This window comes from Brassica napus, chromosome C6 (assembly GCF_020379485.1).
Source record: "Brassica napus cultivar Da-Ae chromosome C6, Da-Ae, whole genome shotgun sequence".
Classification (NCBI taxonomy): Eukaryota; Viridiplantae; Streptophyta; class Magnoliopsida; order Brassicales; family Brassicaceae; genus Brassica; species Brassica napus.
In genome coordinates, this window is record NC_063449.1 from 9,676,926 (window position 1) to 9,819,728 (window position 142,803).

A 142,803-nucleotide genomic window follows, 5' to 3' on the forward strand; every position below is an offset into this window, starting at 1 on the left:
AGTGGAAGTCATACTCTCTCGCCCTTGCGACTCCTCTGATGACGACGTCCCGACAGTGCAACCAGATCTGCGCGATAAATTGGACAACAAGGATAAGCAGTCTCTCGTTCCCTCGAAAACAGATAAAGACCTGCGCATTCTATTGAAGCGAAAAAGCGCCACGAACGTAAACACAGGAACCGCCGACCTCCGTGCGACCATCTCAAAATGCAACGCTCGGAGAGTCGGTCAAACTGGCGACCTTCGCGACCAGCTCAATTCGAAGGCCGATGACCTGCGAATCCAACTCAATCGTTCGAAAGGGTCCGATCCTTAGTCAAGACGAACGCCTTACCGAGTAAATGCGCCACTAAGGCCACTTTTACTCGGTCTCTTTAAAAAAAAAAAAAAAAAACCCGAGTAAATGCGCCATTAAGGCCACTTTTACTCACAATCTATGAACTACGAATGGCTTGATTCCCGCAAAGGGATACGTAGGCAGCCCAAAAAAAAGGGGGTCCAGCCGAAAAAAAAAAAAAAAACAAACCTCCTTTCCGAGGAATCGATCTCCGAAGCAGACGATCACTTAAGCGATGCCGACACGAGCATGCCCCGGCTTCTCGAACAAGCGTATCGGTACTCGCATCCCACGTTGGATATGTCCTGATCAGACACGTATTCACGGGAGTCGACTGTGTTGCGATATAAACCAACACGGCCGAGACAATGACTCCAACTCACCCTGTAATTTACTAAGTAAGGTTTGACCTACCGGACGCTTGAAAATTACGTTAGGGTCGATTTGGAACCGTCAACGTCGAGAACTCATAATTAACAACGAAACTCAAATGACGAACGATCGCGAGTCAAAGAAATCGACCGAGACAAAGTCATGACGAGCTTAACACTACAACGATTCGATATCTCGAATAACGTTTATACTAAACAAACAGTCACTTCGAATCTTGAGAAATCATGCATTTGATAGACAAGTACGATAAAAGACAAACAGTTAATACGATTCGAAGAATTGGAAATAACAAAAGTGAAACAACAAAGTAGAAGTCTTCAAAGGCAAAAGTCTAAAAAGCAACAACACAAGTCCTCCGGGACTCAAAAGAAACAACAAACAAAAAAGACTAAGCTTCCCGATCACTCTCGCGATCGTTGAGGACGGAGAGCTCTGAAGCCCTGACGCTTGACTCACGAGCAGCCGGAGAAACATGCACTTCGTCTGATCTCGGGACGATCTCTGGATCAGCCAAAGGACCTTCAAGAAGAGGCGTCGGGTCTTCGCGCCGCTCTTCAGTCGGATGAGTAGGCGGAATGTGAAGACTCGCTGCAGTCTCCGGATCGATCAAGCCGGCGTTGGACCCATACGGATCGAGACTCGCCAAGATTCGAGCATCCACAAACTGAGAGTCCAATACGAGAGGAGAAAGTGTGAGATCTTCCCCGGGTATCTCGCCCACCCTAAGCTTCTCGGCTTCCTCCTCGTATTTCTTCTCTTGCTCGGCGAATATCTTGATAGTAGCTTGCGAGCTGTCGCTCCTAGCCCTCTTCAAAGCCTCAAGGCATTTCCTGGTTCCGAAGGCTTGGCTATGAAGCAACCGGGCCTCCTCATAGGGACCTCGTCGCTCTTCTCGGGAGCGAATCCTAGGGAAGCGACGATTAGCTTTCGCGGCCATCTCGGCCTCAACTCTTCCTCTTTCCCTCTTCACTTCCAGGATTCTGGAATCTCTAAGGTGCCTCATCTCTCTTTCATGAGACGCAGCAAGCGAAACCTTCTCGCTCTCGAGTTCGGCGTTCTTTCGCTCGAGCTCACGGACGACTCCTCGGGATACCTCCAACTCGGCTTTGAGCTCGTCTCTTCGAGCAATAATGCGAGCAACCATCCCGTTAAGCCTCTCGACGTCAGCCCTCGATGCATTCAGCTGGCGAGCAAAAGCTTCCTCTTTCTCCGCGTGCTCCTTCTTAGCCAGCTCGAGTTCGCCCAAAGCTCCCTTCAGGGCAGTGTCGTACTTATCGATCATGACGTTCGTCGCGCTATCCCCCTAAACAGACGAGGAGATGAAAATTGTAAGAAAAAGTTAAAGAACGAAACAAAAAAAAAGAGAAGAGACCGAGCCGTTTACCAGCAGCTTGGCCCTCGCAGCTTCCTCGTATTCACTCCCGAAGATGAGGTCCTTCACAGCGGGCAAAGGTTTCGCCCTCCCCCTTAGTTGGCGAAGGAACTCTCCGCACTCCCGAAGATGAGGTCCCTCGTAGTGAAACGAAACCTTGTCTGGAAAGTTGACTCCGGGCACCCTCCTCAAGATAGCGGAGCCGCGAGAAGAAGTGCCGATCTGAGCGACCCCTTCTCCAATGGGAACCGGAGTTCCCTCGCGAGAAGACGCCAGAACAGGAGATCGCGCCTCATCGCCAACCTCGTCATTATGCCTCCTGATCAAAAGCAGCGACTCTCCACTGTCTTCTTCAGAACCGTCCGGACGGGCGGCATTAAGAGGAGTTTCAGATTCCTCCCCTTCACCAACTTCCGCCGCATCGTCCCGTTCTCCCGAGATTTCAGCCTCAGAAGCCTCCTCTTCTGGTTGAAGTTCTTCTTCTTGAACATCACCCTCCTCAATCTCAGTCGGTTCTTCGGGATTCTCCGACTGCTCGTCAACGGGCTTCTTCGTCCTCTTCTTCTTCTTCTTCTTCTTCTTCTTCTGGGGTTTGCCAGAAGGAGGAACGTCGCTCGCCTCCTCGGCGCTCCCCTCGACTCCCGAGCCGCCCCTCTTCCTTTTTTTTACCCTTCCCCGCGTTTCTAGCACCAGAAGGGGGAATGTCACCAGCGCGAGGAACTGTCGTCGAGGGTCCCTCCTCGCTGGCCAGTCCCAGCTGGGCGGCTAATATCGCGCTCAAATCAGGAAGAGTTCCCATCCTCTTTGCTTTAGAAACTTGCTTCTGGATGTCCTTCGAGAAGATGTCTTGTCGCTTGGTGCGAATAGGAAGAACAGTCGGAAGATCAGATCTCCACTCTCCTGAAAACATAAGGCAGAAAGGTCAGGACGCGACAAATAAACATTACGATCGAAAGAATAACCAGAAACGGCGAGAGAACGCACTTCAGGCGATCCGGTCCTTAAGATCGCGAATCCTCTCGACGGTAATCTCGGACCAACGGTAGATTCGAAGCAAAGCGACGGCTCGAACGCTCTTCAGGAAATCCTCAGGATAGACTGGAGACGTGGGATGGCCAACTGCGAGTACAACAAAAAGAAAATTTTGTGAAGATCGACAAAATCAGACGTAGCTCGCGACAAGATATTCTACCACAAGAACGGTTCCATACGACCCGATAGTCCTCTCGAGGAGGCTCCTCGAAAGCCGAGTCGTCGGACTTGATGAAGAAATAGGAACGTTGCCAATTCTGCGTTTTGTTTGGATGACCGGCGCACACATTGCAGTTTGGTCGCATCTTCACCGAGTAGGTTCCGTCCTTCATGTCGGTTATCGAGGTCATCTCCTCGAATGACCTGACGCTCATTGGCACGTCAATCTGCTCCGCTAGAACTGATAGAGTGACGGCTAGTCGCAGCGAGCCGTTCAGTAACTGACTAATTGCGAGATCTCGCCGCCTAGCGTACGCGGTGATCAGTCGCGGGATGGGGAACCAACAGCGAGTGTCATCCTGGAAGTAGGACTCGTATACCGTTTTGTACCCGATCGGAGGAGACCAAGGCCTTTGCTCCTTCGTAGGAATGAGGAAGGTCACGCCTGTAGCGTTATTGGCCCGAAGAACCCTCTTCACGCTCCTCAGGGTCGACTTAGTCTCGTCCACACCGTCCCAATCTTGACCAGCCACGAAAGCAGGGCGCAATAAGTCAGGATGTAGTCGTGGAAGCTCCTCGAAAATCCCTTCGGGATAGAAGGTCGTCGGAAACAACTCGGCTTCAGAATCGTCGTCTTCCGAAGGATCGTCTTCCACTGCACGAGCTCTCAAGGTAATCGAGTCAACGGGCACCGCCCCGCTCTGTCCGTCTCTCGCACACTCCGTCGCATCCCTCACGGCGACGTTCTCGCTCCCTTCTCTCGCAAGCCGCATAGCATCTGCGACCAAAAGCCTCTGGGAGCGAGACAAATCAACTGTGTCCATCATCGCCTCGTGATGAGTCGATTCGAGATCCCCGATACAACCTCCGTCAGGACTCCTTGCCGGAGCTGATGCCGCCGCGACTGATTTCCCCTTTTGCTGCCTCGATAACCTCTGAGCTGACGACATGGTAGAAGAAGCGAAGAACGCGTTGAATGAAGGCTATAACACTTAGAGAGATAAAAGAAGGAGAGAGAGAAAGTACCTTTGATCGCGGAGGAAACTTGAAGAAATGAGAAGGGATCTGCGTATTTATAAGGAAAAGAGAGGGGGGGATTCGAGGCATCATCATTAGGTCTATTCCGGCCTAGATGGGCCTCGAAACTCTCCCTAAAAACCCAGCGAACCCTCGCGACGTTTCGACTTCTCGGTGCATTTAAAAGGAAAAAAGGGGGGGGGGAATTCGAGGCGTCGTCATTAAGCCTAAACGGGCCTAAATGGGCCTCGAAACTCTCCAAAATGTCCAGCGGACCCTCGCGACGGTTCAACTTCTCGTCTAAATCAGACGTTGGTCATCTTAAAATCAGAATAAACCAACGGCTAATCTAGACATGTCAGTCGGGATCTGAATATCCGCGACTAATCGGCCTTAAGAGGAAATATTTCAGAACCTTCCCTGCGACACAACGACCAAAAGGAGCGAGAAAGCCTCTACTGCTCGCTTCGGAAAGAACGACGCTGTGCGACTCGTCGACCAACCGCTCCAACCTTCCGACAGGCCTTCTATTCCCTCAAACCTTCAAACCTTAGAATCCATCACGAGCCAGAAAGCACTTCGCTCACTAATGGACTGGGGGGGACTTACTGTAGAGGATGGATTTGACCATCCCACAAGGCCCGAGGAATAGAAAGGCCTGGCCCGGATTAGGTAGAGCGACGGCTCGATCGGTCGGCTCAAGAGCCAGGTCTCTTGGCTTGACTCTTGAGTACTTTTAGTCGATCGTCATCGACTAAAGTATATTCGGCTCAGCGGCTGCTCGGACGCCTACGGGCTTCTTGGCCCAGCAGAGGAGGCCCACCAAGATGGCGTAAATTAGGTCAAAGACGAAGCATCAGAACGTCTATATAAGGGAAAGGGGAGACAACGAGAGAAGGATCCGAAATGACTGACTAACACTTGGCGGCTAGATTAGGGTTTTCACCTTTGTTTCATCTCGCCGTTAGTTGTACTTTTCCGGTAGCTCATCGAGCCACCGGCTTCCTTTCTGTCGCATTCTCTTTATTTCTCTTGTAACCGACTGAACGTTTTCTCCGACAATAAATAAGACGTCTTTGTTAAAACCCATATCTTCTTTATTACCGTTTTCCGATTAAACATATCTGAGAGTGAAAGAGATTCGTATGTTTATAAGCTGGAGAATGGAAATAGTGATCCCAGTGAGCACAAAGATTATGCTCTGCGGAAATTTGCACAATGAAAGGGTTCTGTGAGTCACATACGGCATGACCACCGATGAAAATAGGGAAGAGCTTGCACGGTAAAAAGTAAGAACAAACTATATTAAACACACAAAGCTCACCATTGTTACTACCAAATATGGTGCAAAACGCTAATTTGCTCCGTCGATAATTTCTCTCTCTATATATATCTCTTAACACTACTTTTCACTGGTTCACTACATGTGGAATAGGTTACAACGCCATGTCCTCTCTTTTAATATTATACTACGATAAGACCTGCGCGTTGGGTGGATTTATTTGTATATATTATCGATAATTTCTTTTATATATTTAATTATTTTATTTATACATATACAATATTTTTTGTTGTTATTATATAATTTATTTCTGATGGACGGACCTAGGGGTGTTCAATCCGGCAAAATTGAACCAATTAAAACCGAACCGAACCGAATTAGATTTTTACCGAACCAAATATACCGAATGGATGTCATTTTTGAATGCGGCGGTATATGAATATGGTTTGGTATATAAACCGATCAAACCGAATAAACCGATCATAGTAGTATAATTATTTGTAAATTTTATAATATAATTAAGAATATATACATAATTTATTTTATTAATTTTATTTTTATATTGAAACGTTTTTTTTAGTAACTCAATATTTTTTTTTAAGTTAAAAGTTATGTTTTATTTTTATAAAATTAAATAAAACATAACGTTTACCCTTTTGTTAACAAATATGAGTGTTTAGATTTAGTTATTTATAATATTATGGATTACTAATTTATATTATGTAAAAACTATTATAATTATTAACTTAATATGTTTGCTAAATATTTTAAATAGTAAAAACCGAAATATCTTCATGTTATATAAAAACTAATATCTAATAATATAAATAAAATCCATAAATACTTTTTTAAAAACAAATTTATGGTATTTTGGTATTTTGATATAAAACCGAATAAACCGAAAACCGACGGTATATAAACCAAAACAAACCAAAGTAAATATGGTTTTAATATGGTAGCTATTTTTCATAAACTAAAATATCGAAAAACCGAAAAAATCAAACCGAAACCGAACCGATATCCGGATTTAACACCCCTAGATGGACCGGATCATTTTTTATTAAAAATGGTGAAACTAAACTATGTGTAATATATTATGGGTTGATCAGATTGAACATTAAACAAATTATGACACAAAAACTTTATTATTTTCCACCGAACACATTTTTGAAAATTTTGAACAGTATTGTTTCCACAGTTGAATTATTTTGACATTTATCTTCCATATGGTTTTGAAAAGTTTCAGATCAACCATCGAATTGATACATGTTATTTTAATGTTTTTAGTTGTTTGGTTAAGAAAAACTTACATTTTTGTAATTTAAAGTCGGTTTAAAAAATTCAAAATATAACATATAAGAAAAAATCTAACATATAAGAAAAATAAAATATATAAGGTTTCCTTATTTTTGTAATTTAAAGTAGTTTTAAATTTTTTTAAATATAACATATAAAGTTTCCTCATTTATGTAATTTCAAAGTCATTTTGAAAAAAATCAAAATATAACATATAAGAAACAAAATCTCTTTTTTTATTATATGGTTAATGTGATTGTTTAATATTTTTATAAATATAAAATTAAACAAAAATGAAGAATGATGCAAAAATTGTTATCAAATATTTATAATTCATAGTCATTAATTGTCATATAAGTGTTAACCATATAAGGTAATTCTGTAGCTTTTATTTATGGAAAAAATACATATTTCTTATACTTTAGGTTATATAATGTTGTTAGAATATTTTAAACTATATTTTATATTAGATGCTCTAGAATTCTTTGAAATGAAATTTAGAACGCATTTAGAAGTGTCACCTAGGATTGGAGTTTTTTTTAATTAATACAAAATTAAGGTTCTAATTTTTTAAATGCTTCTCAATTAATATATAGGGGATATAACCCATTAAAATCTTTGGGTTTAATGTTCCTCTTTGCAAGCCATTATCCCCTATATATTAAAAAAGAAACATTACAATATTTTAGATAGCTATTATATATATGTGTTATCACCACAATGAGTCTCAGAATTCTTAGAGAATTAGGTTGTTCCATCTAAATATATAATAAGTTTTTTATTAAATTAAAAATAAATTCATTATTAATGTTTTTTATTATTTTCTTAAATAAAAATTACGGAATTGCCTTATGTAGCTAAAGTATATATGAAAATTAATGATTTTGATAAGAAAGATTTGATAAAATTAGTGCATTCTTTATCATATTTGTTTAATTTCAAATTAATAAAATAAATTAAACAATTACATTAACCATATAATAAAATTTTAGATTTTTCTGAATATGTTATAATTTGATTTTTTCTAAACGGCTATAAATTACTAAAACTATTAAAAATCTCACATTCAAATATTTGTGATCTACGATTTAAAATTTTTGTTATGATAAAATATAAATAATTACAATTTTTTTTGTTATCATAAGTGTAAAAGATATATATATATATATATATATATATTAAAATTAAACTATATACCATACAAAATATATAAATATTTTAATTTTAAAATTGACTTTGAAGAAATATTTTTGGTAAAAGCTATTGACAAATATTGACAAATATTGACAACTAAATATTTAAATTTTAAACTTAGCCTTGAATTTTTTAATAATTTATAAATTACTAAAATATTAATCATACAATAAAGATTTTGTTATCTGTGATTTAAAGTTTTTGTTAGAAAAATATACAAAAAATATATATGAGTAGAAAGCTTCATTTAATATATATATATATATATATATGTTAATTTCATTTAAATTTAATTATATACCATATAAAATAGAAAAAATGATTGTTTGGATTAATGAAATTTATTTATGTGGCCACATCAATCCCCTATACTATATTTGCGAAGTGATTTATACACATGTCGTCACTACAATCATTCTCGCTGAAAAAAAGATGACATGACACTTAAAATAGATGACATGGTTTTAGAAAATAGTGACATGGCATCATATTAATTTTGAGATGTAAAATTTCCTTATAAAAATTTAAATTTTTTTGCAGGGATTTTAAATCTGGTAATAAAAATAACTCATATATCATCATTAATGTCAATTTTCCATATAAATATTTATTTATGATAAACTATTAAATATATTAATAATTCATATATCACAATTAAAATAATAATATATATGTATATATGTATCTCACATTAATAAAAATAAACTAAATAAAGTAACACTAATTCAAAAAAAATTGATAGTTAAATATTTAAACATTATTTAAATTTATCTGTTCATCTTCATCTTTTAAATTAACAAAAAGATTTTTTAGTTTAAAATAAATAATCATTAAACACAATAATATAATTAAAACTATTTTTATAAAATCTAATTTTATCTTTATTAAAATTTAAATAAAATCAAATTTAAATAGTCATACCCAATCAAAAGAAATAAGATTACAAAAATACGTCTATGATTTTTTATAACAATTGAAGTTAAAATATAAATTAATAATGTTGAAATATAAATCAAAATTTTCTTTTGAAATAAAAATGTTATGTTAAAAATTACTATTTCTGCGCATGGCGCAGGAAAACTCCTAGTTAATTATATATGTAATAGTTAGACCATCAGCATTATTAGTGAACCCCATGGAAGGGGTTCACAAAGCATTTTTTATTATTATTTTTTTTCTGTTTGATTTTTGTTTTAAAAAAAAAATATATATTAATAGGACCAATCGCGGGCTGCCACGTGTCGTGGGGCCCGCGCTACAGTGATGATCCGGGTTCACTGGAGTGAATTCCCAAGAGACAGGTTCATAGCTTTTGTTTATTTTAATTTTTTTTTTTTTGAAAACTGTGTGAACTGCCATTGAAGTTCACTAATGCTGATGCCCTTACTGACTTTTTAATTATTTAATATATATTTATTATTTTATAAATATGTAAAAGAATATATAACATATAAAAATAGGATATATAATGTTTGTACCGCTCAAGCCGCGGATCTTAAACTAGTGTTTATTATGGTTAAAACCATAACGTTACATACAATAGCTCGAACGACGTCGGTTCAGTTAAAGTCGTAGACTATGGAGCTTTGGTCGTAGACTACGGCGCTGCTGTTGTTCTGCTTCTGTTCGCCATTGCTGTGTGTTCTGCTTTGGTCGTAGAAATAGGTGCTGCTATGTGTCTGTTCGCCATTCGACATTGATGTGTGTCTGTTCGCCATTCAGTTTAAGTCGTAGTCTATGGAGCTTATGGTTAAAATCTGTTCGCCAATGCTGTGTGTCTGTTTTTTCCGATGGAGCTTATGTAAAAATGATGTTTATGTCAAAATGGTAAATTTAAAGTATTGTCATAGTGCTGGCATGGTCGCCGGTTCAGTTCAAGTCGTATTCGATGGAATCTTTTTGAAGTAGAAATATGTGCTGCTGTTGTTCTGCTTCTCTACTAACTCAACATGTCTTTTCGTCATTGATGTGTTTATGTTTTTTCGAAGGAGCCTTTTTAAAAATAAAGTTTATCCCGCGCTAAGTGTGTTATAGTTATTAGTAGTCCTTCTTTTTAATTAGTTGAACACAGTTCATATTAGTCTATGTATCTATATACGGTATGTACGTGTTTGATAGAACTATGTTCATGTCAATATGGCAAATTTAAAGTATTCTTATTCATTTAATCAGGTCCAAATCTGATTGATAGCTATAATCAGACCGGATTATAATATTAAAGTTCGCAGCACCATTAATACACTTATACACAAACTAATACAGACGGTTTAAGCTATTTATAATTATGATTTATTATTTAAAGGTTGAAGCATTATTGGTCGTACTAGAGGCATAGCCTCCGCGCAAGCGCGTGGCCGAGTACGTTGTTGATGCGTTGCATGATTTTGTGTAAAAGATTTTATCTTTTTTTTTTTAACTTTTGTTTTTCTGTATTGTCTGTAATGGTGATGAATGGAACATTAGATATTTTCACACACCTTGATTAAGTTGACAAAAGAATGATCATCAATTTCATATGTGTAGATATTTTCATATCTTATCTTCGTAATGATTTTATCGACCATTAGCGTTATTAGCGCTTTCATGTTCAAAAGATGAGTTTTATGGGATAGGTTAGTGTTTATTTAGATAGTTGTTAGTATATAAATCAACCAGTGTAAGGAAAAAGATATAAAATTTGGATTTAAAAATTTCACAATTTATATGAACAGTAAATTAAATTATTTTTCTTATTTTACCCAAATTAATTTCAAAAATATAGAATTGTAATAAACTTTTTTTTTTAATTAATAACTCTAGAAATTTTTAAAATTATATATGTTTATAAAAACGTAAACATACTGGTTTTCATTGAAATAAAGTTAAAAAACAGTTTATTTAAATTCTATATTTTGAAATTAATAAACCAAACATTCTTTATGATGCTTTTACAAAATAAACCGAAGGGGCTAAACATCAAACCAATCCCTGAGAACCAAACCAAACGACATGTACGAATCCAATATATGTGGGGCCTACAAACTATCTATGTGGATATTGTCAATATGTATATATTGTATTATTATTTACACGAAAACTTTTGCTCCAAGGCTTCGATCAGAATTAATGTCAAGTTAGATAAGGAAGATTCATGAATGCTGTGATGTTAATATGAGAAATCAAAAGTACAACTTTCCGTATGAGAGGTAGAAAATATAAAGGGGATTTTTTTTTGCCTTCGTAAGCAAGCATGTATCTTAAAAATAAGTTAATTTTGTGTTTAAAACACGATAACTTTGGGAGCAAGTCTTACATAGAAATTAAGTTTGCGATACATATGGAAAATACAATATGTGGATTCCGTGTCAGTTAATGTAAATATTTTCGCCTATGTTAACCTAAAAATATTCCTATATAAACGATGTGTAGCACCAAACGAATCCTCATCCTCTTACAAACAATTAACGTAGCAAAAACAATTCGCTTGAGCAATAATGTCTATCAGTGCTGTTGTCGATGTGAAACCTTTCAAAACAATGTGGAAGATCAAGGTGAAAGTGATTCGGTTGTAGAAACAGTATTCAGCCGCTGGAGGTGAAACCATTGAAATGGTTCTCTTCGATCTTAAGGTATCGTGTTCTTCTATGTTTTTATTTCAAACCTTATGCTTAGTCGTGAAACTGTATTACTAACCACTTGATTAATAACTCCAGATTTACTAAGCTAAAAACAATTTTTGTTTGAGTTTTTAAAATAACCTTATGTTTAGTCTTGAAACCGTCTTACTAACCCCTGATTATTAACCCCGGATTTACTAAGCTAAAAACAATTCACTTGAGTTTTTTAATTTCAAACCTTATGTTTAGTCGTTTGTGAATACTGTTAATTCTTATACTCTTTTGTGTTTTTATATATTTACAGGGTGGTAAAATTCATGTCTTGGTGAAAAGAGAATTGGTTGCTCAATTCTCTTCTTTCTTAGGCCAAGGAGGATCGTTGATGCTTATTAATTTTTCAGTGACTCATTCATGTGGTACCTACAGAACTACAAACCATCCTTACCGGATTGGCTTCCTGTCCACAACCCGTGTTCGATCATGTGAGAAGTTTCCTGAGGACTTAGCAGGTTTCGAACCAGTGAAGTACACAGAACTGTTCGATGGAAGTCTAAACCCGGATTACTTGGTTGGTACGTATTGAGATCGTTTGAACTTATCCAACGTTTTCTATCAGTATCTGTGATTAATTTTTTAAAATGTGTATTCTCTGCAGATATTATCGGTGAGATTGTTTGAAATCAGTGATATTGAGCATGTTAATGTGAATGGGAAGGAGACAGAGAAGATCTCTTTAGAGTTGTGAAATACTGAGTAAGTTTTGGTTTTAATTTTACATTTAGCTTAATTAATTAATTACGCACAGCATATTTTCATCATTTGTAAATTAATAATCTATTTTTTTTGGTCTGTTAGTGATGACTGATGAGAGACTTCCTGTGGTGCTTTGGGGCAAATTTGCCTGTGATGTTAGTGAGGCTATGCAAGTTCGAGAGGGGCATTCAACTGTCTTAGTTCTACGTTTTGCGAAAATCAAAGTGTGGAAAGGTAAGATACATTGCTTCACAATTACGGAGTTTATTAACAATAAGAACCGATGAAATGTTTATAGATTACAAGAAAACATAACACATTTGTTTTAAAGATGACCCTTTTCATCTTAGATTTGGAGGAAATTAAATCCTACTCTTTCCATTTTGCTTTGGATTATATGTTTTATCTGATTCAAACCCGCATATTCTGTACAGAACATACCTTATCGACATCAAAGGAGTGAGGATTTGTACATGATCTGAAGGTGTTATATGGAGCTGATCCAGGGAAAAGACACATGTTCTGAGGTTGTTCTGATTTATTTGTACATTCCCAGGGATCTGATGCAAAAAAAAAATTCACATCACAATGAGACTAACCTTATAGCTTTTGATTGACGGAGCTAATACATAACTCGGTAGAGTACATACAACCTTCGATTCATTTCACTGAAGATCTGTGGAAGGTGAATTCATTTCGCATGCAGGTTCGAAGAATATTTGAGCGTCTTTTTGTTCCGAAGCGACGAAATGGAGACGAAGAATAGGGCATATTCCGAAGAAATTTTCTTTTTTGGTTAATTATGTATATGGAAAGTGTAAGTGGATTATAACATTGTGCCTCAAAGATATTATATTACAAAATTGGCCTGATGAAATATCTTGCCTTATGATTTGGCTCAGAATCAACAATTTATATTTTATTAAATTAACAATTTCCATTTAATGATGTAAAAACATTTTTTTTTAAATTCCAAATTCTGATAAGTTGTCTTTTAGTTTTTAAAAAAAATCATATATAAATCAGATTAGAAGATCATTTAGTAAAAAAATTGGAACAAAGTTTTATTTCTATGACTTCACATGTTCAACAAAATCTGCGAATGAATTTGGAATTTCAATGAAGTTCCACGAACCCAATTACAATTAATTTCCCCTCCCCCCAAATTTATAAAATATTATTTAAACAATATATTTTATATATTTAGATATACAACATACCGACCAACATATCATTTTTCTTTTTCTTATAACCGTATAACTTTTTTTTTAAACTCACCCCTCGCGCGGATCTTATCCTAGTATAATATTAATACCTGATTTGATTGCAGAAAGGCACTTGATTAAATGGTAATTTTTTTTTCTAAAGAGTGAAGGAGATCAATCACACATGATTGTACGTTTGGTGTCTTGGTGACCGCACTGAAAATCTTAAAAAGAAAAAATCTTCTACATAAGAGCATGATTAACCTTATAACCCCATTTGGGTTTCTTAATGATTATTTAAGTAATTAATTGTACTTAAGAACTCTAGTTAAGAAACTATAAGATTTTGTGCTCCAATGGGAGTTTCTTAATTAAGGGTTCTTTAAAAAAAAATTAATTTTTTAAAAAGATAAAATTTATTTATTCAATAAAACATATTAAAAGATAATATTTTAAACATAGATTTTAACATAAAAACAAGGATTAATAAAATAAACGAGGATAATTTGAAAGAAACATCTGAGCTCAGTTGTTGTCTCCATCACGTCCAAATTTACGCCATATATGTTAAACCAAATCAGTTTTCAGTTGTGATGAAGGAGACTGTTTGTCGATTACTTTGTAGAAAGTCTTCTTTGATGAGAAGAATGGAATGAGAGAATGGAATTTGTTTGGTGAGAAGGAGAGAAGAAGACTTTGTAAATAAAATGCTTTGTGAATAAAATCTTCATATATAGAGCAGGAGAAAAGAACCAAAACCATATGCTTGTGACTTGAATAAAAATCTTGTGACTTGCACACATACGGACATCACATACAAACAACAAACATAACACTCGTGACTTCTCTTGACTTGCACACATACGGACATCACATACAAAGTAACAAACATAACACTCGTGACAAACATAACAACTCATGCACACATACAGACAACACATACAAACAAACATAACTCTTATCCATTTTATCCAGAACAGAAAGAGATACAATAAGATGCTTATCTAGAACTACTAGGAACCGAAAGTAACAAATAAATTCTTGTCCCATTGGTAAAGCAAATAAAACAGAACATGCTATAGAAAAGGAAAACATGTTACAACTAAACTCTCGTAAAAAATCGCAAACTGTTTAAACTGAAAGTATATGATGATGTTAGAATTCACACTTCAGCACAGAACACATCCAAGGCAAACCCATTGAAACAACTGATCACCGCTTGCTGAACATCCAATCCAAGATTATCCAAGGCTTTCATTGTAGCGAGTAAAAGACCAGGTCTACGACCACAGAACATATGTATGTTTACTGCACTTCCTTCCCTTAATCTAACCTCAACCTGTGGATATAAACAAAAGGGTAAATGTCTCAACCATGAAAAAAGAAAAGAAAAAAAAAAGTCTAAGCCTTACTCTTGCTCGTTAGCCTTTGGGGCTTGGCAAAGATGAAGGACACAACTCTTCCTTGACAGGGAAAGAAAGAATCTGTGTTGTAGGTGTTAACAGATGGAAGCTTGATGGAGTTGGAGGAAAAGATCCAGGTGGAGTTGGAGTTGACTCAAGTTCGTTGTGAAGATCACTGATCCTTTGTAAAAGCTCCTTCAGATAATCAATTGCATCTCCAAGTATTGATGATCTATCCATCTGCAAATCCATCAAACCAAACCAAACCAAAGCTTATCAAAAACAACACAACAAAGAAAAAGAGTAAAGACCTTAAGGAGATAAAGAGAAACGTGATTGTTTACTTTGCTGATCTTGGGGACAATTGATCTAAGCATATAAAGCCTATCATTAAGCTTCTTCCTTCTTTGCAGGCATCTGGAACAGAGTAGGCTGTGCACCAGAGGATGCTAACACCTCTAAAGGCTTCAAAACTTTCGCAAGACTGGTGAAGCCTTGTGACTCCGAAGGAGTGAATCCACCCACTACAAGAAAACAGCTAGTTTCCTACGGACGATTTCGCCGGAAATCCGTCGGAATAAGCCATTTCCGACAAATTTCCGATGAAAACAGTCGTCGGTTATAACTCGTCGGTTATAACTCGTCGAAATTTCGTCGAAATTTCTGACGAATTTCCGACGAAATCCGACGGACATATTTCTGACAAAATTCCGACGTAACTCCGACGGACAGAATTCCAACGAAATTCCGACGAAATTACGACGAAATTCAGACGGACAGATTTTCGACGAAATTTCGACGGACTTTATAAATTATTTAAAAATAAAAAATAAAATAGATTTTATTTAAATATTTTTAATAAATATTTTTTAAAAAAATATTTTTAATTCATTAAATATATAAAATTTTAAAATTAGAAAAACGTTTTTTAAGATAATTATTTTTTTAAAATCATTTATAATAAATATTTTTAATTCCTTATATATATATAATTAAAATTAGAAAAACGTTTTTGTAGTATAATTGTTTTTAAAATCCTTTATAATAAATGTTTTTATAAATATTTAAAAATATAAAACGGTTTTTAAATTGAAAATATTTTAAAATAAAGAGAAAACGTTTTTAAAATTTTTTTAAAACTTTTTGTAATTGAAACCTTATTCTACTAACTGAAAAACGTTTTAATTAAATCTAATAAAAAACACAAAAACATTTATTGATTGAAAAGGTTTTTAAAAGGTGAAAAAGGTTTTGATAAATTTTAGAAACTAGAAAACGTTTTATAAATTATAACAAACTTAAAAAAAAATTTATAGAAACTTAAAATGTTTTATAAAAAGCTTAAAACGTTATATAAAATTATAAAAACGTTTTGAAACAATAAAAGATAATAAAAACTTGAAAGCATTATATATATATATTTTAAATAAAACTTTTCAATAATTATAAATACACAAAAAATGTTCTTATAAAAATATTTAACATATAATTTCTAAAATCTTAACATCTAAAAGTTTCAATCTACATACAGAACAACAACCTAAAACAAAATCTAACAACATATAACTCCTAAAACTATCAATTCTATCCTAAATCTTCAGATTCAAAACCTAAAATCCACAATTCTAACATTCCAACCTAAAAAAATGTAATCTAAAGAAGGGTTTAGATGACTTACATGATTGGGGAAGAGATTTGGAGGATTTGGGGTCGGAGTCACAGATTTGTGAGAGAGAGAGAGGAGTAAGACCGCAAAGATTGCAGAGGAGAAGAGAAAAAATGAGGAAGAAGAAGAAAGGTCGGCTTACGTATTAAAAATAAATCGACGGACAGTTTCCGTCGGAATTCGGTCGGTTCTATTTTAAGCGGTTAATCAAATAAATTTCGCAAATTTTCTTCCCGGGTAAAGTGAAAAAGTCCTACGAAATTCCGACGAAACCTGTTCGTCACATTTATTTTGTCGGAATTCCGTCGGAATGTTTCGAGAATATCGCCAAATGAAGCCTCGATAAACTATGAGTTTCTGCATGTCTTTTGATTGGTCGGGGTTAGAGTCCGTCGGAATTTCATCGGTATTTTCCGTCGGTATTTTCCGTCGGAATTTGGTCGGAATTTTCGACGGATTTCTGACGGAATTTAGAGAAATAAGATTTTGGGGTTTCAAAACAACAGTCTAATGATCACATAGAAATCTTTGATAGTATGTAAATGATTTATAAGAGGTTTAACTAAAATAATTACTTGTTTCACTCGATATTATACAAAATCAAAATCTACTCTTATATTACCGTAATATGTTTGTATAAGTATATAAGTGTCATTGGAGGATGTTACGAATACGTTGATATGTATACATAAATAATTTTTTTATATGAAAAACTTTAACGGTGTGAACTAATTTCATATTATAAATTTATATATGTGTTATTTGGATATTTTAAGTATCAAATTATACATTTAAAATAACTTTGCAAATCTAAAATCTGTTTCGTCGTGGAAAATTCCGACGACATTCCGACGAAAGTCAAAAAACCCGTCGGATATCCGTCAGAATATTTCGATGAAATTCCGACGAACTTCAAATCCCTATAGAAACCCCAAAATTATAATATTCTGTCGGAATTTTGTCGGATATTTCAGACGACCTGACTTTCGTCGGTATTTCGTCGGAATTTTCCGATGAAATACCGACGAACATGAAATTATATGTTTCGTCGGTATCTCGTCTGAATGTTGTCAAAGAAAACCGACGAAAATATTGTCCGTCGGAATGTCCGTCAGAATGTTGCGTGGTTTCTGGTAGTGACCTCCTCCTCCGTATAACGTCGTTTAGTTGTTGTTTACCGGAGAAGATAAGAAGTCAGGGACAGAGCTCAGATCCATGTTCCTCAACTGTGTCAACGAACCAAAACCTTGGCCGAGGAAACAAGAATCAGAACCGAAGTCAAAGGCATTGTCGAAAGGGTTTGTGTCGGAATTAGGAACGTTGAGGAGACAAGACTTGTTGTTCGCTGTCAAGAACGAAGGCTGAGATGTGTCGATGCTAAAAGACGAGACGGAGAAGACGAGACGGAGAAGACGAGAGAAAAGAAAAAAAAATAGAATCAATGGTTTGCTGACACGTGTTTCTAAAACCCACTAAAAAATCGGTCACCAAAATTCTAACCTAAGGATCGGTAATATGCATTATATTTAGTTTCCATTTAATTAAATGAGTTATCTCCTAGACTATATTTGCGAAGTGATTTTTCCACATGTTCTCTATACAATCAATTTCACAAAACAAATATAACATGACTACTGAAATTGATGACATGGCTTCAGGAAAATATGACATGGATAATCCCCTAGACTATATTTGCGAAGTGATTTTGCCACATGTTCTCTATACAATCAATTTCACAAAACAAATATGACATGACTACTGAAATTGATGACATGGCTTCCGGAAAAATATGACATGGATAATTTCATTTAATGTTGATTTATATTTTTTGCAAACTTATTAGAATATGATAATAATTCATATATTACATTTAATATTGATATTTCTTTTTGGTAAACTTTTTTTAAATATGGTAATAGCTCATACATCATCTATAAAATAAATATATTCATATATAACATTTCAAATTTTGAAATGTTATTATTTTTGTATAATTATACAATTTGTATTACTAAAACTTTCAAAAATTTCTACAATTTTTTAAAAAATTAAATATCTAACCGTAAAATCATTAGTTTCTTATATATCTGCAAATTTTATAAATATTGTTTAGGCTAAATTTTTGATAATTATACAATTTTTATTAGTTTTATGCAAATTGATTTAATATATATCAAATCTATATTAAATATTAGTAAGAAAATAGTAAAATATATATTTATTTTTAAATATACATTAGATTTAAAAAATTCCTTACAACACCTAATTTTCTTTAAAAACCCGGTTAAGAAACAGGGATAATCATGGTCTAAAAGTAGTCTCGGTGAGTCATGAGCATCGCATGACCATGACGATGATAGTAGGGACCTTACGAGTATAATATGATGGAACTTGGAAGCAGAAAGCAGAGCCGTGCGAGCATTTATGGTTACCCTAAACGAATCATAAAAATCTCAACAATAAAAAATAAAAATAAATATTTTAATAGAGAAGAACATATAAATAATTAAACTAATAAAAAATTGTAATTATACGACAAGATTTTTTGTATTTATTAAAAATATTAATCAAATATTCATCATTAAATATTCTAGTTAATTTTAAGATAAAATAATTAAATTACTCAATGTTTTATGCCATAATCAAACAAAGATAAAATTTGACTAACTTTAGCTTTAATATTTCAAAAATGCATTCAGACCTATAATCACTAATATCTAATTATTTTAGTTATTTAGCAGTTGTTTACATTGTTTCTTACTTAGGAAACTCATGTGTTCGTTAATTATAGGCTCATGTTTTTAATCAAAATTATTATCTTGCTTTTGTTGTATATACTCCAATTCTAGTGGTTATATTATGAATGGTAATAGTCAACAGATGATGCCCTTGGATCTTTATTTATTTTTTGCTGCCATAAGCGAAAGTTTCTTTTTTCAACGCTGTGGCACGGCACTGCTTGGAAGGAGAAACTGATTTCTCAAAAATGCTGTTATTCTCTATAATTTATGTTGTAATTATTTTATTTTTGAGTGATAACATAAAGATACACGCAACACTCAAACATATATGCCCTTTTTTCAAAAAAAAAAAAAAAAAAAAACACTCAAACATATAAAATATATAAACCATGCTTAAGACTCAATGCCCAGTCATCACATATATTTCTCGATGATCTCCCTCAGTGTCTCTACTTCAAGAGCTCCGGGGCGAGTAGCCACTAAGTATCCCCCTTTGAAAACAACGATGGTGGGGAGAGCTCATATGTCCCAACGTGGTGCGATCTCTCGCTCTAAATCAATATCTACTCTGTAAGATTTGAACCTCCCTGCGAATTCCGAGTTCAACTGGTCCAACATGGGACTCATGGCACGACATGGTCCGCACCACTCGGCTGTGAACATAACCATCACCGGGACTTTGGACTCCATAACCAATGAATCCCAGTCTGATTCAGAAACATAGGGGACTATATACAAACCACAATGGATCAAACATAAAGAACGCGATGATTTCATTTTTGTATAGAATATCCCGTTATGTAAGATACTTAATTTTTTTTTTTTTAAGTTGATGATACCTTGTAGCTTAGTGGAGCTGAGCAAATCATTGTTTGATCGAGAAACGGTACTAAACGAGGGAACGTTCAGTTTTAAACGTGGGTTAAGCAAAGACGTCTTATTGATGGTCGGAAAAGCGTTTCGTCGGTTACAAGGAAAGGAAATGCATAACAGAAAGGGTGCCGGAGCTCGAAGAGCTTTACCGGAAAGATACAACACGGCAAGATAATAAAGGTAAAACCCTAATCTAGCCGCCAAGTATGTGTGAATGATTTCGGATCCTCTTTACGTCGCACCCTCCTCTCCTTATATAGCTGACCTAATACTCTTCTGTGACCTAGCTCGCATCGTCTTTGTGGGCTTTTAGCTCGTTGGACCGAGAAGTCCATGTTGCTTCGAGGAGCCGGCGAACCGGGTGCGTTTAGTCGACGTGCGATCGACCAAAACACTCTCGCGTCGCGCCGAGGGATCGGCGCTTCGAGCTGTCAAGCCGAGCTGTTACTGTGCCTTATATGGACCGGGCCGTCTATTCCTCGGGCCTTTGACCTCGACCGCTGGTTCGATCTGGGTCGGACCGGATTAAAACGGGAAGTCGAAGCGACGCGTCGGTTTCGTAGGCAACTAAGTGTTCCTTCGAGGGCCAAATAGGCCCACGTAGGCCTAATGATGACGCCTCGGGGAATGCCCTGAACCTCTCCCTATAAATACCCGTTTACTTCTCGCTCCCTCTATTCTTCTTCGCGTTTTAAGGTACTTTCTCTCTCTTCCTCTCCACTTCTCTCTCTAGGTTGTTGTTGTACTATATATAGCGTTATGTCGTCTGGTGTGAGATTATCTCTTAAGCAGAAACGGAAGGCGGCCGTGACCTCTTCAAGTCCCGCGAGGGATACGAGCGGGGATCCGCTCGAGGAGTTTGAGTTTGTTCATCGCGAGGCGATAATGGATGCCAGAAGCTTGGACGTCCCTCAGAGACTATTGGTTTCCGAGTCGGTGTGCCTTCATGGAGAAGAAGTTAGAGGGGCTCTGACTGAAGCGCAAGTTTGCGCGAGAGATGGTTGGGGAGGCGCGGGAGAGGTGGTTCCTCCCGTTAACTACGTGCCGACGTGCCATTATCCCTAGGGAATCTTCGAGGAGCTTCCTGCTTTGGCACCCGAGCTTCTGCGCTCGCCGGAAGTAAGCGGTCAATCTTGGGAGAACGTTCTCAAGACGTGCTCGACTCCTAGCAGTGTAAAGAGGCTTCTGAGGGAGCGTCGAGGAGTCGGGGTGACTTTCCTAATTCCTTCGGAAAGTCAGAGACCTTGGTCGCCGCCTGTCGGGTTCCACTGCGTTTATGAGTCTTACTTTCAAGACGACACAAATCTCTGGTTTCCGATTCCTCGGTCAGTTATGTCGTATGTGAGGCGCCGAGGTGCGGCGATAAGTCAGTTTCTGAATGGCTTGTGGCGCATCGCGGTCGCCCTGATGGTCATGGCTGCTGAGATAGATGTCACTCTCAGTGTTCGGGCATTCGGGGAGCTGGCGTCTATCAACCCGTTAGATGAAGGTCTCCTGACGATTAAAATGCGGCCGGACTACAATGTGATCGGGGGACATCCTAGCAAGACGCTGGATTGGCAGAGGTCTTATTTTTACGTCAGGTCTGACGACTCTGCCTTCGAAGACCCTCCAGACGAAGATTATCGAATGTTATGGAACACTTTGCTTGGTAGAACACTTCTATTAACCCAAGTTGATGCCTCGGGTACTGATCACCTTTTTTTTTTGTGCAGCCGACCATCTGACTTCGCGTGAGTATCCAGAGGAATTTTTGTCGAGTGCGCGTGCAGTAGCGAGACTCGATCGAGAGCGTTGGGGAAATATCTCTTGGGAAAGGATTTGTCGGTGCATCGACCGGATTTCCAGAAGTAAGTCCGTTTCTCATTTCGGGTTCCCATGACTCTTCGTCTTCCCTTTTCATCGCGAGATTTATGTTTCTAATTTTTGCAGGAGATTGGAATTCAAATTATCTTCCTGCAGCAAATACCGTTTAAGCGACGAATCTCGTTGTTCACCAGAGAAGAGAAGAAGAAGATCACCGAGGCAAAGTGAATGAGAGGGCTGCCAGATCTAAGCGCCATGATGGCCTCCCAGCTAGGACTCCCAAGAATCGGAACGTCCGTTCCTCCTAACGAAACGGTGATCGCCGAGACGAGCGATACGACTCTCCAGCTTCGGGCTCCTTCTCCCGATGCCACTTCCTCTGTTCCCAAGAAAAGGAAGGGTCAGAAGAGATATCGCGATGGTCCTTCTGTTCGTGAGGACCGTGAGACGGTCCCTGGCGATACGATTCCTGATGAGACGGTTGAGCCGTCAAAAAAGAAAAGGAAGAAGAAGCAGTCGAGCGATCAACAATCTCTCGCCGGGGGAAGTGTCGAGGCTCGAGAGATCGAGACTGCTGATCCCGGGGTTCGGGACAGATCAACTGACGAGCCGATTCCTAATTTGGCCTTAGAGGATGATCCTGAAGATGCCTCCCCTGAAGCTTCGCTTCATCTGAAGAAGAAAACGAAGAAGGTGAGTGAGCGAGGAGCGGTTCGTCGTCAAACTTCTTCTGTCGCCGCTGCAAACGTCGCTGGGGCTTCTACTTCGTCGGCTCCCGATACATCAGCTGGCGGTGCTCCGGTCATAAGAAAGACTCCAAGGGTCGAGTTCTCGGACCGCGTCTCATTCGAGTACGACGGACCGACTCCCCTTATCTACGCTCCGAACAAGTGCGCGGAACTGGTCAATCAGATCAAATGTGGACCGAAGCCTCTCTCGTCCGTTGTGGACTTGGTCTCCTAGGACGAGTACATCGATTCTGCTCGTAGTAAACTATTGGTAAGGTTTTATTTTATTTTTGCGTGCATCTCTTTTTCTTTGAGCTTTAAGCGTTTTGCTTCTGTGTTCCATAGTGCGACGGAGTCACGAACTTCTTGGTCAAGAAATACGATACGGCGCTAAAGGAATCGCTCGCGGAGTCGGAGAGTTTGAAGAGGAAGGTAGCGGCCAAAGGTATGAGAAGATGTCTGACAAGAGAGAGCGAGCGATTGCTCGAAGAAAGGCTCAAAAAGAGAGGGCTGACGCAGCTGAGGCTGAGCTTTCCAACGCCCGTTCTACTATCGAAGCTCTGGAGCTGCGAAAGGCCAATCTCATGGAAGAGATGGGAGTTAAGGCCGCAGAGCACAAGAGGGAGTTGGACCGACTCAGGGATTCGCGTGTCTACGAGGTCACAAAGGAGAGGGTGAGGGTTGAAACTGAGATGGTCGCGAAGTGCAATAAGCACTTCAGGAACCTGCGCGATTGGTGGGCTAGTCGCGAGCCATTCGACACGATGCGGCTGCTGCAGAGTCAGGCATTCGGAACCAAGAAATGCCTTGAAGCTTTGAAAGCTGGAGGTCGTGACATTCCTCAGGAGACCATCGATATGTTCGCCGCTCAAGAGAAGCAGTTTGAGCAGGAAGCTTCGAAGCTCAACCCTGGCGAAATCCCTGAAGATGATTTGACCTTATCTCCGCTTAAGCTTGATTCTCAGTTCGTCGAGCGGGTCTTCGTTGGTCTTAACCCGTTCGGGAAAAATGCAAACCTGATCGACCCGAGGACTGCCTCTGCTCTCCAAAGCCCGAATGATCATCTCGAGAGTTTGGTCGTTCCCTCTCGCGCTACTGGAGACGGTATCCCGGAAGATGATGCGCCGACCCTCGATGTTCATGCCGCCGACGAGGGAATGGTCTCTGCGCAGGAAGGACAGGGCTCAGACCACCGTTCTGGAGATCTCTGATTCTTCTGCCGACCGAGAGGAGGAGCAGGACGGGAAATCAGGTCAAGACGATGACGGAGAGGCCTCGAAGGACCAACACAAAGAGAATCCATCCGGAGCCCGTGGGAACGAGGTGACTCCCTATATTGGGAATGAGGGCGTGGAGAAAATGGTGAATGCGGATCCTCCAAGACTATCTGCCGATGGTGATGACACAGCACGGGAGCAGGTTGAAGGTGCCGAGGAGTAGTTCTGTTGTCTCTTTCGAAATTAAACTTTTCTCTTTTGCTGTATTTTGACTCGGCCCGGAGAGGTCTTTGAACTTCGCATTTGGACTTCATCTATCTCTTCTTCTTTTGAAGAAGCCTTTTCTTAGAAACTCTGTTTTAGCCGTTTGATTCTCTTTGATCTCGAATACTCAACAAATCGTAGAATTGCTATCTGGCTTAGAGTCCCTGAAAGACCATAAGAGAGTTGAGACTTTGAATTTCTTTTTAAGAACTTCGTAGGCATCGGTTGCGACAGCGATAACCCGTTGAAGCATGCGATTCACGTCGTTTCGAGACAGCGATATCGCCATCTTTGACGTTCTCTCGTAAAAGTGATAGGTTTAAAGGGCTTGCGACTGTGTGTCGGTAAGCCGTCAGTCGTTTAAGTTCTTTCACTAGTTGGCGCAACTATCTGTGCGCTGACTAGACGCGGGCCAAAGGCAGGCAACTTGGGACTAGAAAATTGGTTCCAGATCTGATTCCAAAGTAATTTCTAAGCATTCAATCGGCCAAACCTTACTTAGTAAATCATGAAACGGATAGGAGTCATCATTTCAGACATATCAGCTAATGCCATGATACGACCAAGTCCCCGCGAGCACGTTTCTGATCATGACATACTCGATGGTGGGATGTGAGTGCCGGTACGTTTGATCGAGAGGCCGGGGAGAGCTCGTGTGGGCATCGCATGAGCGGTGTGGACTTCCCTAGGGAGGAGTTTGTTTTTTTTTGTTACAGCTGGACCCGTTAAGGCTGCCTACGTACCCCCTTTGTGGAGGATCAAGCCATTCGTAGTTCTTTGTTTTTCGAGTAAAAGTGGCCAAAAAAGCGAATTTACTCGTTTTTTTTTTTTTTTTTGAGACGAGTGAACGTGACTGTGTGTCGTTCATTCGCTTGTTTAGCTGTGGAAGCGTCGAAGGTGCTTCGAGTTCCAAGCTCGTGGCACTGCTTCGCAGGTCAAGGTTTCAAGATGGTAGACTCCGGGTTTGACTACCTCGGTGATCTTGTAAGGTCCTTCCCAATTGGCTCTGAGTTTGCCAACCTTCCATTCCTTGGTATTCTCAAACACCTTCCGGAGAATGAGGTTGCCTAGTTCGAGAGGGCGAGACTTAACCTTCTTGTTATAGTAGCTCTCGATCTGATGTTGATAGTTCTGAATGCGAAGTAGCGCTTGGTCGCGTTTCTCTTCGATGTCGTCTAGGGCGTCGAGGAGCATATCATGGTTGAGTTCGACATCCTGTAGGATTTTGGAACGGCGTAAGCTCGCTACATTTACTTCAGCGGGTGCCATTGCTTCGATTCCATACACCATCGAGAAAGGGGTAGCCTTCGTTGCTCCACGCGGAGTTGTTTTATGGGACCACATGACTCCATCTAGTTCATCGGCCCAGCAACCCTTCTTCAAGTCGAGTCGATTCTTGAGGCCGTAGACGATTGTTTTGTTAGTAGACTCGGCTTGACCGTTACTCTGCGGGTTTCTCGGTGCTGACATGTTGAGACGGATTCTCCACCTGTCGCAGAACTCTCTGAAGTTACGCGAGATAAACTGAGATTCGTTGTCAGTGATTATCTCGTAGGGGAGTCCGTGCCTGCAGATGATGTTTTTCCAGACGAACTTCTGTACCTCCTTATCCGTGATGTTAGCGTAGGCTTCTGCTTCTACCCACCTGGTGAAGTAATCCGTGAGGGCCAAGATGAATCTCTTCTGTCAAGAGCTCGGCGTTGGCCCGATAATGTTCACTCCCCATCGCATGAAAGGGTATGGCGCAGTCAAGGTATGGAGTAATTCCATCGGACTGTGGATGGTTGAAGCGTGTCGCTGGCACTTGTCACATTTCTGAGCGTAGGATTCACAGTCTGCGTTCATTGTTGGCCAGTAGAAACCGAGGTTCTTCACTTTCAATGCGAGAGCTCGCCCCCCGAGTGATTGCCTGATGCGCCTTCATGCGTTTCGGCCATGATGAGTCTTGTTTCGTCGCCGAAAATGCATTTAAGGAGCACCTTTATTGCAGTCCATCGATGGAGTTCTCCGTCCATGACGACGTAATGCGCGCCGTGCCGCTTGAGTCGTCTTGCCTCCCACTTCTCGGTAGGTAATTTGCCATCAGCTAAGTAAGAGATGAATTACTTTCGCCAATCGTTGAACTGACTTCCTGTTGCGCGAGGTTCCGCTTCATCGATATGCATTGCGTCGGTGACGGATGATGTGATGGCTAGCTGCTCAGTTGTTTGACTGATGCTTGGTTTCTCGATCTTGTGTATTGGGATCGTTCTCTTTACTTGGTCGTGCAATTTGCTTCCGAGGGCTGTGAGGGCGTCTGTGCATATGTTCTCTCCACAGGGGACCTTCGTGAGTTCAAAGAACTCAAAATCTCGTGTGAGGTCCTTGACGAGCTTTAGGTAAGCGTCCATTCTATCGTTCCTGACATCGTAGTCGCCGAGATATTGGCTTACTACGAGTTGGGAATCAAAATACGCGCTGACTCATTTGGCTTTAACTGCTTTAGCGAGACGAAGGCCCGCGATGAGGGACTCGTATTCGGCTTCATTGTTTGATGCGATGAAGCCAAAGCTGAACGACTGTCGGATTAGCTCGCCTGTAGGTGACTGTAGTTGCACACCTGCCCCGAACCTTTGTTCGTAGATGATCCATCTATGTGCAGTATCGAATTTTGGCTAGGTAGGATTAGATCATGTTCGAGCTCTGGCGTTAACTCGATCAGGAAATCAGCGAGGACCTGCGACTTGGCTGCGGTGCGATTCTTGTACACTATGTCGTGCTCGCTTAGTTCCATTGCCCACTTGGTTAACCTTCCTGATTGGTTGGTGTTTTGCATCACCGTCCTGAGGGGCTGGTTGGAGAGTATCTCGATCGTATGCGATTGGAAGTAAGGTATAAGTTTTCTCGCCGAGGTTACGACGGCCAAAGCCATCTTCTCCAGGGTTGGGTATCGCGTTTTCGGTTTGGTCATGCGCTTGCTAATGTAGAAAATGGGCTTTTGTTTGCCTCGGTCTTCTCGGATGAGAACGCTACCGACCGCTGAGGAAGTGACGGCGATGTATAGGGACAGGGTGTCGCCGGCTTCGGGCTTCGACAGAACCGGAGGCGTTGTTAGATAATGCTTGAGCTGATTGAACGCTTCATCCCAGACGAACCTTTTGTTCCCTCGCAAAAGTTCATAGAAAGGGAGGCATTTATCCGTAGATCTTGAGATGAACCTGTTGAGGGCCGCAATCCTTCCTGTTAGACGCTGGACTTTTCGACTGTTCTTCGGGCTCGGAAGGTCTAGGATCGCCGTTATTTGCTTGGGGTTCGCTTCAATGCCTCGCTGGGTGACAATGTAACCCAGGAACTCACCCGAGGTGACGCCGAAGGTGCATTTCGTCGGGTTGAGCTTCATTTCGTATTCGTTCAGTGTTTTGAAGCACTCTCGCAAGTGGTCGAGGTGGTCTTCAGCGCGAAGTGATTTGACCAATATGTCGTCGATGTAAACTTCCATAGTGTTGCCAAGTTTATCAATGAATATTCGATTGACCAGATGCTGGTATGTCGCTCATGCGTTCTTTAGGCCGAAAGGCATGACTTTGTAGCAATACTTCCCCTATCCGTTATGAAGGCCGTCTTCTCGCGATCCTCCGTGTACATCAAAATTTGATTATATCCCGAGAAGGCATCCATAAAGGTTAAGAGTTCATTACCGGCTGTTGATTCTACCAAGAAATCGATGTGAAGGAGAGGGTAGTTGTCTTTTGGACATGCTTTGTTTAGATAGCTGAAGTCGACACAGATGCGCCACTTTCCATTCTTCTTCTTTACTACCACAGGGTTTACCAGCCACTCTGGGTAACGAATCTCGGCAATGAAACCTGCGTCGAGCAGCCTGTCGACCTCCTCATTCACGGCTTTAGACCATTCGGGCCCGAGCTTCCGTCTTTTCTGTCGGATAGGTTTGAACGTCAGATCAACGTTCAACTCGTGGGATGCTACTACTGCGTTCACTTTGAGGAAGGAGATTATCTGTGATTGCATCTCGTCGGAGAGAAAGGGTCCAACACGCACGGCCTTTGACGGGTCAGCTTCATCAATGGGAACTTCACGGATTTCCTCCTTTTGAGGATAGATCTTATGGATGGGTTTGGTAACTGAGTTGACGAGAGAAACTGACTGTTGTAGCTTGACTGCGGCAATAAGCAGCTCTCTCGCTGCGCGCTGGTCTCTCTACAGATCATCTGTGTTGTGCCATCCTTTCCAGGGAATTTAAGACACTGGTGATAAGTAAGGGGAATGGCCTTCATGGAGTGCAACCAAGGGGTGCCGTGGATAGCGTTGTAAGGCGCCTTTACCCGAATGACGGAGAACTTTACGGTTCGGGTTACGTCCCCAACATAAAATGGGACACATATTGTCCAGATCATTTGTTCCAAGGAACCGTTGAACCTGGTAAGAGTGCGTGAAGAGGGCTTCATGTAGCGTAAGTCGACTCCCATTTTGTCGAGCGTATCCCTAAAGATTAGGTCGACCGAGCTGCCAGTGTCAACGAAGACCTTTGTGACCTGGCATTCACCAATCCCAATATCAACGAGGAGTGGATCATTATGCGGCATGCTGATGCCGCGAGTGTCAGCCGCTGAAAAAGAGATCTGATGGTCAGCCTCGACTTGTGAAGGCCATTTTTGCGCGGTGACGGCTTGTCGTCGGGAATCCTTTATTGTTTTTCGGTTTCTACGGGGGAGATTCTATCTCGATTTTTCCACTGGCTATCGACTCTTAGAAATGTCCATAAAGTACCTTGCAATCCTTCGTGTCGTGGGACTTGACCTTGTGATACGAGCACCACCTTTTAGGCTCGACAGCATTTGAGCTCGTTGGTTTGGAGGAACTGGATGTCTTCTGTGCGGTGTCTCGATCCCAATGATTCCATCCCTTCTCTCGCACGACAACTACGGAGCCTGAGGGCTCTTCTTCGTCCACTACGTTCATGTAACCTTTTTTTTTGTTGGGTTTCCCGCCTGCAGAATGCTGGCGAGGCTCCTGACGAGTGTCTTTAGTTCGGGCGGGCGTTTGTTTTCCCGCCGCTTCTTTCGCTGCCTTCGCCCTGGTGTCTTCTTCCATACGGATGAAGTTGTTGGATCGGACGATAGCATCTGGTACGGATCTCGTCGGATGCCGGCAGAGGTCAGCTCGGAATGGTGATTTAATATGGAGGGTGTTCATCAACGATTCTACAGCTATGTGATCTGGTACGTCGACCTTCGAGACGACATATTTAAACTTCTCCATGAAATCCCTCAGGCTTTGCCCATTAGCGTGGTTGAGATTCCAGAGATCTGTAGCTGTGGCTTCCTGACGAGTAAACATGATATAGTTCTTGAGGGAAGCCGTCGAGAGGTCGTGAAAGCTGCTGACGGAGTTCTCTTGGAGGCCAGTGAACCAGTTGAGAGCAACTCCTTCTAGGGTTTCGACGAAAAGCTGACAAAAGCCGGTGTCTTTTTCTTCGCCAGAGAGGTTTGCGCGTCGCATCGCAATGTTGAAGGACGTGATGTGGGCAGAAGGGTTGGAAACACCGTCGAAGGTCGGAAGACGGAGCTTTTTCATCTCTCGGAGTCGAACCTTCATTATTTTTTTCTGTGAACGGCGTTCGGAGAGATTCTGCGAGGACACGCTCGATTTGTGGAGCGGACATCGTTACGTTGTGAATCTTGGAGTTTATTTCGAGCACTGATTGCTTTAACGCGGCGAGTTTGTTTATGGTCTGTGCGTCAAGACCTCCAAGGGTTTAGCCATATTGCCGTCGTTGACATCTTGATCTTCAGTGTGCGCCGCTGTCGCGCCGGTCGCTCTATCTGTATTAAACAGATGTCTTCAGTACTGCGCCATCGAAGCTTCCACGTTCGCAGCGAGAGGGGCTAAGATTTTTGCGAGCGCCGCGATTTGGTCGGTCGCCGCCTTCTGGGTGGCGTCCTGCTGTGCAAGGCGCGCCATGTTAGTTTCTATGGATGCGGGTGGTAGCGGCGCCGGAGTCGCAGGAAAGGACGCATGCGTCGTTTCGGGAACTTCACGCTCTTCTCCAGAGGAAGAGCCGTCTTTGCTCGTCGTCATCTTGTTGACGTTACTTTGCATGTGGCCCCACGGTGGGCCCCAACTGTTTGATCGAGAAACGGTACTAAACGAGAGAACGTTCGGTTTTAAACGTGGGTTAAGCAAAGACGTCTTATTGATGGTCGGAAAAGCGTTTCGTCGGTTACAAGGAAAGGAAATGCGTAACGGAAAGGGCGCCGGAGCTCGAAGAGCTTTACCGGAAAGATACAACACGGCAAGATAATAAAGGTAAAACCCTAATCTAGCCGCCAAGTATGTGTGAATGATTTCGGATCATCTTTACGTCACACCCTCCTCTCCTTATATAGCTGACCTAATGCTCTTCTGTGACCTAGCTCGCGTCGTCTTCGTGGGCTTTTTGCTCGTTGGGCCGAGAAGTCCACGTTGCTTCGAGGAGCCGCCAAACCGGGTGCGTTTTGTCGACGTGCGATCGACCAAAAACACTCTCGCGTCGCGCCGAGGGATCGGCGCTTTGAGCTGTCAAGCCGAGCTGTTACTGTGCCTTATACGGGCCGGGCCGTCTATTCCTCGAGCCTTGAGGGATGGTCGAATCCAGCCCCTACAATCATCAGAGTGTAGTGGGGATGACACATATGTCTTGATCAAGGCACCGGACTCTGAGCAGATCCCAACACTAAACCCTAAACACACAAAGCACATAACCGTTATTACCAAACGGTTCAAATCCCTAATTTCATCCATCAAAATCAGTGCTCTCTCTGTCTCTCTCGTTGTGACTTCTCTTGTTGGCAACAAAAACCCTCGTTTTATAAGCGTCTTGAAGGCTAATGAGATAATGGCACCAAGATCTCAAATCTCTCTCACACAATGGATAGAGAACTTTCTGAGGCATGTATCACGTTCTGAGGTCCTAATTAAACGCTGTCCAAATTGAATGCATTTATGATTAAAATAATAATATTGCCACGTTCACTTTGTAGTCTTATCTTCTTCTTGTTTTTAAAAAGTCTTTTTTTTTTAAAGATGCACTTGATATTTTTTTTTTTTTTTGTCAACGCACTTGATATATATAGTTTGAGATATATTGTTTTGGTCAAAAATAAAATAAAAAAATGAAGTGATGACTGGTATGTAATTACATAAGCGAATCAAATTGATAAAAAATAAATCAATTACTTAAGAGTTTTAAATAATAACTCACAAGCAAAGATGTTTTTATTACAATAGCTTACAATATACTATTCAAATGAAATGACAACCATAATTTTAAGGGGTTTTTGCCAAAACTAACCCACAACTTGATTTTAACCCCAAACTTATACCCAAACTTGAATCAAATGCAAAACTAACCTAAAAGCCTAATGAAATTACAGCTCAGCCCTTTGTGACCAAACAAAAAAACAGAAGCCATTTTTACGAATATAGCCCTAGTAAATCGTCTGAGTCGTCTGAGATGTTGGAAGTCGTCTGGACGACTGAAGTGTAAGTTGTCTGGTACCGGTTTATTTTAAAAATAATTTATAAATCTTGTAAAAAAATATTTTGATGCGTGAAAAATAAAAATCAAGTAATTATAAACAGTTTTAAGTGATATAAATTAAGATATGATAAAATTGATTTGTTTTGAAGATAGATGAGTGGAAGTAGTGAATCATGAAATACTTTGGTTTAGGAGTTTGGCAAACATATGTTGTAGTATTGTATGTATTGTTAGGGTTAGATTTTGGAAAACTAAAATGTTTTTTTCAAAAATTAGTTTTCACCTATATGTGTTTATTTATGTGTATAGTAAACACTTTTCAAGTTTGATTTGATTTTATGAAATCTTTAATTAGATAATTAAGTTTAGGGGTTATGTTTAGGGTGTGGACGACTTATATTTCAGTCGTCTGTTGAATAATTTACTCGGACGACGTATATTTTAGTCGTCTGTTGAATAATTTACTCGGACGACTTACATTTCAGTCGTCTGGTGAAGAAATTAAAACAGATGACTTACATGTAAGTCGTCCAAATATTCCCGCCTAAAATTTTTTTAAAAAATTATTTTTCCGCTTAAATAATTTAAACCAGACGACTTACTTGTAAGTCGTCTGGAAAGTCTTCTATTTTAGTTTCCCGCTAAAAATATTTAATTTCCCGCTAAAAATATTAAACTCTTCTGGACGACTTACATGTTTTAATTTCTTCACCAGACGACTGAAATGTAAGTCGTCCAGGAAGTCGTCTGAGTAAAAAATATTTAATCTAATTGGATTTTTTGTCTCCCTATATAAAGAAAAATTTACACATTTTCTCTCCTCCTCTCAAATGGCTGCAACAAAAATGTAATGTTCATCATTCTAAAACTCTCCAACCTCTCTCTAATCTCTTTGACTTGAAAACACCAAACTTTATATGAATTTTTCAGTTTTGTCTCATGTATTTCTTACTAATCTATCTCTTTTACAGGTTTTTAATCAAATGGTACTCATCTTCCATTAATTTAAAGGTAAATCTATTAATTTTAGATATGTATTTTTGTGTGTTCTATAAATGTAGATTTATCTAATCTTCCACTCATTTTCTCTATTTTTAAGTCATTTGAACTTTTTTGGATATGCAGGTTTTTCAGATCTGGATTTGATATGCAGGTTTTTCAGATCTGGAAGACTTCTTGGACGACTTACCTGTTAGTCGTCTGGAAGTCGTCTGGAAGTCGTCTGGACTTCTTGGAAGTCTTCTGACAAAGTCGTCTGGACTTCCAGGAAGTCGCCTGGACTTCCAGGAAGTCATCTGGACTTCAGGGAAGTCGTCTGGACTTCAGGGAAGTCGTCTGAACTTCATGGAAGTCTTCTGATGAAGTCTCCCTTTCATAATAGATCTGAGCGTTTTGGTAAGTTCTTATGTCTGATTTTTCTTCATTTGGGAACTTCTTGTTGTATAAAGTTCTTACCTTTTTCCCAAACTAAAACTCTCCAAACCCACTCTAATCTCTTTGACTTGAAAACACCAAACTTTATATAAATTTTCCAGTTTTTTCTCATGTCTTTCTTACTAATCTATCTTTTTTGCAGGTTTTTAATTAGATGGTACTCATCTTCCACTAATTTAAAGGTAGATCTATTATTTTTAGATATGTATTTTTGTGTGTTCTGTAAATGTAGATTTATCTAATCTTTCACTCATTTTTTCTGTTTTTAAGCCATTTGAACGTTTTTGGATATGCAGGTTTTTCAGATCTGGATTTAATATGCAGGTTTTTCAGATCTGGAAGACTTCTGGGACGACTTACCTGTTAGTCGTCTGGAAGTCGTCTGGACTTCTTGGAAGTCTTCTGACAAAGTCGTCTGGACTTCCTGTAAAGTCGTCTGGACTTCCTGTAAAGTCGTCTGGAAGTCGTCTGAACTTCCTAAAAGTCTTCTGACAAAGTCGTCTGAACTTCTTGGAAGTCGTCTGGACTTCTTAAAAGTCGTGTGGTCTTGTCTACTCAAGTGGAATCCAAGCTTGTCTTTGTAGAGGAATGATCTATAATAGTTTTGTTTGTGGTCTGTTTTGTGAATTGCATGTCTACTCTTTTAGTTGTGAATTTTTTGTAAAATCAGTAATAATGTTTTCCAAGATGTATTAAATGTGCTAACAATGTGTTTACACATTTACAAATCAATGAAATAATAGACTTCAATAGCCTTTTTCTTATCTTTGGATCTCTCATATGCAATAATAAACTCCAATGGCCTTTTTCTCATCTTAATAAACAAGAATGTTGGTAGCTTTATACTGATACAACATTTTAAGAAATATTTTAACCCTTCTTCCAACTCATAACAATAGTCATCATTATTGTCTATAACAATAATACTTAAGAGATGGAAACAAACAATAGTAACTAGTCAAAGCATATCATATTTTATTATAAGTTTGCGTTGAAAAACTTAGTCAAATTTAGTAAAACTAAGGGAGAGAACATATTTTGTAAATATGAGTTTTACATATCTTGAAGTTACTTATCACTCTTAAAAATACAAGTTATTCAAAAACTAACGTAGAAGACTTAAAAACTAGCGGAGAAGACGCGGACGACTTCAATCTAAGTTGTCCAGACGACTAAACTATACGTCGTCTGGTCAACACAGAGGTTATTTTTGCAATTGACTTTGAAATCTGTTATTTCGGACGACTGAAAAATAAGTCGTCTACTATTGTTTGGCTAAAAAAAACTCCAAAAAAGCTAGACGACTTACATTTCAGTCGTCATAGGTTAGTTTTCATTTGACTGGATAATTTCAAAAGTTTGACTTTTCTGGACGACTTACATTTCAGTCGTCTAGTGAAAATTAAAATAATAATATTTTTTTAAAAGTAGACGACTTACAGTTAAGTCGTCATAGGTTAGTTTTGCAATTGAAAAAAAAACTTCAAAATTTAATTATACACAGACGACTTATACTTCAGTCGTCCACGAGATGACTTACTTGTAAGTCGTTCAGGATTTACGAGGTTTGACCAGAATCTCAGAAAAAAATCCTGGACGACTTACAAGTAAGTCATCTCGTGGACGACTGAAGTATAAGTCGTCTGTGTATAATTAAATTTTGAAGTTTTTTTTTCAATTGCAAAACTAACCTATGACGACTTAACTGTAAGTCGTCTACTTTTAAAAAAATATTATTATTTTAATTTTCACTAGACGACTGAAATGTAAGTCGTCCAAAAAAGTCAAACTTCTGAAATTATCCAGTCAAATGCAAAACAAACCTATGACGACTGAAATGTAAGTCGTCTAGGTTCTTTGGAGGTTAATCTCTAACAAATCATCACTCTGGGTCAGATGGATTCACTCCACACTCCTTAAGAATGAGTCTATTTGGTCTGTCAAAGATAATGATCAAAAAGGTTCATGGATGTGGCGAAAAATTTTGAAAGTTCGAGGGCTGGCTCGGGAGTTCTGTAAAGTTGAAGTTTATAATGGGAAAGGGACATCTTTCTGGTATGACCAGTGGTCTCCTTTAGGCTGCTTGATGGATATGTTGGGAGCAAGGGGTCAGATCGATACGGGAATACGGCAACATGACACGGTGCATACTGCGAGGACAAAACGTAGAAGAAGAGTCCACCGCTCAGCGGGTCTGATTCAAATTGAGAACCAGCTCCAGTGTTTATCTCATTCTGAAGAGGAGGATGTTGTCCTTTGGAAAGGGAAACAAGATATTTACAAAGATCAGTTTCTTACTTCAGAAACTTGGAATCACATCAGAACTAAAAAAGAAAAGGTCTCTTGGCACAGAGGAATCTGGTTCACTCATGCTACACCAAAGCACAGGTTTTGTACTTGGCTAGCTATTCGCAATCGGCTCACTACGGGAGATAGGATGGTCGCCTGGAACGCTGGGATTGATGGGACCTGTGTTCTATGTATGCAGCAGCTGGAAACGAGAAACCATCTATTTTTTGGCTGCGATTACTCCTCATCACTATGGTACAAGCTGATGAATGTTTTTATGGGAAATGGTTACTCAGAAGAGTGGATGGATGTCGTACGCTTCATACAGAAACCAAACCTGGATCGAACCAGAAGCTTCCTTGTTCGTTACGTTTTTCAAGCTACAATCTACATGATTTGGCGTGAAAGAAACTGCCGCAGGCATGGTGAGAGGCCGCGATCTCCTGCAGTTCTCTTTGCCATGATTGACAGACTGGTCAAGAACAGAATTATGTCCATTCGAGCACAAGACAGGAGACTTGATTGTGCTTTCCAACTTTGGATTGGAGCTATACAAGCTTGATTCTTTATTAGGTTTTTTGTTTGCAATTTTAATATGCTAAAGTGGCTCTTGCTGTAAAAAAGTACATTTTTTATTTGAATCAAATTTAACATTTTATTCAAAAAAAAAAAAAAAAACAACCACGAGGACGAAGAGAGGTCGAGAGAATGTGCCATTTGTCTCAGTGGTTATGTTGTGAATGAAGAATGCAGAGTGTTTCCGGTTTGCAGACATATGTATCATGCGGTTTGTATTGATGCCTGGCTCAATAATCATCTCACTTGTCCTACTTGCCGTAATGATTTGCCAGATTCATGACCATGGCAAGCCTGTTTTGGATTTGTCGAAAGCTGTACATATATATTTTACTCTTCTTCAAGATATCTTTAAATCCAAAAATCCACTTGCTAATTTTATTCTTCACCTTCATGTGCTTTGCAAATGGCGAGTTTAGTCAGAAACAGAGGACACGTCTCCTGCAAAAACAGAGGAATGGCTTGACCTTTTATTAGTTCTATAATCATTACTATATAGTCTGAGTCAAGATTACAATCTAAAATTAATCAACGAAAACATATACTAACAATACATAAGTCATAAAATTTCATCATCAATTAAAATGTACATATGAAAACTAACTCTTAAGTTTTTCAAAGAAAAAAAAAACTAATTCGAAGTTTCTCAATTAGGCATGGACGGATTCAATTCTTATTTAGTTTGGTTGGTTTGATTTTTCTTTTTAATAACGGTTCTGGTATTTTTAAAATTCATTTTAGGTTCAATTCAGTTTTTTCAGCGAACAAAAATTAGGAAACATGTTAATATTTGAAAATTCATGTTAATTTCGGTTTTTGCATAATTTTGGAGTTTCAGATAAAAATCCGCATTAAATATTGAATAATCTGGCTAATTTCAGATTTTTTAGATAAAAATACTCATAAAATTCAAATATTATATCATTTTAAGCATTGAAGGATTTAAATATTCAGTTTATAATACTTAAAACATTTGATGATTCCAAAACTAAATATAACTAATATTTTAAATAAATAAATTGTATTCAATTTTTGGATACCCATTCAGTTTTAATTTCGGTTAGAATTAGATAAATGCCAAGGGCCTATTCTCAATAATATTCATCATAACATAAATTATCACAAATTTGGGGAAAACAACAAAAATTACTTTTCCTATTTCCCTCTACTTCCAAATTATTATTTATTAGAAACACATGAGAAACAAAACGGTGGCTTTGGCTCACCTAACGGATCTGCTTCTCTTACGGTTTCCTTTGATACTCTCTGCGTTAGCATTGTTCTCAGGAAGTGGTTTGGGCTTTTCTTCAAGCTCCTTCACTCCCAACTTAACGAGTTCATCCACAACTGTCTTCATAAAGGCAGCCACATCGTTCCTAAACTTCTTGGAACCGCTCTCACTAGTCTCTTCAATGTCTTGGACGCCACCTTTCACTATAGAAGCAACGGGAGCTCCGTCTTTATAAGCATTGCACGCTTTCACTATGTCAAGTGCCCTCACAAAGTAATGGCTACGAACAAACTCTTCAAAGTGCTGCACATATGAAGACATGGCAGTGTTAAAAGTTTTTAAGTAATAAGTAATCAGGTTTAGACTAAGTTATGTACCTTGGGTGGGTTTCTCATGCTGTAAACCATGGTCCTCAACGACAATATGAACACGTTCTCACTGTAAACTTTGGAATGAGCCTCGCCTGATGGAGTCCCCATGGTCATCTCGTAGCCAGGTTCGTTGAAGTATGGTTTTTGATTCAAGATGAGAGCTTGGATTGAGACAAGAAGCTGTAACATTGTGGACTCCTTTGGGAGCCATTTCTCCCTTGAGTTACCAGTCCATGTACCGAGAAGACTCAAACATACTTTACCACAGTTGTATAGATTAGGGTTGATTCTAAGCCCACCAGAATGGTAATGAACTTTCTGTCAACAATAAATAGAAACCTCTCCACAGTCATCATTGATGATTCCAAAAAAACAACAAAAACAGTAATATATGTTGATAACATACTGGTGGTGCTGAAGGATAGCTATCAGGGAACTGAATATCGAAAAAGAAAAGACCGTCATGGTATGGAGTTCCCTCAGCTCCGATGATCACAGCCCTCAAAAGATCCATTCTTGATTCACAGGCTCTCACAAATATAGTCTCTGCTTGCACAAAAAAAAAAAGAGTGAGACTTAAGAACAAATGTAGCAAGCATTGATATGCATTAGTACAACACACCAACCTGGCAAATCATTCTCAAGAATCTGCCAATCTGCTTGAACCTTCTTCACCCAATTCTTTGAGTGCTGTTAAGATTAAAGAGAGGCATCATGAATATCAAAGAAACAACCCCTGAGATGATAAAGTTTCAACAGTGTTCTAAAAATCAGTCTAGGCGCCCGCCTAGTTGACAAATCGGGCCTGAACGAAACGATTTTTCCAAAAAAAATTTAAAATAATACGGCGCTTAATCATCACCTGCTTTGAAGCTTTCCCCTTAGAAGCATAGTGATGGTCTGAGAAGTCCTCAACAGTTTCAAACCTTTTAAAGCTCTTCAGAAAGTCAGCCTGAGCTGAAGGAACAACCTCAGCCGCTAGAGTCTTGGAAGAGCTACCAGAACCATCAAGTTTAAAAGATCTTGAAGGAGGAGGAGCTGGCACCATCACTATATCAGGAGCCTGAGGTAGAACCATAGTGGATGATGAAACCGAAGAGTAGCTGCTAGTTTGAGGGAAAGCCAAACCAGAGAAGAAATCCCATGACTGAGGAGTCTCCATAGATGTGTTCCAAACAGCTTCCGTGGAGCTGCTTCTACTCCCCTTCGAATCAGGAAACCCCCAAGGCTGAGTAGTGGACATGAACACTTCTACATCGGTTGGGAAGTCCTGAGAGTTTAGAACGGCTTGAAACATGGAGTAGTCGTCAATGTCCACATGCATCATTCCATTATCGACATGATTAAACAGGTTATAATCATAAAAGGACCCATCTTGTATAGCCTTCCCTTTGTTCTTCACATCAACAAGACTATTGTTGTTGTTGTTAACAACACCACCACTGCGGAACTCGTATTGCTCCACATCGATCACTTCAGGAATCACAGCCTACACCAAGATAAAAGGACCAAACTTTACTATCAACTAGGAGTTGATAAACAAACCAAAACAGAGAAACACTTGAAACTGTAAGAACACAATCAAAACCCACATAAGCCCTAAACCACTGAGATAACAGAGATGATCATCACGCAACAAGGAAGCCCTAAAAAGGACAAAAGTTCACTTTCTTTCCGAGGTAAAACCAGTAAAATTGAGCACAGTCGAAACAGATTGATCTCATAATTGTCGATGATTAAAGAAGATAAAGATCGAACCTTTCTGGGTTTACGAGTTCTTGAACCGGAAGGGAACAGAGGAGGAGCGATCTCCACCACGTCGGGCTCCATATTATATTTTTTTGAAGATTTTATCAAAATCCCTTTGAATGCTCTCTTTTTATAACAAAACGAGAGTCCAATTCCTTGTTAATGTCTTAATTACTTTCTTTAATTAGGATTCGTCCATTTTTGGGTTTAAATGTTTTTAAGACAATTAAAGACTTAGAACACAAGGTCTCTGCGTGTGGACCCCACTGAAACTGAACATTAATTTCCCATATTTTGCTGACGTGGCTGAATCGACGGTCGTGATGACGCCAAGAGGGCGAGGAGGTCAGGAATCTACACCGTTGGATATGAGAACTTACGGTTTTAATTTGTCTTTATTTAATCTCTGATACACAGAGCAATCCTTCCTAGTCCTACTCCTAGCTAATCAAAAAGAAGATAAGATAATCTTTAACAAGAATACATTAATAAAATAAATAAACAATTATTACTTTCTAAAGTAATAAATAAATAAACAAGTTGGACTTTGACCAAAAAAATTACAAGTTTTAAAAAGGAAGTTGGAGATATAAGAAATCACTGATAAATGTGAGTAATTGAGTACATATATAGTTTTGATTTGATCTTGACCAATGTAACCCTTTCTGTTTGCTCTGTTATTACATGACTTGTTGTGTAAGTTCAGAAAAACAAAATCAACAATCTATTGTCACTAATCATTTCCTCACTCCATGACATTTGTCTTTAAACAATTCTCAAACTTTGAAACCCTCTGACCGAAGACACATACGATGAGCTTCGATCCATTTCGTGCAGGCAGATTCACCGTTTTCTACAATGCACTCATCTCTTAGCTTCTTTGTATCCGGACAAGCACAACATATCCTCTTCTTTGGCTTTGTTTCGGCGGCAGCCACATCTTTGCTTGGCTGGCTCAGGGAACACGCCCTCTCTTGTGCTTGTAAACCACTCATCCTGCAATCACATTCTCACAATGTTACGCCATGAAAATTCCAAAAAGACACAGTCAACAATAACCAAAGAGTAAACGAAACATTTAAACAAGGTAACATAGGTTAAGCTTATCAGGGTAGATCAGTACACGTGAAACATTAAACATTTGAAAAATAAATCCAATATACAGTAAAACACTAATCAACTGAAAAGGTCTTCTAACATAGCTTATTTTTGTTACTGGTTACACCAAGTAGTTTTAAACCTCACAGAACCTTGATTAACAACTAAACCAATTGAAATGGTCTCCTAAGTTAAAATCAAGTTACTCTGAAAATTGTTAATATCAACAATGCAATATCATCAAAAGTTAACTAACTTGGTTCAAGCAAGTAACTAAGCCAGATAAGGGTCGACAGCAGATGGGGATAAAGCTTCACGACTGCCTAATAAAGAATCAATCTTTGTCGGTGATTGATAGATTCAGTAATCCGGAGCATCGATAAATCAAATCAGGCAAAACCCTTTAAAGACATTGGTCGGAACTTAAAACCCAGAGTCTCAAATTACGAAATCTCATTACTCATATGAATAAAAATTCAGAAACAAATTTAACTAAAACTCTAATTCTATTAAACGAACGAACGAGCAAGCAGGCGAACAAACAATCATCGGTAGAAAAATGGAAGCCTTTTTTCTAAAATTCAATCGCACCGTCTTTGAATATGATCTTAGAATTGGAGAAAAAAAACAGATCAAGACAAGAAGCTTCGGAGATTAATAAACAACTGACCTTTGATCGGCTTAAAGGAGGAGGAGTCGAGCAGCGGAGAACCAGAGAGAATCTTCGGGAGAAAAAGAAGAAATGAGAACTGTAATTAGAAGCTTTACCAGAAGTACAGTTAAAAATAATTTAATATATACCCAATAATTTAATAGTTAATGGGCCCTAAATGGGCTATTCAAGCCAGTATAGTTTTTTTTTCCACAAAAGACAACATGAGTCTACTAATTTTATTGACAATCAAAGAAAGAATCAACAAGGGATTGATTCGTGAGTATTTTACAAGTGGTGTAAAGTTTTCCACAGCCTAAATAATATAATATTTAAAGCACAATTTTTTTCCAATGATGATTTTTAATGATTTTTAAAGCTATAATTTTTTTTCTTTTCTATGGCTGTTCGAAATTAAAATTGCTGAAACACTTATATTTGGGTTTAGAAAATTTATATGTATATCACTAAAAAGTTTCAAATCTAAAACTGAAATCTTACTGCAAAAATATTTATAGTCACTTCAAAACATATATATATAATAGAAACTCTATAAATTAATACATAATGAATTAATAAAATAAATTTATTAATAACTTTTGTCGGTTCTAGGTTAAATAAATTTAACATATGACGCAAATTGATAAAATAATAAGATAATAATTTTAGAAGATTACATATGTATATAATCTCATTATAATCATAAATTAATTCATTATATATGTAGTTTATATAAAGATAATAATATATTGTATTGTTTGTTTTATATTTACAGTGAAATATATTTCTATTTTTCTTAAGATTTCATAATATATGGATGATAATTAATAAATACATATCAAACATTTTAATTATAGGTTACATATTTCATAAACTTTAAACAATAAAAATTATTAAAGTTAAATTCATAAAAAAATGAATATATAAACAGTGAAATCAAATATTTTTCTTGTTTCATAAAAACATATATTCTAAGATATATAAATCTAGAAAATGATTTTTATAAATTAATAAAATATTAAAAATTTGTTTGAAATACACTAACTTATTACTATTCTCAAAAATACACTTAATAAAAAATACTCTAATATTTGAGTTTACGGTTTAATGATTATTTTTAGTATTTATGGGGTAAGGTTAGATTTATAAAATTTTATAAATAATTTTAAACATCTATAAATGATTTAGGAGATTTAATTTTATCCTTTTCATAATAAATTTAAAGTATTTATGAAAATAATTAGAGAAATTGCCTAAGATATTATTTTTTAAGTTTTTGTCACAAAAATAGCTATCAATGAGAAAAATGACTAAAAGAAGTTTTACTAGAAGGTAAAAGTATATTTTTACCCTAGGGTTAACTAATCTAGATTTAATATTTAGAGTTAATCGGTGGAGTTTTTTTTTAGAAGGTTTGTTAAAAAAAAAAAGAGATGGGGTTTTAGGGATAAGATTTCAAATTTTAAAAAAAAAAAATAGTAAAAATTTCAAAATACAAAGGGATTATTTTTTTCATTTTCTTTTTTGATAACTATTTTTTGTGACAAAAACTTAAAATAGCTATTTGAGAGAATTGTCCAAATAATTATCATTTAAATATAAATTTGAAAAATGATATAAAATTTGAATTAAAATTAGAATTTTCTTAAAATATTACAGTTTCAATAATATTAATTTATAGAGATTTTACTGTGGTTTTAATTCTACGTCACTGAATATAAAGCGGTTCATTCAAATCAAATCAGACCCAAAATCATATGATCCTACTGAATTCAATTATTACATTATTAGTGGCTGAAAATGGGCTACACCGGACCCATAACCATATATTTACGTTTTTTACAAATTGACAAGAGGATAATAAGATAGAATGTAATTTTCAGCTTTTTCATTATTAATTAATCAAAAATCAGAATCTCAGATTCTCTTTTCACAATGAGTTTGGATTTGATTCAGCAAAATATAGAGGATCTACATAGCAATAATTAAAGACCAAACAAAATAAAATCCTTGATCTTCTGAAGATGTGAATCCAAACTATTTATTGTTTGATCTGATCTTGTCTGAATTCCGACAGATGCTTTCAGTTTCTCTCTTACCAAATCTGAAGATTGAAAGGTTCTTGCTTAGCCCACAAGTTACAACAAGAATCAAAAACATCAATCAATTAATCATACTTTTCTCTCCATGAATAAACAAGAAAGAAAACCCAAGAGATCCCTAAAGCTATATCTCCAAGAGCTTGCTTAGGCCATTCATAAGCAAGATCCTCAATCTTCCACTCAAACAAAACCCTCCAAGAAGCCATCAACACGTAGAGAATCACAGACCCTCCAGCGAAGAAGCTATGAAACTCTCTGTCTTTAACGAAAGATACCATGAACAGTATCAAACCAATAGCAAAGAGAAGCAAACCGGAAAAAGACTGAGATATCTGAATGAGTAGCTCATCGTGCGGCGTTGATCCTTTGAGTTTGCTAGCGATCTCACTTCCTGGTCCGAAGATGGAAGCTTTCTCTGTGTAGAACATCATTAGGGTTCCGCTTGTTAGAGCGATGACTGAGTGGAGTATACAGATTACACGAAAGAGAGATGGGTTCATTGAAGCTGATGTAGTCATGGAGAAGAAGATGAATGAACGAAAAGAGAGAGGTATGGACTTTGGCTTTTGGGAGGAGAGATGATCTGATTTGGAGATTTGGACTTTGATAGATTCCATGATTTTGATTTCTTTAATCTTATATATATAAACTCTTTACTATTTTAAATATAATTTTAAGTTTCTTGGGTTGATGTGGGTCACTCTTTGGACAATTTCGTTTCTTTCTTCTAGAAAAGCTAGACAATTCCCAATCCCACGTCCTAACTAAGTCTTGATTATGATTTAAATTATTAAAATGTGTAATTAATTATTTTCTATGATAGAAAGAAAAGATAGGATTGCAATTTTATATTATTCTTTTCCTGAAATTTGAGGTGGAGAAATAATTGAAAGATTCTTGGCAAAAATACAAAATAAAAATAATTGAAAGAAATAAATATAGGTGGGGTCCAAGAACGCATGGGCATGGACTCGGCTCTTGGAGTTATATGATACTCCATAACTTTTTGTTCTAATTAATAGATTTTTAAAATTTCCCATATAATAAAATAAATTTTAATTGTAGCAACTTATTTTTGTGATTACTAATTTCTGTAGTTTTAAACTAATAGTAATTTAATACTTATTATTTTGAAGTTTACTAGGTATAAACATATCATTACTTAATAAATTAATTAAATTTTCAAAAAGATACTTCTTTAAAAAAAAAATTAAAACATTTGTATGTTTATTATTCAAGAGATTATTGATGCAGAGTTTGGACTTGCACTTTTTGTAATATCTTTTCTTTTATTGAAATATATTTTTGTGCAATAACATACATTACACCAATGGGAAAGCTACAAAATATCTAACTGAATCTGCCTTTCTTTATATGAATCTGAATTTTTTTTTCTTTGGCTTTGTGGAAATATTGGCTATAATAAAAACAAAAAGGTAAAACGTATTTTTTAGACATAATAGTTGAAGATAAGTAATTAATTATTTAAAATAAAGCAGGAAAAATGTTTGCATAAATAGCGCATTAAAGATTATCGGTTACATAATTAAAGTTTGATTAATGCCACGTGGAAAAGACTCCATGAGTACTACAATGACCCCACTTCGACGAAAATATCCACAGCCGACACCAATAAAAAAATGTCCCACCGGTTTAGTTTCGGTTTAATCTTCTACCGGTCTTAATTTCGGTTCAATGTTCTAACATTCATTCTCCTACATCAGAGGAACACAAAACTACTTCAACTAACATAAAAAGAAAATGGCCAAAGACTTGCCAGTTAATTTAGTTAAGACTGCAAAATTTCAAACTATACTTTAACTGTTATAATCAAAACAATAATAAAATTTTGCATTAAAAAAAATAAAATCTTACAAAAGAAAAGTGGAGAAATCTCTATCTCATGTTCCTTCCACCGGCTGAAACTTTCCGGTGACGCCTTTTTCCACGTTGTCCCGGAATCTTCTTCCCTCCGGTGGCTCTACCACCGACTGCTTTTCCACGTGGCAAAGTCAGTGGCTCGGGAAGAACCTTCGAAGAAGAAGAAGCTCGAGGAGGTTTCATGTTCATCAAAACGTCTCTATGATAAACCTGTCATCATCAAGAACACGCTAAGTCTCACTTTTTTCAGACAAAACAAACCAACTCTTTCAGTTGTGTCTTTTACCTGTTTTACAAAGTTGCGTCTTTCACAGTCCAGGAACATATTGATACTCCAATCCACTTTCTCTCTTATCTTGTCTCTAGCAATCGCAAAACTTAGTTGATCTCTTGAGGTAAACCGGTCTACTTCGTTGAACCAAACACACGTGAAGAGGTTTGTGATCGGTATGTGTTCTCTTATGATTGTACAACCTTCAGGAACATCTGCAAAACCATTCAAAAACATTCAACTAACACTTTCTACAATCTTCATATGCTTAAAACCCATTACCACTTGTTATTGGAAGCTTAGCATCAGTATAAGGTGTCAAGCCTTCCTTCTTGTAGAACTCTACTTGGTAATCAATTGATGCATTGTCGTATTTTCTTGCGGCTTTGTTCGCCTCAGCCTCCACAAACACATCAAAACGTCTGTAATGTCTCGACATTGCAATACTAGAGTTCGTTCTCCACAAGAACCTGAACATTTCAGAAGACAGATAAAGCTTGGCTGCTTTGGCCTGAACAAGCAATTTTAAATCACTCTATTTACTTTTCAAATTTACCTTTAAAATGACAATTTTCATAAATACCATAAATTTGTGATGAAAATAAATAAACTAACCATCCTAAATAATTTACAAATGTTTAGAAAATATATATAAAACTTTATAAACCCAACCCCACCCTCTAAATACTAAACTCTAAATATTAATCATAAAACGTTAAACCCAAATGTTAGAGAACTGAATATATTTTTGAAAAGTGGTATCTACTTTGTGGTATTTTAAGTAATTTCTCAAAAAAAAAAAAATCACTCTACTTACCTTTCAAGTATTTGGTATGGATCTACAACTAGCTGGAGCTTCGCATCAAGCCATATAGAGTACCTGATATTTGGGAATAATCTATGCAACAGAAGCTTCGGAATCTGTAAAAAAAATGCGTTAACGTATCACACAAGGAAACATACAAATCTTTGGCTAATCTATTCTCAAATCTTTCTCTAACCTTTCCATTGCGTCTTGCATCGGTGTAAGGAACGTTATGGACAACAATGATCCTCCACAACCCTACTCTCTTGTTATCATCTGAGTAACTCGAAGTGTTCTTAAGATATGAATGTGTTTCTTCGTCAATGAACATGTAAAAAGGGATGTTGTTCCTTGCCATTTCACTGATGTTCACCGGTTCTTGAATTATATCGTACTTTCCTGATAAATAAAAAGCAAGAAAAATGGATACTTTGCTCTTAAAAATATTATTTATAAATTGAATACCCCCGAAAATTCAATTACCCCGATATTTTTTAACCGAAATATTAAAAATTATCTGAATTATCCGATATTACCCGATATTTAAATTGAAACACCCGAATTATTTGATGTTTTCACCTATATTATCTGAAATTACCTGAAAACCCAGAACCGAACTAGAACCGAATTGTATGAGAATTTTTTTTTGGACATTAGTCATTTCCCAGCTTTGCTACCCAAACCGAAACTCAAATAGCCGAACTAAATTTTGTAAATACCCGAATTGATCCTAAATTTCTAGAACCGAAATACCCAACGAAAGCCGAGGCCTAGTCTAAACAATATGTGTTTACCAAATATAGCTGAAGCAACAATCACATCATGGAACTGGTCCAGCTCAGGAAGGATATCTTCATCAATTTCAAATCCGGTTTGATGTACCGGTTTTGTCCCTTTGACAAACCTGCAGCAAAAAAAAAACAGGGATAAGAAAAGTAAAGCTTGATGACTGGAGAAGAACATGGAGTCAAGCCCATGAAGCTTACCCGCAGTGCACTGTCATGGACTCTTTTATGTCAAAGGAGTTAGTCCTATCTTCAAGAGAAGGATAACCTCCAAACTCAGAGCCTCCTTGACCTTCTTCTTCACGCTTTACAGGACTCTCCTCATGGACATATGTCAAATTCTTGAGCACAGGAGATTCAAATGGATGCTTTGGCATATGAGCTAAGGCCTCTTCTGGAGATAGATAGCATACAGGACACGCTGAACATAATTACAAGAGCAAAAGGGTAAATGCAAATTCCTGTAGAAGCATAGCAGAGAGAGACAAAAAAAGGCTTACGGCGTGGTCCAGGCCTTCTGAGTCCAGGTGGAGGAGGAGGAGGAAATGAAAAACTATCGCATGGATGGTGGTGGGATGGAGGAGGATGGATGATGTCTACATCACTTCCTCTAATGCCATCATCATTAGAGTTTTCAGTATAGAAAGAACTCAACTCTCTACTTAATGGTGTTTGGTTGCTAACAAAATCCATCGTCTCAATACTCTGGTGAATGATTGGACTATTACTCTCTGTTGTAATCACAATGCAAACATTAGCCATTATGAGACTCCAATATCTAAATCAAAGCCCCATTGAAGAATAAAATAAATAAATATTACCTTTGTTGATAGTGTAGGAACCCAAGATGAAGACAACAAAAGCAAGGCTGAGAAGGAGCAGCATTGCGAAACGTCTGCGTCCTAAGTACCAGCAGCATAAGAAGGAGAGAGATCTCTCCTTCTCTTTAGAATTTGAAGTGAGCATTGTTGCAGCATTATCTCTTAAACCCTTTAGATAGAAGAACTCTCATTTCGAAAAAGAACCAAACTTTTTTTTTTCTCACAAACTGCAAAAGACATTATAAAGAAACCTTTGTTGTTATTACCAAAACAGGGTTCGACAAAGACTTGCATTTGCAACCGTAAAGGAACAAACTTTAATCACATTTCGATTCAATTGAAAGTGCCCATCAGATCACTGAGCCCACAAAATCAAAGAGATACCTTAACGGAATCGAGAAAAAGAGATTACCTTTTCGAATGAATGCTGCTTTGTTCTGCTAAATTCGTTTCTGGATTTTACGAAATTAATAAATAATTTTGGTGAATTGCGTCGCTAAATTTCACTGATCCCTTCGATCTGCGGAATACATTAAGTGCATATTTTGGATTTGCCAGCGATTCAGTGTATTTCCCTGATAATCCCGTAAATGTTTTTTTTTTCCAATATTAAAATCGTTTATACATGATGGTAAATTTGTATTGATAAATGATGGTAAATGTAAATTTTAACAATTAATTCAGTGGAGATGTTTTTGTTGAGCCTATAAACTTGATCGTTTATTATCCAAAAGAAACAAAAACGGTATGGTATGTCAATCTCCAAACATCCAAACATAGTCTCAAAGAGTAATTTTAATCACTAGAATTTATGTATTGCGGGTATGAAAAATTATTAATTAGCTTAATAACAACATTATGTCCCAAAACCCTAACTTAAGTTTATTTGAGAATATTTTTCTACATGCATCACAATTTTTTTTTCTTTCAAAAATCAAAGTCTTCCTTGAAATCTCCAAAATCACATTTTTTTTCCGTTTAAATAAAGAAAAGAAATTTATTACGTCTCTTTCTTTCAGTTGATTTTAAAAAGCATACACTATTATTGACCAAAAAAAAAAACCGACACTATTAAACTTTCATGATATCTATTGTTGTTTTACTTTTACATACGTTCAGCCAAAACTAATGTTAAACTTGGTTTACTACTACTCCATCTATTTCTACAAAATAATTTTTAAAAATAAAATGCTGTTTTAAAAGTATATTTTCTATGTTCTCTATGCATTTTTAGTTAATAATAGTAAATTGCAGAAAATTACAAAAATTATATATTGAATTTCCATTGGTTGAAAATTACAAATAATAGTTAATGATAAAATATCGTGTGTTTTAATCAAACTTAATATTTTCATTATGAGGTAAAACAGCAAAACATATAATCAAAACTTAATATTTTCATTAAGAGGTAAAACACCAAAACATACAAACAAAATGATTATGAAGATGATTGGACAGAGCTGTGGATGCTGTGCACAACTTCATTTCTTTCCAAAGCACCAAAACTAAAGTACGCAAGCTGTTATTTAATTTTTGAAACCTACAACTTTTTTTTTTTTTTTGTGAAATTGAAACCTGCAACCATAATGAATTCACTCTACAATATACGACTTTGCACAACCATTTTCCTAGAGCACTAGTTTAAGTGCTTTGAGAATTTTTTCTTTCTTTTGACAAATACTATCTTTTTTCTCTCTACTAATTATATAATGGTATATTTACAATATAGGCATATAAACTACTAGAATATTATAATTATTATGTAAAGATTATGTATAACATATAAATATAAATATAATTTTTACATTTAGTGATTAAATATCATATATGGAATATATATTTACACAATAACCTTTTATAGTTATACAATAATAGTTTATATTAATTTTATCAATTTAGTTTTAATTTTGAATCACAACTTAATATCTAGTCAGCTGCATATAACAACTGTTTAAAAAAAAATCATAATCGAATTTTGATAATTATATTAAAAAATCTATAATTTAAACTATATATTAAAAAATCTTAATCTACAATTCAAAACATACAGCTTAGATTCTACGACAAAAAAATCTAAAGTTACAGTGCTAAAAACTACTGCTTACACTCTACAGCAAAATATCTAAAACTACAGCATTAACCTATCAGAATTATCCTACGTTAGGTTTAACTATAACGAAGTTAGATTGCACACTGCGTTTAGATAACTGAAAAGTAAAGGATAAAGAGAAATTTATAAGTTCATAGACTTTTATTTTATATTTTAGTTCATAGTATTACACATTTCTTAAATAACTCACTTGCATATCACTTTATCCATTTATAAAACAGGACAGCTTGATGTGGCTTATCAGTATATCCATAAATACCATTTCCCACAGCTTTCCATGTGCACTTGTTACATCTATCGGAATCTCTAGACGCATCATAAAGGTCAAATATGCCTTTCTTTATTTTTCCATGGCTAAATCCACAGAAAAAGAGTGTAGTCTTCTGAAGACCAATACGAACTCTGTATTCATATAATCCACCCTTGTTAACAACGCGAAAACCTATATCTTTGTCCCCTGATTTACAATGGACTCCCATGGAAAAGTTATTACAATTATAAATTGAGAGCGTCGCATAACTGACAAAAATTCCATCTGGTTGCAAAGGTTCAGAACTGTTAAAAGATGCCACCGTTATGGAGATAGTAGTAAGTATGGAGCATAGAATATATATGAAGTTTCTTTTAGGTGAGTTCATCTTGAAGATTTGTTTATGGTTATTGCCTATTCAAGAATTCATAGTTTATATTTGATAAAAATAATAATAATTAAAGGTCACTTTTAGAAAGTATGATATACGTTGGTTTATTTTGAATCACTTATAACAGTCAAAAGCTACTATAAATATACTTTAGTAAGTAAAAGGAGGAATGTATAATTAATGTTAGTTTATTTTGAGTAATTTAAATTAGTCAAAAGTTCCTAAAAAGTTGAGATTGTGTAGTAAAAAGAAGAAAAGGTCATCAAATAAATCCATGCGTAATAGAAATAGCCAGAATACTTTCCCAAAATAACTTTTTCAGAATTTAAAATAATTTATAGTTTTATATTTTCTAAATTTACTAAATTAAAATTTTACCTATACAAATAAATTATATTTAATAATATTTTTCATTGCAGTAAATAAAAACATACCATAATATAACATTGAAGATATCATATGAATTTTCAAAAACAAGAAAAAGGTTGGCTCGAAATACATTCTAAACAACACAAATTCTTCTGTTTAAGCTTGCTACCAACCAATACAACATGTGGTTACACGTAGAGAATCATATGTTCTTCGAACCAATCACAAATCCAACAAACCATAAGTGACCCGTTTGGTACTCTCTTTATTGTACACTAGATGAATGTTTATTGGTGTACTTATAGATTCTTTTAATATAAATTTTCACAACTTTATAAACAAGTAATATTTTCTTAAATTTCATCATCCATTGGTGTACATAATTTAAATCGTTGATAACATGATGATGCAATATTAAACGAAACTGAAACATTTGATAACATGAGTATCATCTTAGTGACATCTATGTTTAGCAATCCTTTGTGCATCTTAGTGACAAACTCAAACAAAGTCGTTTAAAACTTTAAATCCCAAAAAGCATTATTGACACATACTATAGACTATAGAGAAATACTACAGACAGTGTTAGATCGTTGGACAAACCTTTATGCATCATCTGGCAACTGGCATGTTGAACTAAAACTATCTTTTACCAAAAAAAAACTAAAACTATCTTCAATGTATTTCTTATTTTGTTTCTCTTAAAATAGAAAATCGCTAAAATAAAAATAAAAAATAAAAATGAAAATAGAAAATCGCTAAAATAAAAATGAACCTTGCTTCCAGATATTTATTGATGATAGCAATATTTTAAATATAGAGTTAAAATAAAGATTGAAAAATAATATTATCTATTTTAAAGGAAAAAAAATAAAAAAATGGATTGGAATGGATTTAAATTTAAATATCATTATAGAGATAAAAATAATATTGGTTGGAGATGCTTTCATCTCTATTTTGTGAACGTTTCAATATTTTATGTTCTGTTTTGAACTTGAACAAAACAAAAACTCTGTTTTCCCGTTTATGAAATCTTTTTAACCAACTTTGGTAAATAAGATTTAACTTTCATTAAAGTTCTGACAACTTTTTGATGTAGAAGTATTCTGTTATGTTCTTCGGTTTTTTATTTTTTACAAGCTGAAGCAGTAACTTAAACGTTGAGCGTTATGGATGGGAATTCTTGGTCACTCTCGGCTGCCAGGTCTAATAATCATCTTCAACTGATCATCCTACTTGGATTGTCAATGATACAACCCAGAAAAGTTTCATATTGAAATTGACTGATAAGGTCTGGAGGTGTTACGTGAGGAGGAAGAGGAAGGAGATAGAGAAGGGATTAAGTGCTGGGAGTCTGAAAGATAAACAGAGTGCTGACGTGGAAGAGAAGTTGGAGGAAGTTTGAGAAGTTTGTTACGATTCTGTTATGGCCGTTGGGCCTATTAGCTTACTATAAATACTAGATTCTTGTACTGTAGTGGGTGGGCTTTTATCACATTGGTAAAAGGAGGATTGAGTGTAGAACTCTATTCTTTGGGCTCTACTACGGGGAGTGTCCGTAGAGAGAAGGTATACGGTACAAATACGATCTTTTATACGAGTAAAGCCTTATCATTTGGTGCGGTGAGCTCGTTCGAACATCGCGACGGTGAAACGATCGAAATGGCGGAGTTTCGACGGGAGGAAGCATTACAGAGGCTCGGGGAGATAGATGATACGGTGGCGAATCACGAAGAGCAGTTTGAGATCATCCGCGGAGGTTACGATCGCGTCGTTAAATCAAATTCGGTGATGGAGAGGCGACTTGACGAGCTCGTCATTCGATTTCAATCAGTAGGAGGCCGTATCACTTCGATCGAAGAGACGATGAAAGCAATCTTGCGCAACCTCGAGAAACGACCAATCGATTCTCCGATCATCGATTCTGCACAGCATCCGATCAACTATGATCCTCAGGTACATCCTTCTACCTCAGAACCTTACCGGATGGTACGAGATCTAGGTTATCAGCAATTAGATCAAGGAGTAGAAAGTCGAAGAGGTTTGTTTAAGAAAGTCGAGATGCCAGTGTTCAGTGGTGAGAATCCTTACGGATGGATTACGAGATCAGAAAGGTATTTCGCGTAACGAGATATGATCCAGAGGCTCGTTTGGAATTGGTATCTTTGTGTCTTGAAGACGATGCTCTGAGCTGGTTCAACTACGAAGTCGAGCATCGACCGTTTCATGATTGGGTCAAGTTCAAGAGGAGAATGCTAGCTCGTTTCGCAGATTCATTTGAGAAGACTCCGGGAAAGCCTTTTTTTGGGATTCAACAGACGGGTACTATTGCGGAATATGTCAGAGAATTTCAAGAATTGGCATCTCAAGTGCATGTAGCGGAAGAACAGAAGATTGATGTGTTTTTTAATGGATTGAAGAAAGAAATGAAAGAAGTGGTGAAAATGAAAGAGCCAAAGACCCTTCCGGATCATATTGAAGCTGTTATTAAGATGGAAGATAGTGAATTCTGCAGGTTGGTAGCAGCAAATAAACCTACCGAGAACAGAGTGATGAAACAGGGGGTCAACACCCAGTTCAGAACAGTTCAGACGACGGTTAATCAGCCTTGGAAGAGCAGACAGCCAAGTGTAGAGGCGGGTATTAAACCGGGAAATCAGAAACCACATGATAAGCCGCTATTTCCGTTGAAGCTATCTGATGAAGAGTATGAGTTTAAGAAGAAGAATGGGATATGTTTCAAATGCCCTGAGAAGTGGTCACAAACTCATCAATGCCGAAATAAACAACTTCAAGTCATGATTGTATATCAGGGTATGGAGTTGGAATTGAATGAGGAGGAATTCCAAGATGCTTCGAAACACTTGCAGGAGACCACAACAGAAGTAATTGAACTTTCGTTGCATTCGTTTATGGGGCGGTCTTCTCCTACAACAACGAAATTGGAGGTACGAATTGGGAAGTTAAAGGTGGTAGTGTTGATAGACAGTGGTGCGACGCACAATTTTATTTCACCGGCAACAGTTCAACGAGCACATCTCACATCTACAGTTTCAGATGACATGAAAGTAATGGTGGGAACGGGAATCACAGTGAGTGGGTCAGGAATTTGTAAAGCAGTGCAGCTACAACTTTAGACAGTGAGGGTCACTACAGACTTTGTGATTTTAGAGCCGGATTGTGCAGACATTATTCTGGGGGTGTAATGGCTGCGGACATTAGGGAAGTGTGAAGTGGATTGGGAACAACAAGAATTCTCTTTTACTACGAAGGAAGGCAGAGTCACTTTACATGGGGATCCGAATCTCCACAATCAGATGGGTCAGCTTCAGAAGGTGTTTGTTATGGGTCAGTGGAGTCATGAGGCGCAATTATTGAATGTGGATATGAACAACACGATTTCTATTCCTACACGCATTCAAGAGGTGTTGGAAAAGTTTGCTCAGGTATTCAGAGAACCAACGGCGTTACCGCCTCGTCGAGGATTCGAGCATTCTATCAGACTCTTGGAAGGGTCAGGAACAGTATCAGTGAGACCTTATAGATATCCGCACGCTCACATGGAAGCAATTGAGAAGATGGTTAAAGAGATGTTAGCTTCGGGCATAATCAGGAAGTGTAGAAGCCCTTTTGCAAGTCCAGTGTTGTTAGTAAAAAAAAAGACTGGAGAATGGAGGTTTTGCATTGATTACCGTGCATTGAACAAAGCAACAGTGGCCGATAAGTTTCATATACCAGTCATTGATCAATTACTAGATGAACTCAATGGAGCCAAAATATTCTCTAAACTAGATTTGAGATCGGGTTATCATCAAATACGGATGGAAGAAGCTGATATCGAGAAGACAACATTTAGAACACATGAAGGACATTATGAGTTCTTAGTGATGCCATTTGGCCTCACCAATGCCCCAGCTACCTTTCAAGCATTGATGAACGACATCTTTAAGCCGTTCCTCCGCAAGTTTGTGTTGGTTTTCTTCGATGATATATTGGTATACAGCAGATCAGACGAAGAGCACCGTGAGCACTTAACCCAAGTTTTACAGGTTCTCCAAGATAACAATTTGTTGGCAAATCGAAAGAAGTGCTTATTCGGTCAATCTCACGTGGATTATCTGGGACATATCATTTCTGCTGATGGTGTTGCTACAGACCCTGAGAAAACAAAATCAATGGAGTCATGGCCAATTCCAAAAACAGTCAAGGACCTTCGAGGATTTTTAGGCTTGACTGGATATTATAGAAAGTTCGTACGGAGCTATGGTGCTATTGCGCATCCACTAACATATCTTTTGAAGACTGACAGCTTCTGTTGGAACACGGTGACGCAGTCTGCTTTTGATCAATTGAAACGGGCTATGGTATCAGCACCAGTTTTAACCTTACCGAATTTTAAGGAAAAATTTTGTGTGGAAGCAGATGCTTCAGGGTTTGGATTGGGAGCAGTGTTGATGCAACAGCAAAAACCAATAGCCTATTTCAGTAAGGCCTTGTTAGAAAAGAAGCAGCAGAAACCTATTTACGAAAGAGAATTGATGGCAATAGTGATGGCAATTCAGAAGTGGAGGCATTATCTTTTGGGTCAAAAATTCGTGGTACACACAGACCAAAAGAGCCTGAAGATTTTACTGGATCAGAGATGAGTTTCGTTGGATTATCAGAAATGGCTTACCAAATTACTGGGGTATGATTTTGACATTGTGTACAAGGCAGGGATTGAGAACAAGGCAGCTGATGGGTTATCAAGAATTCAATGGACAGAACCTCAGAGTAATCAGCTTTGGTTGGGTGTAATCACAGTAACTTCAACGCTTCAGATGCAAGATGTGTTTCAGGAGGTTGATCAAGAAGAGACACTACAGGAGTTGGTGAAGAAAGTATTATTGGGCGAAGAAGTGAAACCGGGTTACACTGTAGTAGGGGGAAGATTGTTTTACAAACGCAGATTGGTTCTGTCTCGAAACTCAGCGTTTATTCCTTTAATTCTTAAAGAGTATCATGACAGTCTGGTGGGTGGACATTCGGGCACTTTGAAAACTATTAAAAGGATTCAGAGTCTATTTCACTGGACCAACATGAAGGCTGATATAAGGAAGTATGTTTCAGAATGCACGGTATGCCAGACACATAAATATTCAACGCTGAGCCCGGCTGGACTATTACAACCTATTCCTCCCCCATCTCAGATTTGGACAGAGCTTTCGATGGACTTTATTGAAGGATTACCTAAGTCTGAAGGCAAGAATGTGATCATGGTAGTGGTGGATAGATTGACAAAGTATAGCCACTTCCTAAGTTTGAAACATCCTTTCAATGCAACAACGGTAGCTGAGTTGTTTATCAGAGAAGTAGTGAGACTTCATGGCTTTCCGTCATCAATAATCTCCGACCGCGATCGCGTGTTCCTGAGTAAATTCTGGAAAGAATGTTTTCGACTGGCAGGGACAAAGCTAAAATTTAGTACAGCGTATCATCCTCAAAGTGATGGCCAAACTGAGGTCATCAATCGGTGCTTAGAAGCGTATTTGAGGTGTTTTACGTCTACTCATCCGAAGAAATGGCACAGTTATTTGTCATGGGCAGAGTATTGGTATAATACATCCTATCACACGTCTTTGGATGCGACACCATTCAAGTTGGTTTACGGCAGAGACCCTCCGGAGTTGCTTTGGTTTGAACATGGGTCTACAAGCAATTTTGAGTTGGAGCAGATGCTCAAAGACAGAGATGCTATGTTACTCGATGCGAAGGATCATTTGCTTAAAGCTCAAGCTAGGCTGAAAGATAATGCTGACAAACACCGACGTGAACTCGTTTTCACGGTGGGTTCTTTAGTATTTTTGAAGCTGAGGCCGTATAGGCAAACTTCATTAATGAAGAACTTCTGTCAAAAGCTTGCAGCAAAGTATTACGGTCCTTTTCCGGTAACTGAACACATTGGGGAAGTCGCATATCGTCTCCAGCTACCAGCGGAAAGTAAGATTCATCCTGTGTTCCATGTATCACAGTTAAAACCGGTTTTAGGGATGGGTCACACAGTTTCAACACTTCCGACGTTAGTAGCAGAATCGGAGGACATGATTATTCATCCGGAACACTTGGTGGAGACTCGTTATGATGAAGATGGTCATTTGGAAACGTTGGTTCATTGGAAAGGACTTCCACAGCACGAGCGTTCTTGGATGCGTGTGCGTGATATTGCTCGTGAGTTTCCTTCCTTTGAGCTTGAGGACAAGCTCAGACTTATCGGGAGGGGGGGGGGGTTATTGATAAGGTCTGGAGGTGTTACGGGAGGAGGAAGAGGAAGGAGATAGAGAAGGGATTAAGTGCTGGGAGTTTGAAAGATAAACATAGTGCTGACGTGGAAGAGAAGTTGGAGGAAGTTTGAGAAGTTTGTTACAATTCTGTTATGGCCGTTGGGCCTATTAACTTACTATAAATACTAGATTCTTGTACTGTAGTGGGTGGGCTTTTATCACATTGGTAAAAGGAGGATTGAGTGTAGAACTCTATTCCTTGGGCTCTACTACGGAGAGTGTCCGTAGAGAGAAGGTATACGGTACAGATACGATCTTTTATACGAGTAAAGCCTTATCATTGACATGGGAGGCCATTCGGTATATTCCTCTCCATGCTACAACTACTTGGTTATACATTCTTAATAGAATCCGACTCTAGACCGTTTGGGGCCTTGACATTGATATAACCTGCCTCCTTTGTGGTACTGCAAATGAATCCGGGAACCACTTATTCTTTGACTGTCAATACTCTTCTGAAGTTTGGTCTCGTGTCTGCGCTAAACTCAATCATCATGCCCCCCTCCATGTTCATGGAATGCTACTCTTCTCAACCAGTCGTCCTTCCTCTGTTTCTAGCCGTTGACTCATCTCAGAGGCAAAAGTAGTATATGATCAAACCAAAAACTGATTGCCTGAAACTTTTTAACACGTCACAGTGTTAGTGGAAATAATGTAATTTTATTGATTTATCATGTAATAATATAAGTTAAAATAAACAAATTTTAAACAAATATATAAGTTAATCACTTATTAAATAACAAAAAATATAGATTTTTTACCGGAAAATAACTCTTCTCTTCGTCTTTTTTCCTTTCCAATTTTTATTTTTCTAACTATTAAGAGATTGGGTGAGCAACACCAATAATATTATAAGAGTTATTCTTGGGTTTAACCTCTAGGTTCACCAACCAATAAGATTTCATTATTTCAAATTCGATATTTTTTAAAAAATGAAACAAGATATTGTCAAGTTATATTATGTTTTAAAGATAAAAAAGTAAAAAAAAAAAATAGTAGTTACAGAAAAAAAAATTAAAAAATATATATTTTTAACGTCGTCAGCAAAACAAGTAAACTCTAAATCCTAATCCCTAAACTCTACATCTTAAACTCTTGGATAAACCATAAATCCTTGGGTAAACCATAAACCCTAAATAAAAACACTAAACACTAAAACTCTAAACCCTAAACCCTAAATCATAAACCCTAAAACCATGAGTGTTTTAGTGTTTAGTGATTTTGATTTAGAGTTTAAGATTTATCCTATAGTTTAGGGTCTACCCAAAGGTTTAGAGTTTAGGATTTAAGGTTTACGGATTAGAATTTAGGGTTCAATGTTTTGCTGAAGACGTTAATTTTTTTTTTTTTTGGTAATTATTACTTCTTTTTTTTACCTTTTAATTTTTTTAAAATAATATAATTTGACAATATTTTATTTCTTTTTTTAAAAGATGTCGAATATGAAATAACACAATCCTATTGGTTGGTGAACTTCGAGGTTAGGGGGTGAACCCAAGAATAAGTCATATTATAATAAACCCGTTAAATTTATTCTAGATCCGACTTTGTTTAAGATTTTCAAGTTTATAGAAATTAAATCTTTTTCAAATCATATTCTTTTTCAAACTATATAATATAAAATAGTTTAAATATCTATTTTTAAAATTAAATTAATTATATTTATTTTCTACATTAAAGTAAAAATGAAGACAAATTAGAGCAAAAACAATTTAGTTTTATTATTTTTAAATAAAAATAAAGTAAGATATTGTAGATATTCTAACCATAATTGGAGGTAAAATATAAGCGTGACAGGCGCATTAATAAAACGTGTTGCCTTTTTAAATTAACCAAAACGAGAAAAGAATATCCATATGACAGACAACCAAGTAGAAGATTTTCATGTATATCTTCATAATTAAATGTTTGAATAATTACATGGAGGCGGGGTGGAGGACCGTACCAATCCACTGTAAACTAATCTGTTTCTTTCTTCTTTCTACCACTCATAAAGTTCCATGTGCAGCATAAAAAGAAGACATTGTCTTGTGAACTTCGAAATCGTCTTTTGTCACCTATAATGCCATTATAATTCAATTTCACTGTCCTTTCTTTTTCACCATTACCATACTTTTCTTTTTAAAAGATAAAAAGTTCTCTCGATCTTTTCACCCTCACATAGTCGCATTATTACGACTTCCATCTTTATTAAAGCTCACCATCTTCACTTCCCAAAAAGAAAAAGGAGAACAAAGATGACGACCATGCAAACACTCTGCTTCATCACTCTCTTCATAGCTATCTTCACCTCTCAAACCACTTCTGCTTACAGATTCAAATTCAACCACTTCGGTAACAGCACCGATCTCTTCTCATTTCATGGTGACGCAGAGTATGGTCACGACACCGACGGCACGACCCGGTCCGGTTCTCTCTCATTGACCAAAGACAAAACTCCTTTCTCTCATGGTCGAGCCATTCTCATCAACCCAATCATATTCAAACCTCCCAACAACGCTTCTTCTGTTTACCCTTTCAAGACCTCTTTCACTTTCTCCATCACTCCACACAACACAAACCCTGCTCCTGGTCACGGTTTCGCCTTCCTCGTCGTCCCAAGTAACCAACATGCCGGTTCCGGTTTAGGCTTCCTAAGTCTCGTGAACCGAACCAGTAACGGTAATCCAAGTAACCATCTCTTTGCTGTTGAATTCGATGTGTTTCAGGACAAGTCTTTTAAAGACATCAACGATAACCATGTCGGAATCGACATTAATTCGGTCGACTCGGTGACTTCGGTTAAATCCGGTTATTGGGTTATGACAAGAAACGGTTGGTTGTTCAAAGATTTGAAGTTGAATAGTGGAGATAAGTACACGGCTTGGATCGAGTACAACAACAATTTAAAAGTGATCTCGGTTACGATCGGGTTCGCGCATTTGAAGAAACCGAACCGACCTTTGATTGAAGCGAAGTACGATCTCTCTAATGTGCTGCTCGAGAAGATGTACGCCGGTTTTGCCGGTTCAATGGGCCGTGGTGTTGAGCGTCACGAGATCTGGGACTGGACTTTCCAGAATTAATAAACCGGATTTATTCGATTTGAGATCGGTTTAAATCGGTTTTGCTTGGTTTGTTTTTGTTTTGTTTTGATAGCTTCGGTTAGTGGCTCCCGCTAATAATTGAAGTGAATAAATGCTCAAGGTGTCGGTTTCTAAATTTCAAAAATGAATACAACATTCTACCTAATGGCTAATACCAAAGACTTGAAATACCAAAATCAAAATCAAAATCAAAATTTGTATTTCTTTTTGTATACAACCCACTTCGGTAGAACCTAAAAGAACGAACCCAATACGAATCCATTAATAATAAACCGGGTTTACTCGGTTCAAATCGCTTATCGTTTGGTTTGCTTATGTTTTGATAGCTTCTGTAAGTGTGGCTCCCGCTACTAGTTGAAGTGAATAAATGCTCAAGTTATCAAGTTTTCAGACTTCAAAAACAAAAAATACTACGACACTCTACCTAATACCAAAGACATTTTTGTTTTTGAAACACACCAAAGACTTAAAAAACCAAAAAAAAATCGAAAATTTAGTTTCTTGTTGTACTGATGTTAAGTGTATTATAATACAAACACACATGGGTAGAACTTAAAAGAAAAACCAATAAGAATAGGTTTTCTCGAAAAAGCCCCATTAAATACGTTAATGTGTTTGGAATTTCATCCAGTTAATTTAGAGTCGGTTTATACAACTTTAAAAAAGAAAAAAAAATCGGCTATTGGCTATAAAGAAGACATATCTTGAAGATAGATTCATAATAAAACATAAGTCGGTATAAGATAAGGAATTTCATAGTTTATCTTATTATTACAGAATACTTAAACTTTATACAAATTTCTAGTCTTTTCTCTTATAATCAAACATTTGATTCCTCAGTAACAATTTGTGGAGTCTGTGGAAAATTATAAAGCAAAGTCTATATACAACTATTTATTAGCCATGCAAGGACATCTTCAATTCTCTCCATTAATTTTTCTAACCTTATTCCATCGTTATTAATCAAAAATACATTACTCCATTTTCTAATTTCCAATGAAGTAAAAAATTTAATTATTCAAAAGAAATAACATATATATATATATATATATATATATATATATATATATATATATATTATGTTTATATTTATTTATTACTCTGATTTACTGTAAATAGAATATAATTAGAGTAAACTTAATCTTTATTTTATTTTCAAGCTGATCAAATGTAAATAAAAAATAGAGTAATACAATAAAAATATTCTTAATTTTTTTGACCGAACTCCATTTTATACTATAAATTTTATTTTGGAATAAAGTTCCTTAACCATATCCATTTTTTAATTTCTTAATCATATCTATTTTTCTTAAATTTTAAAATAAAGTAAAAAGTGAAATTATTTTTAAATGAAACAATTGTATGTATTTCAGTATTTCTCTGTATTTACTCCTTACTTTATTTTAGAATAAAAAGTAAAGTAGTTAAAGTAAAAATGTAAAGTAGTTAAACTAGAATTTAATTCTATTTTAAATTTTATTATATTTTGGTTTATCAAAAGGAGCAAAGAATATGCCCATATGACAACAAATTAGAAGATCTCCATAATTTTAACTTGGAATCATTACGTGTGGTGGAGGGTACACCAACTCAGTGTAAACTTGCGTGTTTTTTTAAAAAATAAATTGTGTGTTTTTTTGTTATAAAATAATAAAAAAATCTATTTTTATTCGTAACCTTATATAGGAGATTACACCGTCATAGATAAATGGAAAGATTACAAATCATAATCTCTTGGTTATGAGCCATCCACAATCTGGTTCATAACACTTCTCCTTGGATGCCATAACCATTTAGAGCTTGTAATGTATTTTAATGTTGCCTCATTAAAACCTTACCAGAAAAACCCAATTGAGACAAAACCATGGTGAAGGAAAAAAAGTACAACACATATTACTCCCCCTGATTTGGACATTACTGAAAGTCCCTGGGACCTCTCCAATTTTCTGCAATCTGTGGGTGATGAAGATCTTGGGCAGAATATGCTTCGTCTTCGAACATGATAGTTGGTTCTTCTTTACCATTGGTCATGCCACAATCTGATCGAACATATTGAGTCATCGACCTCAAATACACACGAAATCTTGGATGATGTTGCTATGATATGCGTGTACCACCATGTGTAAAACATAACCTGTCTGAAAACAAATCAACAAAACTAGATAACTCCTCTTTGGGCTGGTTAGTATAAAATAAATCAAAATCAAAAGCTTCTTCATCGTCCTTCTTATGGACCAATCAGATCAGTGTCTAAAACAAGACTTATGCATCGTCCATCTCAGGACTAAATGGACTTCTTTATCGTCCACCTTTGGACTGAATGGATCAGTGTCCAAAACAAGTGATCTCACGTCCATGTACTAGATAATGGGTGAGACTGATCCATATTAAATCTCTTGAGTATCCTTTTATGTATATACTATTTGATGTACAAGGATTTCATTGTTAATGTACTCAAGCTGTAATCCCAAACAAAACTTTGTTTTCCAAGATCTTTTATCTCAAACTCTTTTTTGAGATATTCAACTGTTTGGAAAATTGTATCCAGAGGTTCCTAGGATATTCAGATCATATACTTTGATGATTATCAATATTGTTCTCGAGAACTTGCTTTACTTTCAGCTCAATACCCTCTAGTACTTTCATTATCCAGTGGACCATATAAATATGCAGTCATTACATCAATTTGCTGCAAGTCTAATTTTCTCTCTTATAAAACCAGACTTATGAGAAATCTAAAAGTAGTTGCATCCACCACATGGGAGTATGTCTCCTCATAATCTATTACTGGTCTTTGTGATAATCCTTGTGCAACATCAGCTTTATATCTCACGATTTCTATTCCTCACAAGATCCATTTATATCCACTGGTTTTAACATCATATGGCGTCTTAATCATATGGCCAAATACGCATTTTTTCTTTAAACTATTTAAACCCACGTTTCCATTCAATCCAATCTGTTCTACGAATGCGCACTCTTATATTGACGTGGGTTCATGATCCTCGCTTATATTCATAAATTCAAGTGCTACTTTGTATGCAAATAAATCATCTTATGTCGACATTCCTTATTGGTTCCATTATGTTCCAGACATGATATAATAGATTGAGATTCATTATTATCATGACCTTTAATACTTTGCAGCTTGGCGTCCCAAGCTACATTGTTTGGTACCTGTACCTTAGAGCCGGCCGGCCTTATCTCCATGTGTGGGATGGTTTCCTTAGTAACCTCGGATTTGGATTTTGATTATCATTCTCTGCACCTTTCTTTTGTTTCTGAGGATTCTTATCTTTTGGAACCTATTTGGTCTACCACGTTTCATATGTTGTCTAGACTCTGTAGCAACTTGACTGTGTCTCTTCTTGGACATCAAATTCGTTGGTGCTTTACAAGCTGGTTTATATATGACTTAGTCATTCTTTTTCGGGTCAGCAAATGTGTCTGGCATTTGATTAGCTAGCTTTGTAAATGTATAATCTTTGAACATTTATTTCACATTCTTTAGTCCGAGGATCTTGCCAAGACATTGATGGTTGATTCCATTCTATTTCTTTTACCATTCTTATACCAGCTTTATTGTTATTTTTTCTCCTCCTGGTCTTAAAATAATCCGTGTACCTGGCCTCAAATATAATCACCCATAGTTGGCTCAAAGTACTTTATTATTGTGGGAGAATCATTTCCAACATATATCCTTATCCTCCTTTTGAGGTCCCATCTTTGTTCTCTGTGGTGGAGCAATTAGTACATAGACAGCACATCCAAATGTCTTATGATGGGGTATGTATGGCTCATGACCCGTTAATAATTGTGATAGAGGATATCTATGCTCACTAAATGGCCTGATGCGTATTAACTTAGGTGCATGTAAATTTTGTATGGTCCAAGCTGTGAATGGGAGTTTTGACCTCATAAGTTATGGTCTTTCAATCAACTTTTTGCGTTTTAAAAGATTTTGGCCAAGCCGTTCTTGGTATGGACATGTATCACAAAATTGCCCACACTTACCTCCATGGACATACCATAATCATTTAAACGCTTGAGACATGTATTCACCAGTATTATCTAGACATATAGTCTTTATTATGAAAAAGAGGCTCGTAGCCGTTTTACTGGTGATGGCCTAATGAGTTTCCCTTGTGTACATGCTACCCTCGTGAGATTCTTTGGGATAACTCTTCTTATCTTTTAATGTGTGCTTTTTGAATATCAATTTTCGCATCATGTTTGGACCAGGATGGCCAATCCGGTCGTGCCATAAAGTGTATATTTCTGCAGGCTTTTAGCCTCTATCATACTGATCTATGCATAGTCTAGGTCAGTAGAAAATGCATGTATAGTCTTTAGGACTTATTATGGCCTTGGGCGATTTTATACATATATCTGAAGGAACTCTTTGTTTCCTTCGCCCATTGTTTCAATGTGGAAACCATTCATTCTTATATCTTTAAAACTCAATAGGCTGCTCTTGCTCTTAGGGCTGGGTGAATATAAGGCATCACTGATTTCTAGATGCAATAATATATTAGTCTAGCCATAGTCTTCTTTCAGACTGGCGATACCTGCTTTAATACTTATATTGGTGTTTTTCAGTGTACTCATATAGAAAAATCATTCATTCATTTAATCTAACCAGACAATGTAATAGAAATAAATTCAAGGAGATAAAAATCAGAGAAAGCATACAAACAAAACAATCACACAAGTTTGATGTCGAAATCATATTAGCAACTTGATTATTTTAGGCAATCATAAGTCTCATATTCCATAAGATCATCTTGATCATGTTCGATCTTTATAGACCAAGTGGGTTTCATGATTCTTCCCTTTCAGACTCTCTTTGATAGACGTCACAAAAATGTTTGGGAGTCCTTCATATCTTAGGCCAATGGTTCCCCATTCCACATCTATGGCACACTGATTTGGTCGAGCTTTGTGGTTTAAAGGATATACCACGGCCACTGCCTTGACCATGGTTCAAATTGGGTTGATACCCACGGCCTTTGCCATAGTGATTCCCACGGCCAAATGTGTTATAGTGGCCATGACCACGTCCTTTCCACCCTCCACGGCTATGACCGTGTGGTCTATCATTCTGGACGTGGTTACCTTTTTTTCTTCTGCGGCCTTATTGGTATCAGGTAATAGGGTTAATCCAGGAGGTCTCAATTCACTGCTTCTCATCAATTATTTTGCCCAGCTAGCAATAGACTCATCCACGGAGTTATAGTCCTGGATTCTGGGATTCCTCCTATCAAATAGGGCCTTTGGTAATAACACCGTTCTTTGGTAATCATATCTCCATTTTTTAACCATGTCCAAAGGTCTAGAGGATTCTCTATAGTCAGATACTGATCTTTGGGACTCTTAATAAGATGATGACTAATAATTAATATTGCCATGTATCAATTTTTCTCATTGGCATTATTGCATTCTATGATACATTCACCAAGTCTTTTTGACTTTAGGATAATCTTTGTATCTACTGCCCACCGTAAATAATTATCTCTAGAGAGATTTAGGGCAACAAAATCCAGGTTGATTTTCGACATCTCAAATCATATATCACTCAATTCGGATTTCAATCTTGTGAGGACAATGAAACTATCAATCTTAAAGGCATTTAATCAATTAGTCAATTTCTAGCAAGTCTCAGCAATACTATTTCTATGTGCTCATAATAATATGGTTTATCAAGACTAGCAAAAACGGATTCAATTAATCATGCAATTAGGGTTTAACAATCAATGGATTTTAGCAAGACTAGTAAAAAAATTTATTAATCACTCAATCAGTTTCAAGACTGATTTTAGCAATACTAGAATATAGATTTCAAGCATGAATTTCAATGAATCAGTTTCAAGACTGATTTTAGCAATACTAGAATATATATTTCAAGCATGAATTTCAATGAATCAGTTTCAAGGCTGATTGGTATTTAGCATAAACCATGTGTGAATAATTTATCTAGTATCCAAATTTATCTAGTATCCAAATTTATCAAACCTCAAAAACATATAATCAGATCAATCAATTTAATCGAACTTAGCATACAATCTTAAACCTCAAGACATTAGATTTTATCATCAATCTATCAACCTAGCATACGGATTCTCAATTCTCAAAGACATCCAAATCAGATCAATATAACCTATCATACGGATTATTTAGGGTTTCTATTTAAAACAGATCAGATTACAAAACTATCAATCCTAGCAGATGATATTAAACCTCAAGAATCATGCAATCAGATCATTCGGATTTTGAACATGTAAACCTCAATCAATCTATCAACCTATCAGATTATATAAGCAAAGCAAGCTATCAACCTATATGATTCAATCAATGTTTTAACAGGCTGGTCGGTTTAAACAATTTTAAATCAGATGAATAATTAACCAAGCAGGATGAGAAAATAAATCTATCAATTTAACGGTCAAACAATTCTAGCAACATAGCATCAAATTCAATCAGATTTAAAACCTCAATGATCAAAACCGAAAACAGTTTTGATTTCAAAATATTCGATTAGGGTTTTAATATGTGATTTGATAATTATAGTATAATTAATTCTGATACTTATATTATTTAGGGATTATAGATATAAGGTTAGGGTTTATCGGATTTTAACTTGTAAAAACCGATTTGGGGGTTTAATCATGTATGAACATGATTTAGGGTTCGGGGTATCGAACTTTTAGAGCTTCAATTTACTCAATTAGGATTTTTGATCTATTACCCTATGGTTTTGATTCATAAAGATTAGGGTTTTAGGGTTTCATTCTTTATCAATCAATCCATGTTCGATTATGGGTTCTTAGGTTTTGAATTACCTTTTAACCTTAGATGATTGTTGAACCGGACCACCAAAGGAGTTGACCCGCGAGCTGGACACGAACGGGACGCGAGCTGGAATGGACCGAGTCGCTTCTATCGGGTCACAGACGTCCTTTGTTGCTTGATCGGGAACGCCTTGATCGTCGGACGCGAGCTGTCTGATGCTGTCGCGAACGAGGAAGAGGTCGCCTGCTGGAGCTGCTCTCGGGTCGCGAACGTCTGAGCTAGGATCAGGAACACCTTGGGCTGAAGCTGATCGGGGACGCGAGCTGGAACAGATGCGGGAACAAGAGACGCGATCGGGGTTTAGGGTTCGTCGGATCGCCGGCTAGGGTTAGGGTTTTAGGGTTTTTCGATTTGGGTATTAGATTAGGGATTTAGAGTTTCGTGCTGATAACGTGTTGTAAAAGTAATGAAAAAGTCTATCTTTATTCATAACATAGAGGTTCCTTATATAGGAGATTACACCGTCATAGATAAATGAAAAGATTACAAATCATAATCTCTTGGTTATGAGCCATCCACAATCTGGTTCATAACATTTTTAACTTTTTTTATTCTCTCCACCAGTTATAAAGTTCTATTTCCAGCAACTAAATTCAGTAGAGCTTTATTGAGAGAAAACGCGTGTGAAGGCAGTCCCGACGTCCAGCGGCGCGTCCGAGCGTGTGCAGACACCGGTAGCTCCTTTTGTTGTCATTTCTGTTTAGTCCTCTTACTGTGTGCTTCGATCTCTGGTCTCTCTCCGATATACTAGCGGATCTGCGCTAGGGTTCTGCTCCGGGAAAGGCTCTGCTCGTGGAGAGGTTTGAAAGGCGGCAACTCTTTTTTCTCTGGCTTCGTGGTGAGGATGTAGGACGGTGGTTCGCTGTGACAGTCAACTTTTGAGTTTAGGATTTGCTCCGGGATGTGGAGGCTCTTATAGCTCCGTCGTCACCGACTAAGCTTCTGGGGGTGGAGGCTTCCTCAGCTCTGCGTCGCCGGCTAAGACTTCGGGAAGGTGGAGGCTTTTACAGCTCCATCGTCTCCGGCTTTGACTCGGAGGGGTGAAGGCTTTCCTTGCCTTGCGTCTTCGGCTTTTGGTTCCCTAGATCTGTTTTAGGGTGTGGTTTTTATATTTGTTCATGCGGTCTCAGTTGGAATTCAGTAGATGAGTTCTCGTCGCAGGACGAGAGAAGCTCTCCGGTGGAAGATGGTTATGTTATGTGCGAAGTTTTTGCTCTGGTGTGTGTCCGAACGGTGGCGGATGAGATCTCGTACTGGCGATTGATTCTCTCCGAAAAAGAAAACACATGAGTTAAAGGCGGTTGCGGTGAAGATGGTGTGGAGTTCATGGGTTCCGGTGTGTTCCGGTGAATCGATGAATGATGACGGTTCGGGTGTGAATCCGGTGAAACGCCGTTGAGGTCGCCGGCGTTTGAAAAGATGAAGAGATTGAGTGACGCGTGTCCTCTGTGTTTGAGATCTAGACACGCGTGCTCGAAGGATGTCGAAGGGGTCGACGTTTGTGGCGGTAAAGAGCGTCTTTAGAAGGTTGGGCCTGGTCCATTTTATCTCCGCTTTTTTGTCCGTTGTATTTGGGCTGTTGGCTTTTGGTAATGTCGGTGTGGGTTTTGTATTTGAGTTTGTTTCTTGGGTTCAGCCTTATTAATAAAACTAGTTGGAAAAAAAAAAGTTCTATTTCCAGCATAAAAAGAAGACATGTCTTGTAAACTTCGAAAACAACTTTTGTCATCTAATGCCATTATAATTTAATTCATAATTCAGTTTCATTGTCCTTTGTTTTTCACCATTACCATTACTTTTCTTGTTGAACAATACTCTCTCTGCATACAAATAATTAATTTTTTAATTTTTCTAATTATATTAAAAATTGAATTATTAATACATTTTGTTTTAACTCTAAAACATAAATTAAAATCTAAAAATATGAGTAGTATAAATTTATTAAGAAACAAATAAAAGTAACAAAAGCTTATAAATTAAAATATCTATATATTAATATGTAATCCTAAATATTAATTTTTAAAATCCAAAGGGAGTAAAAAGTTTTCTCGAACTTGTCACCATCACATTATTACAACAACTTCCATCTTATAAAGTTCATCATCTTGACTTCACTTCTCGAAAAGAGAGCAAAGATCACCATGCAAACACCCTGCTTCATCACTCTCTTCATAGCTATCTCCATCTCTCAAGCCACTTCTGCTTACAGATTCCAATTCAAAAACTTCGGTATTAATGGCTCTGATCTCTTCTCGTTCCATGGAGACGCAGAGTATGGTCCCGACGCCGGTCGGATGAGCCGGTCGGGTGCTCTCGCTTTGACCCAATTCAGAATTCCTTTCTCTCATGGTCGAGCCATTTACATCAACCCAATCACCTTGAAGCCTCCCAACAACGCTTCTTCTGTTTACCCTTTCAAGACCTCTTTCACTTTCTCCATCACTCCTCACAACACAAACCCTACCCCTGGTCACGGTTTTGCCTTCCTCGTCGTCCCACGTAACCAAGACGACGCCGCTTCCGGTTTAGGCTACCTCAGTCTCGTGAACCGAACCAGTAACGGTAATCCAAATAACCATCTCTTTGCGGTTGAGTTTGATGTTTTTCAGGACAAGTCTCTTCACGACATCAACGATAACCATGTCGGAATCGACATTAATTCGGTCGACTCTGTGACTTCGGTTAAATCCGGTTATTGGGTTATGACAAGAAACGGTTGGTTGTTCAAGGATTTGAAGCTGAGCAGTGGAGATAAGTACACGGCTTGGGTCGAGTACAACAACAATTTAAAAGTGATCTCGGTTACGATCGGGCTCGCGCATTTGAGGAAACCGAACCGGCCTTTGATTGAAGCGAAATACGATCTCTCCAATGTTCTTCTCGAGAAAATGTATGCCGGTTTTGCCGGTTCAATGGGCCGTGGTGTCGAGACCCACGAGGTCTGGGACTGGACTTTCCAGAATTAGAAAACCGGGGTTATTTGATCAAAAAAAAAAGAAAACCGGGGTTATTTGATTTGAGATCGCTTTAAATCGGTTTTCGTTTGGTTTGCTTTTGATTTGATAGCTTGTAAGTGTGGCTCCCTCTAATAGTTGAAGCGAAATAAATGCTAAGTTATCGGTTTTCAGATTTCAAGAAAGAATACAACACTCTACCTAATAATAGCATAATACCAATTACCAAAGATTTAAAATACCAAAAGAATAATCAAAATTTTAATTTCTTGTTGTACTGATGCTAAGGTGATCATGTACCAACAGCATCTCCGATATAAAACTCTATTTTTTCTTTCAAAATAGAATAAAAATAAAAATAAAGTAAAATTGCTCCAATTCTACTCCATAATGGAGTGATGAACAAAAAAAATAGATTACTTCATTTATGGAGTAAATTTCATTATGAAGTGAGATATGAAGTTGGGTTGAAGCACTTCTTACTCCATATTCACTTTTACTCTATTTTAGAAGAAAAAATGGAGTAGAAATGAAAATATCCTAAATAGAGACCCGGCCCATAGCACAAGCAGAGTAAGCGACTGCTTAGGGCCCACAAAATTTGTTGTATTTTTTGGGCTTAGATTTTTTTTACTAAAATATTTAATATTTTTTTTACAAAAGAAAAATGCTCATTTTGTAACTTGGAGTAGAGCTTGAGACGTCCCTATACAATCCACATGGATAGTACATGTAGATAGGTCTGGACATCAATACTTGTTATTCGGTTTATATTTGCTACTTAATCTGGTTTGAAAAATAAAGTATTTGATGTTTTCAAGTCAAGTAATAAGTCGACAAATATTACTATTTACAAATACAAGTCAAATATCAAATATCACGACTTTTTCTAATATTCGGTATGTTACTTGTTATTAGTTCTAAAAATATGTTAAATGATTCACGCATTAAAATACTTATTTTACTACTGATATTATAATAAAAATCAAAAAGAATATTAGTTTTTAGGTATTTGATACAATACATACTTATTTTAAATTAGGCATATACACACATTAAACTAAATTACTTGAACATATTAAATAGAGTAACAAATAAAAAAAGGTATTTATTCCACGTTTAATTGTACTTATAAGTTTTAGTACATTTAATTTTAAAATTTTAAACTTAAATAGACAAGTATCAAGTATTACTAAGTAACTAGCAAATATTTGAAATAAGGTTAGTGCTTGAAGTTCTTGATCGGATCAAGTACAAATACAAGCCAAAAATTCTAATGCTTGCGCAAGGTAAGTCAAGTAGCGGGTAGGGTAAAAAATAAGTACCGGCTTGCGCCCATGCCTAGTTGTGGTTAGCACTGAATCAAATATCTGAATTTTTATAGGTATTTGTTATCTGATCTGATTCTTTTGAATAATCAGTTATCCGATTCAATTCGATCTGCATCATCGTGATATTTGATGTCCGGATATCTGAAACTTTATATTTTATTAGATATCTGATTTGATCCGTACAAATAAAGTAAAAAATAAAAATTAAATAATAACTCTAAAATAATAGAAATCATAATTTTTTTTTACAAACATAAAAGTTATTTACCTTTTAAAAATTCTAATAATTAAAGTAATCAATTTCATAAATAAAATATTGTAAAACTCTCATAAGATATGGTAATTTTATAATTTATATACATAATTATTTAAATATATGTATATATATGCATATAACAGATCAAATTTGATATTTGTTACTCAAAACATTAGTATTTGTAATTTGCTTCACTTTTTACGTATATTGCATATTAATATTTGTTTTGTTTTGTAAAGTTAGAAATATCCTCTCTTTTTTGTTTGAAACGGATAAAGAATCGAATGAAATTTTAGCCTTAATCAGTATAACCTAAAAGAAGCAACCTTATAAGAACCTATTAGGGGTGTTCAATCCGGATATCGGTTCGGTTTTTTTCGGTTTTTCGGTATTTCGGTTAGTAAAATATAACTACCACTCTAAATCCATATTTACTTCGGTTCGGTTTGGTTTATATACCGTCGGTTTTTGGTTTATTCGGCTTTATACTAAAACATAATTATTTAGTTTGAGATCATATTATATAAATTTTAGAGTCATATTGTCATCGCAGTCATTTATTAAAAAAATATTTTTATTTTCAAAGAAAACAAAAAAATAAAAATGCTTATACCTTCAAATGAAATAATCAAATCTAGAATTAAAATCGAAGCTCGAAATTTTGAAAATAAAAATAAAAAACAAAAGAAAAGTTTTTCCACTCTTCCATATTTGGTGTTAATCAAAGTCATGCTTCTTCGAGTAAAACTCTGTTCGTTTATAAATAAAAAAAGGTTGTGAAGAATTTTTTCTAGTTATTATCTATCAAATTTATAACCTTCACTTCAATATAATCAATGCTAAAAGAAAGCAAAATGATTAAAAGAAGAAGATTAAGAAAATAAGAAGCTTCAGTTGCGATGAATTGTTATTTAATTATATTTTAAGTGTTTTTCAAATTAGGATTCTTTATTATTATAAAAAATATGGTAATAATTATTAACAAAATAATAACTTATATAACAAATAGAGTTTCATGTGACGTTATAGAATATGTACATATTTACATGTTTCTATTTTTGATCAGTTTTATTCGATTTATTCGGTTTAATCGGTTATAAACCAAACCATGTCCAAATCCTACGGTTTTTATAAAATCATATCCATTCGGTTTATATGTTATATACCAAAACCACACCATATTGTCTATTTCAGTTCGGTTTCGTTTGGTACGGTTCGGTTTTACCATATTGGATAGGCATAGAACCTATCAATAATTCAAATAAGTTAGTATTTTTGTCAATCAATAACATACTCAATCTTGTAAACTAAATTGTCTATATAAACGATATGGGACCGTTGACTCGAGTATTCGTGTGCAAAATTATTCGGTCCATGCATGTATTCAATTAAATTAGTTTTTAAACATTTTTTGTCAACTGTTTTATATGATTAAACCAAATTTTGATTGGTTGAAAGGTTATAATGAAGATTTATAAGCAATATAGAATGATCCAGCTATGTAGTTCCTGTACCCCCAAACTTTTTCTGTTCATGACCCAAATTATAATCTTACATGCCATTGTCTTGTTCTCACAATGAGTGACCCTAGGGGATTTTGTAAACAATTATCCGACATGATTAGGTCTTGCGACTGAACATGTTAAAGTTCCAATGATCTTTAAATTGTAATATTTTAGTATCAAATCAACGACAAGTGTTACATAGAAGTTCTGGTATTGTTTTCAAGTCTCAAACGATCACAAGTAACAAGTTACATGGAGACTCTCATTGCGTCTAGTGTGCGAGTGTTTTCCACCTGTAAGAGGAGAAAGAAACTACTGGTGGGCTATAAGTAAATTCATTAATAATATTGACAAAGTATATGAATAATAGCAACAATATAAGCAAAATTGTTATTCAAATAAGGATCCATCTTTGAATAAAGAAAATAATAGTTTAGCGGAACAACATAATTAAAAATAGGGGTTTTTCTGGCGTCCAGTTCGCATTATGTAATTTGATAATATGATGTTTGAAAAGTCAATGTTGCTGGCTCTTGTCACTCTAACACCGCCACGTCCAAAAAAAAATAACAAAACAAATACATTAGAAAAAACTCAGAATGCAGATCCAAATCATATGTTTCATTGCTCTATTCATAGCTTTGTTCAGCACTGAAACCATTTCCGCCATCAAATTCAACTTCAACCATTTCGACGGAACAAACCAAATCTTCATCGGTTACGTTGAGCTAGGACCAGCAACCGATGGCATGAGCCGGTCAGGTGCTCTCTCCATGACCCGTTAAAATATTGTAAGCGGAATTGTGTATCTTATTCATTCACCCATGATATGTTTATATATAAACTTAACTTGGGGAATAAGTTAAACCTACGCTAAGAATAGGAAAACTACTTAACCTAAGCTCCTTAGAGATAAGAAACTATCCTTATTTTATTACTCCCCCTCAAGTTGGCAATGACATTTCTTGAATACCTAACTTGGACAATAAAAATTGAAAGGTTGGAGCTGGTAGTGCCTTGGTTAACAAGTCCGCTGGTTGATTCTTCGTTGAAATGTATTCGATAGTAATAAGCTTGGCTTGAACAGCATCTCTCACCGTATGACAATCTTTCTCGACATGCTTCGTCCTCTCATGAAAAACAGAATTCTTGGCAATATGTATCGCAGATTGGCTGTCACAAAACAATCGCATAGGACGCACATGAGAGAAACCAAACTGTTGAAGTAGACGTTTAAGCCACTTGAGCTCACACGTCGCATCTGCCATGGAGCGATACTCTGCCCCTGCCGAAGATCTCGATACAGTCTTCTGTTTCTTAGTCTTCCAAGAGACCAATGAATCACCAAGCATCACAATATATGCCGACAAAGAACGCCTGGTGAGTGGGCACGCCAACCAATCAGAGTCACAATATGCCGTAAGTGTCAAGTTGCAAGTAGACGATAGCATGATCCCTTGATCCGGACAGCCTTTTAAATAATGAACCACACGTAGAGCTGCTAGCCAATGCTCCGCCAGTGGCTTCTTCATGAACTGAGAAAGAAGATGAACAATATAGCTCAACTCAGGACGCGTAAACGTCAAGTAGATTAACCTCCCCACGAGTCTTCTGTATTGGCTTGGATCCGCAAGAGGTTCTCCTGTGGCGAGAGAAAGCTTATGATTCACTTCGGTTGGGACTGGAGATGGTTTAGCTCCCAAGAGACCACACTCAGCAATTATATCTAATGCATATTTTCTTTGAGAAACAAAGATTTCTTTCGGTCCACGAGCTACTTCCAGTCCAAGAAAATATTTGAGCTTGCCCAAATCCTTCATCTTAAAGCACTTATGGAGATAGTTCTTGAATCTGTGTATAGTAGAAACATCGTTACCGGCGATAAGAAAATCGTCAACGTATACGAGTTTATGTAAGCAAATATTCCCTTCGATAAACGAAAACATGGAGTAGTCTTCATAGCTCTGTTTGAAGCCAAAATCCAAGAGTGTTTTACTTAGCTTAGAGAACCAACATCGTGGTGATTGCTTCAGACCGTATAAAGACTTGCGAAGGCGACACACTTTGGAGGGATCATTAGCTTTGAACCCTGGTGGTAGTTGCATATATATTTCCTCTTCCAGATCTCCATGGAGAAATGCATTATGGACATCCATCTGATAGATTTCCCATCTTTTGATTCCTGCAAGCTTAAGTAGAAAACAAACTGTATTCATCTTTGCCACCGGAGCAAAAGTATCCTTGTAGTCACGCCCTGCTCTTTGACGGTTTCCATGTGCCACAAGTCGAGCTTTGGGTACTTGTTAGAATATCTCCAGCCACATCCAATCACCTTTTTGCCTGGAGGTAACGTAGTTACATCCCACGTATGATTGTCTTCTAGAGCTGTGATCTCTGTTTTCATGGCACCGTTGAAACGTTCGTCAAGTACAGCTTCTTTGTAAGTACGTGGGACCTCCTCCGTTGTTATTGATGCAAGAAAAGCCTGATGTTTTGCAGAAAAAGCAGAGACAGATATATAATCATCAATAGGATACAGTGTTTTACCTGAAACCGCATTTGAAGAACTCTGATCAAGAGGAGAAGAAACGTGAGAGGGATCCGTAGTAGAAGCTGCGTTAGTAACAATTTTTTTGAGTAGAACCGATGGTTTCTTAATTCTCTGACCGCGACCAAGAAGTTCAAGAAGGCCAGGAGACTGCGGTGATATAACTAGCTCCAGAATGACAGTAGGAGAAGTCTGCGAAGCCGGAGAAGCATCTGTGCTCAAAGGTGCAGGAGAAGATGGCGAATACGTATCATTAGATACTTGCGAACCAGTCGGAGGAATTGTAGGCGTAGAAGGAGAAGTCGTAGTCGTAGGTGAAGAAGAAGAATTATCAGGAGATGAAGTAGAGGACGTTGGTGGAGTTTGACTAGGAGAAGTTGTACTCCCCCTGGATTGAGTAGTGGGGAGAAGCCAGTCATCCATCAAGTTGCTTTGTATGATCAGAGGTGTGACATACGCGGTGTTATCGATACCAGGAAATTGATCTTCGAAGAAGACGACATCACGGCTCTCAAAAAATTCATTGTTTCCAAATCATATAACCGCCATGCCTTCTTACCAAAAGGGTATCCCACAAAGATGCATTGACGACTCCGTTCCCCAAATTTGTCCTTATCTCGTGATCTCCGATGTGCATAAGCCAGACAACCAAACACACGAAGTACACTGTAGACAGGAGCAGCGCCGTGTAGAAGCTCATACGGTGTTTTCCCGTCCAGAACTTGGGAAGGTGTTCGATTAATCATAAGAGCGCGGCAAGAATACTTTCTCCCCAAAAAGTAACACGTAGCTTTGACTGAAACAGGCACGCCCGTGCTACGTTAAGGATATGACGATGCTTTCGTTCTACTCTACCATTTTGTTGAGGCGTATCAACACACGAAGTCTGATGCATGATTCCATTGTTCTGAAAATATTTCTTGAGAACCATAAATTCTGTTCCATTGTCCGATCTCACCGTTAGAACCTGATGACCAAATTGGCGAACACTCATGGCGCAAATTTTTTGTAGAAGGGTGGCGACTTCTGATTTTTCTAACATTAAAAATGTCCAAAAAATTAATTTTTTTAACTTTACAGAAATTTCTCTATAATATTATTTGAGAAGTGAGTTTCTTACGTGTCGCGCTCACGTTAACTCCCACGGTAGTTGATTACGATGATACACTTAATGAATCAAATATATCTAATTATCATTATTAAATATTTATTCTATTTTTCCTTTTTTATTTAAGTTTCCTTTTTCTTTATTTTTTTCAAAAAACCAATATAATAAAGAAAATTTATAAATTTTAAAAACGAAAATATCTTTTATATATATAGTGTAATTCATAATTAGGAAAGTTCACAAAATAATCTTGATTTTAAAGTAAAGAAATAATCTTCCCTTTTAAAAGATAATCTTAAAAAATATAATATATATTTTAAAAGTATTAAGAATTTTATTTAAATCAATCTATTTCTCAAATTATTACAAAATAATTTAATAACACAAATTAAGATATATTTAATGAATAAAATTTAATTTAATCTTTCTTTTTTATTTAAGTTTCCTTTTATATTTTTCAAATTAACATATATGATAAATAAAATATTAATAAAATTTAAGAAAAATATTTTTTATATATATAATGTTATTTCATAAAAAAGAAAGTTTATAAAAATAATCTTGATATCAAAGTAAAGAAATAATCTTCCCTTTTAAAATTTATCGGTTATGCTTTATGTAACTTTGTACCTATCATCATTTTATTTTTATAATTTTCTTTTTCCAAATTAACATATACTAAATTACTAAAAAATCAAAATATATTTACACATCTAAGATAAACAACCAAACTAATACAATGAATAGAAATAGTTATACTTTAATTTGACGGAATATGTAACACAATATACCCACAAAATGAGTTACTAGACCAATTCAAAAATTTTATACAAAATCAAACATTAAATTAAATAATATATTTTATTTATAGTAATATTTTTATACATACAAATTATAGAACGGCTCAACATATTACAAATAAATATGAAATTTTCAAATAATATTATAAATGTATATATTAACCAACTATTACAATTAAGTGTTTTGTATAACTTATATATATATATATATATATATATATATGCATAAGGTTTCAAAGGACTATCATTGTTATATTTATTTATGTAAATTTGAATCGTTAACACTTTAGTTTACTTTTACTATTTGATTTTCAAAACAATATATATTGAATTATACATAATCTTACTAAAATATGTTTACAAATCTAGGACAAGAATCAAACTACATCAAAATAATAAAATTAATCAAAATTTTATGCTGTACAACAAAAATATTATTAGTTGAATCGGAAAAGTAAATGTTATCTAATATATCCAAATAATAACCAAACAATCGAGATATTATATATCCAAAATTATACGTCTAATTAAAATAAATTAATGTTATTTAAAATCATTCATATTGATTACAATATAAATAATATAATAATTAAAACTAAAATATTATAATATATTTATTTTATAATATTTATATCCGTGCATGAGCACGGAAAAATTACCTAGTGTTTTCATATTTTCTAGTACAACGTTATATTTAGTATAAGATATTAAAAATTGGAAAATCTCAGAGATATAACTAAAAAGTTCTATCACAACAATATTACAAGATCATTTTTTTTTCAAAGAACATTCACCAACGTTTAAAAGACTAAACTATTGTAAACACTAAACCCTAACTCACATTCTTAAATATTAAACCCTTGTGCTCACTAAATCTTAATCCAAATATAATCAATCATATAGCTATAAATATAAGTATATTTATTATTTTAATGAATGCTTTTTTGGAATATTTTGCTATCTTGGGATAAAAATATTTTATTAATTTTTTAAGGTATTTTTCTCATTGAAAATTCTTCTATACACAAGTTTGGGAGGAGGAGAGACTAGAGAGTACGAAAAGTGGAAACATTGTTGCTATTATAGAACTATGTATAAAAGTATATATATATGATATTTATTATTTGTATAGTATACTCATTAGTAAGCCCTAATGAAACCACTAGGTCACTTGACATACAAGTAACCTTTAATCTATATGAAAGAATACATGTTGTATATATATTGCCTTCAACTGCAAGATTCTTCCCAAGCTTGATATCTTGACTCTATTCACACTGGTTTTGTCCTGATTTTGCTTCTGCAACTAACCTATCTACAAGCCCCTTGAGCCTCTCTGCCCCTAAACCAGGTCTGATCTTAGCCACATCTTCCACAACTGTGCAATCCTGTTTCCCACCACACCACCCACCAGGAGTGAAACCACCTTTGTTGGTCCGCATAAGCAGTTCCTTATCGATCTTATCCAAAGCACTGTCATCTCTACTGAACTTTCTAGCAAACGGAGCACCGCTGGCAATCATTGGCTCCATGTCTCCTAAGGACAACGTACGAGGATGCTGTCTCGGTGGTCTGTCCCACGCGATGTAGTGAAGATCATGGTTCACCACGGTTTTGGAGAACTCAGGGGAGTTACATATGACTGTGTGGAAGTAACCTTCAGGAGAAGAAACAAAGTTTGTGTAATACATGAGTAAAGTTCTTGGTAAGTTGTCCCAACCCCAAATGATATACTCCACGAAGGAGCGAGAGAGAGCCATCCAAGCTGATCCTGAGATAAAAACCAACAAGAAGTTTCAAACTTCATTGCAACAAGAACAGACTTATTGCTTATGCAACAAGTAATAAGTTTCACTTCATTGCAACAAGAACAAAGTTATTGCTTATGAAACAAGTACTATGTTTTAACTTTAGGGTTAGAAGAAAAGTACTGACCGGTATGTAACTTAAACGCAGTTGGTAAACTTCGACCAGGTCTGACCCAAAGAATGTCTGCTTTGTTTAGCATGTAGAGTCCAGGATCAACCATTAATGGCATTGCCCGTTTTTCACTTCACCATGAGACACCAAGAAACATTAGTTTCAGATAACGATAACTATTTTTTTTCTTTTTTGAGAAACTGAGAGAGAGCTCACTTTTTCCAACCTAAGTCACTTGTGTGGTCGATAAAGCTGACGTTGCGGTCCAAAGTTGAAAATGTATACAAAAGATCTTCAAAACATAAAAGATTATTTAGTGAAACCTACCAAGATCAAGATCAAGAACAAAAAGGAAAGAAAGATGGAAGTGTTTACCATCTTGTGTCACTAATGGATAATCTGAAGCACTGAGATTGATAAACCAATCCCAATCCGGACTTCTCTTAAGAAGAATGGCACAAGCGTGAAGGGTATTAGCCACCATTGTTGGTCCAGTATAGGTCACAAGATTAGCTTTGGTTATCATATAAACATTCCCAATCTTAGAATACATAGAATCATTACTAATGCGAGAAGCCAGCTCTAGTCTCTCGTCAAGGGATGATTCAAGATCCAAGTGAACAATGTATTGGTTTCTTGGATGGTACAATGCTCTAAGAGTTCTCCAAAGGCTTTCAATATCTCCTTTAGACCCGGAGACAAGGTAAGCAAAACGTGGGAGCTTGTCCTCCTCAATTTTTGGATCATTTGTTGCGAAATGTGGAATAGTTTCATTGAATGGTGGTCGAAATGAAGTCATTAGACCCATGTTGAAGGAGGTTGCGATGAGGACAACGCAAACAAGAGATGTGATCACAAATGAGAATACCCATTTCTTATCCATGTTTGCATACCCCATTGATGAGGATTTGTAACCATGAGACATAGTCTGACACATGGAAAAAACTCTTGCTTGAATCAAGAACCTCTTTAGCAAATCTTTTTCTGCATATACATCAACTCAGCAATCTTGGTTTAGGCCACTAGCATCATAATCATTAGTTCATATCAAACAAATAGAGATTTTATTATTAGAAATCGAAAGATAATGTTTTTGTCCTCTAAAGCCGAGGAACTAAACAAAGATTGAAGGAACAGAGATTGAAACCTGTTTTCTTGTTCCTTTTCTCTGTATTGGTGCAACGAGAGCAAGAACTGAGGTTTGATACGTTCCGAAATAAACATAGAAAAACATAGACAGTTAAAAGAACTCTCTTCTGTCGACTAAAAGTTATATAGAGATGATGAAGAGAGAATAAACTATGAAACTCTTCCCAAATAACTTTTTTTCCTGAAAAGGAAAATGTAAATCCGTAAAGTTTATATCTAACGTGTAACGCAATCAATGGATGGTATAGAGTTAGTGTCTATATGGGAGTACTGGTACAGAAGAATAAGTCTTTACAATTTTTTTTCTTTTCTTGAACACAGAAAATTGATTTGGGGTTATGCAAGTGTAACAAACGCACAAGGAAATGTGATAACAACACTTCAACCACACTCGCAATTATTATTCCCTTTCTAAAATTAATTTGCTATAATTAAGAAACTCTTCTATTTACTCACCTTTTATAACATTTTAGGAAATTTTATTAATTATGTGTTTGAGTTATAAATATATCATTCAATTCTCATAACCGATTTGATTGTACGGTTAACTTATTTGATAAATGAATTTAAACAAACAACTTTAACTTGCGAGTAGGAAAATGATTTGTATTTTTTTTCTGGTTGAGTTGCATTAACTGGATTAGAGAAACAAGCCAGTGGTAATGAAGGTACGTATGGACCACGTTTATACCTGAAATTAATAATAAACATTTAATATTCTTCTTCTTCTTTATATTAAAAATTTCTCAATACAGATTAGTTTTGATTAATTGAGACTAACATATAATTGACTATTGACCCTGAAAAACCTATGAGCTGGTCAATGAGAGTTAATAAAAACAACTTCATCTCGAACCGCGCGGATTTTTGTTTTCATTTATTTTTATATAAACATTTTGTTTTCAATTCTAAATTGGTATATATTAAAATATATATGTGTCTATCAATTTTTAAAACATAATAAATTTACGGTATATTTTTTTCACTGAATAGATTGTTTCAAACTTTCACATATATTTGTATCTTCTTCTATATATATATTTTCAGATTATTATTTCATTATTAAAATTGTAACTATATATATAAATATTAGTAAAATATTTTTTTATTGTCATATTCAAAAATATTGTAACATTTCACAAATTGAAAAAAGTTTTTTTTTAAAATTAAACTTTTCGCTTCACAGATTTATATTATCGAATAAATAATTAAACATTTAGTTTTTGTTTAATTTTTAAAATATACTATGTAGTTTAAAATTTGATTTCATTGGTTTAATGTAGTAAAGATTAATCATTGTTAGATAATATGATTTCTGTTATTTTAAAAAAAAATCTTCATAATTTTAAAATTTAACATCGACAAATATTTAAATAATTAACATATAGATGTATAGTATTACACTATTAAATGATATCTATTTAATTTATACTATCTATAAATTTAAAGGATCATCTATTTTTTAAATCCAATTATTGATAGCCCAATAAAAATTTCTGGTAGGCCCAAAATTTAAATGATAAGATTAGAGATTAAATATACCATGACTTTATAGGAATATGTCCATTAGGTACATTTTCAAAAAAATCATACATGATTCAATGTTCTGACTTCTGTTTTAATATATAAGATAATAAAATATTTTTCTATAAAAATATTAAAATAACAGCCTTTAGGAAAAAACGCGTATTTTAAATATTTCTAGCAGAAACAAGAAATATAAATAGAAAATGCGAACGTAAAAACAAAATGGCCCTGTTCGTTTGTACATCTGGAAGATGCATCCAGATGGTCCATCTAGATGTTTTATCCAGATGCTCCATCTGGGTGTTGTTCGTTTCTTCATTTCGTCCATGCATCCAGATGAATCATCTGAATGCAACTATGTTTGTTTGCTTTTCATTTTTTAGCTTCCATCTACATCCAGGTGGACTTGTTAATAAAATGATTAAAATATAATTTTTTATGTCTCGGCGGAAAAATAGCATTTTTATGATTTTGGCGGAAAATATTTTTGCGGTTTTTGAGGAAAAATGTGCTTTTGGTGAAAAATTGCATTTTTGTGGTTTTGGCGGAAAAATACGTTTTTATGGGTTTGGCGGAAAAAATACGTTTTTGCGGTTTGGACGGGAAAAGTGTGTTTTGCAGTTTTGACGGGAAAAGTGTTTTTGACGAGAAATTTTTTTTTCACGATTTTGGCGGGAAAAGTTTTTTCGCGATTTTGGCAGGAAAAGCATTTTTGCGGGTTCGACGGGAAAATACATTTTTTCCGGTTTTGGGTGGGAAAATACATTTTTCCGATTTTGGCGGGAAAATGCGTTTTTCCGATTTTGGCGAGAAAATGCGTTTTCCAGTTTTGGCGGAAAAATGCGTTTTTTCGGTTTTGGCGGAAAAATTTCATTTTACGGTTTTGGCGGAAAAATGCATTTTTTCGGTTTTGGCGGGAAAATCTGTTTTTCCGGTTTTGGCGGAAAAATTGTGTTTTTCAGTTTTGGCGGGAAAATGCGTTTCTCCGGTTTTGGCGGGAAAATTCTATTTTCCGGTTTTGGCGAGAAAATGCATTTTCCGGTTTTGGCGGGAAAATTGTGTTTTTCGGGTTTGGCGAGAAAATTGTGTTTTTCCGATTTTGGCGAGAAAATGCTTTTTTGCGGTTTTGACCGGAAAATATTTTTTGGAGTTTGGCGGGAAAATGCGTTTTTTGGATTTTGGCTGGAAAATGTGTTTTTTTTTTGTTTTGACGGGAAAATGCATTTTTCGGTTTTGGTCGAAAAGTGCGGTTTTACTGGTTTAGCCGAAAAATGTGTTTTTATGGAAATGTGTCTTTTACGTTTTTTTTGCGGAAAAACGCATCTTGCAGTTTTGGCAGGAAAGTATGTTTTCCAGTTTTTGCGAGAAAATGTATTTTTTGGTTATAGTAGAAAAATATATATGCAAAAAAATAGAATTTAGGGTTTGAAAATAATATTTTGATTTTAAAATGTCATTTTTGTCATTTATCTTTTTGGACTGAACTAGATGCATCTGCATCCAGATGCACCATCAAGACTCACCTTCATTTGGGTGAGAATTTGAGATGAGTTCTTAAAAATCCAGTTGGGTGATCCATCTGGATGTAGCATTATAATGCACAAAACGAACATCGATTTGCATCAACGCCCGGCAAACGAACATGGCCAATATCTTTAATTAAAAAATGCTGTAAAAACAATTAAATTAAATAATTCTAAAAGATTATTAAAATGGAGCAGCAGCCTTTAGGAGAAAAAAAAAACGTAATCTTTTTTGTTTGGATATCAAGAAAGAAACAAGAAACATAAAAAATGGAAATGTGAACGCAAACATCGAGGCTTTTAATCTTCAACTCAGTTTTTCTTCTCTTATGGGATCAACAAAAAGTCTGCCCTCTCTCTGTACTTCCGAAACATCTTCTCGTATGTTCTCTTCTTCCTTAAAGCTTAAACCTTTACATCCTTTTCTCTTCAGTTTAAAACCTTTTCGAACACTTGTCGTGTTCCGAGTTGAATCAGTTTTTGTCATAATCAAGGTCTGATCTTTATCGTCTTTTTGGCGGTTTCGTGGCACAGGAACAAATGGGTTCTCCGGTTTCACTCTGCAACGGCGGCTTAGATGCGCGACGGCTAGTAATCGGAGATCTGTCGTCGAGAGAGACCACGGAGGAGGAAGACGACTACGCTGTGTTCTCCGGTGAGGAGGAAGAGGAGGAGGAGGAGGAGGAGGAGGAGGATGGGTGGAGAGAGGATCGTTTCTGTTTCTACTTTGTGAAGCAGTTCGCTTACGATGACCCTGAGATTAAGGCTAAGATCGATGAAGCTGATAATGAGATTTATAATTGCAACAGTGAGAGGATTCACATTGCAAACAGATTGAAAGCTAAAAGGGTAAAAGCTTCCTCCTTTGAGAGCCTTTTTGTTGATTTTTAATGGTCTCAAGTGTGTTGTTATCTTGGTGTAGGCTGAGAGATTGTCTCTGATGTCATCACTTGATGTAATGAAGGATCAAGAAACTACCAACAGGTTAAGTGAGGTTAAGATGGAGATGGAGTTGTTGGATGCTCAAATGGGTTGTGTGCTTGATCAAAGAGACAGAGCCTTTGAAAGGATTAAATTATTGAGGATACAACGAGACAAAGGGGTTTGTGTTTCTTTCATGTCAAAGGCTTGTTGGTGTGTCTTAAAGATCTTGTTTTTTTTTTTTCCTTCTAAAATCTAGTGTGTTGTGTTTCTGTAGAATGCCGCCTTTTTCCAGAGCCGTGCTGTCATGAAGAAGGCCATAGAGTTAGCTGCTTGTGGAAACTTTAGAGATCTTGAAGAGCTTGCTTACTCCGAGGTTTGTTTTTGTCAAGTCTATTGGGTCAATGTTCTAAAAAACGGTTTAGGCAGCACCTAGGCTTCTGACTAGTCAGCAAATACGACCTAAACAAAATGACTTAAAAAAAAAAAAAAATTAAAAGTATTAATTAGGCACCTGTCTAATCAATAATTCCTTATAAAACGCCTAATAGCGCCTACCGATTTTTCTTTTAAACATTGAATGGGTGTATGTCTCTGAGGTTTGAGTTTGTGTTCTTACTTGGTCTTTGTCTTTTGAATAGGTTGATAAATTTATGTCTCGTTGGAACAATGACAAAGCTTTTAGGGATGATTACAAGAAAAGAATCTTGCCTTCACGAAAGCTAAGGGGCAATGAGCAGATTAGGAGCTCAGAATGTGATGTAGATACTGAGAATAGAGATGAAACAGCAATAGAACTCAAGAGGTTTTGTACTGAGGAGGAGGAGGAGAGTGATAAAGAAGCTTTGAAGGAGAAGAGACGAGAAGAGCAGTTAGAGAAAGCTAGACTAGCGATGGAGAGGAAGAGGAAGCTACATGAGAAAGCTGCTGCTAAAGCTGCCATAAGAGCTAAGAAGGAAGCTGAGAAGAAACTCAAGGAGCTCGAGAAGAGAGCTAAGAAGAAGAAGGTTCTAGAGAGAACACCAGAGACAGTCACGGAAGCATCAGAGCCGGAGAAGGAGAAACCACTGAATGGGAGATCAGTGAGTTGGAACCAGAGAAGTTTGAGGTACAGACATCACAAGAAAGGAAACGAGAATGTCCCCAAAGCCATCTTGAAGCGTAGGAGAGCTTACAGGTTATGGGTTTGGAGTGTTTCCTCTGCTGCACTTGCGCTCCCTCTAGCTCTCTTCATTGTCTTCTTTTACGTTCGATGAGAGGAAGAAGAAGAAATGTAAAAGGAGATTTAAGTTAGATTAGTGTTGTGTTTGGTGTCATAAAATTTCAAGAGTAGTCAAGGAATTTGCATCCATAGAGAGTTATGAGGTCTCTCCATGGATGGAAATGTCTTTGACCATCTTGTAATTCATGATTCTAAACAGAGACATTTCATAGTTTATATGTTTTGATCTGTTTGTTGACATTAGGAACCAAGACACTCTCTTAGTGGTGATTAGTTTAATATTGTATATACATGTAAGAGTCATCATGGAATCTTTTACATAAATATAACTTTTGGATTGGCTTCTTTTGTTTGCGTTGTGTGAACCTTCTAATCAATGAGAGTTTTTCGATATGTATTAGATGTTGAGAAACCTTCTATTGGACTTAGAGGCTTCTCTCATCAACATGGGTTTACAGAGGAGAGAAGCTATGGCTGTCATTCGGCCTTTGTCTATCTAGAAAGTCCCTCTGTTTCTTGAAGAGTGTTCATTCTCATTCTCTCAATTCTTGTGGGATTGTAGGCAAAGACGTGCAGCTTCAAGAAGAGAAGTTCTTCACAGTGGCGGATCTAGAAAATATATTGAGTGGGGGCATAATTAATTAATTAATTATTATATAAATTAATTATTATTCAATAATATTCCTTAAATGTGTTCTAATATTTTTCAATAAGAATAACATTTAGAAGAAAAATAAATTTGTGAAATAATATAACTAAAAAATAAATGAAGAAAAATAGTGAATATACTAACAAAATGATATGAAAAAAAATACTTGAATTCAAAAAAAAATGTATATATACATATATATTTTTTGTTTTTTTGAACACACTTGAACTCAAAATATATAAAAACAAAAGATTTAGAATGAAACCAATATAGGAACAAGGAAAAAAGAACATGAGAAAACTAATGAAACACGTGGTCAAGAAAAAGAAACCAGAAAAGTAAAGGAAAGATAAAAATAGCACTATTTAAGGTTGCAGATGGGTTCGAACGTTGGTCTAGTGGGGGCAGAAAAAACGTTTTAACCAATAAGGCAGCAGAACACATTGTTCTCCTAGTGTATTTAAATTTAATTAGAGATTTTACTGGGGGCAGCTGCCCCCATGCTGCGTAACGTAGATCCGCCCATGGTTCTTCATACAGATTTTTCTCACACTACCTTTAGAAGAATCATTTTTACTAATGGGAAAAAATTGCTGTTGTTACAGTAGTTGCTAAGGGAGCTTACCCTTTGGTCAGTTTTCATCTCTGTAGAAAATTTTCCCTCTGAAAATGTTAACTTAAGTTAAAGCTAAGTTTTGTGTGGGATCTGTCTTTTATCTTAAGCTGAGCAGTGTAGGAGGATCTAGGTTGGTTGATGTAGTTGTATTTGCTGTAACTATAAAATTAAAATGAAAAACATAAAGATCTTGCTACATTAATATTTTTTTCTACCGTTTAAAAAATATTGTTTTAGACAATGCATCTTTTCCAGCTACAGAATTTGTTATCTTTGGAATGTAGTTTTAAAAACTAATACGTTTTATCGTTTTAAGTAAAAAAGTAAACCTAAAAACAGTTTTACAGCACAATTAATCATCCCCTAGTTGCAGCTTTGAGATATAATAAATTCATGTGTTGTTGAGGTTTGTTCTTTGTAAGAGCCTAAGTATGTTTCATGTTTGTGTTGGTTTTTCATTTGTAGCATCACTGGGAATTCGGGTTTCAAGCCTGTTTTTATGACGACATTGATTCTGTCTAGCAACATTATTCAGCTCCATAACGAAATCTTTTCTTTAACATCGTTTCTTTGGCTATTTGAATTTAATGGTATCCAAGGAAGAAAAAGGAGCTCAGGTTCTGATAGTTCCTGAACTTGGTTTGTTCATTGCTTCAGCTCTGGACAAGGTTAAACCTTTCTGGTTCACTTGTAACCTGTTAACCAGTATCTTGCTCTGCAGTAATCTGGCCTTATGAATGAATCTTTCATAGGTTGGGAATGTTTCTGCAACTTGTAGTAAGATACCTTCGCTTGCTCTTGAATAGGAAGTTAGGAACCTCCTAGGTATGAATGATGAGCACCAATTCTGCTGATGTGTCTTCATTCTATATGTTGCATCTAGGCGATGGATGCTTCCTCAAATACATCATATCAACTGGGTCGCATCAAATGTGTTGCATCAAATTGTTATAGATGTGATATTGTTGGGATTATGCTCACGAGTCTACGCACACTAGGATTTTAAGATTGGGATGCCTTCTATATATCTTGTATTCTTGTAATATTAATGTAAGCTGAATACTATCTCTAAATTTTTTTTTGAACACAAAGTTTCTTTCATTCATAATCAATCTTGTTCAGTACAATAGAAAGAGGGAATTAGCCATCCTTTTTGTCCATACGCATAACATACAACACATAAATAAGCTAAGTAAGATAAGTCTTCAACCAAAGATGACAGCGAATTCGAGACGGTGCTTGAATGCGTCGGGAGAGCCTTCACGACAAAGTCGAACAGCTGGAGAATAGTCACGTAATGTGACGTTGAGGTCCAGACCTCATCTACGAGAACTACCAAAGTAATCTCGATTGCATCTTCAAGTCCCGTGGAGACCGCTACGCAAGATGGCAAACCGATGAGGAAACTGAAGCATACACTCGGCACCAAGACCGAGGAAATACCTATTTCCATAGGAAAAAGGTAAGGTGGTAACAGTGTCTCCTCGGCAGAGGAGAATGGTCGAGAGAGAACCGAGGTTAACACGCCGGAAATCTCTGATAAAGAAAATCTCTGTAATAATCTGAAACGCTTTTTCATTCTTGAGTTTGGGCTTTGGTAAGCTTCTACTTGGGCTGTTTCTATTTGAGCTGGCAGGTTGTGTAGCTCTAATGGGCCAAACCCAATCATAAGTGAAAAGTAACCCATTGCACCTAACCTGCTCGGAGCAAAACGCGTCGGATTTTGGCTGTTTGACGGTGCCATAGGAGAGGTCACCGGAGATGCGTCGGAGAGAAACAGTACAGCCGTTGAGGAGGATCCACGCAAGGGCAGAGAGCAGCACTTTAGGAGACGAGTACAGTGAAGAAACATCTAAGAAATTAAGGTCTGGTCTCATGGAGATCTGAGATCTGATGCCTGAAAGCTGGGAGAGAGCAAAACACAGTATGATAAGAGGCTCAGTCCTTACCGGAGACGGAAGGGAAGAGCTCGTTAAATAAGAACTATGCTCCAAGGGCTGGTGAAAGTACGGGACATAGTCGATCTCTTGACCCGTCCGACAGCTACTAGAGCGAGGTTCATCGGGAACTCTCCCTAAGAACCAGAACATAGCGGCGGTGAGAGAATCCTCTCGACTCGTCGCTAGAGCAGAAACCATCTGAGGAGAAAGGACCGCCGGTAGATCTGAGACAAAGAGTCCTCGGCTTCGTCGTTGCGTCCGTTGGGGTCTCCCTCCTCCGATAGAACAAATGTTGTAACACAGTAACAAACGATAGAGAAAGTGAGAAAAAGCCATGAAGATGAAAGAGCTTGAGGTTCCCGGTGACAGTGCCCAGCGCCGGCGAGAAAACGCTTCACCGGCGCCGGAGAAAGAAGATCTGGGATGTGCCTCGAAAATTGTGTCTAGGAGAGAAAGTTTGCTAAAAAATTTGGTCTATACTATCTCTAAATAATAAACTCTTTTTGCATTTGTACCTAGTCAATTTGGTGAACCACATTACATAGTTGTGTCTTTAATTGTTACATCTGTTCCTTCTCCTTTATGCTACAACGAATTCCTCGAGATCATTTAGTTTCCTCTTTACAGTCTAGTTACCAAGAACGGAACCACAGTAAAGACATGTGATGTTGTCTCTTTAGTGGGAAAGAGAAATTCAAGGTAAGCTGTTGAAAATGAGGTTAGTTAGTGATTTATTTTAGAAATGTTGTGTTAATTGTGTTTGAATCACAGATTGGAGGGATCAAAACGAAGAAAGGAAATTTCAGTTGAAATCATCAGATATCTCTAGAAAGAAGCTGTAACAAGTTATCAAGGATTAAGTATAACATTTTATATGTTTTAAATTTTTATTTAATAATTATGTTTGTGTTACATATGTATACTCACCCACAAAATCATTACATGCGTATGCATGAAGACTTTGTATACTTATAAAATCCTCACAGTATATATGCTATAACGGTCTCTTCCACAAAAGAAAACAATATAACAGCTCAAAAATACAATATAAATTATAACACTCACTTTTCAATATTTTATAAAGTTAATTAAGCATACCCGCAATATCCATACTCACACTCAAACCCTGACTTGCACTTCCTCGTGCACTTCCCACAATGGTTAGGGTTAAAGTTAACGTACGTGCAAACACCACCGCAGCAACGCTGCCCAAAACCACACTTCTTACCGCATCGACCACAGTTATTCATGTCTCCAAGAATATTTCGACAATGCATCTTGCAGCAATGCAATAGGCTCGTGCCATTGTTCGCTTTGAATCCATTGCAAATGTTGTAACTCTCCACGTGACATCTCATTCCTTTCTTGATCTTCTTGTACTTAGAAACTAGTAGTCTAGTTTTGGATGAAACTGTCACGTTTGAGAGTATTGTGAGAGCTTCATCAAGAATGTAAAACTCGGGATCTTCTTCGTCGGCAACCTCATCACCCAAAACGGAATGAGGATTAGATGTTGTTGTTATTAGGAAGTATAGGATTAAAGAGAGAAGTGAGGTGCTTTTAATGATAGTATTGGGAATCTTAATGACCATTTTTGTGTTTTAAGTAAGAGATTAACCAAAGAGATTTTGGCTTTGGAGCAGAGAAGAAGCAATGAAAGGAAGAGTGGGACTTAAGAGAAGATCTATGCTCTTGCAAATGATGGGTATTTTAAGGCAGCAACAAACATTATTTTAAATTCTGATTTTTATATATTTAAAAGAATTTGAAAAACTTATAGGCCATTGCTTAAAATGAATTAATTATTCCTCAAATCTAGGCTGCCACAAGTGATCGTTGTCTAGATGAAGTCATACACGTTTGGATCTCATTGGTGAAAAAAGTTTTTTTTTTTTAAACGGTATAATTAGTTTCTGGAAGAGCCATAATAATATCACTGTATCAAACATGGTTAAAATCGAAATGGAAACGTTTGAACATTAATTTTGATTTACATGTTTGATCTTCAATTTTTGGGGTTATTAAGAGGTTTCAAACAAAACTCATAATTATTCAAATCTAAAATTAAATCGTAGTATAATATTAATTTTGTTACTATATACTCCATTTGTTTCTCAATAAGTGTCATTTTGACATTTTTTACACAGATTAAAAAAGTGATGAAAATATATGTAAATTATTATTAATTACACATCTTTGATCAATAGTATTTGAGATAAATAAAACTATTTATAATATCAATGCAGTTTAAAATTAATTTTTAGCTGAAAGTAAATATAATTTTCATTGAAATTGTAAAGTGATATTTTTTGCGTAACAAAAAAAAATGTTAGAATGACATTTAATCATTTATTATGAAACAGAGAGAATATTTTTCATTGTTATATGCAACACCTGGTATCTATAGTCAGTTAAGCTAATCTTTAACCTTTTTTTGACATCAGCTAATCTTCAACATTAATTTTGTTTTATCAATTACGTTCATTATTTTACTAAGTATTTGTACTTTCTGCCACTATTCATTTTCTTTTTATCTCTATGTTGATTGATTCAGAAAAGTTTTACAGTCAAGACAAATACGAAATCGTATTCCTTATTTGCGTCGTTACTTCTAATACAAACGATTTATGTATAACCCTCGTATACTCGTCATGTATATTTCTTCTAATCTATAAATGTCACAGATGATTCAGTTTTGATCAAAAGTCAAAAGGCAATTTTTGTTCTATTGTGCATTATATAATACCTTATATAATACACGTTAATATATGTAAATTCGATCTCGATTATTAACTAGATACGTGACTCCCTATAAGGAAAAACGATTAAATAAAGGAAGTCAAACGAATTAACATTAATTTAAAAATCATGAATGGACAACACACATGCATGACTGATAAAAAAACAGCACAAGTTCTCTTCAACTGCATGTGCATAAGTTGTCTCTTAAGCTTATGTTTTAATTCAAACGTAGCACGTGTGTGTTATGACGGTGGAACAACTAAGATCCTTCTTATTTGGCACTAAATACGGTAAGTGTCACATACGAGTTACGCTTACTGCGCAACCGAAGCTGGCGACCCAATGTGGGAGCTCTCTACGTGTCACTGTCAACGTCCGTGATAGTCGTATCACCACCACCGTCTAAATTGATTACTTTTCTCGGTCCATAATAAGCTCCATGAGCCGTTGACTATGAATCTATGATCATGATTGTTCATTACTTATGTATTCTGGTCATTGATTGGTTTTATTCCTAACTATGTGCCGCGCACATGACATGCAAAAGCTATAAGCTTATAAAGCCTATACGCGCGTGGAAAAAACTATATAATACGTCATACGCATTATGACAAAAAACTCTATTAACGCAGCTTATGTGAAAAAATATTTTACACGGGGGTAATATATTCATCTTATTAATGGATTGGAAGCCAGAAATGAATGAGCAACTCCACGTTTGATTACTATTGAGTGAAGGGGCAAAACACTCTACGATCGGCCCCACAACTTATTTTCGAAGAATCAAGAAGCAAACGTCAAAGATGATATATCAGCCAAGAACAAACGATAGAAGATACGATGACTGTGTTAAAAAAACGATACGATGACCACTTAAAATGCAATAAACAGATCTTATAATCTAACTAAAAGCTATAAAACAAATACAGAAAACATTTTGTTTATGTACATAAGAAATTTAAGTTGTTTATTCAGACAACAAGTAAAATTTTTGTCGCTAAAGATTTACAGTTGAATCTATCTAGAATGTACGTGTTCCACAAAAAAATGTTAAAGAAAATCTTTCTGCAATTGGCGTGATGTACAACATGAACTCACAAGTCACAAGTCACAACATGACTCAAGAGTTTAGCAATCACATATGCCGTTTCTTAGAAACAATAACATATATGGTACTCTTATATTTCTCTGTAATAGTAACTCAATGTGCTATTTTGCCGTAGCAATAAAAAGAAAACTGGATGATTTGGTACCTAAACTAAAGTATTCTAAATCTACCATCTATTATAGCAAACTACGGTTCCGATTAACTGAAAAATAATACTGGACATAACATTTAGTAGACATAAAGAAAAGAGAATATCAGAGGACCTATTCCTCATGACTACAACTGGACTTCTAGTTTTTTTTTGAATTTGAATCGATCATAGGTAAGTAAGAATGATCTATTGCACATTCTAACAAGTACACATTGTGATTCAATAGATTTCCAAGCCCTTATTTCGACTGTGTATGACTAGGAGACCAAGGGATATACACTAGTAACAAAAATGTTTTCAATCACTGTTCAATTTAACTGTTAGTATGTGATCTAAACTTAGGCTTTTGGGTTTAGTCAAATTGGTTGTTATATTGTTACTCGGGTTAGTTAGGATTCGGTTAAACAAACATGTACAATTTAGAAATCTAGAATTGTAACCAGGGCCGGACCTGATAATTATTGTTCTAGAAGCTAAACACTCTTTTGGCCCATTTATTTTTAAAAATCATGAAACACTGAAATATGCATCTAAAGAAGTTTGAAGCATCTATATTATTAAAAAAGAAGTACCCATTTGAAAATGTTCTTACTTCATTAACTAAATTCCCTATTTTTTTTGCTTGTCTTTTTCAATTGTATTTATGAAATATCCTAAAACGAATAAAACTGTCTAATTTATTACTTGTCTTTTCAGTTACATTAATGAAATATGCTTAAATGAATTTAAACTTCCTATTTTATTGTTTGTCTTTTTTCAGTTACCTTAATGAAATATCTTTAAATAAATTTGGATATAATGTCATTTAATCAACCAAAAAAACTCATGAGTTATCCTTACGTGCATAATTTTAATAATGGAGATTTTTAAAAGCGTGCATCATTAAAATGTTACCTAAAACATGCAGCACTAATATATAACATGCCTCAATAAAACTAGAATTTGACTCACACAATTGTACGGATATTATTTTCAGTTGATTAAATTTAAAAATAATTATTTATTCAAAATATATTTAAGAATGGCTATGTTTTTAAAAATTATATGGTATTATTTGCTCATAACTCATTTGTCATTTGATAAATTGTTAGAAAGAAATTTTTAGCATAATATAACTAAATTGTCATTTTCTAAATTTATGGTTTTTATTTATATTTTTTATTATTTAATTATAATATTTTCATTTTATATTTGAAAGATAAATGAATTTTCTTTCAAACAATATTTTTGTAAATGTATTTTTTAAAAAATAATCAATTAAAATTGTTATTATCATTGAATATCATTATTTTTGACATAATTTGAGTTTTCGTTTACATAAAAAATTATCATATTTTAGGATAATTTTAATTTAAAATATAATTTTCATATTTTTCAAACAAATTCTAAAACTATTTTTTAAATATTTTGTTATAATTTTTAAAAAAATATTGAGTTGCATTTCAAATAAAAAGGTAAAGATCTTAAAAATATTCTAATTAAAATATGTAAAATTTAATATAGTTTTAAGGAAATGGTCAAAATAAAAAAAATTACACATAAAATAATCATGATTTTTGTTAACTGGGTGGATCATTATTTATATGATATCGCACACGAAAGAAAAATTTCTGTTTTTAAAATTATCTAATTAACTCTATACTCATTTTTTAAATATTTTTTATATGATATCATACATTCGTAAGAAAATAGATAGTTTAAGATGCAAAAAAAAATATTTACTTAATGAATATAATATTAACGAATATTACAAATACATCATTTAACAAAATAAATAATTAAAAACTGAAAATTCATACCCGCGCTTCAGGATCTAGTGGTCTTTAATTAAGTGCAATATCAGAAGTTATTACCGGTAGAGCTAAATAACATTTCTGTTATCGGTGGAACGAATATATATATATATATATATATATATATTGTCGTCTGCCCTGAAGCACATGCTTCATTGGTTTGTATTCAGAACGACCCTGATTGTAACTTATCATTTCACAAGTTTTACAAAATGAGAGACCTTATGATGCATACAAGTACCAAACAAAATAGAGATTAATTACAATGTAAAAATAAAGAAATTACTCAATACCAGAAAATAAATCTACCTTTTAATGAATGGATATTAGCGATCAGTCTCTAGAATCCGTCAGATACTAAATCACAAATAGTTAAAACAACATAAAAGATTACCAACATAAAAGGTTAGGAGGAGCACATCCCGAACATTCAAGGAATGTAGGCTCAACAGCTTTATACTAGGCCCGATAAGGGTCCATAAAAAGTCAGACGGTTACATAACAAGTGTCAAGTGGTTATATATACCAAAAAAAACTCTATACAAAGGTTTACACTTTACTACTTCCATCTCTCTCTGTTTCCCCTGTTTTCGATTGATTGTAGAGAGAAGAGGAAGAAGAAGAAGAAGAAGATGGTGAGAGGAAAGATAGAGTTAAAGAAGATAGAGAATGCGAACCGTCTTCAAGTCAGTTTCACCAACAGACGCAAAGTGTTGATGAAGAAGGCTAACGATCTTTCGATCCTCTGCGACGCTGACGTAGCTCTTATCGTCTTCTCCAACACGGGAGACGTTTAAAATTTCTCTAGCCGCAGGTAAATCTCAAAAATGATTCTTTTTCGTTTTGAGATTTGGGAAAAATATCAACTTTCGTTGTTTCTTGCGTCCGAAGAAAACAGAGCAGATTATAAATCTTAGGGTTTTGTGTGTTTAAGGACTCGAGATTAGTAGTAGAGTCGATTAATTTTCTTGAAGAGACTAATTAACGGAAGGTTTTGTGTTCAAGTATGGAGCAAATACTCTCTAGATATGGGTACATTGCTGCTGATCACAGACAGAGACAAGAATCTATGTGTTCTTGAGATGTTTGTTCATGAGAGCAGGAGCTTGAGGGTATGAGTTTCTCGGATCTTGTTTCTCTTGAAAGCCAGTTGAATGATAGCTTGCTTAGTGTCAAAGATCAAAAGGTGAACGAATACTATTTTTTTTATTCAAAAGATTGAAAAGAATCATCTCTGACTTGCAAAGTTTTCAGACAATCTTGCTCAACCAGGTAGAAACATCTCGGTTACAGGTAAATAACATGGCTACTCCTCTAACTCAATCATCATCAATGTTAAATCTATATCACAATCTGTATTCATTTGCTTACTATGCTTTACCAGGAGAAAATAGCATTGGAAGAGAACCAACTTTTGCGCAAACAGGTAAGAGATTTTGTTTAAATCGTTACAACTAGCTCACCATATCTCTTTACTGATTCAAAGCTACTTTACTCCTCAGATAGAGTCGATGGTGGGGAGAGGTTCATCAGGACCACAAGTAGATCCTGAGAGCTCTTCATCAGTGTAGAGGATGGATTTGACCATCCCACAAGGCCCGAGGAATAGGAAAGCCTGGCCCGGATTAGGAAGAGCGACGGCTCGATCGGTCGGCTCAAGAGTCAGGTCTCTCGGCTTGACTCTTGAGTACTTTTAGTTGATCATCATCGACTGAAGTACGTTCGGCTCAGCGGCTGCTCGGACGCCTACGGGCTTCTCGGCCCAGCAGAGGAGGCCCACCAAGATGGCGTAAATTAGGTCAAGGACGAGGTATCAGGACGTCTATATAAGGGAAAGGGGAGACAACGAGAAAAGGATCCGAAATCACTGACTAACACTTGGCGGCTAGATTAGGGTTTTCACCTTTGCTTCATCTCGCCGTTAATTGTACTTTTCCGGTAGCTCATTGAGCCACCGGCTTCCTTTCTGTCGCACTCTCTTCTTTTCCCTTGTAACCGACCGAACGTTTTTTCTTCGACCATTAATAAGACGTCTTTGTTTAAACCCACATCTTATTTATTACCGTTTTCCGATCAAACAGTTGGCGCCCACCGTGGGGCAACTAGCAAAGTAACGTCAGAACTATGGTCGTTAGCAATGACAGTTCTTCGTCAGGCGAGGAGCGCGAAGCTCTCGAGGTGACACCGGCTCCAGAGGTGACACCTACGCCTACACCAGTAACTCCACTTCCCTATCCTGCATATATGGAAACTATCCTGGCACGCTTCGCCCTACAAGAAGCGGCGCAGAAGGCGGCAGTTGACCAAATCACGGCGATAGCAAAAATCCTTGCTCCTCTCGCTGCAAACGCCGAAGCTTCAACGGCGCAGTATCGTCGACACCTGTTCGCCACAGAACGAACCACCGACTTGGCACCTACGCGGGATAACGATAACCAAAGCACCGGTAACGACAGCAACACTCACACCGCAAGCGAACTAGCCGCGTTGAAACAGTCGGTCCTCGATATCAATTCGAAGATCCGCCAGGTGACGACGTCCGCGCCCCAAATCGAGCATGTACTCGCGGAATCTCTTCGTACACCCTTCACGCAAAAGGTTACCGGCGTGCGGCTACAGAAGATGGAGAAACTCCGTCTTCCAACCTTCAAAGGTCTCTCTGACCCTTCTACTCACGTCACGTCTTTCAACATAGCGATGCGACGCGCAAACCTGACCGACGAAGACAAAGACACCGGCTTTTGCCAACTCTTCGTCGAAACCCTAGAAGGACCGGCCCTTACTTGGTTCACCGGCCTCAGAGAGAACTCCGTCGACTGTTTCCACGACCTCTCGACGGCTTTCCTTAAGAACTATATCATGTTCACCAACCAGGAAGCGACCGTGTCAGATTTGTGGAACCTCACTCACGCCAGCGACCAAAGTCTCCGCGACTTCATGGAGAAATTCAAAGCTATTGTCTCGAAGATTGATATTCCCTACCATATCGCCGTCGAATCTTTGATGAACACCTTGCACGTCGACTCCACATTACGCCAGGATCTTTACCGATATCCGACAAAATCTGTCTCCGACGCCATCGCTCGCTCGCACAACTTTATCCGCATGGAAGATGACACCAGAGCAAAGTTCGCAAAAGAAGCAGCAGTGAGACAGCGATCCTCCTGAACAAACGACACCCGCCCCGAGCCTCGCCTGCACTCCTCCGATGGAAATACCACTCAGAAGCGAGGCTACGTTAGCTCGGTCGATGATGAGGAATCTCCAAAATCAGCAGCCGTCACGCGAGAGAAAGGCTGGAACCACTGGGATCGAGACTCCGCTCCGAAGCAATCAACCCCAACCGAACCAGCGAGTTCAAACTCCGAGGAGCCAAAAAAATGGTGCCTCTACCACAAAAGGGATTCCCACGACACGAAGGAATGCAAGGTCCTCATCGGGCAGTTTTTCGACGGGATCACTAATGGGACAATCCAAATGCCCACTTCTCCTACGACACCGAAAAACACTAAAAGCTGGAGTAAGAACAAGGAGAACAAGGCACAGAAGTCTCAAAAGAACACGGCCCCGAGCGAGGAAAGAGCAAGCCCTGAGCGCACTCCCGTCAACAACGTTGGCCCCGCCAATGATTCATCAGAAGACGAACACCCGCGTCGCCGGCGACGAGTGGAAGTCATACTCTCTCGCCCTTGCGACTCCTCTGATGACGACGTCCCGACAGTGCAACCAGATATGCGCGATAAATTGGACAGCAAGGATAAGCAGTCTCTCGCTCCCTCGAAAGAAGATAAAGACCTGCGCATTTTATTGAAGCGAAAAAGCGCCACGAACGAAAACACAGGAACCACCGACTTCCGTGCGACCATCTCAAAATGAAACGCTCGGAGAGTCGGTCAAACTGGCGACCTTCGTGACCAGCTCAATTCGAAGGCCGACGATCTGCGAATCCAACTCAACCATTCGAAAGGGTCCGATCTGCGACGACGTCTTGAGTCAAAAAAGAAACAGCCCGCAGAAATTCCTACATTCGAGAACACAACTGACGATTTGAGGAAGCAACTCGAATCAATGCGAGCTACCCGAGCCCCGCACATTAGTGTCATAATGGGCGTATCACCACCTTGCGGTGACTCGGTTCGAGCCGTGAAAGATTACAAACGTCAAGCAACCACCTCTCAGAAGTGGCCTTCTCCAGTCGAAAATGATCACCAGATCACTTTTTCGGCACTAGACACCAAGGGCGTCCACATGCCACATAACGATCCTCTCCTCGTCGACCTTGACATCGGCGAATGTCTGGTCGCAAAAGTCCTTATTGAAATCGGCAGCTCAGTCGATCTCATCTTTCGCGACACACTCGACAAAATGGGAGTTGATTTAAGGGATATGAAGCCTTCCTCTCGCACGCTCACCGGCTTCAACGGAGCCTCGGAGCAAATGATCGGGACAATTACGCAGGTGGTATAACCCGCACCGTCAAGTTCTCCGTCATCCGCGCCAAAGCACCCTATAATGCCATACTCGGAACACCATGGTTGCATTCCATGAAAGCTGTCCCTTTGACTTATCATCAATGCATCAAATTTCCCGGAAAAGACGGCAAAACTCAGACGATTCGGGGAGATCAACAAGCCGCAAGAGAACTACTGATCGCAACTGTAAAGATGCAGTAACAAGCTTCCCTTGTCAACTCCGTCAGTAAACCACTCAACAAGATGTACCCTCAGAAGAAGGAAGTTCGTGAAGTCGCAATTGATGAATCCGACCCGACGAAAATCATCCGAGTTGGCGTCTACCTGTCCGACGACGTATATTCAAGGATCATCTCTTTCATCAAGGACAACGCCTCGACGTTCGCCTGGAAGACTTCCGACATGAAGGGGATCGACCCCGCAGTTACCTCTCATGAACTGCACGTCGATCCGACGTTCAAACTCATCTGACAGAAGAGACAAAAACTCGGTCCAGAACGATCTAAAGCCGTAAACGAAGAAGTCGACAGGCTCCTCGACGCGGGTTTCATAACCGAAGTCCGATACCCCGTATGGTTGGCTAACCCGGTTGTCGTCAAAAAGAAAAATGGCAAATGGCGCATATGCGTCGACTTCACGGACCTCAACAAGGCGTGCCCAAAGGACAGTTACCCACTCCCTCATAGCGATCGTCTCGTCGAATCAACTGCTGGTAACGAACTCCTAACCTTCATGGACGCTTTCTCGGGATACAACCAGATCTTGATGCATCCCGACGATCGCGAGAAGACGGTATTCATCACCGACAGAGGGACCTACTGCTACAAGGTGATGCCCTTCGGGCTAAAGAATGCCGGCGCGACTTATCAGCGACTCGTCAACCGAATGTTCGCCGATCAGCTAGGCAACACCATGGAAGTGTACATCGACGACATGTTAGTCAAATCGCTCAAGGCCGACGATCACCTAAACAACTTACGCGACTGCTTCAAGATCTTGAATGACTACGGGATGAAGCTCAACCCAGCCAAGAGTACCTTCGGTGTCACTTCGGGAGAATTCCTCGGCTACATTGTCACTCAACAAGGAATCGAGGCTAACCCCAAGCAGATCTCGGCAATCCTCGATCTTCCAAGCCCAAAGACCAACCGCGAAGTACAGCGACTAACCGGACGCATAGCAGCTCTCAACAAGTTCATCTCGCGATCAACCGATAAGTGTCTTCCCTTCTACGAACTACTAAGAGGCAACAAGAGGTTCGTCTGGGACGAAAAGTGCGAAGAGGCGTTCAATCAACTCAAGCACTACCTCACAACCCCCCCCCCCCCAGTACTATCAAAGCCAGAAGCCGGCGACACATTGTCTCTCTACATAGCCGTCACATCCTCCGCTGTCAGCAGCGTGCTCATTCGAGAAGATCGGGGAGAACAGAAACCAATCTTTTACACAAGTAAAAGAATGACCGAGCCGGAGACGAGATACCCAACACTCGAAAAGATGGCCTTAGCTGTCGTCACCTCGGCCAGGAAACTGCGACCCTACTTTCAGTCGCACACGATTGAAGTGCTCTCCAACCAACCACTCCGAACGATTATGCAGAATACCAACCAGTCAGGACGGTTGACTAAATGGGTGATGGAGCTGAGCGAACATGACATCGTGTACAAGAATCGCACAGCAGCAAAGTCACAGGTCCTTGCAGACTTCTTGATCGAGTTAACACCAGAGCTGGAGCAAGACCTCATCCTACCAAGTTTAAACTGGATCCTCCACGTCGACGGTTCATCCACGAGTAAAGGGTCGGAGGCGGGAGTGCAACTGCAATCACCAACAGGAGAACTCATCTAGCAGTCATTCAGTTTTGGTTTTGCGGCGTCAAACAACGAAGCTGAGTACGAGTCCCTCATCGCAGGGCTCCGTCTCGCCAAGGCAGTAAAGGCCAAAAGAATCAGCGCTTACTGCGACTCTCAACTTGTTGTAAGCCAGTACCTCGGTGATTACGACGTCCGCAACGAAAGGATGGACGCCTACCTCAAACTCTTCCAAGACCTCACGCGAGACTTCGTGTTCTTCGAACTCACGAAGGTTCCTCGCGGAGAAAATGTCTGCGCCGACACCCTCGCTGCTCTAGGAAGCACGCTACACGATCAAGTCAAGAGGACAATCCCAATCCATAAAATCGAGAAACCGAGCATCGACATGAAGGCGGAACAGACTGCAATCGCAGCAGCGATTAGCGAAGCGATGAACATCGACGAAGCAGAACCTCCTTCGTAGGATGATCAGCCAACAGATTGGCGCAAGGAACTCATCGATTATCTCGCTGAAGGTTTATTGCCCACCGAGAAATGGAACGCGCGGCGACTGAAGCGACGTAGTGCACACTACATTGTCATGGACGGGGAACTACACCGATGGACTGCGACGAAGGTGCTACTCAAATGTATCTCCGGCGAAGAAACGAGACTAGTCATGGTCGAAACACATGAAGGAGCAGCAGACAATCACTCGGGCGGACGAGCTCTTGCACTAAAAGTGACGAATCTCGGATTCTACTGGCCAACCATGAACGCCGACTGCGAGAGATACGTGCGCAAGTGTGACAAATGCCAGCGTCATGCTCCCACCTTACACAGCCCAACGCAGTTCCTTCATACCCTAACTGCCCCATACCCATTCATGCGATGGGGAATGGACATCATCGGTCCAATGCCGGCATCTCGCCAAAAGAAGTTCATCCTGATCCTCACAGACTACTTCACCAAGTGGGTCGAAGCCGAAGCCTATGCCAGCATCACCGAAAAGGAGGTGCAAAACTTCGTCTGGAAGAACATAATCTGCCGACACGGCCTCCCATACGAGATCATCACAGACAACGGTTCACAATTCATCTCGCATCATTTGAAGGGATTCTGCGACAGATGGCGCATTCGACTCAACATGTCGACCCCGAGAAACCCACAGAGTAACTGCCAAGCTGATTCGACGAACAAGACCATCATCGGCGGTCTGAAGAAACGACTCGACTTAAAGAAGGGTTGCTGGGCGGATGAATTAGATGGTGTCCTGTGGTCCTCGCGGAGCGACGAAGGCTACGCCCTTCTCAATGGCCTACGGTGTCGAGGCAATGGCTCCCGCAGAAGTGAATGTGACGAGTTTGCGCCGATCACGAATGCCACAAAACGTCGAACTCAACCGTGACATGCTGCTCGACGCACTCGACGACATCGAGGAAAAGCGCGACCAAGCACTACTCCGTATCCAAAATTACCAGCATCAAATCGAGAGCTACTACAACCAAAAGGTTAAGTCGCGTCCCCTCGAAATGGGCAATCTTGTTTTAAGAAAGGTCGTCAAAAATACTAAGGAGTGGAAAGCCGGCAAGCTTGGAGCCAACTGGGAAGGACCATACAAGATAGTCGAAGTCATCAAACCAGGAGTATACCGCCTCGAGACTTCAACAGGCGAAGCAGTACCGAGAGCTTGGAACTTCAAACACCTCTGCCTCTTCCATCCTTAGTCAAGACGAACACTTTACCGAGTAAATGCGCCACTAAGGCCACTTTTACTCGGTTTCTTTAAAAAAAAAAAAAAAAAAAAAAAAAACCGAGTAAATGCGCCTCAAAAGCCACTTTTACTCGCAATCTAAGAACTACGAATGGCTTGATTCCCACAAAGGGATACGTAGGCAGCCCAAAAGAAAAAGGGGTCCAGCCAAAAAAAAAAAAAAAAAAAAAAAAACTCCTCCCGAGGAATCGATCTCCGAAGCAGACGATCACTTAAGCGATGCCGACACGAGCATGCCCCGGCTTCTCGAACAAGCGTATTGGTACTCGCATCCTACGTTGGATATGTCCTGATCAGACATGTGTTCACGGGAGTCGACCGTGTTGCAATTTATACCAACACGGCCGAGATAATGACTCCAACTCACCTTGTAATTTGCTAAGTAAGATTTGGCCCACCGAACGCTTGAAAATTACGTTAGGGTCGAGTTGGAACCGTCAACGTCGAAAACTCATAATTAACAACCAAACTCAAATGACGAACGATCGCGAGTCAAAGAAATCGACCGAGACAAAGTCATGACGAGCTAAACACTACGACGATTCAATATCTCGAACAACGTTTATACCAAGCAAACATTCACTTCGAATCTTGAGTAATCATGCATTTGATAGACAAATACAATTAAAGGAAAACAGTTAATACAATTGGATGAGTTGGAACAAAACAGAGGAAAAACAACAAAGTAGAAGCCTCGAAAGGCAAAAATCTAAAGGCAACAACACAAGTCCTACGAGACTCAAAAGAAACAACAACAAAAAAAAAAACTAAGCTTCCCGATCACTCTCGTGATCGTTGAGGACGGAGAGCTCCGAAGCCCTGACGCTCGACTCACGAGCAGCCGGAGAAACATGCGCTTCGTCTGGTCTCGGGACGACCTCTGGATCAGCCAAAGGACCTTCAAGAAGAGGCGCTGGGTCTTCGCGCCGTTCTTCAGTCGGATGAGTAGGCGGAACGTGAAGACTCGCTGCAGTCTCTGGATCGATCAAGCCGGCGTTGGACCCATATGGATCGAGACTCGCCAAGATTCGAGCATCCACAAACTGAGAGTCCAATACGAGAGGAGAAAGTGTGAGATCTTCCTCGGGTATCTCGCCCACCCTAAGCTTCTCGGCTTCCTCCTCGTATATCTTCTCTTGCTCGGCAAATATCTCGATAGTAGCTTGCGAGATGTCGCTCCCAGCCCTCCTCAAAGCCTCGAGGCATTTCCTGGTTCCGAAGGCTTGGCTATGAAGCAACCGGGCCTCCTCATAGGGACCTCGTCGCTCTTCTCGGGAGCGAATCCTAGCGAAGCGACGATTAGCTTTTGCGGCCCTCTCGGCCTCGGCCTCGACTCTTCCTCTTTCCCTCGTCACTTCCAGGATCCTGGAATCTCTGAGGCGCCTCATCTCTCTTTCATGAGACTCAGCGAGCGAAACCTTCTCGCCCTCAAGTTCGGCGTTCTTCCGCTCGAGCTCACAAACGACTCCCCGAGATACCTCCAACTCGGCTTTGAGCTCATCTCTCCGAGCGATGATGCGAGCAACCATCCCGTTAAGCCTCTCGACGTCAGCCTTCGATGCATTCAGCTGGCGAGCAGAAGCTTCCTCTTTCGCCACGTGCTCCTTTTTAGCCAGCTCGAGTTCGCCCAAAGCTCCCTTCAGGGCAGTGTCGTACTTATCAATCATGACGTTCGTCGCACTATCCCCCTAAACAAACGAGGAGATGAAAATTGTAAGAAAAAGTTAAAGGACGAAGCAAAAAAAAAACGAAGAAGGGGCCGAGTCATTTACCAGCAGCTTGGCCCTCGCGGCTTCCTCGTATTCACCCCCAAAAATGAGGTCCTTCACAGCGGGCAAAGGTTTCGCCCTCCCCCTTAATTGGCGAAGGAACTCTCCACAGGCCTCGGGGACGTACACTAGAGGGGCCGGTCCCTCGTAGTGAAACGAAACCTTGTCTGGATAGTTGACTCCGGGCACCCTCCTCAAGATAGCGGAGCCGCGAGAAGAAGTGCCGATCTGAGCGACCCCTGCCCCAATGGGAACCGGAGTTCCCTCGCGAGAAGACGCCAGAATAGGAGATCGCCCCTCATCGCCGACCTCGTCGTTGCGTCTCCTGATCAAAAGCGGTGACTCCCCGCTGTCATCTTCAGAACCATCCGGACGGGCGACGTTAAGAGGAATTTCAGATTCCTCCCCTTCACCAGCTTCCGCCGCGTCGTCCCGTTCTCTTGAGATTTCAGCCTCAGAAACCTCCTCTTCGGGTTGAAGTTCTTCTTCTTGAACATCACCCTCCTCAATCTCAGTCGGCTCCTCGGGATTCTCCGACTGCTCGTCAACAGGCCTCTTCGTCCTCTTCTTCTTCTTCTTCTTTTTCTTCTGGGGTTCGCCAGAAGGAGGAACGTCGCTCGCCTCCTCGGCGCTCCCCTCGACTCCCGAGCCGCCCCTCTTCTTTTTCTTACCCTTCCCCGCGCTTCTAGCGCCAGAAGGGGGAACCTCACCAGTGCGAGGAACCGTCGCTGAGGGTCCTTCCTCGCTAGCCAGTCCCAGCTGGGCGGCTAACATCGCGCTCAAATCGGGAAGAGTTCCCAACCTCTTTGCTTCAGAAACTTGCTTCTGGATGTTCTTCGGGAAGATATCTAGTCGCTTGGTGCGAATAGGAAGAACGGTCGGAAGGTTAGATCTCCACAATCCTGAAAACATAAGGCAGAAAGGTCAGGATGCGATAAATAAACTTTGCGATCGAAAGAATAACTAGAAACGGCGAGAGAATGCACTTCGAGCGATCCGATCCTTAAGCTCGCGAATCTTCTCGACGGTAATCTCGGACCAACGGTAGATCCGAAGCAAAGCAACGGCTCGAACGCTCTTTAGGAAACCCTCAGGATAGACTGGAGAAGTGGGATGGCCAACTGCGAGCACAACAAAAAGAAAATTTCGTTAAGATCAACAAAATCAGACGTAGCTCGCGATAAGATATTCTACCACAAGAACGGTTCCATAGGACCCGATAGTCCTCTCGAGGAGGCTCCTCGAAAGCCGAGTCGTCGGACTTAATGAAGAAGTAGGAGCGCTGCCAATTCTGCGTTTTGTTTGGATGACCGGCGCACACGTTGCAGTTCGGTCACATCTTTACCGAGAAGGTTCCGTCCTTCATATCAGTTATCGAGGTCATCTCCTCGAACGACCTGACGCTCATCGGCATGTCGATCTCCTCCGCCATAACTGATAGAGTGACGGCTAGTCGCAGCGAGCCGTTCAGTAACTGACTAATCGCGAGATCTCGCCGCCTAGCGTACGCGGCGATCAGTCGCGGGATGGGGAACCAACAGCGAGTGTCGTCCTGGAAAAAAGATTCGTAAACTGTTTGGTACCCGATCGGAGGAGACCAAGGTCTTTGCTCCTTCCTAGGAATGAGGAAAGTCACGCCTGTGGCGTTCTGGGCCCGAAGAACCCTCTTCACGCTTCTCAGTGTTGACTTAGTCTCCTCCACACCGTCCCAATCTTGACCAGCCACGTAAGCAGGGCGCAATAAGTCGGGATGTAGTCGTGGAAGCTCTTCGAAAATCCCTTCGGGATAGAAGGTCGTCGGAAACAACTCGGCTTCAGAGTCGTCGTCTTCTGAAGGATCGCCCTCCACTACGCGAGCTCTCAAGGTAATCGAATCAACGGGCACCGCCCCGCTCTGCCCGTCTCTCGCACATTCCGTCGCGTCCCTCACGACGAATTTCTCGTTCCCTTCCCTCGCAAGCCATGTGGCATCTGCGACCAAAAGTCTCTGGGAGCGAGACAAATCAACCGTGTCCATCATCGCCTCGTGATGAGTCGACTCGAGACCCCCGATACAACCTCCACCAGAACTCCTTGCCGGAGCTGATGCCGCCGCAACCGATTTCCCTTTTTGCTGCCTCGATAACCCTTGAGCCGACGACATGATAGAACAAGGCGGCGAAGAACGCGTCGAGTGAAGACTATAAAACTTAGAGAGATAAAAGAAGGAGAGGGAGAAAGTACCTTTGATCGCGGAGAAAACTTGAAGAAATGAGAGGGGATCGGCGTATTTATAAGGAAAAGAGAAGGGGGAAACTCGAGGCATCATTATTAGGTCTATTCGGGCCTAGGTGGGCCTCGAAATTCTCCCTAAAAATCCAGCGGACCCTCGCGACGTTTCGACTTCTCGGTACATTTAAAAAAAAAGGAGGGGGGAATTCGAGGTGTCGTCATTAAGCCTAAATGGGCATTGAAACTCTCCCAAATGTCCAGCGGACCCTCGAGACGGTTCGGCTTCTCGTCTAAATCGGATGTCGGTCATCTTAAAATTAGAATAAACCAACGGTTAATCTAGATATGTCAGTCGGGATCTGAATATCCGCGACTAATCGGCCTTGAGTGGAAATATTCCAGAACCCTTCCTGCGATACGACGACCAAAAGAAGAGATAAAAGCCTCTACTGCTCGCTTCCGAGAGAACGACGCTGTGCGACTCATCGACCAACCGCTCCAACCTTCCGACAGGCCTCCTATTCCCTCAAACCTTCAAACCTTAGAATCCATCACGAGCTGGAAAGCACTTCGCTCACTAATGGACTGGGGGGGGGACTTACTGTAGAGGATGTATTTGACCATCCCACAAGGCCCGAGGAATAGGAAGGCCTGGCCCGGATTAGGAAGAGCGACGGCTCGATCGGTCGGCTAAAGAGTCAGGTCTCTCGGCTTGACTCTTGAGTACTTTTAGTTGATCATCATCGACTGAAGTACGTTCGGCTCAGCGGCTGCTCGGACGCCTACGGGCTTCTCGGCCCAGCAGAGGAGGCCCACCAAGATGGCGTAAATTAGGTCAAGGACGAGGTATCAGGACGTCTATATAAGGGAAAGGGGAGACAACGAGAAAATGATCCGAAATCACTGACTAACACTTGGCGGCTAGATTAGGGTTTTCACCTTTGCTTCATCTCGCCGTTAATTGTACTTTTCCGGTAGCTCATCGAGCCACCGGCTTCCTTTCTGTCGCACTCTCTTCTTTTCCCTTGTAACCGACCGAACGTTTTTTCTCCGACCATTAATAAGACGTCTTTGTTTAAACTCACATCTTATTTATTACCGTTTTCCGATCAAACAATCAGATGAGAATGACAAAGAGGATCACCATTCCGACACTTCCTTGCAGCTGGGGTAAGATGTAAACAAAAGCCTTACCTTGTGTTCCAAGCTTTTCCATTCTGTTGAATTAACTTGTGTTTTTTTTTTGGCTTCTTTGCAGCTGGGGAAAGAGAAAGAAGCTGAAGATCGAACGCCCTGCGATAACTCTCGAAGTGCAAGTGTCTTCTGATTGATCGATATCAATCACTCTCTTAGTTTCGGTGTTTGGTATTCGAGAGGTTTTATTGTGCATTCTTCCTTGTTTAGTATATAGATTTTGCTTTTATGTTTTCACTCAGGTAATCAACATTAGTTTCTCATGTTAACGTTTCCAACAGAGAAGTAACAGAACATATCAAACGCGACGGGATGAGTCAGCTCTACTGGTTAGAGCCTTGAGGGCCAATTGTCATGCTTCCGGGTTCGACGCCAGCTGGAGGCGAACTGCTCATCCATGTCACGAAGCGGATATTGGACCTTCGGGCTCAGGACATACCCTCCCGGGTGAAGCCGGCCCGCTGCCTGACCGGGCCCAGGGAATGACCCGCGAAGCGGGAAACCCTGGATTACCAAAAAAAAAAAACAAAAAAACATATCAAACGCCAAGATGAGAATGAATCAGGAGAAGAACAATTTCCAGTTTTTTGCTATATTACTAACAATTTTTGCATTAAAGGCATAATTATGAAGGTTGTCATTTCACATGTTAGGAGCATAGCACTTCCCAACATAAACACTAAAGATTCAATATAACTACGACCACAGTGTTTAGAATAATCACTGAAGTGTTTACAACACAAAAGATAAACATTCAACATTCAAGGAAACTACTTACCATAATTTTCAACAATAATAGACTCTAAAATATATCCATTTCAAAAAAATATGAGACCTTATTAATACAAACAAACACCAAACTAAAGAAATTACTAACACCATTTAAACTGACCAGTGAGGGTTAGGAGGATAACACAAAACAGAAAATACTGCAACAATCTCCTAGAGTCTCTCACCTACGTTAGTCTACCAGACTCCAAAATATACCAATTTCAAAAAAAATAAGAGACCTTATTAATACACACAAGCACCAAATTAAGGAGATTCTAACACCGCTTATAATGAACACTGAGGGTTAAGAGCATGACACAAAAACAGAACATTCAAGATTCAAAGAAACTACTGTCACTATCTGCAGGAGACTATCAGCTAAGTTGATCTACAAGACACTTCAAAATACACCGATTTCATTAAAATAGGAGATCTTAGAATACGTACAAGCACCAAACTGAAGATAGTAGAGATAACACATTGTTAACACACATGTAATGTTCCAATATCTATCTTATTAAAACTCAAGTACAAAATTGGAGTGTTTGGAGACTTGAATAGGACAATTAAAAAAATTTGAAGTGTTTGGAAACATGAATTGTAGTCTTTTAAAAAATTAATTTTGTTTGGAAACAAGGATAGTAGTATTAAGAAAAAAAATAATGGGCTTATGTTATTAAGAAAAATTAAAAGTCCATCATATTATAAGAAACTATCTATCTGGCTCAGATTTAAAATATACGAAAACGGATCAATCTAATTGCCTAAAACTTTTTCTTTTCTAAACTAACCATAACACAAAATTTAAAATTTATACACATATTTCAAATCAAAATAATAATTTAAATTTGATTTATATCAAAAATTGATTAAAAAATAATACATATATTCAAAAATGGATTTTTACTAAACTATTTTTCAATAACCATTATAAAAAAATGTTGTCAATATATATAATAAAAATACAATACAAAGTCCAATTTGAAATACCAACTCAAATTATGGTTTTTATATTTCATATTAAGTTTTAATAAGATAGATATATGTAATTATTTATATGATGGTACATATAAAATACTATTAATTATATGATTACTTATATGATGGTACGTATAAAATACGATTAATTATATGATGACAGTATACGATATATAATAATGAATAGGGATGGGATTTCGGGCACCAATACGGGTTTGGTTCTGATCGGTTTGTGTTTAGGGTTTTCAGGGTCAAAGATTTAAGCCCTGTTAGGATGTTTCTAAATTTTGGTTTGAGTTTGATACGGATCTTTGCGGGTTTGATTCGCTTTTGGATAACCCATTTAAATTATTTTTAAAGTTTTAAATCATTATCTATTTTAAATTTCTCAAAATCTATAAATAAAATAATATATTACCTATAAATTTGAATAACATATGTCAGAATACCTAAGCTTAACATATCAATTGGCTTGATTTAAAATTTTGGATACGAAATCAATAATTATTTTAAGTATTTTTGGTGATTTGAATATACTTTAACTATTGCAGATATTTACTTTTGACTATATATATATATATATATTCAAGTATTTAAACCAATTTAAAAGTATCATTCTTAATGTTTTATATACGTTAAATCTAAAAATAATTAATATATATATAAGTATATAAATCTATTTTTAGATAAATTCGGGTACCCGAATACTTCGGTTCGGATCAGATTTGGTTTTCTAAATAACAAAATTTTTTAAATAATTTGAATATTTAATCAATTTATGTTCGGGTTTGGTACTATATTTTCATATCGGTATCGATTCTGTTCCTTGGATTCATTTTGTAAAACCCTAATAATTACATGAAAAACAAATATCAACATATTTTTCAAAATATACACCCGCGCGCCTGCTAACATTAAAGTTGAAGTTGAAGCACACATTGGGATTGTTTGGCAATATGAATAGTAGCTAAAAAAATAGTACTATTTAGAAACATGGTTAGCACTAAGTTAAAAAAAAAAATGGGCTTATGCTACTAAAAAAATTGGAAGTCCATTATATTAAAAAGTAATGGGTCTATGTTACTTGATATATATATTCAAATCAAAATAATAATTTAAAATTAATTTATATAAAAAAAAATATATATATATATATATTCAAAATTTGATTTTTACTAACATATTTTCCAATAACTATTATAAAAATATTTTCAATATATATAATAAAAATACAATACAAAGTTCAACTTCAAACACCAACTTAAATTATGGTTTTTATATTTCACATTAAATTTTAAAATATAATATATGTGATTATTTATATGATTGTACGTATAAAATATTATTAATTATAAGAAAACTTATTTGATGGTACGTATAAAATACAATTAATTATATGATAACACATATTTTGTAACCTATGATGACATATATAGGATATATAATAGTGATTAGGGGTGGGCGTTCGGGTTCGTTCTCGGGTCTTTTTGGGATTTCGTATTCAGTTCAGATCTTTGAGGATTTTGTTCGGATTTGGATAACCAATTTAAATAAGTTTGGTTTAAATATTTGGATAGATAATTAATAATTATTTAAGTATTTTTTGAGTTTTTAGTATTTTTTTAAATATTTAAGATATTTACATTTAACTATTTGTATATATTTTCAAGCATTTATGTGAACTTAACAGTATCATATATATTCTAGATGTTTTTATATATATTAAATCTGAAAATAATTAATATATATAAGTATATAAATCTATTTTGGATACCCAAAATATTTCGGTTCGGATTGGATTAGGTTCCAGTTCTTCAAATACCAAAATTTTGAATAATTCAGATATTTAATCAATTCCGGTTCAGATTTAGTACTACTTATTCGGATTGTGATCGGTTTGATTCTTTGAATTCGAGTTTTTTGCCCAACTCTAAATAGTGACATAAAAAGAAAATAGCATTATATTTTTTTTAAAAAATACACCCGCACGAGCGTGCGGGTCAAAATCTAGTATATATTAAATCTACCTGTTCACGGTGGCGGATCCAGGATCAATTATTATGATTGTCAGATAATGTGGGCCTTGGCCCAGTATAACAATAGTTGAGGAAAATAAAAAGAACATATGCTTCGGGTACTTCGAACCATTGAAAATGAATGTTAAATGATGGGATAGTTAACCAAATGAACTACCTATTCTTCAACCATACATGTGAAACATGTTCTTACTTATTTTTTAACTTGTGTCAGCTGCAACCCTATTTGTCAACGTAGGTCCGCCTCTGCCTGTTCATCAATGATTATCGTAGCAATCAGTTTCTAGAATCTTACAAAGTTGCTAAACGACTGAGAGAAATGTTGCCAATACACCTTAATAGAACATTTTCAACTATAAATGGAGCTGAGATCTTCGTTTCTAATTTATTGACTTTTTTACGTGTATACCACTTAACTTTTTTTTTTTTTTCACTTAACTTACTTTATCAATTTTTATTTGTAATAGTATCAATTTATAAGAGAAAATAAGTCAAGAAAGCATATACCAGAAGGTGTCATTTCACATGTTTACATTGATCAAAGAGGGTTAGGAGCATAGCATAAACACTAAAGATTCAAGATAACTACGACCACAATCTGCGGAAGCGTCTCGCCTACGTTGATTTACAAGACACTCCAATTTAAGTCTATTTCATAAACAAATAACAGACACTATAATACATACAAGCACCGATCTGACTAAAAATTAATATATATTTTGTAATCAATATAAAGATTACTAACAGTGATCACGGAAGTTTAGGAGGAGCACAACACAAAACATACACATTCAACATTCAAGAAATTACTATCGCAGTTTTCACGAGCGTTACATATGTTGATTTACAAGAGACTCCAATATACCATCTATTTCATAAAAAAAGACACTATAATACTTACAAGCACCGATCGAACGAAAATTTAATAAATATTTTTGTAATCAACATAAAGATTACTAACAGTGATCACTATAATACATGCAAGCACCGATCGAACTAAAATTTTAATAAATATTTTTGTAATCAACATAAAGATTACTAACAGTGATTACTGAAGGTTAGGAGGAGCACAACACAAAACATACACATTCAACATTCAATGAAATCACTATCACAGTTTTCACGAGTCTCACCAATGTTGATCAACAATAGACTCTAAAATATATATCCATTTCATAACAGAGAGATCTTAAAATACACGCAAGCACCAAATAACACCGGCTAAGAGCATAACAAAAAAAAAAACAGAAACATTCATCAAGATTAGAAATCCTACTACAACAACATGCTAAAGTCTCTCACCTATGTTGATCTACAAGACTCCATCACAAAATAAGAGACATTATAATACATACAAGCACCAAACTACATAGATTCTAACAGTGTTTATAATGATCAAGGAGGGTGAGCATGACATAAAACACAGAAACGTTAAAAGTTCAAAGAAACTACTACCACAATCTGCAGAAGTTTCTCACCTACATTGATCTACAAGAGACTCCAAGATACATTTATTTCATAAAAAAGGAGACCTTATAATACATACAAGCACCAAACTAAAGATAATTAATATAGATTACCAAACCCTATAAACGCACAATATACTGTTCCACTAGTTAAAAGAATCTACTTGTTCATCAACAGATATGTAAGCAATCAGTTTCTAGAACCTCTAAGGATGCTAGATAAATGAGAGAAATGTTGTCAAGACAGCTTAATAAAACATTTTTAGTTATAAACGGAGCTAAGATCTTCCTTTCTAATTTCATTACCTTTACTGCTTTACATATATCACTTAACGTAGTTTGTAAATTATAATAAATGTAATAATACCAATTTAAAAGAGAGAAAATAAGGAAAAGAATATACCTGAAAATCCTTATGAAGCACATACCCACACAAACGAAACTATAGCCTTCACTTCATGTATGTGTCACATTCATGTGATTTTCATAAAATTGTATTAACTAAATAACAAACAAGTTTGAAAAGCACATACTTGTCAAAGAATCTGCTCGCTTGATATCTTCTCTGAGTCCTTATGAAGCACATAAAACCTGAGGAAATCAAAATTAATTAGACTTTAGTTCACGCAAAAATGACTCATACTTTTTTTTTTGTAACACAACTTATATTATAAAAGGCTCAATGAGCATCAATGTTTACAACTGAAGCAGAAGATCCCGGAGCCATGCTCGACGGTAGAACGAAACTAGAAAACATTACAAAACAACTAAAGATAAAACCATTTCGGGGCGAGTCATGCTCAGCGAAATGAAGAAACCCAAAAGGCAGCTCCACTTTTGTTCCCATGGCGATTGTTCTCAAGAACAATTGATAGTCGAAAACGACGTTGAAACACCTATTAGAAGAAGTCGGAATGTTGAATAGCAAGAACTTTAGGTGAGAAGCTCCAGAACTATGGACAACACTGAGAGTACGGAGTCCTATACGACTTGATTTGGCGTTGAAACAAGCATAATCAGCTTTAAATCCAACAAGGCTTACCGAAGAGACTAGGTGAATCTCAAGCTCTAACTTTACCTCCAAAGAGGCACTTAGGATGAAGTTTGATGACAGAGCTGAAGGTTTAGTTGGGTCCAAACCTCGGAACTCAACATTACCGTGTCGAGCCTAACAAGTTGTAGCCGAAGGAGACCTAAGCATACAGTCATCGCACTCGTTCAACCAGAACGTGTGTGAGCAAACATCGGATAAGAGACAAAAAGCTTTGGGATGGTTGGGTCTCTGTGTAACAGCTCCGATCTGAAGGTCGCATAGTCGATGTTTGAGACGGCGTAATGTGATAGAGGCGCAGCGGTGAGATAGTAGCGAGAAAATCTGGCGCGTCCACACTCTTGCACAGTAGTTCCGGCGAAGAGGAAAAGGCTGAGAAGATCATAGAGCCAACTCTGTGAAGAACCGTCGATGCTTGAGACTGCGTAGTGTGTTGGAAACGCAATGGTGACGTAGTGACGAGTAAATCTAGCGAGTCCACATTCTTGCACAGTATATCTGGCGACGAGGAGAGGGATAAACGAGACGGTGAAAGAGGCGAGAGAGGTGGTGGCGTCGAGAGGAGCAGGAGAGGAGGTTGCAGTGAGCGGGGTAGTAGTGATAATACCGGTAGGATGGATGGCGGCGGCAGTTAAGGCGACAGTGAAGTAGACGGAGGAGGCGTGAGGTAAGTAGATGTTCTTGACGATATTCCAAGAGGGGGCGGGAGCTGGGGTCAAGCGGAGCATCTGAATTCCGATATTACCTTACCGGGATTCATATTTCTCAACAAACCCTAGGCTGAGACGTAGCCCCAATACAACAAAATGAAGGACCAAATCAAGAGATCTGTCTATTTGAAACCCTCGGTTAAGATTCTTGAACCAGTGTTCGAGATTTGGAGTTGATGAATTGACGAGGCGGTTCTGTGGAGAGGAGGCTTGTTGACCGCTGTCTAGATCCGGCGAGGGGGAGAGACGGAGTAGAAGAGGCTCAGGAATTTGGTTGGAGAGGGGAGTGACGATATAACCAGAATTGGAATGCGTAGGAGAGACGACGACCTGGAGAGGAGTCGGAGGGACGATTGTGAGAGACGCCGGCGAGACAGAGCCGTAGGAGACGGCGAAGACACAGACCCAGATGTTGAAGACGGCGATAGAGCAAGGAGAAACCAGATCGGAGCAAGTGACGGAGTGGAGGACCCGACGCCGGCGGCCAGAGGCCTTACCGGCGTCGAGAAAGTTTGCTTGCGGCGCTGCTTCGGGAATCGTGTCTAGGAGCGTCTCTAGGGCGAACTGCAAATGACTCATACTTACCTTGTGAATTTTACGATGTAAGTGGTAAAGTAGTGAAGTGAGAAATCAATTTTTGGTTCATAGTCTCTGACTTAAGACCATCTCTAATGGTTTACTCTATTTTAGAGTAGTTTTTACTCTAATATAAAGTAACTCTAAAATATAGTAGGATTTCTCTCCAATGGTTTACTCTATATTTAACTCTAAAAAGAATTTTCTTAAATATTTTCTTTTTTATTTTATGACTAATACCTTTTACTTACAAAATTTACAAATTGATCCCTTATATTTTATTTTCACAAAGTTATTATAAATTATATATTTATATCAAACATTTATTATCTTAAAAATTACATTACATTATATTAAAACTTAATACATTTAACTTAAACATCACCATTAGTGTATCTTTCCCACGAATGATCAATTAACAAATTTCGAAGCAAAAATGAGCTTTTTTATTTTTGATTTTTCTAAATCGACCAAATTAGCAGGAAGACCATATGCTAACATCAAAATGCGGCCGTTACTTTTTTCAAAGACGATAATCCAACCATGCCCGCTGCATTCCTTTTTTTGTGTGAAGTAGTTTATCATAACTTTCAACGGCTTCGATTATACGAAGGAATATAAGACGGGACATACGATATCTCCTACGAAACATAACATCATTGTACACCGACGTCTCCGAAAAGTAATCGTTGAACAATCTATAACTTGGTGATAAACAACATCAGTTATCAATATCTTAAAAGAAAGAAATACTGAATTTTTGGAACAACTAAAGAAGACAAGAGCACAACGAGAATACCACTTGAAGATTCAAAAGAAGAATTATTCTTTGAATGAGCTGGAGGAAGAAAACAAATATTCATTTTGTGATTTGAATTCAGTGCAAGATCCAGAAGTTCGTGCATATTTTTAAGATGAACGGACACGAATTTTACAAAAAAGACGTGGTAAACAACATGAACAAGAAGCTACTCCTTCGCCTACCTCATTTGGATAATACTTTAACAATCTTGGTGGACCTGAGGCAATTTACTAGAATATTAAATCACAATTATCTATGATTTTAATTTTATGTTATGTTGCTTATTTCTAATTTTAGCATATGTTTTCTTTGGCTAATTTTATAAAATTATTTTTAATTTTAATGCTTTTTCTTTGGCTAATAATAATAAGTTTCAAACGTTTGTATATTGTTTTGAAGAGAATTATGTAATGTTTGCATAATTAAATTACATAAATAGTTACAAAATGAAAAGATTAAAAAATAAAAGGACTAAATTATAAATAAAAAAGTTTCACTCTATAATAGAGTAAGAAATAGAGTTACTCCAAATATATAGTAAGAAATAGAGTTACACTATTTTAGAGTTGGATATAGAGTGGGGTTGGAGAAATTTTTTCTCTATAATAGATTTTGGTGTAGAAAATAGAGTGGGTTGGAAATGCCCGTTGAGCGTCTTTATACAAAATATATGATAAATAACATTTGTGACATAGTATGGACACGTAAATAAATGGTACAACTAATAAAATTATATTTTGTGTATGGTACAACTATTTTTTTTCAATTTCATAGTCCAAGTACAACTACGTTCAAGTCGGTACAACTCATAAACTGGTACAACTAAATGAACATATTAACATGTAGTTGTACCGGCTTGAACATAGTTGTACTTGGACTACGAAATTGAAAAAAAATAGTTGTACTATACACAAAATATAATTTTATTAGTTGTACCATATTAGTGCATTTCGAAGTAAAAAGGGCTCTCCTCATTTTTACTTTGTAGATTACAAGCTAAAAATTGTTGAAATCGAGTGATATTAATTCTTGTAGATACATTAGATCAGAACAAGAAAGTAAAAGAAAAACATATGATATTGTTAAAAGGATAATTTTTATCGATGATATTAATACTCGTGAATATATTCGATATAAACAAGAAAAAATTGTATGAAAAAAGACATCAAAAACAACAAAACAACAATAACCATCTTCAGTTAAACAAAAAAAATTAGAAAATATTTGAAAATTTTGAAGGTTCCGGATCAAACTTACCTAACTATTAGTGTTGTTGTAATATTTAAATTTGTGTAATAATTATGTATTCATGTACTTTTTAAAAGCTTTTTTGTTAAGTTTATTTTGTATATTATTGTTGTCTAAATCAAGTTTAAAATATTTTAAGTCTTATTTTAAAGTTTTATTTAATTTTATGTGTAAAATTTAAATTATGTAAACAAAATTTATATATTTATGAGATATGGTTTAAAACAATAAACAAAAAAAAATATTTATGAATCATAAATGTGATGTGTTGTTGTATGAACTAAAATGCAAATAAAAATATGATGAGTAGTGAAACTTCAATTATAGAGTTTTACTCTTTATAACTTCAAATTTAAAGTTTTGAAGTTACTTTTTTGGGAGCAAAAAAGTCTCTACTACTTTAAAGTTCTAAAGCCAAAAGTTCATACCAAGCAGAGCCTAATCTGTAAACCGGCTCTCTGATTTAAAGCTTTGACCCTGAGAGACAACGTTAGTCTCTGCGATCTGAGAAAATCAAAGGTGAAAGATGGGTTGCAGATGTGCTTGCTCATGGTGATTTTTGGTATCGTAATTGCCTCTCAAGGTCTCAATTGCTTCTTTGACCTCAGCTACAACAAAAGTGTTCGACACTGAGAGGTTGGAACGAGAACGTAGACAAATGCATAGCAGAAGCATTTTTGACACAATGTTGTTAGCTTGATAGTTGATATACCCATTCTTTGGTGAATTACTCCCAGATCCAGGATGTTCACGTAATCTTGACTTCACTGCATTCACAGAAATTCACTATCTCCTGAACTTAACATAGTAGGAGTGACCTGATGAAAGAAGATAAAACGTAAGCAATGCATGAAAAAGCATCCTCATTTCTTTAGAGGTAAATGAAGGATGAAAGTGGAGCAGTATCATTTTATGGTGAGAGTTTCTGCCGTTGTGCTGGAGCAGCTGATATAAGAAAATGATGCCTTTGATGATCATCTCTAGACATTTACTCCATCTTCAAACACACGAGTCAGAAGTAAAAGCTGATGAGCAGAGTTTGTAAAAGGTTTAAAGCCTTTGTTGTTCCAAATTCAAAATCTCTCACTAACTGAAGATTTCATCATAACAGAACTTCCTATTGTGTGATGGGAACTAAAATATTGAAATTCTTGGAGAATTTGATTGGATAGGTAAATAAATATGAGGTATTCGGTCCAGCCTGTCAGCAACCCTAATATTCTATCTTGTGAAAAGATAGAGTAGAAGATAAATTATGTAATGCATCCACGTTGAAAAAAAAGTAGTTCAATTAAAAGCCACATGGATATTATCATGACAAAGATTTCTCCAAACCACACATATAACATAAAACAAGGTTTTCAATTCCAGATAAAGCAAAGCAAGTTTTAAGTTAAACAACATCTTCCTCTTCTTCCTGCTGACTTAGGTGGGGGATTTGGCTTTGGACTTGATCATTAGGAGCAATTTCTTCTTTTGAAAATGATCCGAGCTGCCTAGTTGTGCTGTGTCGGGCCCCCCAAAAAAAACAATTCATCAATAACCATCTGATTAGATGCTTGATATATATACACAGTGGAGAGACGGTGACATGAATGTAGTACCACTTTTCGAACTGGAGTCTGGTATGGGTGCACAACACCACTTTTCCACCTGTTCTAACTGAATTTTTATGTTTTTTTATATGAATACTACATTATAAATAAATATTATGGATGCACAGACCCCTATAGTGGGTAACCTGGCTTCGCCCCTGTATATATATATATGCCCGTAATTTGGGCTTAAGGCAAGCTTTATAATCTTCAACCCCTAGTCCGGCCCATACTATTTATTATACCCAAAACTATTAAAAAAATGGCCAAAACCGAACAGAAAAATAAGTCCATATAAATCTCTTTTTTGTTCATTTTGGACACAGATAACCATGGCCAACTAAAATAAAATCCATATTAATTATTTTAAAAGGTCAAGAAAATATGAAAAACTATACAAAATGTATATAAACAAGAAAAAAAAATCATACGAAAAATATTTTGGTTGACTAAATATTAGGGAACACAATTTTATTTTTAGATCTACGAATAGTAGAAAACACAATATAGTATAGGTATCTGCAGCTCTTAGAACGTAATATCTATGGTCACTAGTCTACCATCGTAGATTGAATTAACCGGACAACTGGGAGATGACCAACTCTTTCAATGAATTTGAGGTTTTACCAAAAACTTAGCAATCTCAATTCCTTGTGGGAAAGAACCGCCACTGCAGCAAAAGAAAACTCTCAAGTGTTCAAGAACAAAAAGAAAAGCACTTCTGTGGTTATATAATCATATCACCTGTTGGCTCGAAAATCCAAGACAGCTGCATTTTACATTGTTGCCTCTCAAGGTCTCAATTGCTTCTTTGACCGCAGCTACAACAAAAGTGTTCGACACTGAGAGGTTGGAACCAGAACGTAGGCAAATTTTGAAGATAACGTCAAAAGAATGCATACCAAAAGCATTTTTTGACAGAATGTTGTTAGCAATCTTTGGTGAATTACTCCCAGAGCCAGGAAGCTCACGTAATCTTGACTTCACTGAAGCCAGTAAGCAATGCAGGTGCTGGGAAGAGAATACGCCCCCTCTTTAACCAAAGCTTTAAAAGCATCCTCATTTCTTTGAGGTAAATGAAGGAAGAAAAGTGGATATGTGGCTCACTGCAACATCTGTGTGCAGTATCATATTATGGTGAGAGTTTCTGTGGTTGTGGTTGTGTTATAAATTCCCAAAGATAACATTGCCGGGTGCGCATTATTTGCAGGACCACCTGGAGCAGCTGATATAACAAAATGATCCCTCTGATGCAGGACTACCTTCAACCAAAACATTTACTACATCTTACAAGAGACAATCTCTAGAAGCTTGATTCAGAAAAGCGGTTCTCAGAAACTCCTACCGCTAGTTTTGTAATCATTTTCTTGATAGCCATGTCTAAACACAAACAAACACCAAAGTCAGAACTAAGCTGGGCAGAGTTTGTAAAAGGTAAACAGCCTTTGTTGTTCCAAATTTAAAGTCATACATGTCTCTCCTCTGTTGTTTAATGGTAACGACAGAGATGGAGGAGACAAGAAGAACAAAAACTAGCCCAACCAATGCCACCGAGACAATTCATTCTGAAACTAACTGAAGATTTCATCATAAGAGAACTTCCTATTGTTAGCTTCCAAATTCTTGCTTCCAATTACAAAGATGTGAAGGGAAATAAAATATTGAAATTCTTGTGAATCTTGGAGGGTTTAAAATTTTGTTTATATATTAAATATAAAATTTTGGCATTTAAGAACTGAATCCGAAAACCTAGACTCTTATGTCACTACAAGAAAACAACGGTATTCTGACGGACATTACGACGGAAAATGAAATCCTCGGAATATCCCGAGGAATTTCCGAGGATATTCCGAGAAAACACAAAATTTGGTTTCCTCGAAATTTCCTCGGAATATACCGACGGAATTCCGAGGAAATATCAATCCGTCGGAATATTCTTATGGAATACCGAGGAAAAATGTATTCCTCGGAAAAAACCGATGAATTCCGAGGATATATTATAGCCGTTAGAGTGCCGTTGGGGGATTTTAAAAATTCCGAGGAAATTCCGAGGAAAGAGCCGTTGCCGTCGGTATTCCGTCGGAATTTTCTCGGTCTGTCGGCAGGATTTCAACTATAAATACAAGCACCCCTCTTCCTCTTCATTCACTCCATATCTTCATTCTCCCTCTTACTCTCTTTACACACGAATTTGATTCATAAAAAACATGTCTTCTTCAAATTATTTTCGTTCTTGGATCGATCGACCTCATTTGGATCCGAACACGAGATTGCTTATGGAAGAATACCAACGAGGTATAACCGAATTAATGGGGTTAGTTCACCGACAACCGGAAGCAAAAACATGTATGTTAAGATGTCCTTGCTCTAATTGTAAAAATAGAAAGGTTATTAAAGAGTGGGATGTTTGGACTCATCTATTTTTGAGTGGGTTTACACGAAGTTACAAAATTTGGTATCATCATGGGGAAACTGATTATGAACATGGTAGTACTAGCGAACCTCAGCCAGCAGTTAGATTAGAAGAACCAATTAGAACGGATGTAGATTATGGTGTAGGTACTGAGCAGATGGTAAATGATCATTTTAGAGGGGAAGATTTACCCAATGCACAAGCTAGGAGATTTTATGATATGTTGGATGCTGGAAAGCAACCATTGTATGAAGGTTGCAGAGATGGTCATTCAGCTTTATCATCTGCTACAAGATTGATGGGCATTAAAACAGATTATAATTTGGCTGAAGACTGTGTGGATGCGATTGCTGATTTTGTAAAAGGTATTCTACCCGAGGATAATGTAGCTCCTAGTTCATACTACGAGGTTCAGAAACTCGTAGCTGGTCTTGGTTTATCGTATCAGGTAATAGATGTATGCAGCGACAATTGCATGATTTATTGGAGGGCGGATGAACAGCGGGTTACATACAAATTTTATGGAAAGCCTCGTTATAAAGATACGAGTGGAAAAGTTCCAGTGCCATATAAAAGGATGTGGTATTTGCCTTTGACGGAAAGGTTGCAGAGGTTGTATCTGTCTGAACGCACATCGCAACCAATGAGATGGCATGCGGAGCACTCAACAGATGGTGAGATCAGACATCCTTCAGATGCAAAAGCGTGGAAGCATTTCCAATCAAAGTATCCCGACTTTGCGTATGAGAGAAGAAATGTCTACCTTGGTGCATGTACTGATGGTTTCAGCCCGTTTGGCAAGAGTGGAAGACAATATTCTCTATGGCCAGTCATTCTTACACCATACAACCTACCCCCAAACTTGTGCTTGCGACGAGAGTTTTTGTTTCTCTCGATTCTCGTTCCCGGACCAGAGCATCCTAAGAGATCACTTGATGTGTTTCTTCAGCCACTAATATATGAGTTGCAACAACTATGGGCTCAAGGTGCTGAAACATACGATGTTTCGTGTAAAGAAAACTTTCAAATGCGGGCAGTACTAATGTGGACAATAAGTGATTTTCCAGCATATGGTATGTTATCTGGATGGACAACGCATGGAAGGCTATCATGTCCATATTGTCAAGATAACACTGATGCTTTCCAACTAAAACACGGAAGGAAAACGTGTTGGTTTGACTGTCACAGGAGATTCCTACCACCTGATCATCCATATCGTATGAGTAGGAATTTGTTTACGAAGAACAAGAGGGTGTTTGATAGTCCACCTCCAAAAATTTGTGGGAAAGATTTGAAGACACAACTAAGAGATTTTGGTGCAGAAAAAACGCCAGACGTCGGTGGACATGAGCGTTTTCCGGTAGATGCTGTTGGAGACCTACATAACTGGCACAAAAAAAGTATTTTCTGGGATCTGCCATACTGGGAGGATCATCTGCTAATGCATAATTTAGATGTCATGCATATTGAGAAGAACTTTTTTGACAATCTCATGAACACGATCCTTAATGTTCAAGGTAAAACAAAGGATAGTTTGAAGTCAAGACTGGATTTAATCGATATATGTGCTCGTTCAGAACTTCATGTTGATGAGAATGGTAGGGCTCCTTTTCCCATATACCGACTTGATGCAGAGGGAAAAGATGCGTTCTTTGATTGGATTTCAAACGATGTGGAATTTCCAGACGGTTACGCATCTAATTTGCGTAACTGTATCGACAGAAAGGAAGGAAAGTTTTCTGGTTTGAAAAGCCACGATTGCCATGTAATGATGCAGCGCCTCCTTCCGTTTGCCTTCAAGGAACTATTACCACGAAATGTTCATGAAGCAATTGCAGGGATAAGTGGTTTCTTCCGCGATTTATGCACGAGATCAGTGATTCTTGAAGGTATTGAAAATTTGAAAACTAACATAGCCGTGATTCAGTGCAACCTTGAGAAGATATTTCCTTGATGTTATGGAGCATCTTGTTATTCACCTAGCAAGAGAATTGGAACTTGGTGGTCCTGTGCAGTATAGATGGATGTATCTGTATGAGCGGTATATGTTTCATTTGAAGAAGATGGTGAAAAATTTAAGTAGGGTGGAAGGTTCTATAGTCGCACAGATGATCAATGAAGAAACTTCAAACTTTGTCGAGTACTAATTTCCAGCAGAAGTTCAGACCAAAAACAGAAGACCTGCTCGGCATGATGATAGAGGCGAACGGGCAACATATCATGTTACGGTTCCAGACATTTTCACAGACGTTGGACAACTTAGCGGAAAACCAAAGGACCGTCGACTTACTGAGCAGAAGCGCAATAATTTGCAAACATATTTGCTCACCAACTGCGAAGATGTTCTTCAATATGAGAGGTAAATAAATTAGCTTACAAATTTTTATTTTAATAAGTTGAAATTTAAATCTTAATTAATTACATTATTGTCATCATATGTACATGATTTTCATGGTAGAAAAGCGGTTCGAATATAGATACACCACAGAGGACGAACTAGAAGAAATGAAGCAGAGAGAATTTTCTGGATGGATGTTTACTTATGTGAGTGCTTTAAACAAATTAAAATATCATTTATCACATATTTATACTAATTCACATTTATTGATATAACATATATATGTGTTATTAATAAGTGTCTGCTGGTTTGGCCAGAGGTGAAACATTTGACGATTGGATACGCGAGATGGTCGTTGGACCAACTTTGTTGTGAAGTCATATCCGAGATTTTGTACTCGAGGATATGCATTCACAACTCAGAAGAGGAGACGTTCGAGTACGACTTATGATGCTGGCGTTTGTTCTGCATCAGGAGATAATGTATACTACGGACACATACATGAGATTTTGGAAATCAAGTATTTGGGCATGTTTGGATTGCGCTGTACTGTTTTCTATTGTGATTGGCACGACAACACTCTAGATCGAGGTGTGAGAACAGATGCATTTGGTGTTACATCAGTAAACTTGAGGCGAAAGCTGCAATATTATGATCCTTTCATTCTTGCTTATCAGGCCGATCAGGTAATTAAATGTTAATTATTCAGAATGATTCATCATCATGTGTATTAATTTATAATTTTACTAATAATTTTTTAAATGTTACAGGTTTGTTATATCAAGTACCCCCAGGTAAGGAACAGAGATGATCCACGGGTTACTGTTACAAGACTCAACCCAAGAGGCCGAGTTCAGGGAAGTTCTGAGCTGGAAGACCCACTACAACCAAGCACATCCGGCAACTTAAGTGCAGCAGAAGATTTAGCTGGAGTTGGCCTTGTAGTCGATTTAACCGACTTCGGAGAGGAAGCCGTCGTTCACGTAGAGGATGAACCAGTGATTGGAGAGTTTCACCAAGATCCATATTCAGATTCATTTTGTGATGATGACTCGGAAACAGACTAGCATCGACTTTTTTTTTTTAATAGAAATACCGAGTGGGATTTCCTCGGAATAGACCTTATCTTCCTCGGAATTTCCTCGGAATAGACCTTGTCGATTTAGGGATTTGATTATAGAGTCTTTTTCCTCGGAATTTCCTCGAAATATTCCGACGGAATTCCGAGGAAGATAAGGGTTTCCTCGGAATTCCGAGGAAGATAAGGGTTTCCTCGGAATTCCCTCGGAATATTCCGAGGAAGTAGGGTTTTTAAACCGAAAACAACGTTTTACGGTTTGAAAAACACTTATATAACCCTTATTAAGTGTCTTAGACTGATTATGAAGTCAAAAATTTGTTCCTTACCCTATAATAAACACTTTTCCGATTGTATGAACGAAATCCCCACAACATAAGAGAAACACTTATACACTTTAATGAACGGTAAAGAGAATACTTACAATTCGTTTTGAAATTTTGTTATTTCATAGTTTATGATCATCTATACAAAGATTCCTCAATGGTATGCATTGCATTTGTATAAGAAATGATATAGGGCAAAAAAAATTGATGTTTTGAAACCCCAAACATGTGTTCCTCGGAATATTCCGAGGAAATTCCGAGGAACAATATAAACCAACAGAAATACATGCATAAGATATTCTTTTTCCTCGAATTAATGAAATATCCGAGGAAATTCCGACGGATATTTAAGTGTCCGTCGGAATTTCCTCGGAATATTTTCATTTAACCGGGCAAACCAGCCGCGAAATATTTCGCGAAAATTGAAATTGAAATACCGAGGAAATTTCGACGGAAACTATCCGTCGGACCCTAGATTTTATAACGACGAAACACTTCTTCCCCATTTCTCTCTTCTTCCTCTCCGGCTCCTATCCCTCCTCTTCGGCGATCTCCCCCTTCTCTCCCGACGATATCTCCGGCGAATCCTCTCTAAACCTACACAAATCATGTAAGGACCTTATCCCACTCTTTTAGGTTCTATTTGTTAGGTTTTTGTGCAGATTTGATAGATTTTTGTTAGGGTGATTGGTTAGGATTGTGATTTGGTTGTATAATAGGTTTAGAATTGTGATTTGGTTGAATAATTTGTTTTGTTGAATTGATTTAGATTTTTTTTATAAATTTTTTATTATTTTTGTATTTATAAAATCGATTTTTTGGATTTTACAAAACGTTTTTTGTATATAAATTCGATTTTTTGGATTTTACAAAACATTTTTAATATCTATAAAACTTTTTTGGTGATTAAAAACTATTATTTGGGATTTTGTTTAAAAAAAATATATATATATATATATAAAATATTAGTTTCTATATTTATTAAACATTTTTAATATTATTAAAACTATTTTTTGTAATTATTAAACTATTTTTTATTTATTAAAACTATTTTTTGTTTATTAGAACTATTTTTATATATTCATTAAACATTTTTAATATCTATAAAACTTTTTTTGTGATTAAAAACTATTATTTGGGATTTAAAAAAAAATATAAATATATATAATATAAATTTCTATATTTATTAAACATTTTTAATATTATTAAAACTATTTTTTGTAATTATTAAACTATTTTTTATTTATTAAATCTATTTTTTGTTTATTAGAACTATTTTTATATATTTATTAAACATTTTTAATATCTATAGAACTTTTTTTGTGATTAAAAACTATTATTTGGGATTTAAAAAAAAATTTATAATTTCTATATTTATTAAATATTTTTTTTTAATTTACAGGTCTAATGATGATCAGACCCGGCCTCGACAGCGTCGTGGTCGTGGTGGTACGGGGAGCCAGTCTCGGGATTCTAGCCATTTTCAGGATTCCTCTTCGCCCCACAGCTCCTACCATACATCTCCCTCTGCTGCACCCGCTCCTGCTCCTCTCGCTCCCGATGCTGCACCCGCTCCTGCTCCTCCGGGTCCTAGTAATGAGTGTTGCGGAGTTGGTTTGACAGCCCGGTCGTGACCATCTTCCCTATCTCACTCCGTATCTACATGGAAGGGGTCAAACATGGTAATTAAACATATATATTTTTTTCATTAAAATTTGATTCATTATTAAGCGTTTGTTCGTTTTATTAGGTTCAACCGATCCGGGAACGGGATCATCGCATGGATCAACCGTATGATGTACTCGGCCCTCGACAAGGGACATCCGACTTTCACTGACTTCCCTACCGATAAGCAGCATCTGTGGTTTCGTCAGTTTGCGGTAAGTATTCTAATTTTTTACTTATATTTTTAGTCTTTAATATAAATTTTCTACTAATTGTGTTTTTTTTAAGCATGAATTCAACTGGAATTCCGATGAGACGCTCTTTATGTATCACCACTTCGTCCATAAAGTTATGGACAACTATGGGAAGCAGATCCACGAGTGGAAGAAGAAGTGGGAAATCAACAAGGTTGTTTTTAATTTATTAAACAATTTTTTTAATTTATTAAACTATTTTTAATTTATTAAACTATTTTCTTTTTTTATTATTAAAAGGTCCCAAAGTCGATAAACAACACGGTCTGGACGGAGTTGTGTGTGCATTGGGATAAGGAAGAGACAAAAGAAACTTCTTCCACCAACTCCACCAACCGCAGGAGCGACCGTAAAGGGAAGGGCGTCTTCAAGCATAACTTGGGTGCTCAATCTATTGCCTCTCTGGAGGATCGCAAGGTAAGTTCAGCCGCTTTTTCTTCAATTATTTAAGTTTTGAAATTTTATTTTTTGTGCATTTCTTCTAATTTCTAATGTTTCTTTAATTTATGTTTTTTTCAAGGCGGAAGAAAATGATGGCGAGCCGGTTGATGATCTCGCCCTAATGAAGAGGGCGTATACCAACAAGAAGACCGGCCAGATTGATGACGGTCTTGTGAGGGAAGTGGTCACCCTGGTCCAAACTCAGGTGCAAGACGAAGTGTCTCAGCTTCAAACCGAGGATGACGATTCGACGGCTTCGGCTAACTTGTCCCGGTTTCGAATCAACGAAATCGTTGAATCCGTAAGTTCTTTTTTTAAAGTTCAATTCATTTATTTCTTGATTTAAATTTGGTTATTTTCTATTTCAGTCGGTTCCAAAGAAGAAGAGACGTTTGGTCGTTTTGGATCGTCGCACCCGGTCGGTTCCTCCTTCTTCTGCACCACCGCCCTTTGTTGATCCAGAAGTACTTACGGCTCAGTTGAAGGACAAGGATGATCGCATATCTTTGTTGGAGACCCAGATGGCGGCTCAACAGGCGTGCTATGAGGCACAGAGGAGGCTGAACCAGCAAATGATGGAGATGATGCAGAGGATGTACCCGAACGAGGTGTTTCCGAACGTGCAAGACCCGTAGTTTTTTTTTTTCAAAAACTTGGAATGTTTTATTTTTATTTGTACAACTTTGAATATTATCTAATATGTTTTCAATTTTAATTTTAAATTTATATTTTCGAATTTAAATTTCAAAAATTTTAATTTTGTAAAAAAAATTATTATTTTTTGAAATTCCGAGGAAATGAACCCTCGGAAATTTCCGAGGAACATTTCCTCGGAATATACCGAGGGACTTCTTCCTCGGAATATACCGAGGGACTCATTCCTCGAAATTTTCCGAGGGCTCCGTTCCTCGGAAATTCCCTATGAAAATTCCGAGGAACATTTCGTCGGAACTTCCGAGGATTGGACCATCGGAAAGTCCATCGAAATATCTCGAGGAAGTTCTCCCTCGGTATATTCCGAGGAGCTTTCCGACGAACTGGTGGTCCTCGGAGTTTCCTCGGAAATTCGTTTCCTCGGAATTCCGTCGGAAATTTCTGAGGGATTTCCGAGGAAAAATGAATTTCCGAGGAATTATTTCTGAAGACTTGTTTCGTCGGTATGTCGTCGGAATAACGTTATTCCGACGACATACCGACGATTTTTTCCCTCGGTATGTCGCTGTTTTCTTGTAGTGTGTGGACGATGATGATACTGCTGTCTACATTGTCACACTTAAACAACCTCCGTTTGTTCATTTATATGAGGGGAAGAGCTTAAACAAGTTACACATAGACACCAGAGAGCTAAGCATGGCCATGCCACACTTCTAAATTCAAACCAAAATTACAACCAAGGTACTGAAAAACTATTTCTTTATGTTTCACTAGATTCTCTGTGAGTTAAACCCTTATTGTATTGACTTTCATTTTAGTTTTCTTATAGAACTGATTCAAGGAAACGTCATGGGAGGTGGGAGGTCAAAACGACCACCATCTACTGGTTAAACTCATAATTCTTTTCTGAAAAACATTAAAAGGAGAAAAATATATAAAGCTTTATAACTACAATTATCAGATCAATGGATTTGCTATCTTTGTTAGCTCACATCAGGTATGTATATAGTTCTTGATCATTGTATAATAAGATTGTCTACAACTTATTTTCAGTCAGCTGGCCTTGAAAAGAACTACACCGGCTTTGAAGACGAATGGCCTGGACATAAGCGGTTACAGTGTTACTGTGACAGCTGAAGGACAAAACATGCCCGCCAATGATCCAATAGAGCCACATGTTACCGTGTTAACACCCGGTTTGATTGGGACTCTGAACTGGCTCACACCTTTGTTGCATTCTCTGCTATTTAAGTTTTTGCATTATCAATAAGTTGAACTATTTCTCGCACTGGAGCATGTCCTTGGTATTTTTGTTTGTCTACATTTTAATGAATGAAAATTTGAAGTTTATTGACAGATTCTGTTTTATTGATAATACTTTTGCCCAGAATGATGCTGAGACTGAACTGAACATCCATCTACCTACTAAAAAACTGTCACACATTAGTATCAGGCATTTGGTTAAACGCAGAGCCGGCCCTGGGCCCAAACGAAAGAAGCCCATGCTTCCGGCCCCTATTTCATTAAGTTATTAACCGGCCGCTTTTTTCTATCAAAACTGTTTATATTCTAGTGGTCATCATGTACTAGAGATTTTTAGGAAGACCTCGGTTCGAATACTGTTGTGTGCAAAGTCTTTTTTTCCAGCCATTTTTTTGTTTGGGCTTGTGGCCTTGAAAAGCCTAGGTCCGGCTTAAACGATCTATTTAGACCATCTTTATTTGAAGTGATCAAAGCTGTAGCCGATAACACGTTAAAAATGTTTAATTCACCACAAATCCTTAATTGTTATAAATCATGGAGTGGATTGCCATTAACCAGGGCCGTATCGAGACCGGTCCAATACCTAGAAGATGGAGAGATGGCCGAAGCCTAGAGAGAGAAGAGAGAGAGCCGACTTCAGGAGAGAGAGAGGCAGTCACAAAGCTTGGAGAAAAAGAAACTCTTTCCTTTTCCTATTAGATGTAATCTTTCCATTATTATGTATTAGTAGTTTTCTTAATCCTAGTGTATTTAGGTTTTGGACTTTCCATTTATCTTCATCTTGTAATCCTTATATAAAGGAACCCCCTTGATCATTAATAAAAACACACAGAAATATTCAGACTCTAAACTCTCTAATTACAACACGTTATCAGTACGATAGACTCCAAAACCCTGAGAAAGAAAAACCCCTAACCCTAACCTAAAATCCGTCACACATAAACCCTAAATCAGGCGCAACTTAAAATCGATATATCTCTCAAACCCTGAGGAACCAGACGACGACCCACATATAAAATTGAAGCTCCTGACGAGACAAATCCATCAGCGAAAACCGTTCATCGATCAGATCTCAGACGCGTCCTCACTTGTAGAAACAATACACAGCGCCGTCTTGGTCTTTTGGAACCCTAATCCGAACCAACAAGATTTTCTAACCAAATTCAAATCCTGTAAAAGATAAGTTTATCATACCTTAGTTTTTTGATGATATCTTGTTCAGATTATGGTGTTCATGTAATCTAATACTCCTTGTTTTTATTTCATGAGCTGAGAGGAGTTGGTGCAAAGATCTCAAACACAAAGCTGTTCGCGATCCATATACTGACCATGAACCGACGATCTCAAGCTTGACCAGCTCACGGTTCTTCTCATATTGCTTCCTGTTCACAACAGAGCCAGCCCACGTTCGCATCACAGCCAGCTCGCAATTCAGATCAGCCGCTTGTAAAGGCAGCAGCTTGCGAACTAGATAAGAAGAAGACGCGTCCCGATCGCGTCCAACTACCTCAGCACACATCCGTGACCAGACGCAAGACCGTTCCAGACAGCTCGCGTCCCGTCCCAGCTTGCGACCCGATAATGAGCCAGCTCGTGTCCGTGTGCAACTAGAGGTTCATCTGACTTTGGTGGTCCGGTTCAACCCTACAAAATAAAGGTAATTCGAAACCTGAAAACAAGAATCGAATTTGGTTGTTTTGTAAAGATTGAAACCCTAAAAGAAAATCCCTAAAACTAAAAGCCATAGGTTAAATAGATCAATCCCCTATGAGTAAATCAAAGCTCTATAAGTTCGATCTAAACCTAAAAACGAGATTGATCCATTGATCAATTAAAATCAGAACCTTAAAGGTTTTTGAATCTCAAATCAAACCCCCTTGATCAAAGATCAAAGTTTTTGAAATCCCCTAAAACCCTAATTTTGGAAAATTGGTTTTTAATTTTGATTTGAAACTTGAGTATTTGATTGATCGCCTAGAGCTATGATTAGGATTGTTTTAAAAACTTGAATCTGAATCTTGTTTAAACTAAAACCCTAATCTCGAATTTTAAAATTCCTAATGGCCTTGAAACCCTTAATCTTGATTGATATTTCTAAAGGCCTTGAAACCTTAAATCTCTCATTACTTAAAGCTTGAAAGATTGATTTAAAGAATTTACATATTGAATGAGAGTTAGGTTGCTAGATTATTTAATTCTAAAACCTAATAGATATACAACTAAGAAATAGGATTGAATGCATCTAGATCTCGTTTTGTATATGGCCGTGTAGCCTAATGCATTGCCCACACTTGCGGCCTTGTGCCCTTGATTGATTAAAAGCCGTGTAGCTTAGTGAATATCAAAGTGACCGTGTGGCATAGTATCCGGATGGTTATATAAACCGGATTGCATCATGATCCGATCCTTAAAGATCGTTGTATCACTAATATCGTTGTATGACCTAAGCATCACATTGCAAAGCCGTGTGGCTTAAGCATCATAAATAGACTTATGAAATCATATGCACTGATTATTTAAATTGGTTGCAAGAATTCTAAATCATGAATTGATTTATGATTTCAGATGCCGAGATTTGAACCCATGGATTATGTCATTCTAAATCTCTCTGGAGATAATTATCAAGAATGAGAAATGAACACTTCAATTGCCCTGAAGTCTAGAGGACTCAGGAAATGTATCATTGAAGGAAATGATGAAATTGAAAGTGAAAAGTTAAGAGCCATTACAATAATGCGCCATCATCTCACTAAAGAACTGACAAATCAGTATCTACATATTGAGAATCCTCGTGACCTTTGGACAGAATTAAAATCCAGATACACTATTGTGTTATTACCAAAGGTCAGACACGATTGGATGAGTCTCAGATACCAAGACTTTAGGTCTGTGGCCGAGTACCATTTTGCTTTGACCAGAATCGTGTACCAACTGAGATTATGTGGAAAATAGGTAACAGATATTGATTGTCTATTCAAGACATACTCCACATTCCATCCAGAAGATTTGTTGTCAAAACATATCTACATAGAAAGAGGTTCTACCACTCACAATGACCTGATCTCTTGCCTAACAGTGATTGAGAATGACAAGGTACTAAAGAGGAGCAGTGAGATGAGATATCCTGATACAAATAAAACTAATATAGATCCAGATGAATCCAAGGGAGCCGTGTCCAATTGAAGAACCCTAAGATCGGCTCACTCGAATGGATCAGATTTGGATATGAACTCTAGATGGAGAACTGGATGGATTGAAGGGTCGCACGAAGGTTGCGGAATGGCCTTCGATATTCCCGACTTCAGATGGTGCTTGATATGACTCACAAGTCCACCAAAAGAAGAATCTCGAACCGTTGCTTGATATGACTCACAAGACCAACGATTTAGAGAGGTGTTTACTTGGATATGACTCACCAAGAAACTAAGAACAAGTTCTAAACGAAGAACAAAGAGTTTAACTCAAACTTTAGACAAAATCGATTTCTTCCTCTATTAAAATGAAAGAGTTTCATACTTATAGAGTTTTGTAGATCTAGGAATTAAATAGAAAACTAGATCTAGATCTAGATCTAGTTAATACACGGAAATAAAGAGAAAAAGCTAGTCAAAGTGACCGTTCGGCTTCTGTCCAGATGCATCCGAACCGGCTAAGTCCAAAGCGGTAAGGATCAGCACATAGGCGGGACAATCAGCAAGTGCCGCGGGACGTTCTGATCGGACAAGTTGCGTTCCAACAAAGCCCAAGTCTTCTGATAGCTTAAGGATCCTTGCCTTAGAGAAATTTTCAAAGGAAAAGTCCATGATCGGATCGAACAAGGTAGAGAGGTCATCAGCACGGTCGTTGGTACATGCGGTACGAGCCAATCGAGCCAAAAGAGAGAAGTCTCGATCATTTTGTGAAACCTCATGATCCAAGTCAAGTCTGGCATGACCTTTCTCAAGTCTGGCATGATCCTTCTCAAGTCTAGCATGATCTTTCTCAAGTCTGGCATGATCCTTCTCAAGTCTGGCATGGTGAAAAACATGAACCTCGGTTGAAATGCTCAGAACGTCCTGAACTCCACGCTGAGCTGGTTCCATGTAATGATTCGTGGACTGCGGCACATCACCAATATAACTCAAGGAGTGGCCGGCATGTCTATTGACTAAGAGGGATCTCGATATTTTATTTTAAAGTCCATGTTTTGTGATTTGCTTTTAACCTACTTGATGGTTCACGATTTTATATATACAATGGAATTGGTTTTGAATTCATTGTCTTGCCTGATCTTACTTGAACATATAAATGATTTTAAAGAGTTGCCTAAAGGGCATAAAACCAAGTAAGAAATCATTTATGGGTATAGTAAGCATAGTAAAGAAACTATGGCTAAGGCATTGCCTTAAAAGGCATTATACACACCCAAAAGAACATGTGACCCATTGAAGTTATAATGTATGGTTTCCAAGTAGAAACAATGGGTAAGGAAGGAAACAACTTCCTTTAGATTTTAAGAAGAAAAACGCCTAAGACCTTGAAAGAAAGTGGTCGAGACTATACCCATGATCTCTACTGATCAAAACTATGCTACAGATCAGTATGATAAAGAGGCAAGAGATGTGGTAACCATATTGAGATAACAACACGAAATTTTACACTATATGGCATGATAGGATTAGCCATCCTAAAGTCTAAACTTGATGCAAAGATTGAAAAGACACAGAGTTATCCCGTAAAAGATCTCACGTAGTGAAACATGTACACAAAGGGAAACTCATTAGGCTTAATTGTCCCAAGCACCACGACCTTATAGTATGGTCATGAGGGGGAGAGAGGATAAACCCATGATCAATACTACAAGTCCGTGTACCACTATGGTCTAAGACCATGTTATATGGCTCGGTCATTACTCGGCCATAAAGGACCATTCCTCGGCCGTAGAGGCCATGATACAAACGGCCAAACCAAAGAGGCCATTACTCGGCCGAAGAGTCCATGAGAGACATGGTTCGGCCGTGAAGGCCATAACCGGCTGAAGAGGCCATCATCTATAAAAGGTTCGGCCATGTAAGCCATTATCTATAAGATTAAGATTCTAAAGTCTATAAGCTTGGAGACATTATGTTTTACATGTATAGAATGATAATATGATCATATGCATCAGGCCATATAAGTGAGAATAGATATTCCCATCTCAGATTGAATACGGGTCATAAAACCAGACACACGCCATCTTAAAAGATTTTGAATAAACCACCACATACATACATGTGCTGTCTAAGATGGAACCTCAGAAGAGGTTTGAGAATATATAAGAATAGGACTTTCTCCACGAAATCAAAAGGACCGAGAGCCAAAACATGGGTGATCAAATAGTGGCCAGGTACGGATTGCATGAAACAAATGAATCAGAATATTAAAGGAGAGAGATTATAAGATGGATAAAGAATGTTAAAAGTACCAATGGTTTTAACCATCATTGTCTTGGCAAAGATCCTCGGACTATAAATTATGATTTAAGACGTCCAAAGAAAGATTATATAAAGCTAGCTAATTGAGAAGCTAATCGAAATGCCAGACACTGACCCGAGAAATGACTAACCAGCTTAGCACCAAATGAATGTCCTAGAAGAGACATAATCAAGTTGCTATAGAGTCTATACAAGATAGACCAAGTGTTCCATAAGATAAAGGAATCTCGGATAGAAAAGAATGGTGCATAGAATACAGGTCCGAGAATATAAGAGAAACCATACTAGACATTGAGAAAAAGCTGTGCAGCTACACATCTAAGGTACCAAACCATGTAGTCTTGGGACGCCAAGCTACTTGGTAACAAAGGTCCTGGATAATGAAATCTCAAAATGATCAGATCATGTCTGGAACATAATGGAACCACATGAAAGTGTCGACACACACACACATTTGTATAAAGATACATAAAGTTATAGCACTTGAACATAAAGAGATTAGCGAGGATCATGAACCCACGAATGAGTACTCATACAATCATAAAAGATCATAGAGATTAGAAAAGATAAAACATGGAGGTTCAAAGTATCTAAAGGAGAGATGAGCGTATTGGCCATATACATATACAGAAACGCCATCTGATCAACCAGTGAAATAGATGAATCTTGTGAGAAGTAAAGAAACCGTGAGAGATGTACATGATGTAAAGGTGTTCATGTTTTCCTACTAACAGCATTCGATTATAGCTTGTTACACAAGGTACTCACAGAGATCAAAGGAACAGATTATAAGGAGATAAACTCCTATGTGGTGGATGCTGCTACAGATTTTCGAAATTGAAAATGGTCTGGTCATAAGAATGAAATTAGATACAAATGATGTAGTAACGCAGCATATGGATCACTGGATAAGATGAAAGAACAGCTTCGTTCCTAAGCTGATTCATGGACTGAAACATAGAGCAGCTGCATATAGTATGTAAAAGAAATTGATCACGCATGATCATTGATCTTGGAGTTGTATAAAAGACAATCCAATACAGTCCATATATTTGAAATTCCTTGTGATTATACTAAACCTAAAAGAGGTTAGTAGGCATAGAATAAATCTATGTGGGTGTCCGACCATAAGCGTCCGGCCCCGGCCCTTCAAACTAAAGATGTCTGACTCTGTCTGTCTAAAGGCGTCCGGCTCTTCAGCAAAGAACGTCTGGCTATCCTACTAGACGCGTCCGGCTTTTAAGACTAAAAGGCGTCTACTCCTTCTTCTTGATTACGGGCTAGTAGAGACAAAAGATCAACCGGATACAAATGTATTGTAGTCCATAAGCTTGTGAGAGCCGAGATCTATGACCTAATAATATATATTTCAGTGTGTGATATAATCCACAGCAACAGAGGTCATGAGACACCATCAAGAGATGGATAAAGGACTGCAATGTCTGAGATAAATAAATATGGTATTGCCTAACACTACAAGAAAACACACGCTTAACGACGAAATTTAACGGGGAAAAACAATCCTCGTAAATTTACGTCGAGTTTATGAGGAATTTACGTGAAAAACTAAAGTCATCGTTATTTCCTCGTAACGTAACGACAAAAGTGTTTCGTCGTAAAGTGGATGTAATTTTAAGAGTATTTTACGAGGAAAAACTATTTCCTCGTAAATACGACGTAAACTTTGCGTGGTATTTACGAGGAAATAGTTTACGTGTATTTAGCGAGGAAATTTTTGAATCCACCAACTTTATAGGTGTTACACGTTTTTTTTGCCCACCTAATTAATTTTCGTCGTAAATTCATAGGAAAATTACAACTACCAGATTCAAATTTTCCTATAAATATGGATGTTTGAACATCATTTTAAACACACCAACAACAAAAAACGTGAAAGAAAAAAATGGCTGGCTCCGGGACTATTTACGAGTTGCGGAAGTGGATGTATATGCATAGAGATGCTAACGGGAGAGTGACGAAAGAATACCTTGCGGGTCTGGAGACATTTATGCATCAAGCAGATTCAACACCGCTCGCCCAAGAAAGTGGTAAGATGTTCTGTCCTTGTCGGAAATGCAACAATTCGAAACTGGCAAACCGTGAAAATGTTTGGAAGCATTTAATAAATAGAGGTTTCACGCCAAATTACTATATCTGGTTTCAACATGGAGAAGGTTTTAATTATGATCAGAACGAAGCTAGTAGTAGTAATAGCAATTTTCAGGAAAAAGAACCGGTTGATCATCATTTGCATAATGAACATAGTTACCATCAGGAGGAGATGGTAGATTATGATAGGGTTCATGATATGGTAGCTGATGCATTCGTAGCTCATGATGAAGATGAAGAACCTAATATAGATGCAAAAAAGTTTTACGAAATGTTAAACGCGGCGAATCAACCACTTTACAGTGGTTGTAGAGAAGGTCTCTCTAAATTGTCGTTAGCTGCTAGAATGATGAATATTAAAACTGATCACAATCTACCTGAAAGTTGCATGAACGAATGGGCGGACTTGTTTAAAGAGTATTTGCCGGAAGACAATGTGTCTGCTGATTCTTATTATGAGATTCAGAAACTGGTTTATAGTCTTGGGTTGCCTTCGGAGATGATAGATGTTTGCATCGACAACTGCATGATCTATTGGGGAGATGATGAGAAGCTAGAAGAATGTCGATTCTGCAAGAAGCCACGATTCAAGCCGCAAGGACGGGGACGTAATAGGGTACCGTACCAAAGGATGTGGTACCTACCAATTACAGACAGATTGAAAAGATTGTATCAATCAGAGCAGACTGCTGGAAAGATGAGATGGCATGCCGAGCATACTCAGACGGATGGTGAGATGACTCATCCATCAGATGCAAGAGCCTGGAAACATTTCAACAAAGTACATCCAGATTTCGCTAGCAATATCCGGAATGTGTATCTCGGATTATGCACAGATGGATTTAGTCCGTTCGGAATGTCAGGGAGACAATATTCATTGTGGCCAGTCTTTCTTACTCCATACAACCTGCCACCGGAGATGTGCATGCAACGGGAGTTACTATTCTTGACCATATTAATACCTGGTCCGAACCATCCAAAAAGGTCCCTGGATGTTTTCCTACAACCACTGATAAAAGAGTTGAAGGATTTGTGGTCAACAGGGGTGAGGACGTATGACTGTTCAACGAAGACGAATTTTACGATGCGAGCGATGCTTTTGTGGACCATAAGTGATTTTCCTGCCTATGGGATGTTGTCTGGATGGACTACACATGGGAGATTAGCTTGTCCATATTGTAATGGAACGACAGATGCGTTTCAACTGAAGAATGGTAGGAAGACAAGTTGGTTTGATTGTCACCGTCGATTTCTTCCCATTGGCCATCCTTACCGAAGAAACAAGAATTTTTTAGGCACAAAAGGGTTGTGAGAGACACTCCTCCTCCATATCTAACTGGAGAACAAATTGAAGCGCAAATCGACTACTACGGAGCTAACGAAACAGTTCGTTGGGGTGGTAATTGGCATGTCCCTCGTAATATGCCAGATTCTTACGGTGTTCATCACAACTGGCACAAGAAGAGTATATTTTGGGAGTTGCCATATTGGAAGGATCTTCTTCTGCGCCACAACCTCGATGTGATGCATATAGAGAAGAATTTCTTTGAGAACATCATGAATACAATATTGAATGTCCCAGGGAAGACAAAAGACAACATAAAATCGAGGTTGGACTTGCCGGATATTTGCTCAAGAAGCGAGTTACATATTAAAAGCAATGGACAAGTTCCCGTTCCGATATTCAGATTATCTTCAGAAAAAAAGTCGGTGTTGTTCAACTGGGTGGCATCAGAAGTGAAGTTCCCCGATGGGTATGTTTCGAATCTCTCTAGATGTGTTGAAAAGGGTCAAAAGTTCTCCGGGATGAAGAGTCATGATTGTCATGTATTTATGCAACGACTACTGCCCTTTGCATTTGCGGAGCTACTTCCAACAAACGTACATGAAGCACTTGCAGGTACGTAGTGTATTATATCACAATAATTTACAAAATAATATATGACTAACAATGTGTTTATTTTTTTTTGAATATAAAAGGCATTGGAGCATTTTTCAGGGATCTGAGCACACGCACTCTTAAAGAAGAAGTTGTGGAACAGCTTCAGGAGAACATTCCCATCTTATTGTGCAACTTGGAGAAGATATTTCCTCCCGGATTTTTTGACGTCATGGAGCATCTAGCTGTCCACCTCCCATATGAGGCATTGCTTCGTGGACCTGTACATTACGGATGGATGTATCAGTATGAGCGAGCCATGAAATATTTGAAGGGAAAAGCAAAGAACCTCGCCAAAGTTGAAGGTTCTATAATTGCTGGAAGTTTGACGGAAGAAGTTTCTCACTTCACATCGTACTACTTTGCGTCAAAAGTACGTACCCGGAGAAGAGCTCCAAGAAGATATGATGATGGTGGTGTTGCGCCAACATATGCAGTTGCTGGTGTTCCAGACATCTTTAGCCAGATTGGGCGACTCGGTGGGAAGTCTAAAGAGGTTTGGTGGTCGAGTGAACAAGACGCTCATAGTGCACACACCTATATTCTACTCAATTGCGAAGATCCATTGATGCGTTATTTTGAAAGGTAACATATATTGACACTTCGAAACACATATAAGTATAATTAATTGTATAATTGCGAGAGATTCATTCCTATAAAATGTGATTTTACAGCCTATTTGTTTCTCAAGTCGAAGAAACATTTCCTGGTATATCCACAAGTGACGTAGACAAAAGGAAAGATCAACACTTCATTAAGTGGTTGCGGAATCAGGTATTAACTAAAACTTTTTTTTCATACATGATCTGTATTTCATTAACATTCTCTTTATTTTTGCAGGTTGATTATGACGACGACGATGCAGATTATCCTAAGTGGTTACACGAAGTAATTCAATCTCCACTTGTAAAGGTCACCACATCACAGATGTATTTCACACGAGGCTATACTTTTCATACATATGACTATGGTAGACAGCGGGCGACCAGTAACTATGGAATATGTGTGAAAGGGGAAACAGATTTCTACGGGATCTTGACGGAGATTATTGAAGTCGAATTTCCAGGGATACTGAAGCTGAAATGCGTCCTCTTCAAATGTGAATGGTTCGACCCCGTCGTCAACAGAGGTGTTCGGTCTAACAAATTCGGTGTAGTTGATGTCAACGGTGGACGAAGGTACAACAAATTCGAGCCTTTCATCTTAGCTTCACAAGCAGACCAAGTTAGCTTCCTTCCATACCCTCGGATGAGAGATTCAGGTATAAATTGGTTAGCAGTGATCAAAGTTACACCTCGAGGACGAATCATCAGTGGAGAAGAACCACCATTGCAAGAAGAACAGATAAATGAAGTCGAGGAACCTGAACAAGAAATTGATGACATCCTTCTCATTGATCCGCATAATCACGAGTACGAAGATCTTAACGATGATGCCACAGACGAAGCTGTTGAAGACGAGTTTAATGAAAATGATGTTGTTTCTAGTGATGACGAGAATGTCGATGTATCCGATTGATGTATTTGTTTTACGAATTTGATGAGGGAGTTTGTTTTATGAATAAGATAATGTGGGGTTTGTTTTATGAATAAGGTAATGCCGGGAGTTTGTTTTATGAATAAGCAAATGTGGGAATTGTGGTTTGGAATGGAAATAAAGATGGGGTTTGGAATATATGAAGTAGAAAATAAGGAATATGGGGGTTTGGGGTTTCGGGTTTTCAGTTTGGGGTTTCGGGTTTGGGGTTTCGGGTTTGGGGTTTCGGGGTTGGGGTTTTGGGTTTCAGATTCTAGGGATTTAAACATAACACTCGTTAATTCCATGTAAGCACGAATTGTCGTAAAGTCCTCGTAGGGTGAAATCGTCGTAAATACCACGTAGGATGAAATCGTCGTAGATACCACGTATGATGAAATCGTCGTAAAAACCACGTAGGATGAAATCGTCGTAAAAACCACGTAAGACAACGAGGAAATAACGACGAAACCTAAAAATAAAGATGGGGTTTGGAATATATGAAGTAGAAAATAAGGAATATGGGTTTGGGGTTTCGGGTTTCAGGTTTGGGGTTTCGGGTTTGGGGTTTCGGGTTTGGGGTTTCGGGTTTGGGGGTTGGGGTTTCGGGTTTCGGGTTTTGGATTTCGGGTTTCGGGTTTCGGGTTTCGGGTTTCGGGTTTCGGGTTCTAGGGATATATGAAGTAGAAAATTAAAGATGGGGGTTTGGAATATATGAAGTAGAAAATTAAAGATGGGGGTTTGGGTTTCGGGTTTTGGGTTTGGGGTTTCGGGTTTCGGGTTTGGGGTTTCGGGTTTCGGGTTTTGGGTTTCGGGGTTGGGGTTTCGGGTTTCGGGTTTCGGATTCTAGGGATTTAAAAATAACACTCGTTAATTCCACGTAAGCACAAATCGTCGTAAAGTCCTCGTAGGGTGAAATCGTTGTAAATACCACGTAGGATGAAATCGTCGTAAATACCACGTAAAAGGATTTAAACAAAACACTCGTTAATTCCACGTAAGCAGAAATCGTCGTAAAGACCACGTAAAAGGATTTAAACATAAAACCCGTTAATTCCACGTAAGTACAAATCGTCGTAAATATCTCGTAGTGTAAAAACTAGAAAAAAAAAGGGAAAGGAGAGAAATACCAGATTAACATGTGGCAAGACTTCCAGCAATTATAATACGTAAGTCTCGCCCACATGAATTTTAATATCTTCTCATTTTCCTATTTTTTTCAAATATTTATAATTTGAATAGGATTTTGCTGAGGAATGTGATTTGAGATAAGGTGTGATTTGGGAGTTTGTGTGTGGTTTGAGAATGAGAGTTGTGGGTATATTTATAGGAAAGCAAGCCTCGTTAATTCCTCGTAAGCTAAATCGTCGTTAATACCTCGTATAAAAAAACACGGGCCTTTGTGATTCCTCGCAATTTCTTCGTAAAAAAAAAACACGGGCCTTTGTAACTGCTCGCTATTTCGTCGTAAACTTACGAGGAATTTGCGACGATAAGTAATCTTATATATACACCCGAGCGCTCACTCTTTCTTTTCTCTCTACTTCCTCTCTACTTCCTCTCCATTTCGTAGCAATGGTAAGCCTCTCTGATTCCTCTCTAATTTGGTTAGTTTAGGATAGATTAGGTGGTTAGTATAGGGAATTTAGATAGGTTTACGGATTTTATGTTATTTAGTGTTGATTAGGTGGATAATGTTGGGAAATATATTGTTGATGTTAATTTTAAAATTTTCATTTTTTTCCCAGGTTCGAAAAGGAAGACTTACTGCCCATTACAGAGAGATCTTCGGTGAGCCGGGTAGTCGTTTAGACCCGGCCTCTTCTTCCGCTCCCGGTTCTTCGGGTCAGGAG

At 37.5% G+C, this 142,803-nt stretch overlaps 15 protein-coding genes, 1 non-coding gene and 1 pseudogene across 19 annotated transcripts; 6 read left to right on the forward strand and 11 right to left on the reverse strand.

The window, feature by feature from the left end:
* Positions 1 to 1,118: 1,118 nt before the first annotated feature.
* Positions 1,119 to 4,243, reverse strand: LOC106404346 (meiosis-specific protein ASY2-like). Its single transcript, XM_048759621.1, has 5 exons — positions 3,295 to 4,243; positions 3,144 to 3,221; positions 2,920 to 3,002; positions 2,115 to 2,867; positions 1,119 to 2,033 (listed from the first exon to the last, which is right to left on the reverse strand). Exons 1-5 carry the CDS (start codon positions 4,241 to 4,243, stop codon positions 1,119 to 1,121), a joined length of 2,778 nt encoding a protein of 925 aa, XP_048615578.1.
* A 7,312-nt stretch (positions 4,244 to 11,555) lies between these two features.
* Positions 11,556 to 12,423, forward strand: LOC106404347. Its single transcript, XM_013845072.1, has 3 exons — positions 11,556 to 11,612; positions 11,983 to 12,246; positions 12,334 to 12,423. Exons 1-3 carry the CDS (start codon positions 11,556 to 11,558, stop codon positions 12,421 to 12,423), a joined length of 411 nt encoding a protein of 136 aa, XP_013700526.1.
* A 2,153-nt stretch (positions 12,424 to 14,576) lies between these two features.
* On the reverse strand, positions 14,577 to 20,136 carry LOC106402948 (annotated as a pseudogene).
* Positions 20,137 to 35,256: 15,120 nt separating this feature from the next.
* Positions 35,257 to 36,138, forward strand: LOC125588327. The gene has a single exon (XM_048759622.1). The coding sequence runs from the start codon at positions 35,257 to 35,259 to the stop codon at positions 36,136 to 36,138; it is 882 nt and encodes a 293-aa protein (XP_048615579.1).
* Positions 36,139 to 37,195: 1,057 nt separating this feature from the next.
* LOC106402476 (putative ubiquitin-conjugating enzyme E2 38) lies at positions 37,196 to 39,679 on the reverse strand. Its single transcript, XM_013843225.3, has 6 exons — positions 39,513 to 39,679; positions 38,617 to 39,243; positions 38,381 to 38,444; positions 38,161 to 38,300; positions 37,761 to 38,072; positions 37,196 to 37,686 (listed from the first exon to the last, which is right to left on the reverse strand). The coding sequence occupies exons 1-6, from the start codon at positions 39,582 to 39,584 to the stop codon at positions 37,375 to 37,377; spliced, it is 1,527 nt and encodes a 508-aa protein (XP_013698679.1). The 5' UTR covers positions 39,585 to 39,679; the 3' UTR covers positions 37,196 to 37,374.
* A 405-nt stretch (positions 39,680 to 40,084) lies between these two features.
* LOC106406669 (cytochrome c oxidase copper chaperone 2) lies at positions 40,085 to 40,498 on the reverse strand. The gene has a single exon (XM_013847371.3). It carries the CDS (start codon positions 40,496 to 40,498, stop codon positions 40,280 to 40,282), a length of 219 nt encoding a protein of 72 aa, XP_013702825.1. The 3' UTR covers positions 40,085 to 40,279.
* Positions 40,499 to 43,114: 2,616 nt separating this feature from the next.
* LOC106406668 lies at positions 43,115 to 43,994 on the reverse strand. The gene has a single exon (XM_013847367.3). It carries the CDS (start codon positions 43,970 to 43,972, stop codon positions 43,421 to 43,423), a length of 552 nt encoding a protein of 183 aa, XP_013702821.1. The 5' UTR covers positions 43,973 to 43,994; the 3' UTR covers positions 43,115 to 43,420.
* Positions 43,995 to 44,818: 824 nt separating this feature from the next.
* Positions 44,819 to 48,512, reverse strand: LOC106403054 (probable hexosyltransferase MUCI70). 2 transcript variants are annotated; one of them, XM_013843895.3, is made up of 11 exons: positions 48,331 to 48,510; positions 47,919 to 48,145; positions 47,598 to 47,828; positions 47,299 to 47,518; positions 47,107 to 47,216; positions 46,509 to 46,711; positions 46,325 to 46,428; positions 45,790 to 45,977; positions 45,523 to 45,722; positions 45,231 to 45,446; positions 44,819 to 45,070 (listed from the first exon to the last, which is right to left on the reverse strand). In XM_013843895.3, exons 2-10 carry the CDS (start codon positions 48,061 to 48,063, stop codon positions 45,252 to 45,254), a joined length of 1,596 nt encoding a protein of 531 aa, XP_013699349.2. In that variant the 5' UTR covers positions 48,064 to 48,145; positions 48,331 to 48,510; the 3' UTR covers positions 44,819 to 45,070; positions 45,231 to 45,251. The 2 variants fall into 2 exon arrangements, with proteins under 2 accessions (XP_013699349.2, XP_022560330.2); XM_022704609.2 differs by having other exon boundaries at positions 44,819 to 45,446; positions 48,331 to 48,512.
* Positions 48,513 to 59,402: 10,890 nt separating this feature from the next.
* Positions 59,403 to 60,596, forward strand: LOC106402475 (lectin-like protein At1g53070). Its single transcript, XM_013843224.3, has one exon. The coding sequence runs from the start codon at positions 59,596 to 59,598 to the stop codon at positions 60,421 to 60,423; it is 828 nt and encodes a 275-aa protein (XP_013698678.1). The 5' UTR covers positions 59,403 to 59,595; the 3' UTR covers positions 60,424 to 60,596.
* Positions 60,597 to 69,385: 8,789 nt separating this feature from the next.
* Positions 69,386 to 70,416, forward strand: LOC106403120 (lectin-like protein At1g53070). The gene has a single exon (XM_048760484.1). It carries the CDS (start codon positions 69,435 to 69,437, stop codon positions 70,257 to 70,259), a length of 825 nt encoding a protein of 274 aa, XP_048616441.1. The 5' UTR covers positions 69,386 to 69,434; the 3' UTR covers positions 70,260 to 70,416.
* Positions 70,417 to 75,762: 5,346 nt separating this feature from the next.
* On the reverse strand, positions 75,763 to 76,310 carry LOC125588328 (putative protein TPRXL). The gene is made up of 2 exons (XM_048759623.1): positions 75,887 to 76,310; positions 75,763 to 75,824 (listed from the first exon to the last, which is right to left on the reverse strand). The coding sequence occupies exons 1-2, from the start codon at positions 76,308 to 76,310 to the stop codon at positions 75,763 to 75,765; spliced, it is 486 nt and encodes a 161-aa protein (XP_048615580.1).
* A 2,541-nt stretch (positions 76,311 to 78,851) lies between these two features.
* Positions 78,852 to 80,981, reverse strand: LOC106405148 (beta-glucuronosyltransferase GlcAT14B). 3 transcript variants are annotated; one of them, XM_022705245.2, is made up of 5 exons: positions 80,863 to 80,981; positions 80,091 to 80,643; positions 79,932 to 80,007; positions 79,731 to 79,846; positions 78,852 to 79,566 (listed from the first exon to the last, which is right to left on the reverse strand). In XM_022705245.2, the coding sequence occupies exons 1-5, from the start codon at positions 80,947 to 80,949 to the stop codon at positions 79,064 to 79,066; spliced, it is 1,335 nt and encodes a 444-aa protein (XP_022560966.2). In that variant the 5' UTR covers positions 80,950 to 80,981; the 3' UTR covers positions 78,852 to 79,063. The 3 variants fall into 3 exon arrangements, with proteins under 3 accessions (XP_022560966.2, XP_013701199.1, XP_022560967.1); XM_013845745.3 differs by having other exon boundaries at positions 80,091 to 80,737; positions 80,863 to 80,973; XM_022705246.2 differs by having other exon boundaries at positions 80,091 to 80,699; positions 80,863 to 80,956.
* A 3,154-nt stretch (positions 80,982 to 84,135) lies between these two features.
* On the forward strand, positions 84,136 to 86,402 carry LOC106402598 (proton pump-interactor 4-like). The gene is made up of 5 exons (XM_013843366.3): positions 84,136 to 84,295; positions 84,449 to 84,763; positions 84,837 to 85,016; positions 85,113 to 85,211; positions 85,477 to 86,402. The coding sequence occupies exons 2-5, from the start codon at positions 84,455 to 84,457 to the stop codon at positions 86,089 to 86,091; spliced, it is 1,203 nt and encodes a 400-aa protein (XP_013698820.2). The 5' UTR covers positions 84,136 to 84,295; positions 84,449 to 84,454; the 3' UTR covers positions 86,092 to 86,402.
* Positions 86,403 to 90,114: 3,712 nt separating this feature from the next.
* Positions 90,115 to 91,596, reverse strand: LOC106405454 (protein GRIM REAPER-like). Its single transcript, XM_013845993.3, has one exon. The coding sequence runs from the start codon at positions 90,852 to 90,854 to the stop codon at positions 90,351 to 90,353; it is 504 nt and encodes a 167-aa protein (XP_013701447.1). The 5' UTR covers positions 90,855 to 91,596; the 3' UTR covers positions 90,115 to 90,350.
* Positions 91,597 to 95,688: 4,092 nt separating this feature from the next.
* On the forward strand, positions 95,689 to 96,627 carry LOC125575478 (agamous-like MADS-box protein AGL18). Its single transcript, XM_048759624.1, has 5 exons — positions 95,689 to 95,847; positions 96,159 to 96,242; positions 96,329 to 96,349; positions 96,441 to 96,482; positions 96,559 to 96,627. Exons 1-5 carry the CDS (start codon positions 95,689 to 95,691, stop codon positions 96,625 to 96,627), a joined length of 375 nt encoding a protein of 124 aa, XP_048615581.1.
* A 7,235-nt stretch (positions 96,628 to 103,862) lies between these two features.
* Positions 103,863 to 107,007, reverse strand: LOC125588329 (meiosis-specific protein ASY2-like). Its single transcript, XM_048759625.1, has 5 exons — positions 106,210 to 107,007; positions 106,059 to 106,155; positions 105,851 to 105,985; positions 104,868 to 105,766; positions 103,863 to 104,783 (listed from the first exon to the last, which is right to left on the reverse strand). Exons 1-5 carry the CDS (start codon positions 107,005 to 107,007, stop codon positions 103,863 to 103,865), a joined length of 2,850 nt encoding a protein of 949 aa, XP_048615582.1.
* Positions 107,008 to 118,168: 11,161 nt separating this feature from the next.
* Positions 118,169 to 121,317, reverse strand: LOC111206990. The gene is made up of 4 exons (XR_007324884.1): positions 120,405 to 121,317; positions 119,512 to 120,323; positions 118,620 to 119,412; positions 118,169 to 118,515 (listed from the first exon to the last, which is right to left on the reverse strand). It is a non-coding gene; the product is annotated as an uncharacterized LOC111206990 (transcript).
* Positions 121,318 to 142,803: the final 21,486 nt, after the last annotated feature.

Bases quoted from the DNA above. Each gene is read 5' to 3' on its own strand.
- LOC106403054 (XM_022704609.2), bottom strand. From the start codon at position 48,063: ATGCTCACTTCAAATTCTAAAGAGAAGGAGAGATCTCTCTCCTTCTTA. The intron at 47,519-47,597 runs GTAAGCCTTTTT...AATTATGTTCAG, and splicing joins CAGAAGGCCTGGACCACGCC to CGTGTCCTGTATGCTATCTA. The intron at 47,217-47,298 runs GTAAGCTTCATG...TTTTTGCTGCAG, and splicing joins TCCATGACAGTGCACTGCGG to GTTTGTCAAAGGGACAAAAC.
- LOC125588327 (XM_048759622.1), top strand. From the start codon at position 35,257: ATGTGGCGAAAAATTTTGAAAGTTCGAGGGCTGGCTCGGGAGTTCTGT.
- LOC106403120 (XM_048760484.1), top strand. From the start codon at position 69,435: ATGCAAACACCCTGCTTCATCACTCTCTTCATAGCTATCTCCATCTCT.
- LOC106406669 (XM_013847371.3), bottom strand. From the start codon at position 40,498: ATGAGTGGTTTACAAGCACAAGAGAGGGCGTGTTCCCTGAGCCAGCCA.
- LOC106402475 (XM_013843224.3), top strand. From the start codon at position 59,596: ATGACGACCATGCAAACACTCTGCTTCATCACTCTCTTCATAGCTATC.
- LOC106404346 (XM_048759621.1), bottom strand. From the start codon at position 4,243: ATGTCGTCAGCTCAGAGGTTATCGAGGCAGCAAAAGGGGAAATCAGTC. The intron at 2,868-2,919 runs GTTTCTAAAGCA...GCGCGATATTAG, and splicing joins CGAAGGACATCCAGAAGCAA to CCGCCCAGCTGGGACTGGCC. The intron at 2,034-2,114 runs GTAAACGGCTCG...TCGTCTGTTTAG, and splicing joins CTGCGAGGGCCAAGCTGCTG to GGGGATAGCGCGACGAACGT.
- LOC106402598 (XM_013843366.3), top strand. From the start codon at position 84,455: ATGGGTTCTCCGGTTTCACTCTGCAACGGCGGCTTAGATGCGCGACGG. The intron at 84,764-84,836 runs GTAAAAGCTTCC...ATCTTGGTGTAG, and splicing joins ACAGATTGAAAGCTAAAAGG to GCTGAGAGATTGTCTCTGAT. The intron at 85,017-85,112 runs GTTTGTGTTTCT...GTGTTTCTGTAG, and splicing joins GGATACAACGAGACAAAGGG to AATGCCGCCTTTTTCCAGAG.
- LOC106402476 (XM_013843225.3), bottom strand. From the start codon at position 39,584: ATGGAGCCCGACGTGGTGGAGATCGCTCCTCCTCTGTTCCCTTCCGGT. The intron at 38,301-38,380 runs GTTGGTGTGTTG...TTGTGCAAGCAG, and splicing joins TCTTGAGAATGATTTGCCAG to AGACTATATTTGTGAGAGCC. The intron at 37,687-37,760 runs GTACATAACTTA...TCATATGTGCAG, and splicing joins GCATGAGAAACCCACCCAAG to CACTTTGAAGAGTTTGTTCG.
- LOC106405148 (XM_022705245.2), bottom strand. From the start codon at position 80,949: ATGTTTTTCTATGTTTATTTCGGAACGTATCAAACCTCAGTTCTTGCT. The intron at 80,644-80,862 runs GTTTCAATCTCT...TCCATGTGTCAG, and splicing joins GAAAAGGAACAAGAAAACAG to ACTATGTCTCATGGTTACAA. The intron at 80,008-80,090 runs GTAAACACTTCC...TATGTTTTGAAG, and splicing joins TCCATTAGTGACACAAGATG to ATCTTTTGTATACATTTTCA.
- LOC106405454 (XM_013845993.3), bottom strand. From the start codon at position 90,854: ATGGTCATTAAGATTCCCAATACTATCATTAAAAGCACCTCACTTCTC.
- LOC125588328 (XM_048759623.1), bottom strand. From the start codon at position 76,310: ATGGATGACTGGCTTCTCCCCACTACTCAATCCAGGGGGAGTACAACT. The intron at 75,825-75,886 runs GTAAAACACTGT...GCAAAACATCAG, and splicing joins TTCTTCAAATGCGGTTTCAG to GCTTTTCTTGCATCAATAAC.
- LOC125575478 (XM_048759624.1), top strand. From the start codon at position 95,689: ATGGTGAGAGGAAAGATAGAGTTAAAGAAGATAGAGAATGCGAACCGT. The intron at 95,848-96,158 runs GTTTAAAATTTC...TCATGAGAGCAG, and splicing joins TCTTCTCCAACACGGGAGAC to GAGCTTGAGGGTATGAGTTT. The intron at 96,350-96,440 runs GTAAATAACATG...ATGCTTTACCAG, and splicing joins TAGAAACATCTCGGTTACAG to GAGAAAATAGCATTGGAAGA.
- LOC106404347 (XM_013845072.1), top strand. From the start codon at position 11,556: ATGTCTATCAGTGCTGTTGTCGATGTGAAACCTTTCAAAACAATGTGG. The intron at 11,613-11,982 runs GTGAAAGTGATT...ATATATTTACAG, and splicing joins AAACAATGTGGAAGATCAAG to GGTGGTAAAATTCATGTCTT. The intron at 12,247-12,333 runs GTTGGTACGTAT...TATTCTCTGCAG, and splicing joins GTCTAAACCCGGATTACTTG to ATATTATCGGTGAGATTGTT.
- LOC106406668 (XM_013847367.3), bottom strand. From the start codon at position 43,972: ATGGAATCTATCAAAGTCCAAATCTCCAAATCAGATCATCTCTCCTCC.
- LOC125588329 (XM_048759625.1), bottom strand. From the start codon at position 107,007: ATGTCGTCGGCTCAAGGGTTATCGAGGCAGCAAAAAGGGAAATCGGTT. The intron at 106,156-106,209 runs GTAAAGATGTGA...AACAAAACGCAG, and splicing joins TGAAGGACGGAACCTTCTCG to AATTGGCAGCGCTCCTACTT. The intron at 105,767-105,850 runs GTGCATTCTCTC...TTATGTTTTCAG, and splicing joins TAAGGATCGGATCGCTCGAA to GATTGTGGAGATCTAACCTT.